This window comes from Aedes aegypti, chromosome 1 (genome assembly GCF_002204515.2).
Source record: "Aedes aegypti strain LVP_AGWG chromosome 1, AaegL5.0 Primary Assembly, whole genome shotgun sequence".
NCBI classification, from domain to species: domain Eukaryota; kingdom Metazoa; phylum Arthropoda; class Insecta; order Diptera; family Culicidae; genus Aedes; species Aedes aegypti.
The window spans coordinates 123,331,554-123,475,732 of record NC_035107.1 but is presented as its reverse complement, the minus strand read 5'-3'; the positions used below and the strand labels follow the sequence as shown (position 1 = coordinate 123,475,732).

Sequence of the window (144,179 nt, the reverse complement as noted above, 5' to 3'; positions counted from 1 at the left end):
AACACACAATTCGACAATAGTTACGACAAACAACGTTCATTTACTGCAGCTTACATTGATATTTATGCTCCATTACTCATAAATAAAATTGTGTGATACGATGATCAATTTCACCCGATTTTACGGTACCTAGGAAATTTCATTTTCTATAAATGAGACCGCGGTCAATCAAATCTCCAGTGATTTGTCCAAGCCTAGACATTTTCATATAATGAGGAGGGTTCATCCCGTGCATAGCATTTCATTTGGTTCAATGAACTCGGGTTAGCCTTTGAACACTCTGGTGACCAAAGTGCATTTTGCCTGCACCCTTAATGTGAATATTTTATTTTCGTTTCAGGGCACAAAATTATCAGAACAGAGACTGATAAGTCATCAACTGTTTGAAAGATTTCCCAGACAACGGTAGCTATTAGAGTACTGAACGGAATTGTTTGAGATTGGTCATCAAAATGGATAATTTGGGAACAACTGTTTCGGCAATTGTAGCTTTAAGCCCTTTGTCGAAGGTGATGGTTGTTCAATGGGTGTTTGAAAATGGGTACAAACGGATGTCCGATGTAATGGGATCATGCACTGTTCGTTGCTGCCTTTGACACGTACGGTGGGTATAATAAATGGAATATTTCCTATGCTTGTTCCCAAATTATGCGTTTTATACTAGTTTTTGAGTTATTCCTTTTGTTTTGTCATCAGTTGCAATAGCTATTTTCCTTTTAGAAAGCTTCTTTTTTGTGTACTGTTGAAGATATAACTAATATTGAGGATAGTGAGTTTCGGTAAATGCGTATCGAAAATATATGGTTCTGTATTAGTTTGGGTTCGGTGCTTTTGTGACTTTTGGATTACTCGAAGACTTTTTCCGAACTTTTGAAATCATTCGGATAGGTGTTTCTATAAATGCAGACCGCAACCTGTAAAATTGTGTTCTTTTCAAAAATGTCTCTGTCTTCATGTAGGAATTTGTTAGTTTGCATAACTATGATTTAGTATTGTAATGTCATTCGGAACTCTATTCTATTACTAGTTCTCACATTTGTAGCTCAATTCGGTATATAGGTGATAGGAATATATTGATGGGAATCTGTCGTTTTTCCAATTTGATACATGAACATGACCTACCAATTTTTCACGAATTTAGCTTGTCCCATTCTGGACACTTACCGGGTGGTACGCTATTATGCAGCAAAATCATAATACATAACATGTAAAATAGAGATGATGAGCGTCGCTGGGATAATTGGTAGAGGTGATCAATACATTTTTAACCTACATATCAACGTTTACATAACCGACATCAGAACCTATCGTGGCGGTAACATTGACTCCGACCACTACCTGGTGATGGTGAAACTGCGCCCAAAACTATCAATCGCATCAACGGTACTGACGCCCGAGGCAGCGTTGCCGGATGAAGGCGAGCTCGATCGGGCCCCTCTTGTGGACTACTGGAGGGCAGTCAAAGCAGCCATTAACGGCGCTACCGAAAGCATTGTCGGATACGTGGAACGGAGTTCATGAAACGATTGGTTCGGAGTGCCAGGAGAAGATTGTAGCGCGGACTGCAATACTGCAGCATGGTACGCGGTAAAACGTGGAACTGATTGAAGCGGAAACAGCAAACCCGATGCAAAGAGATTGAGCTGCTGTACCGTTCTCAAGAACGCATCCCACAAAGGCTTCATACCGCGAGCTGAAATGAGCATCTTGACGGTGATCGAAAAGGTGGAAGCATCACTACGATGAACATCTGAATGGCGCAGAGGACACAGACACAGAAAGTTAGAACAGCAAAGGTGATGGATACGCCAATACAGCGTCCAGTGGAAACCTGTATTGGCCTTGTAGAGCTATGTAAGATAATGGACGAGAACAGCATTCCAGAGAAGTTCTCAAGATTGATTGAAGCAACGATGGAGAGTGTGTAGAACTGCGTGAAGATCTCGAACGAACACTCCAGTTCGTTTGAATCCCGCCGGTGACTACGACAAGGTGATGGACCTTCGTGCCTGCTGTTCAATATTGCGTTTGAAGGTATTATGCGGAGAGCCGGACTTAACAGTCGAGGCACGATTTGCACGAGATCCGGACAATGTGATTGCTTCGCGGACGACATGGATATTATTGGAAGAAAATTTGGAACGGTGGCAGATTTGTTCACCCGCCTGAAACGCGAAGCAACAAGAGTCGGACTGATGGTGAATGCGTCGAAAAAACAGAGTACATGCTGGCAGGCGGAACTGACCGCCTAGGAAGCAGTTGGGTTAATAAAACGAGTCGCGTGAGGTGACAATTGTCGGTGTCGTATAACGAGGTGACAATTCCCGACTCGAGTGAGATGATTCGCCGTGCAAATCAAATGAAGAGTCATTTCACTCGATTCGAGTATTGTCACCTCGCTATACGACACCAACAATTGTCACCTCACGCCACTCGTAGAATAAACCCAAATACTCGACTAGAGTGAAGTGACTCTCCATTTGGTTTACACAGCGGGTCACTTCACTCGTGTCGAGAATTGTCTCCTCGCTATACTACCCATACTCGCATAATAATCCCAGGACATCCCATAGAATATGGGACTGTTATACGAGTATGGACAGTATACGAGACCGACAATTATCACCTCACGCTACTCGCAGAATAAACCCAACCATTTTTACAGGCTGTGGTCCGGCATTCTTGCACAACGTATCCTTCCAGCTTTGGCCACCTTTTGGATACTGAGTTCGCCGTAGAGCTGGGCGAGCTCATGGTTCATCCTTCGCCGCCAAAAACCGTTTTCCTGCACGCCGCCGAAGATCGTCCTAAGCTACCGGTCTAATGAACGTTTTGTACATCGTGTATTTGGTGCAGGGGTTGTTTTTTGCTAGACCGCAGTTTCTTCTGGAGACGACTTCCACAGATGATGCGCCCAGTCTTCAAAATTGCCTTTGCATTTCGTTGCTTTGATGCATAAAACAAGGAGGAAGAGAATGCACGATCCTTATTTTCCAATCCAACAAGGCTATGATTTGCTCCAATCATTTCGGTGAAAATACTGTATCATTTATTTGAATCATTTGTGGCTCCTTCGACTTAGCGCACTAGGCTGCAGGAGGATAACAAACATTGTTGGTAGGCTTAGCAACCAAGAATGTTTTCTTTTCATTGCAAGGTCAAAAAGTGCTTGTCAGTACCTATCCAGTTGATGAATCGGATGAATGTATTTCTTTTGATTCCATAAGACTGGGTGCCAAACCAAAGCAATTGAAATTGTTGACAGTCTGATCTGCAATGGTTTTAAACATATACAGCGGGGATTCGCTGGTTAGAACACGACTGCTTTCCATCAAGCAAATCCGACCCGTTAGTTGGAGCGACTAACAGCTGGTGAAAATGTTCCAGACTAACGCATCTGGACCGCAAATCCTCACGAAATATGTGTGTACATTTGTTCTATAAAGGGATACTTCAATGCGCCGGTTATCAGACGTCAAATCAGTTTGACATCTTTTCTTGGCATTCGAGTGCTTTTAAGTTGGATTTTTTTCCAACCAGCGAACATCCAACCATCGAGTCATTCCATGTAGTAGACCCCCAGCGAGCGAATTCCAACTATAAATTGTCTCTTGCCAATAGGAAATATGTTTCTGAGTTATGTGATAATAAGCTAATACTGCAGTACTAGCAGAATACTGACGACATAAATGACCTCAACTAGCGAAAATATAACTGACCTTTTACATCGAACTTTTTTTTTTCGTAGGAAGAGCTAATCTTTAACGAATGATATTACTCAAATAAATTATAAGTTTATACCCAGTTAGTACATTAGACTACAACACTTTTATTTATTGACTATACTGTATACATTGCCCTTTAGAAATGTTTGAGATAGGTTTCAAGAAGTTCCAATTAAAAGCTCGCTGAAAACCGCATTTTGGAAAGGGGTTGTTTTTATGCTTACCGAGGCTGGCAATCCGAGGTCTGGAGTATGCAGTTTGCGGTGAAATGATTTGAATCAATGATGCATTATTTTTGATCAAGTGAGCACAGGAGCAATTGAAATGAAAAGGCGCGAATCCTACGCGAAGCATTGATATTTTCAAAGCATGCTTTTCAAAATATCTGTGCAGCAATGATGATCTTTGAAGACTGGATGCGCCTTCGTATTTCACGACTAACGTTATTGTCGGCCGTCAGCAAGGATCCGCGGGAGACGAATTCGTCAAGTCCCCGTCTATCGTGACACTTGGGTTTATTCTACGAGTGGCTTGAGGTGACAATTGTTGGTGTCGTATACTGCCGTTATACGCATAATTGTCCCATGTTACTTTTTGTGCATTTTGACTTTTTGTCATCAAACAGTTTATTTTTACGTATACACTCAAAATAATCCAAACGTTATTGTTACGTGAAAACATACGTGATTTTTTTCCATCGCACTTTTCGCGTAGCTCTTACGTGAATCATAGATAGCCCAGAATGAACGCATGAACTTTTGAACTTCGTCCATTCCACCGGCGCTACACGTAAGAGCTACGTGGATTTTCCGGTAGCTTTTACGAAGTGTTTCAATAGGATCTAGATGGTTTTGCATTAAATTTAACTGTAATAAAGACCAATCTTATTTCTAATAGGCTTTGGAAGAAAACTAATTCCCAATTGGAAAATGTAAAAAAACTTAAAAGATTGTGATATTTTTATTGTAAATCTGAGCATTTCCTCAAGGTTGTGAGTTTCTTGTCTGTCTTGTTGTAGCCTTCGCGTGCTATAATTGATAGAGGTTGTAAATCAGATGTAAAATATGAAGTAATGCAGGGATTCTTCGGTATTCAAAGCATATTTACCTTGAAATCAATCTAACACAGGGTTTAAAACAGCAGCAGCTTCTGAAGTTCTTCTTAAATCAAGCGGGCGCCATCTTAGAATTTGAGCTCAGCACCGAATGTACGTACAATATGCAGATGTCAAAACGAACCTAGGCACCTACGTGAATTTCACGTAAGTGCGATAGGTAACCTCAGTAAAAATGACCGAGTCACTATTTGGTAGTTATGAATGGCTTAGTGATCTTTATCTTAGTCAGGTGAAGTGGAGATAAAATGAATTTGGAATGATCTACGTGATTTTTCACGTAGCAATGATGTTTGGATTTTTTTGAGTGTAGTTTTAGAAAACACACACCGAAAATTAACTTTGTTCGGAAACTCAAATAAAAACAAGCCATGTCAATTTGTCCCATTGTTGAATTTCCACGCATAACTGTCCCACTACTGTATTTCTACGCATGACTGTCACACTATACAATTCGCTGCGCTGATCTAGAACAAAATAGTCAGTAGGCAGTTTTAAATTAGCTGGTGTTAGGGAAAATAGTTTTGAACACCTGCTTACGTTGGCTTTACATTCCATGTGGAACACATCCTGTTTTATGTGTTTGTATTATGGGGATGCATTCATCATTCATGCGAGCCTGACGTCAGATTTGATTGAAATTTTCAATATCAAAATTTTATTTCCCATCCGTTTTTCAAGGAATTTCAGTTGAATTTTCAGGGTCGATCACAAAATTCTTCTAGTGTTTGGAACCGCGGTCATCGATTAAAAATTTACCGTAATTTTGGATTTATCACGGGGAGTAGTGAAATAACCCCACTAGAAGAAAATGTAACCACTTTAATTTCGAGTCCATGGCTTGCGACTAAATAACTTCATGATTTAGCAAAACAAGTCTAAATAAAAATAGTTCGACCGTTTTTGGATGACTTGGCCTTATGCTAGGTTGTTCCGAATACCGATTCCCTGGGGGAAATGGCTTCTAAACCGTCAGTTCTGAAACCTAGCTGGCAACATCAAACTACATAAATTCCCAAATCTAGGCTAAAGAAGGGTAATTCAAAGGTTCTTGGATAACTTGATAACATGCCAGGTTGTTTTGGATACCCTGTTCTCCAGAGGAGGTGACCATTATATTGGCGGTTCTGAGACCTATCTTGCGACTTATCAAACTTGATAAAGTCAAGAAGAAGTCAAAAGAAGAATAGTTTAAAAGGTTTTGGACGACCTGGCCACATACTGGGTTATTCCGGATTATTGGTTCTTCGGTGCAAGTGGCAAAAACCACCAACAGGTGGTTCTGAAGCTTAATTTGCGATGTATCGAATATCAAGATTTTGCCAAACCAGTCCAAAGAAATGTCAAATCGTGTGAAGATTTGTGTCGTGAATTTTGAGTTAAATATTTACTCCGCAGAATAACCTTGACTTCGCAGATGAGTTTCTGCCTAGCCTGCAGCTGGAAGAGTCGATATATGAATTTAGAACATCTTATAAACTCTCTAAATAACTCATCCACTCGTTTTTCACTAACTCATAAATTGTCTCATTATCACACATACAGAAAACTTTGCTTTCCATCCTAAACTATAAAATCATATTTCTTCACTTCCCCACACGTGGCTCCGTTTGGCACATGTAACTTGAGCCGTCATTAGGTGCCTTAACATTGTCTTGAGGATATACGGCCTCTACATTCGGTACAACCTATACGTAAGAACGGTCATCTACAGCAGTATGCTTAGCACATCATTGGTCACTGCTATCAGTGGGACTGTTATGCGTAGAAATTCACCAAAAACCCTGCATTTCTAGGCATAACAGTCCCACTTTGAATTTTGTAACTAAATTTACTTTATTTCCATAATACAAACTCTTGACTCTAATGAACACGCTATTCTTTATACTATTGTAAAGATTTTAATTTGATTTACCACGCACCTGATCAATACGAGGCCTAAATGTGTTAAAATCTTTAAACGCGATTTTCTCGATTGCATATTTTGGAACATGGGACAATTATGCGTATAACGGCAGTATAGCGAGGTAACAATACTCAACTCGAGTCAAGAGACTCTCCTTTTGATTTGCACGGCGACTCACCTCACTCGAGTCGAGAATTGTCACCTCGCTATACGACACCGACATGTCGCGACAATTGTCACCTCACGCGACTCGTAGAATTAACCCAATTGTAACCTCGCTATACGAGACTGACAAACTTATGGGTTTATTCTACGACTGGAGTGAGATGAGAATTGTCTATCTCGAATAGCGATGTGACAATTCTCGACTCGAGTGAAGTGACTCTTCATTTGATTTACACGACGAGTCACTTCACTCGAGTCGAGAATTGTCACCTCGTTATACGAGACCGACAATTCTTACCGCAAGCTACTCGTAGAATAAGCCCATTAGTAATTTTCACACCGCTACCTGGTGATGGTGAAACTGCGCTCAAAACTATCATCAAGATTGTACTCGCAGCATCTTCTGGCAGCGTTGCCGGATGATGGCGTGCTCGATGGGGCCCCTCTTGAGGACTGCTGGAGGACAGTCAAAGCAGCCATTAACCTTCGGGCTGTCGCGCTGTTGTACTTTGTACAACAGTTGTGATTTATATGCTATCATTTTGCAACAAAGATATCTATCGACACCAAACCTAAATGTATTCCTCAAGAATCTTCTTAAGGATAATACTCGACAGTTTTTATTTACAGTATGACCCTTTATAATACGGTAAAATCAACAAATGTACATGGAAGTCGCATAATAATGAACGCACTATGTACGGTTCGAGGAAACCACAGTTTATCTTAAAATCCAGATAATATAGAAACTTGGGGTCTTTAGTAAAGTTGTTCTGGAGGTGAAGCGCTATCTGATGGTACTTTATTTCATTCGGAATTTAACCACTAGATGGTTCTAGTGGGCATGGAAGTTTTACTTTTGTTTTGCAGATTTTTCAGGATCCTGACCATTTAGAAGGATGTCGTCTTCGGCAAAGTTGTTTAGTAAGTTAAGGACTATCATTTTTCGAGCTAGTTGATTCAAAATTTTGCCACTAGGCGGCGCTAGTGAGCATGAAACTTTTGTTTGCAGATATCTCAGGAGCCTGACCACTTAGAAAGATGGTGTCTTCGGCAAAGTAGTTTGGTAGCTCAAGGGCTATCATTATTTGAGCCAAGAAATACGATATTTTGCCATCAGGTGGCGCTAGTGAGCATGACATTTTTGTTTTGCGGATAGTGCAGTATCTTGACTTTTTAGACAGGAACCTTTGGCAAAGTTGTTCAGAAGCTCAGGGACTATCACTATTTTAATAAATCTCTAACTTTAAGGATTAAACAAAGAAAGAATTTGAGATACTGAACAACTCTGCCGAAGACACCATCTTTCTAAGTGATCAGGCTCCTGAGATATTTCCGAAACAAATGTTTTATGCTCATTTGCGCCACCTAGTGGCAACATTTTGAATCAACTAGCTCAAACAATGATAGTCCTTGAGTTACCGAACAACTTTGCCGAAGACGCCAGGATCATGAGATCTGGGAAACAAAAGCTTACTGCTCACTAGCGCCGCCTAGTGGCAAAATCCCGAATTTCTGGTCTATAATAATGATAGCCCATAAGCTACTGATCAATTTTGCCGAAGACGTCATCTATCTAAATGGTCAGACTCCTGAGATATTCGCAAAACCAAGGGTGTTGTACAAAGTACAACGCGCGACTACTCGCGTTACAAAAATTCGCGCGACGACCGTGGATTTTAGTGCTGTTAAATATTGAACTTGGAGGTATCATGCGTGGAGCCGGGTTTATCAGTAGAGTCACAATTTTCACAGAATGCAGTCATTTTGTTTGCTCCGCGGACAATGAGGGCTTCGTGGACTGGGAGAGCTCTGCCAAACATCACGAGTAACTATGAGCGTCGCACCCCACGAGTTGAAAGAAGAAAAATTACCAGAGAAAAAATGTATGGACTGCAGTTAGATCCCAGTCAAAACTTTGATACACCTTGAGTTTGTGGATTTTATTCATAAGATGGCTAATTCTTTTGTTCTCTCACTCACCACGATCCTAAGAGTGGATTTACTCAACGCCATGAGTACATGGGTATTTGATTAAGAAAGAGTTCCCAGTCTTCGATATAACTTGAAATATAAAGAATCATGCATTCCATTCCTAGAAACAACGATGAGTTCGCAGTCTATAACTATTTCTGCAAGGTTTCCTATACTCAACCCATACCACAAGCGACGCTCACAAAAATTAAAGAGTAGAACTAAAAGGGAACGAATGTGAAAATAAATAAAAACAAAAACATTTTTTTTTTTATCTGTGATGGTTATAATTATAAAAAATCAATCTAGATTTGAATTTCAACATAGCTTGATTCGTTAGAGAGGAAAGATAACCCAAAATGTGGTTCTCTTCGATTCAGTTTTACGATAACTTTTGAACTGGTACATTCTTAGATCCATACATGTATACTGAAGGTGCTGAAAAATGTCAATGTGTTTGTAAAAAGAATTGTTTGTATAAATCTTGCTTCTGCATTTGCTTTCCTTTGTTTAAGATTGCCTCCTACAAATCAGCTCTCATTATTAGTCATTTAGTTCTCTACCTATCAAAATATAATTATATGAGAATAATAATATTTGTTTAGTTCATTTTCAGCCATATATAATAATAGTTCTTGTTTTCTTCGCATTAAGAGAATAATAAGGAATACGTAAATTGATTCTAACGTTCTTGCCTAGCGTCGACGCCTATATTGATTTGTTTTCTCCGCTCACTCAATTCCTTCCATCTACGGGTTGCTTTCTGTATCGACCACGCTAGGCCAAAAACTAGTAAAAATTGCCAGATGCAATTAAACAAAAACAAATTGGGTTATCCTAGCAGTTAAATTATATCGCAAAAAAATAAATTATAAATACATATCCTCACTTTTGTTTTAATATAATAAAGTTCTCTCGTACCTACTGGGTCTCACTGTTTCTGCGTGTGTAGTCCATTTTTATATTTGTTTGTCTAATTTTTGAAAGTAAAAAATGCAACCTTTACATATGTAAGCGAAATACTATTCGCAGCCTAGTTTTTTAAGCAAATAAATCGAATGTTGCTCTTTCTCTATTGTACACAATAGAATGTTATCTAAGTTTTAAAAAAAAATACTACTAATCAATATAAACGATATATAATCTGATTTCCTTCCAACTCGAGGGGATAAAAGGAAAATTAATCCCTGTGCCAGGCGATGTGCCTCTTGTTTTTACATTCGTTTCCAACCCTTGCTCTGATTAAAGTTGAAAGTGTTTAACAAAATCGAACGTAGAAAAGTATAAAAGATGTGTATATGGTTACACTATAATTAGGTAAAGAAGCTACTAAAACTGATCTTCCCGTTTGTTTTGCTGATGTCACATGTTGCAGAACATGCGCATTTTTTGAACATGTTTAAAGTGAACCTTTCGTCACTATTATCTATTAATTATCCTGTCCTAAATCAGAGTTACTGTTGATTAATGTCGTAAAAAAATATCACTCTTTTCAATTGAATTCACACAAAGTTGTCCATGTTACTTAAAAAAGTACAAAAATGCTCCAACCATGAAGGATGACTTCGACACCTTCGCCGGCCAGAGTAGAACAAAACATAAATACATTTGGGGTAGTAATTGTATGACCTAGATGTACTTTGAACAAGTTGACCTAGTACTTGCCTAGTTACTTGCGGATTGATGATGCGTGGTGCAGTTTTGTTGAATAGAAGTAGTAGCTCATGACCATTAATCAAATGTAACATAACAGCTTTTCACATGTATTTGTAACTATATCGAGGTGCGATTGTGTTCATGCTAGTGTGTGTTCTTGATTGACACAGATTCTCATGTTTGAAATACCTTGAGAAAGCAGTGGCTTACGCTTGAGACGTGACCGGCGTTTGACAGTAGGGACATTCCCGCTGAGTCGCCGCGCAAACATCACACAGCACGTAGTGATTGCACGGCACTAACGTCACGGATCGATTGTTCTCCTCACACTTCATGCATTTGGTTGCCGTTTCCAGATAGAGAACCTTTTCTACCTCTTCGATTTCGGCGCGCAATTTTGCCTACGATAGAGACAGAAATTCGTTAGTCATACGGCTATATCTTTATTAGTCCTACTAGAAACAGTTACCTGTATGTTTTTCAATTTCGGTAAAGGTAGACCCCGAAGATCACTTGCTCGATAATTGGCCGTACTATTACCACTAATGTTCACTTGTTCTAACTTTTCTTTGAGGGCTTTGACGTGTGACAGGGCTTCATCTCGCTGTTGTTCGGCCAACACGGTCTGAAAAAAAAAAAATTCCAATTATTAGAATTTCAATCGTTTATCTGTATCGTAGATACTGAAACAAGATTATAAGCAGAGTACAACAATTGTGTAGACTACGAATTGTAATTATTGAAACAATCAATCACAATTTATGACCCTATCAACCCCATAAGGTCAGACAGAGACGTAAAACGATCACGTTTCGATTGATACCGCGACAATCTAGCGCGACCAGAACAACCAGATTTCGTCAACTATTTTCATGTTCTACCAGAAGCTCAACGGCTTCGTGTCGCGGCCCGAAATTTGCAGGAATAAGGACGACAGCACCTTGACGATCTGATGCGAGGTGATTGAAAGATGTAAGCAACACTACGATAAACACCTGAATGGCGGAGAGAACACAGGCACATAGAGTCAGAATAGCAAAGTTGATGGCTATACGTCAGCACAGCGGATAGTGCAAACCAGAGTCTATGAATGGAGAGTTGCGCAAAGAGAACTGGCAACAAGTTCCATAATAACAAAATATTTAATTATTCTGGCAACTTATTTTACTGTGTGCGCTTTATAGTGACTTCACTCAAATGCACTCTCAGCTCGAATGTTTATTTGCAATGTCGCAAAGGACAACATTTAAATTGATCTCTGGTTTTGTAATTAAAAAGTAATCACAATTAAGTGTTTAGTGGAAAATTGCAACAAACAGCATGTACTCAAAAACTTGAGCTTTTTTTTCGGATCTCACGCGTGGAACAATAGAAAAACCGGGGAATTTATTTTTTCCGTTTGCCGCCCGACTGAGAATTGACCGAAACAGCTGCATATGCAGCGTAAGTCTGGGTTGAAAAACTATTATATAATTTTCAAACTAACTTTTTTTGTGTTTTATCAAATTTCAGTTACATTTGGTGGTAGTTGGTCCCTAGTGATTTATCCAACCTCCGTTCTGGTCACGATCTTCAGATTATCGTGATTCGTCAACATTCGTATTGATAAAGTGGAGGGACATGGTTGAAATGGAGTTTAAAAGAAACGAATGTCAGAACAGGTATCCACCGGCGACGCCAAACGGACCAACGTAATGTGGTGTAATTTGGGATTTGTGGATTGAATACTGATATTTTTTGCCAAGCATCAATATGGGTGACTTTCGAGGATAGCGAAACGTAAGAGGGGTTAGGACAAGGTTGTGGATTTACTGGGTAAATCCATCACATTGGGGTTATGACTCTGTGTCTTGTCAGGAATAGGGTCTGATTGGTATGGTAGTATGCAATAGAGTTCGGAATTGATAGACAGACTTTGAGGAAAGAAGTTTTGAACGTAAGGCAGCAGCACCTTGGATCTTGGAGGGCGCAGGTCTGGAGAGTTGGGCAGCTGTTCATACTAGGTTACATTACGTAGAAAGTGGAATCTGTTTTGCCGTGCACAAATCATGGGAAGTATTTGAAAATGTTTTCTTGTTCAGATTGGGTAACGCAAGAGAGGATTTTTAGCTCTGCGTTATATTAGGAGGATATTGTAGTGCATGGTCTACTGATGACTGTGTATTTTAAGGGTGATCGAATGAAAGCTTTGTTGAATAAAGTTACCGTTGAATTTTTGCAGTTCGTAATTGTTTTGAAATGTTTATCGGACAATAAGAAAATTTTCTAGGGTATTTGTTTGGATGCTAATGCATTATATTGATAAATCTAATTGTTCGTATCACACGCGAAGCATAGCATAACCCAATGTATAATGAAATTAGGTTCGAAGAAAGGATTAATATTTGATCACTTAAACTTTACGCTGCAAGATATTCTTAATCGTTTTTCTTTTCTTCTGATGTACAGGAATAACTGGTATATTTAGCTAAAATAATGAACAATCATACGCATAGAGCCTACGGGTCATGCAGTTAGGATTGAAATTAAAATAATATTGCGCATTTCTTTCACACCACAGGTTTATCGCAGAAGTTTTTACATGTGCGGAGGCGTTGGTAGAGGTGCGCGATTGCGTCGAGTCGGGTCGGTGTTTTCAGCGGACTCATTTTTCGCAAATCGAAGAATGAGTGCTCTGAGGGCATCAACATGATTCGATGAGGTCCCACACTTTTATTTGCGCTTTTGCACTTGTAAATGTCTTACTAAATAGGAATACTTTGTGTTAGGGAAAGTGCAGGAGAATAAAATATAATTCATTAGAATTTTCTGATAGAGGCAGAGTTCACATGTTACTTAGGTATTTAAAAGCAAATGAGAACCACATTAAATAATAGATAAACACTAATGGTCATATTTTTATATTTTCATTTCATCGCGGTCCTCATTGCTCGAGCGGAGACGACAAAACTCGAGGTGGATAGAACCGACGCAACTACGACACGGAAAAGAAACAGATGAGAAACTATCGATACATTTATTCAACTATAAAAACCACGTTTTAACGTAATGACTTTACTTCTTCTCGTTTCAGCAATCCAACAACTAAACCATCTCTACTATCTTTTCATTTCCTCTTCGTTACATTTATAGTCCCTCTGGCACTGAATCGAATGACGCATTCCGCTTTTTATTAGCGATGTCTTTGCTGTACGTTGAGCATGGTGTCGGAGGTGATGTGCTGTGTAGAACATCGGATGTTCTACACGGCACGCTACTTCCGGCATTTTGTTTGGCGTGCGGGATAGGCAGTGCTAGTGATGATATGAAGGCCGCTATTCGGTTTAGTGCCAGAGGGACTATATCTATTTAATGTATCTGAAGCTTGTGGGACCGCTTTAATTCCGGCGCCTGCTTGTGGAAGATCCCGGTGTGCTAAACGGTATAGGACATGTTAACGGGGGAGGCTTGGTAGGTCCTCACCCAGCCCGTGTCTAGATGGGCGGATAATTGTCTGCCAGGGTGTGGATTGAGCAATTACAATTACAATTTATCAAATTTCAGTTACATTTCAGTTTTATATTTCCACTGATGGAGGAAGATTACACTACCGTTACATAACATATGTTATGAGAAAGAGATTAATGCACAAATTAGAAACCCTAAAGAGCTATTTTTTCGTTACATATCGTATTACACCACAACCGTATCATTAAAAACAAATCATCACGATAACAATACTCCTCTCGAACCGAAACGTGTTTGTTTATTTTGCTCGATAGGTAGACGATTTGACAGTTCAATAGGTAGACTTGGTTTCAGTCTTCGCGCAACTCTCCATTCATAGACTCTGGTGCAAACCAACCAGCTTACACTATGGGGAATGTTAAGGCTAAGCAGCCCATCATTCGTTTCAGCAGCCATGTTGACATTGCAGTTCGCAATTTCAAATTAATAAAACTCAGTCTTCATAGTTCATATTTATAAGGAAAAGTAGTATCACTATATGCGCTGGCATGTAAAAAGTATGCTGATACTTTTTCAGGTGCGTCAGTGCAATACCAACGGCTTTTTTTTCAATTCGAAATTGTGACATGATTTAGCAGCAATCATCAACGACGCGAACAAATTTCAATGACGGCCTACTTCGCCTTAAGGATGCCATCTAACAGCTCAATAACAACAAGACCGCCGTCAAGGGACTCATCCACCCCCTGATGAAAGCAATAAGCTAGCCACCTTTTGTTCGGAGCTAGTGCTACACTGAGGAAACTGAAGTTATGTTATTCATAATACCTTTCGTATGAAACAGTATTTTGTTAGCCGAAAAACATTTCATACGACGCGTATAATTTCCATAACTCGCTGTTGAAGGACATACGAATTAGATTCAAGATTCATACGCGGTCCTATAACATTTTATATGATGTGCTTATGAAATCCAAAGCAAGCCTTGTTTGAAAAATATACGTTTTTCTTATGAACCGAGCATCGAAACGGAGCAAAATGGCGTTTGAACAAATGAAGCTCGCAGAGTTTTAAAGTTTTGTGCTTAGAGGTAAATAGTAAGAGAATCATACTCAAATTTATTTATTAATATCGATAAATCTATGTAGAGTGGCGTAAATATGCTGAACTTTGTCTCGTGTGAGGGCAAAGGAATAAAATTACGAAGTTATTTGAGCGTGGCGTCGAAAACGTAAGTTTGTTTATTAGGTTTAATATTATGTTTTACATTATTAATCGATTATCATATTCAGAATCTATCCAACTGATCAATAGTGACCAAGAATCTTCCGTGAGCGGTGCCAAGCTTTTTTCCAGTACTAACAACGGCAATATTCGATTGCATCACAATTTCAACGGGGAGAAAAAAACTATTGATTTGTAATTTACAAACAATAATAAAATGTAAATATTTTTTTTTTATTTTTACACGAGTAGGTATATGTCGGCTTAGTTTAAAAAAAAAAACTGACTAGACATTATGTAACAAAGCTAAGGCAACTACTCCAAGCATTGTTAAGCGTATTTCAATTATTGAAAAATGATTTTCTCATTTTCGTGATTTTCGTGGCTTAGAATCGGAATTTTGACGAAAATATTGTTATGCGACAAACATCTTATGTTGTTCTAGTCACATGTTATAATAAAATAACTATTTCCACGTGCTTTGATAATTTAACCATATGTTTTTGTCATTATTTGAGAGGTATTATAAAATATGGTATGGAAGACCCTAGCTTGGTACTCTGCAGCCTTTTTTTCTGCTCTAGAGAATGAGATCACCTCGGCATCGCCATGGTTGTTATGGAAAAAAAATGTTGGTGGAGAGGGATCAAATGCTATATGATCTAGATTCACCTTGGTAAGTGATGCGATTCATGTACCCTAATTCTAAAGTCATCTATCAGACTTTGAAAAAAATGTGAGTCTGTGGTATAACAACAGTGTCAAACTCATCAAATTGTTTTCCTGATAACAAAAAATATAATAGTAAAATAAGGTTGGTGTAATTGTAATCAGGTTTTGGGAAATGTAAAGGGGCAGGATCCGTCATTGATTTCAGAACTTTCAAAAGCAGTTTTTTCGTTCAAAATTAAGAACATTTACATGAAAATGTGTTCACTGTATTCTATTCTCCAATCGAAACACAGTGAACACATTTTCTTCGACTAATTTTTAGTTTTGAACATAAAAACTGCTTTTGAAGTTTCGATGATGACGATGATTACGATGACGGAGCGTTGATCGTTAACGATCATTGACACACGAGCCATAAATTCATCCCATTTATCCGCCTGCATTCATACAACACGCATGACATTTATCGTTCATGGAAGATAACGAGCCATGAGCGAAAACATTCTCATTCTGATCAAGAAACATAGGCGAATTTTTTTTTTATTTTCTGTGCCATGTTTGCAACCAAAGGGGTGTTCGATTATCCAGTAGATGGGTCTACCCCGTTTGGCATAATGCCGTTTGGCATACAGTCGTTTGGCATAATAGCTTTTTGGCATAATAGCCGTTTGGCATAATTGTGAAAAACATGAAATTTGATCAAATTTCTTCCATTAAGCAAGGGGGTGTTGATAAACTGCTCGTGATCGTACATTCCGTTGTCAGTTATTGATAAGGCATACTTCTCATATTCATTTTTCAAGGAAAAAATTTAATAAAGCTTTTTTTGGAATTGCATCATAAATAACATTGTGTCCGGAATATTATAGCACATTTTTACAAAAATGTGTCCAACGCCTAAGATATGCCATGCTATTTAAAAAAACAAGGAAAATGATACTTTATGACGCATTTTATGATCCCGGATATTACTTTACCTTTGCAGTATCTTGTTTTTCAAATTATGCCAAACGACCATTATGCCAAACAACTGTTATGCCAAACGACTATTATGCCAAACGACTATTATGCCAAACGACTTTATGTCAAACGACTGTATGCCAAATGGCATTATGCCAAACGGGGTAGACCCCCAGTAGATTAGTATCAAGTTGTTCAAGGTTGCATTACCAGAAAATTTTAAAGTTGTTACCAATTTTATACAAAACATAAATTACCCGAATGGCTTGATACTGTTGCAGTCTGTGAAAGTTGCTGCTCTTGAACGCTCTCGCGCCACGTACCAAACGAGAGAGTGATTGTTTACCTTCATAGGGCTCTAGGAATGCAATGTGCCGCGAACTGTTATGGTTTGCGAACTGTTACACTCTCCGAATATGGTTCGATCGGCTTATTTGGATCAAAATCCAAACACTGATTGTAATAGTTGATAATCTATCCTCGATTCAAGCCTACTTAAACATTTTTAGTTTGGTAAAATTAGTAATCATCCTTGTATTTGACATTATTACTTCAACTTCCAACTATCAAAAGTTTTGTTAAGTGAAACATAATTTTCCAAAAAACACTTTAAAAAATACTTGTTCTATCTTCGGCCGAAAATGGAAATGTAGCGAGAAACAGGATGAACATTGATGGTGACGACCAAGCTGTGGACCCACCGACCATAGGAGAGGTATTGAAAAGGCTATCAGCGAGCTGAACTATAAGGCTTATGGAAAGGACGAGATCCCGGTCGAGCTTTTCAAGCAGCTTTACCAGTCAATCTACCGAATACTTCTGAAGCTATGGGAGGACGAAGAAATGCCATCCGACTGGTCAGATGGCCTCATACACCAAATCTATAAGAACGTAACGTTACGTAATAAATGGACGCTGCCAAAGTGCACAGACTGGATTGTGCCAATCACAGAGGAATTACCCTGCTGCATTCGGCGCACAAAATACTGCCGCACTGAGTCGGCAAATAGTAAGCTGATTTTCATGATGGCGACAATGATCTTAGATAAATTCCGGAAGTATAACTTCCAGACTTACCACGTGTTTATTGATTTCAAGGCGGCGTACGATTCATTGAAAAGAAATGAGCTGTGGTAGATAACGTCTAAAAATGATTTGCCGGCGAAACTTTTTGGACTGATACGTGCTACGCAGGATGGTTCGGATTGCAGACGAGGTGTCAATTACGCTATCATCACACGGTCACACATGCTCTTTGACTTTGCGAACGACATCGATCTTATTGGAATCGATCGCAGGTCAGTGGAGGAGACCTGAAGAGGGTGACATAAGCAAATAGGCCTGAACATTAGTTCTAAACGGTAAAAAAGCACGATGCTATCAATAGTTCTGCACTTGGATTTGCACTACTGTTAAATTTTGACAATATCAAGGTAACAGCACTTGAATTCAACGTTGCATGTTTTCATTTGAAACAAAAAAAAAGTTAAAATAAACGTTTTTGCCTGACCAAGATTTGAACCTTCAATCTTCGGAGTGTAAGTCTTGTTCTTACCTCCACACCAACTTGCATCTGTTGAAAGCGGTTGAATTGATCTCAATCATTTTCTACAACGAGCTGTCAATGATTGGTTTCATACAAAAGACATGATGTTCAAAATCAACGACTTTTCACTTCAGAGTCTAGTGCTAGAGACAGTAAAAATAATCCTAAGTTAGAATTCTTCAAATCATGATGATTGGTGTTTTAAAATGAGTCGAGTGATCAATCCATTCAATCGCACGTGCTGATTTTCAACCGTGTACCAGAACGAAGAACATAGTTGCAAGTAGAGGTAAAGGTAGGCTTGTAAAACTGAGGTAGTGTTTGATGGGGATGTTTGAAGTTGTTGAAGAATTTGTTTACCTTGGAACACCTTGGACTTGTGATGGGGCCCAGATAGCCGTAGCGGTAAACGCGCAGCTATTCAGCATGACCAAGCTGAGGGTCGTGGGTTCGAATCCCACCGGTCGAGGATCTTTTCGGGTTGGAAATTTTCTCGACTTCCCAGGGCATAGAGTATCTTCGTACCTGCCACACGATATACACATGCAAAAATGGTCATCGGCATAGTAAGCTCTCAGTGAATAACTGTGGAAGCGCTCATAAGAACACTAAGCTGAGAAGCAGGCTCTGTCCCAGTGGGGACGTAACGCCAGAAAGAAGAAGAAGAAGACTTGTGACAGTGACATCGACGTTTCCCGCGAAGTGAAAAGACATGATGCGGCTTCGAATAGGGCCTATTACAAACTACGCAACTCGCAACTTGCAAACAGAAACAAAATTCGCCCTTTATAAAACATTGATTCTTCCGGTGGCTCTACACGGCGACGAAGCGTGAACGCTAAAAGAGACAAACCGAAAAGCCTTCGGTGTTTTCGAGCGTACAGTGCGGCGGACAATACTCGTTGGGAAACTCGAAAATGGTGTGTGGCGTAGACGCATGCATCACGAGTTGTATCAAGTGCAGGGATAGGAAATGTACTGTAGCAAACATTTACCACCTCGACATTCACATTTTTCTACACGACCATCAAAATCCAAAGCAAACCATGACCGTTCAAACCAAAAAAAAATGTCTCGGCTCTTCAAAACTGTAATCTTCCTATCGTTTTTTTCAAACCCGAATGCGAAATGACTCGACCACATTGGTGACACGAATTTTTCGATTTTCTGGGTTCTGCATTTTTGCTCGATAAAGGCAGCATTAAATTGAACTTGTTTTTATGTATCGCAATGGAATTATGGTGCTCTTGCTATTAGCGCTAATACATTTCAATTAGTTGAAAACACAAGCGAAACATTAGCGATTGAATTATTTAACATTTTTTTCAATCATTCACCTCGAGACGACTGCCCGAAAACGATCATAGTGGGAAGACAAAAACATTCAAGCAGTGTGTGAACAGTCGGCAGCGCAACGCCTGATGGTATTGATGTATTGATGCTGCTTCTGCTTTATGTTTTGGTTGACTGGCAGAATCGATGAACTGTGGTAAATAGTGGTCACAGTTCCCAAGCCTGATCAAGTGTATAAAGATGCGAATATTATAAGGCGTGTAAAATATGGCAGACTTCAGTGGTCTGGACACTTAATGCGAATGTCGGAAGAAAGAATTGCGAAAATAATAGTCAGCAGGGAACCAGGTAGAGGTAGGCGACTTCATGGAAGACCACGAGACTGTACACTGTGGAAGAAGACCTGGCGACCTCAAACGTTTGGGGCAACTAGAGAAATATCGCCCAAGACCGACGAAGATGGATCTCAACAATACGCGTATATACACTAGAGTGATGCAAATTTCGAAATTTTTGCTCCCCTATGCTTAAACGATTTAAATTATGGTAAAAAGCATCCTCCTAAAATTTGAAATGATTTGGAAGAAATTTGTCTGTGCACACGCCATTTGAAGTTTATATGGAGATTACTATGGAAAACGCAAACCTTTTGTGTTTAGCCCTCTATCTCTTCGTCATAATATTTTATGGAAAAGTGAACACACTCTTCTCATGCGAAAAATTGTTATTCATCATCATAAAGAGGGTTTGCATTTTACATGCTTCACCAACTGTTCGGCAGGCAACAGTGGTGCTCCTGGCGGGAAGAATAGATCAAAGTAATCCAGGCTAATATGTTCTACAGCAACAAAGCAGTGTTGCTCTGAAAGGAATTGAATGATCATCTCAGCGTAGTTTAGACTTTGGAATCAAGAATAACAAATTACACTGCGGAACACGTTTTTGTCTCCAGCACCAAAATACCGCTATTCACTTGATTAAGGGTTGCTGAATCCATTGCCGTTTTCAGAAATATCATAGCACGTCTAGTTTTTGAGATATTGATTGTTGAAAATGCAAAAAATGACTATTTCAGCCAACTTGCATGCAAGTTTGCCAGCTTGTAAGGTAATATATTGACTTAATTTGCCACAGAATTCAAACTTTATGTGTATAACAATACTTATCATCAAAGTTTGTATTACATTCGATACGGAAAAGTTATTTTTTGATGGTTTAGAGAATTGTTGTATTTTGCCATATAGAAGAAACGAAGAATTTTGTATGGAGACTGCAAGCATGTTGAAAAAATCGGTTTTATCGAATTTTAATCGCGCAATTTCAATCAAATTATGTCTGAAATGAAAGTTCAAGTTCTATTTTGCATGTTTGGTGGATTAGATTACAAAAAAGTATGATAAATTGTACTATAAATTTCATGTAAACATTGATAAAAACAATGTTTTATACAACATTGGCGACCTGTAGCTGAAAATTGTGACGTGCTGGAACATTTCTGAGAATGGCACCACATTCAGCAACCCCAAATCTACTAGAGACACATAATTTGATCCTTGAGACACGCAAAAATGTCATTTTTGTTACGCTGTGTTATCCTTACGTCCCAACAACAGGGTGGCCACCGAATTTCGATTTTGGAATTCCCGCTTTTTTCCCGGTTTTCCCGGTATGTTTTATTTAATTTTCCCGGTTTTTAATTCATTATTTCCAACGACTTTAATAGACTCTTTCTATATCGTTTCTATGAAAAGTACTGAAATATTTTTTTAAAAACGATTCAAAAAATTTTACTTATTTGATTGTTTATCAATAGTTTCACTATTGGAACAATAAGTTAACTATTAGATTTTTCTAATCTATATAGAATCTTATCCTGAAAACTATGACATGGTATAGTATTCATCTGAATCGATTTGTCTCGTGTTCGTCGAAAATCAATGAAGCCCTGGAGCTATCTATCTTGGGAAAGGGATGGTTAATTGTGCTAATAAAACAGATCCTGCTCTTGACACGACAGGAGTTTAATTTGAATGCTATTTGACCCATATTTACCAACAGCCTTTTAAGCCAAATTTAAAATTTTCAACTTCAAGTTTGAGGATCTTGAGAACCTGACAACCGTTCGCGTTGAATATTTGATGGATTGGTTGCATTCTGGTAATGATAAAACGATCAAAATTTCAGCTCAGAGCTCTGTTCAGAACCAAATAGACTCGTGCTCTTGAAATTTCATGGTTTGGCTTTGGTATATAATCACCTTAAGCGCATCTGAATGCTGAATTTCAGATAACATGGCCGACAAAAGCCCCAGGTGTCTAAGTAAACCATCAAGATGCCAAATAGTTCTTTAACGTAATGTAAATTATTTCAATTCCTAAACCTTTGAATTTTCTTCTCTAAAGCAAATAAGTTCAAGGTATGGATGAAACAAATCCGCACATGTAGAAGCGCTTACATAGGGTTCACTCACAATTTTAATAACACCGAAAATCATCATTTTTGACACCCATCCACCCTCTCGTAATGCTTTTTGTATGGATATTCTACACATTTTATATGCGCTGTAACAGCTTGATCGATATTAAAATCCTAAATGCGCCCATATTCAAAACTTTTGTCGACTAGATAACAAGTGACATATTAAAAACTTTTATAAATAAATGCTTGTTTTCAAGATTAGTTGTGGTATCCAACAATTACAGAAGAGTGCAATAAGTAATTAATCTTTGATTCAAAACGTCAAGTAAAAAAATAGAGAAAAGTTCAAAAAATATTAGCACTGACAGTGCGAGAACAAAAATTCAAAAAAATATTTTGAAACGTTGCTTAGAAAAGAGTGAAGCAATTTTAAGAAATATGATGTAGCATAGTAGAAATTAAATAATTAATGTTTGAAATTATTTCGAAATTGCGGATGCCATGAGAATGTCATTAAACATAACTACTTTCTATAATTTATTTTGGAGGTAATTTTGTAGATTACAGATTGAAGATGTTCGTTCAAAACGATTTTCCCGGTGATCTTCTCAAATTCCCGGTTTTTCCCGTCTTTTTCCCGGTGGATTCAAATTCCCGTCTTTTTCCCGCTTTTCCCGTTTTTCCCGGTTCGGTGGCCACCCTGCAACAAAATGTGGTCTTCGGCAAAGTTGTAGCTGGGAAGATTTTACATGAGAAGAGTGTGTTCGCTTTTTCATATATCATTATGACGAGCAGATAGAGGACTGAACACAAAAGGTTTGGCTTTTCCATAGTAATTTCCATATAAACTTCAAATGGCGTGTGCACAACCAAATCTCTTCCAAATCACTTCATATTTTGGGAGAATGATTTTCATCATAATTGACATCGTTTAAGCATAGGGGAGCAAAAACTTCAAAATTTGCATCAGTCTAATATACACCCATCAATAGCGTGACGCTACACTGTAGCTATCAAGATACAATGTATGTAACTGCTACAGCTACCGTATGTTATTTGAGCTGCTTTCAACAGACATACGAACAGCGTATTAGAAAAGCATTTCAAAAAACCAACTTCAATAAACAAATCGAAATTCTGATTAGGCAGCATCCACAAATTACGTAACGCTCCAGGGGAGGGGGGGAGTAGGCTCAAGCGTTACGGCTCATACAAAAATTTGAAATTTTTTATACAAAAAGCGTTACGGTGGAGGGAGGGGATCAAAAATTTTCAATTTTAGCGTTACGTAATAAATGAATGCTGCCTTTAAGGCAAAAAAAAAAGCTAAAACTTACCTTTCTATTGCTTTCCTCCATCTGGGCTTTCCACGCTTCACAGGCATTAGTTGCCTGCATGACCTGCTCTTCCCAGTTGATCATTTGTGCATTTTTGTTGGCCAGCTCGTCTCGTAATCGTTCCATACCGGACGCCACCAGCGGAGACATTGAATACGGATGGTTAGCATTGGAATTCTTGGCTGCTGCAGCAATGGCAGCGGCCGCCGCTGCCTGTTGCTGATGCTGGACCTGTTGCTGTTGTTGTTGAGCTGCCGCGACGGCAGCCTGTTGCATGTGGTTATCGAACAACAGGTTTGTGTTATTGTTGCTCAGTTCGTTATTAAGCGAATTGAGTTCCGATATTCGGCTGAAAAGGTGGATTTTTTTTGTTTTTAGTTTTATCATGTGTTATGCATCAAGCACATTGATCCCAGAGCCATATCTAGGAAAACAAAAATGTTTGCTGAAAAGTTTCTTCATATTTTTAAAGATTTAGAGTGATGTGATATTTGAATGATCTCTATCTATATTCTGATCCTTAAAGGCTTCTCTAATTCCACATCACTAAAAAAGTCTAAAATATGGAGAAATTTTCCCCATGACACCATACATCTAAAAGTTGCGGTTTAAACGCAACAATGTGTCACGGTTTCGTCGAAAACTTACCTAAGTTCCGGACTAGCTGAAAGACCACCATCGCCACCGGTCAGCACTGGCGAAATTATGTGTGATTGAAAGAAAAGACTATCGGTGTTGCTATGGCCGAAGGATGTAGCTAGTTTCGGCGCCGAGCTGCTGCCAATGTGATGTGTTGCGCTATTTCCGAACATGTTATCGTTCATACCGAAAAGATTAGAATGCGACGAAGGGCTAAAATTGTTTCCCAATGAACTGCCAGGAATGTTGACCGGTGCAGAAGTACCTTGAAGAAGACCTACGCATGGGGAAATAATCTTGTTAATAATCACTCTATTGATTTAATTTCTTAAATTATACTAACCGGATATGGAGTTTCCCATCGGAGAGCCGGGAATGTTGACCGGCGCTGAGCTGCTAGCCAGTAAACCAGATGATGCTATACCAGCTGAAATTGAATTGTCTAGTCCATGAATGGTATCACGTCGCGTCATATCATCTTATGAGGTGGATTTTGGTGTTGGTAATAAGATGTGGCGAACGTGAATTATGGACGTAAACAAAAGGAAATGCACGATGAAATAAAGCACGAAATTTTGGAACCGTTACAGCTAGTAGGAAATGAATTTCTTATATTTGAACAAAAATAACTTAGGTCAATAGAAGTCCTCACAATTGGTGCACTCTATACGACTCAATATAGTAGCATGTCAGGAAAAAAAACTATTTAGAACCAGAGCAACAGGTCTCAAGATGGTTGATTATTCTTAAGCCTTTGGTTATCATGTAAAGGGGTTGTCCAAAATCCATGTGGTCTTTTTTTATAGACGGTACTGGGTCATTAATGCCATTTGGCTAAAATGTTTTTTAATCATGTATGGTATAGTAGGGTGCCGGTGCCATTAGTGGACTACCTAAGCTATAAAAAATCATAACAAAATATTGAAAAGCCTTAACAGAGATCTTTTGGCGTCAACAGAAAGATTTCAAGCTCTACTATATGGGAAAAATATAAAAGTAGCGATAAAACTATTTTTTTAACATAAAATCGCTTGAGTCACTATTGGTACACATGTTCCAGTAGTTGCGCTAGTGCTCCAGTTGTAGACGTTTGGTAATGATACAAGGAATTTTGAACAAAATGGTTAATTTTTACATAGGTTTAACATTTTTCCCTCGGAACAGCAACTAATATCTTTCGAATGAAGCATAAAGATCATCTCTGGAACTTTTCTGCTTCCATCCGTTGATCCACTACTGGAACACGACGGCAGCTACTGGTGCAAGGGAGCAATTTTTTTGCGTAAACTTATTTATTTATATGACTTTTTGATAAAATAAGAAGCTGAAATTTGGCAAATCGACAAAACTAGAGGCGATCTATCCATCAAAAATAGCACATGTCGTTTTTATCGAAAAATGTACGTTTTATTCCATAGTCCAATCTACTGGTACATTACAACCATTGGTACCGGCACCCTACTAAATTCGGTTTTTCATCTACTTATAAAGAATGAGTTCTATAAGAATCTAGATAAGGAATACCCAAGACTAAAGCTGCTCCCGTTGTCGAATAAAGTTCCACCCGACATCCGTAGTCCAAACTATGAAAACAATTTGAAATGGATTCAGATTTATATATACCAGTAGGCGAATTCCGGTGCGTATTTTCTTCGAAGAAAAGAAAATTTTCTTGCTGGTGGATTATGGAAGAAAAATTCTTCTCTTCGAAGAAAATGTGCGCCGGAATTCACCTACAGATTTAGGTACCGTAAAGTGCCTCAATTCAGCGCATCGCCTAATAATTTGGCCCAAAGTTTGTCGAAATTCAAGAAATTTGTGAAATTTTCACTTATGATGGTAATATATCACAATCGCATTTGCAATTATTATAAACAATCACTTACGATGTATTAGAAATATTCCAAAATGCGCAGTATTAGGGTCTTAGGTACGCTGAATTACGGCAGTTTACGTTTTATCATGTTGGGTAAAAATTACGGTAAATGCTGGGTACCATTTGTACCTCGCGTACCTGCAGGAGTAAAATAGACCCCTTTGTGTGGTCCTTAGCCTCTTGCCCAGCAACTCCTAATCCTACCTACTCGTGGTACTGGTCGGGGTACGAGCAACCTTAGGGAAGATCGGGTAATCAATTCCGGTGGGAACTTTGGTCGTATGGTGACAAGGAAGGGGAGATTTGCTTCTGCAAACCTGGAGTGTCTGTACTCCGTGTTAGGAGCGGCTCATAACAGCGTCTGTTCCCCATGTCAGGGGCGACTGATCAATGATATGATATATCAGTGATATATCAGTGATCATCATCCGAGTGCCAGAGAGGGACTCTAATCTAAACTGCGCACTATGGTCCTCCGAACATTTAGGGGGAATTCTGCCCATACTCGCAACAGTCTGAGTGCCGAAACTATGCAGGTACTGTCTATAGCAACCGTGGCAACGAGGTGGTCGACGAGTTCGTCTACCTTGGATCCTTGCTGACGGCTGACAATAACGTTAGCCGTGAAATCCGGAGGCGCATCATCAGTGGAAGTCGGGCCTACTATGGCCTCCAGAAGAAGCTGCGGTCAAAAAAGATTCACGCCCGCACCAAATTTACCATGTACAAAACGCTCATAAGGCCGGTAGTCCTCTACGGGCATGAAACGTCGACGATGCTCGAGGAGGTTCTGCAAGCACTTGGAGTCTTCGAACGTCGGGTGCTTAGGACGATCTTTGGCGGTGTGCAGGAAAACGGTGTGTGGCGGCGAAGAATGAACCACGAGTTCGCCCATCTCTACAGCGAACCCAGTATCCAGCAGGTGGCCAAAGCTGGTAGGCCGGACAGCAACCCTGCAAAGATGGTGTTCGCTTCGGATCCAGTTGGTACAAGAAGGCGTGGAGCGCAACGAGCAAGGTGGGCGGATCAAGTGCGTATCGATTTGGTGAGCGTGGGGCAGAACCGAGGATGGAGAGATGCGGCCACGAACCAAGTATTGTGGTGTGAAATTGTTGATTCAGTGTTATCTGTCAAGATGTTAACTAAATAAATGAAAAATGAAATCTTCCTTGATGATGAGCCAGATGGGCGTCATTCCGGTTATGATTCACACGGCTTTTTTAGATACCGTTCGGTATGCGCTTGCTACTCTAAAGCACACGTGCTTTCCAACCGCTTCAGGTTTCTGTTCGTTCTAAGCGCTTTTGACTAGATTGGTCCATAATTCCTTAGTATGGATAGCGCCACGCTAGCCAGGAGCTTGCGTTTGCTCGAAAGCACCGCTATAGCCGTAGATGCCCTTTTGCTTTCACAGGCATATTTAACGTGGCTAGCGAAGCTAAACTTGTCATCGATCATTATCCCAAGAAGATGCCTAAGGGATCGTTTGGACTCTATGGTGCAATCACCGACCGCGATAAGTGCCCGTTGCTCGGACTTGCGATTATTGACCACCACCACCTCAATCTTGTGACGGGCCAGTCCTAGTTTCATAGACTTCATCCATTCCTCACCTATGGAAATAGAGTGCGCTGCTGTCAACTCTACTTCCTCCATCGATTCACCATAGTCGGGTGATACCATCGGCGAAGCCAACATTCTTAACACCCGTCAGAAGGGGCAGCCTCAGTGCGTCATCGTACATCGCATTCCATAACAGCGGGCGCAGGATTGAACCTTGAGGTACTCCTGTGGTAATTCGAACGCTTTTCTGCCTCTCCTCTGTGTCATACAGTAGAATCCTACCATGAAAATAACTTTCTAGAAGCTTACCATCTGCACCGGTACCTTGAGGCGGTGAACTGCGTGGGCTATTGCTGTCCAGCTTGCGCTGTTGAACGCATTCTTCACATCCAGAGTGACAACCGCGCTGTAACGGATGCCGCTCCTTTTATGCTCTATTGCCACCTCAGCTGTCTGAACGACCGTCTGGATAGCGTCCATAGTAGATTTACCTTTCCTGAATCCAAACTAGTTGTTGGACAGGCCGTACGCACCTTCCGTATTCTAGCCTGTTAAGGATCAACCTCTCCAATAGCTTGCCCGTCTTATCTAGTAGACAGATAGGTCTATACGCCGACGGGTAACCTGGAGGTTTCCCCGCCTTTGGTAGTAGCACTAATTTCTGTCGCTTTCATACATCTGGGAACATTCCTTGATCTATGCAGCGTTGCATCGTGGTTCTGAACATGTCCGGATCCGCATTCACTGCCGCTTTTAAGGCAACATTCGGGGTACCATCGGGTCCTGGTGCCTCGTTTGACGCGAATGATTTCACGACCTCTGCCAGCTCTTCGTTCGTCACCATTGCCACTTCTTCTCCTTCATCTGTCGCATACGGCGCTGGGGGCCATGGGCTTGTGGGATGATGCGGGAAGAGTACATCGATTATCGATCGCAGCAACTCGTTCAACTTTTCTTGGTGCACTATGGCACCTTTGGTCTTAGCCATTACCACTCTGTAGGCGTCACCCCACGGACTCGAGTAGGCACTCTGGCATAGACTATCAAAGCATGCCCGTTTTCGACTCTTGATTTCCTTTTTGAGAGCTAACTTTGCCTCTCTGAATGCTGCACCGCGTTCTTCTTTTTGTGCTTCTGTGCGTGCACGTTGCATTCTTCGTCTAGCCCGAAGGCGTATTGCTCGAAGATTTGCTATTGATTCGCACCACCAGTACACCGGCGGCCTGTTCTCTCTGGGAGGGGCTTTTCTCGGCATGGAAGCATCACACGCTCATGATATCACAGCAACTATCTCTTCACCGTTTAGGTCCATAGTGTACCTATCGCGCCTCAGGGCTTAGGTGAATACTTCGCCGTCGAAGCGCGCTGTTTTCCAACCTCGGACTTGGGTCGACTTACATCGCGCTGGCTTCCGCTCGCCTGGTATTATACTATAACGAATCGATTGATGATCACTATGAGTATAACCTTCATCAACGCGCTAGTTCATGGTACCTACAAGGTTAGGACTACACAACGTCACGTGGATAATCGACTCTGCACCATTTCTGCGGAAGGTACTCACTGTACCTACATTTGCCAGCTCTATATTTAATGCGGTCAGAGATTCCAACAATAATTGGCCTCTTGGATTGGTGCAACGGCTACCCCACTCCACTGCCCATGCATTAAAGTCACCAACGTGCTAAACGGTATAGGACATGTTAACGGGGGAGGCTTGGTAGGTCCTCAGGGTATGGATCGTGCAATTAAAATGACCAAGTTGGGTAATGAGTCGACGAAAAAGCAATTTGGGGTCAGTTTTACTCGATCTGATCTAGTGACCTACCGGAACCGGCGAAAATTCCAAGGCATCATTCATCAAGAAATGCAGAAATGCAGATTCAACTCTTTTGTTTTCTATTGGCTGGACGGATACGGGATAAAATAAATAGGCTTTTCCTACATTTTCAATTATCTGAGTCAGTTTAAGAGAATCAATCGAATGAAGTTAATGACCTTGCCTAAGGACAGGAATACAAACCAATACAAAATGTATTCAAGGGAATCACACAATTGAACATTGTTCATACTCTTTATGTCCATGAAAATGTGTTGATCCTGTATTAAAAAGCTTGCTATAAAAATAAGAGCCTAACAGTTAACCCATCGATTTTTCAAGAACCGTGCCAGAAAAAGAACACAATTTGAAGACTTCTATTTCACCCGTTTTGCTTAAACTTGAGGAATGTAGGGGTAGGCAGTTTCCAATTACCTTTTGAAATAAATTGAAAACAGGACTGAAGTGACTAAGAAAATCAATAAAGGTACTTACACACTCCGCCGTCTAATGAGGATGCTATATTCCTAAGATTGAATGTTAAACACATGCGTTTCCGTTGTTCTTTTTCGAGCGGACTCATCGTGAGATCGTTGTCAATCGCCAGCATCTGCAAGATAGGAAATGATTTGAGAAAATGGTTCCAGCTCCAGATGTTTAGTACATCGACATTTGGCAAGAGATTAAACCAGCGCGGATTCTAACTTTTAATTTAAACTACTAGAGCAGTCTGCAGGTGCTAAACATAACGGTTTGGAAGGAAATCAATGATTTTTTTGACGGCGCTGCTCAGGACATGCATTAAAAAGAGTGACAAATGTACTTTGTTTCATTCTAGGAATTTCGAAAATCTAGTTTCGCTGATTACAAAAATGACTTCTAATTCGAAGATATGCAACAAAGTTGTCCACTAGTTTCAGTTGTTCTCCCACCTGTGCCCGAATCTCCGGTGTAAAGTCCGGAAAGCTGTTCGACAGCAGTGAGCTAGCGGCAGTACTGCCATTGCTGAACAGCGTTGATTGTAAGCTACCGAGACTGTTGTTGGCTTGATTGCTGACGCTACCACCGCCATTGCAATTGGTGGATGTTACGACGCCTAGAAGACTACTATTATTATGCTTTTGTTGTAGCTGTGAACCAGGTGCTTTGTTGTGGGAACTATGATTAGAGCCGATACTGCTGGTGCTTGCCGATTCGCTACTTTCTGCGCTACCATTCTGCAGCAGCTGGAAGAACGATTGAAAATTCTGCGGTTCAAGTTCAAATGGTAGATTCTCCTGCCGTCCTCCGTCTAGATAGCTTAGTACACTCACCGCTAGCTCGTGTTTGTCCTTCTTACTGAGGGAACAACCAAGTCCCCCTCCTCCGCCTCCCCCACCACTATCGGGAGGCAAAACGGAAGATATCATATCGCTAAGGGCAAGTGCTTGGCTATCTAGATCGCGAGACGATATTTCTTCCGTCAGGACATAAGCTGCAAACAGATTAAATAGAATTTCGAATGGTTAAAATGATAAACTACGAACACCTATTCAATAACTTACGTTCAACATGAGCGAAAGCGCAGAACACGGACCGAGGACAATATCCAGCCTGCTGAACATCGTTACACTTGGTCGATTTGTAAATCTCTGGATGAAACTGCTGTTCAGTACGTGTGTGGCAGTACTGACAATTGTCACCGGCTTCACAGTTAGCTGGTTCGCCCCATTCTTCACCATGTTTTACACTAGGACACGGTGTAGATCTGCAAAATAATAGGAAAATGTATTGTGTTTTATTTTCTTACACTCACAGGATGACCACAAAGAATCAATTTTAAAAAAAGAAAGGGACCGCACAGGAACCAGAAATGAGAATTTATTAGTGCATCCTTTTCCTAAAGATGACCCCAAAAATTACACCAAAGATTCCACATTTTTTTTTTTTCAATAGAGTAAGGACAAGATTTTCAAGTGACATTACTAGCTGAATAATAGTTTATCCAGCTAAAATATGCTTAGTGTTTTTTGGGTGTATCACCTAAGAATAGACCCCTGTAATTTTCTATATTCTGCCTTTTGTGTTTTCGATCTTATGTGATTTGGCCCTTTGTGGTAGACCCCTTAGGATGTCCTCAAAATGTGTTGTTCAAGATTTCCTCAAGACTTAACCTAAGAATTTCTCTTCATAAATAATTCTAAATATTCTTCCTAAGGTTCCTTCGGGAATTCCTCCTGATTTGAGAAATTCAGAAGGAACTTCTTGCAGAATTTATCCATTTTTGTGGCCAGGGAATTGTCAAGGATTTTTTTTTTTAAAGTATTACGGTCAGGTCTCCTATTAGAAACATGATTGGGGGGCGTTATAGGAATTCGCGTTATAGGAGACCCAGAGCTTATAAGATGTCGCCATTTTGGGGGTGTTGTTGAATAATATGTCGTATGCCTTAAGAGATAGCATAGTGCTGTCTTCGACGAAGTTTCAGTGCTCAGTACGATCTACCTTCAATAGTTGAGGATCATCCTTTTGGTTAAGAACTTGGCAGCTTTATCCGATTTTGAGATTTTGCCACCAGGCGACGCTGGGTAGCATATAATTTTTGTTTTATGAATAGCATAGTAACATGACCACTTAGAAAAATGAAAGAACAAAAAATTTATGCCGCCGTATGGTGGCAAAATCTCGAAACTTTCGTCTAATAGAATGTTAGCCCTTGGAACTACTGACCAACTCTGCCGCAGATGCCATCTTTCTAAGAGGTCAGGCTACTGAGCTATCTGCAAATCAAAAAATTCTATGTTCACTAGCGCCACCTGGTGGCAAAATCTCTAAACGGTTGGCTCAAATAATGTTAGCCCCTACTGAACAACTTTGCCTATGACGCCATCTTTCAGGCTACTGAACTATTCGCAAAACGAAAATTCCATGCTTACTAGCGTCGCCTGATGTCAAAATCTCGAAACTTTTGGCTCAAATTATGTCAGCCCTTGAGCTACTGAACAACTCTTTCGAAGACACCAACCTTCCAAAACATCAGAATTTAAAGATATCTTATGTTACAAAGTTTGCAAATCAGAAAAGGCGGCCCTACCGGCCAATTTCTCAATTAGAGGATGATCTTCAACTCCTAAAAATAGATCGTACTGAATGCTAAAAATCCGCCGAAGACAGTACTGTGCTATCTTCTACCGCATACGAGATATCAACAACACTCCCAAATTGATGAAATCTCATAAGCCCTGGGTCTCCTATAACGCTCTAGTGTGTCATACTACGTTATGACTAGAGCTAATATTAAGTATTATAGGCTATCTTGATATCATAAACATTACATCTAGTTTTCACTGGAAATAAAATGTGTGATGTTTGATATCAAGATAGCCTATATTACGTAATATCAGCTCTAGTCTGAACGTAGTATCACAGACGAACCAGCTTATCAATTTAAAACATAGTCACGTGAACATTTACGCCCAATGCTAAAAATACTTCATTTGGCCAACCGCGAACTAGGTGGCGGTAGTGAGCCAACGTCAAATTCGAACTAAAGCGATGCGAGCGCCAACTACCAAATATAAGAATTGGGCGCAATTCTGCAGTGCGATGAATATAATTAGAGTGTTACGTCTGTTCTTCTGTGGTAGTATTATAGGAGTACGCGTTATAGGAATGCGTTTGATAGGAGTAAATTAAATGACCCGGATGGCATTTTTAAAATAAACTTAATCTCGGATGAATTGCATACTGAAATCTGTCATGTCCTTTACGTTACCATTATTAAAACAATCACTAATGCGAGACTATTTAAAAAAAACTGTCCGATCGGAAATGAGAGATAAAAAGATATGACAACATCCATTGCTGGCCACGCTTGTTACGAGGAAAGTAAAGCATAATGATGGTATGATGTCAAGGAGATGGATGATGGGGCAGGTTATGGTCTAGGACTGAAGCTGCTGTAGAAACAGATAAACTTCTGCAAGTATCTCCGAAAGAACTCCTGGACACCTGAAAAAAGTCTTGAAGGAGTTTGTAAAAACTATGGACAAGTATTACAAATATATCGAGAAATTTTAGCAAGAACTAGAGGAATAATCCCTAGCTTAAATGCTTGAGAAATTCCTAGAGATTTTTTGGAGGAACGTCACGAGGATGAGGAATCTTTTGCTGAATTTTTTGAGGAATTTTTGGAAGTTTAAAAAAAAATCTTGAAAATAATCGCTAGAGGAATATTTGAAGAAACTGTGAATTAATTCTTAAGAAAACCCATATGAAAATGGCTGGAAGAATAACTGGAAAAACCGGCGTAGGAACACCTGGCGCAATTCTGGAGGTTTCTTACAAGAAATAAGTAAAGATTTTTTTTTAATCTGCAATAAAACTTTGAGAGACTTTTGTAGGATTTTCCGGAAGATCTCCTAGGATTCTCTGTGGAATTACTGAAGCGAATAGTGTAGGAGTGCTCCAGGATTTTTTGGAGCATATTGTGGAAATGTTTGTAAGGTAGAGAAATCTATAGAGGAATTTATGTGGAAATCCATTAAAGTTTGTTAGATAGATGATCTCTGAAGAAATCACTCAAATAATTCTTGGAGGATGCTTTATGGATCAAAAGGTCTGAGTCAACAAACCGAGAGAAAAAAATCTTGGAGCTTTTCTCGAAAAGTCTGAGAAGAAACATCTGTAGGGTCTGTAGGATATTTGTGTAAAAGTCTATGAAGGTTTCTCTGAAGCCTCTGAATATAATAGGTTGGATGTGAAAAAAGATACTTTAGAGACCATTTTGATGAAAAAAAAGGGATTTTAGAGACCTTCCTTTTGTCCATAACGTTACCTGCAAATAGTGGCAATATAACACTGTTTTACTAAAAAAATATATTTTTTGATTTACAAGGTATATAAAGGCATTTTACGATAGCAGAAGAAATTCCCGACTTTTCCTGTTTTGCACTATTTTCCCGAGTTAGTGGCCACCCTACACTTTTCAATCAAGTTATCCTAAGTGACGAACTCGCCAAGGGCGAATAGCCATATAATGATAATAATCAACCTTACCTGTACTTATATTTCCTAGGACTGCGTCTTTTGTCCTTGCTATTGTGGTACTGCGGACAAGCATAACCCTGTCGACAGAGCCTCGGGGGCCTTTTGCACGGCTCTGTCTTATAATTGGCCAAAACATAGTTTGTATCTTGCCACTTTGGATCTTCATTCATCAGATTCCTCTCCTTGTCCAATACGTTGGGTCCGTTCATGGATTCACCGCTAGCTTCGGCTGCTTGCATCGCTTCCAGTTCCTTGATGTCGTAAACTGGCGGCCGCTGGTCGTGGATGCCGTGGGCAAATGCACAGTGGTGTCCATTTTTGACGCAATACCCGCGAGCATCGGTATCGTGAACGCACATGCATGTTTTGTAGTAGCGTAAGTGGTATCGCCGCTCAGTGTCGCCTGCCGTGCGATGCAAAAACGGGCAACTGCAAAACAGAAGAAGAAAAAGGGAGTCAATTAGATGTAAATATACAGTATTGGACAAAACATTTGCAACTTTTTCGATTTTCCATACAAAATGACCAACTTTGATAAACTATATCTCGGTTATTTATGGACCGATTTGAATGAAATTTTCACAGAATATCAGACATAACTTGAATTTTAACATATATTTTTGAGTGATTTTTCCAATCACAAGTTGAAAAGCAGTGACGGTTTGACTAAAGTGAATTTTTTGACGATTTTTTTTATAATTGACATAACTAAACATATTGAAGGAATAGCTTCATGGTATCTTCAGCAAAGTTGTAGATTTTGACGAGATGAAAAAGTTTGCTGAAGACAGTTTTTGTGTAGGGCTATCAGATTTTGAAATAAAAAATAAAAAGTTTCGAATGTTCCGTCAAAAAATACACTTTATTTAAACCGTTATTATTTATAAACTTGTGATTGGAAAAACTTTTCAAAAATATATGTTAAAATTCAAGTTATATCTGATGTTCTGTGAAAGTTTCATTCAAATCGGTCCATAAATAACTGAGATCTAGCTTACCAAAGTGTTTTGTATGGAAAATCGAAAAAGTTGCAAATGTTTTGTCCAATACTGTAGATAGAAATATGTACATGTTACTCGTAAAATCTTTTCAAATCATCTAAATTCAAACACTAAGCCAAGAAATAGCATAAAAAGTATTAAAAACGTCACATATGTACATTTTACACAACCGACTCAGTGTTTGTACAGTAAAATCAATATTAAATGGCAACGGTAAGTAAGTTTACTGATTACACAAATCAAAATCAAATAGAATTTGTTGTTTTTGATCTTACACTATACACTATAAAAGCAAATCCTGAAAATTTATCCTGCTGTTTTAAACACACAAATTAAAATTACGAACAAAACAAATAATTATCATCTTAGCTAGTTTACATAGATTTCATTAACAAATCCAATACCTAACTCATGAATTTCTAAAGAAAGGTAAGTGATTAATCTGATGAATCTCATCAAAAATTGATAGTGACAGTTTAAGTCACAAACTGATGAAGGTTTTGTGAGAAACTAGATGAACAAAAAAATAACATATGTTTTCAGATAAATCTGATACGATTACATGGTTCAGTGTAAGGTAATTTACGGCTTCGGCACTATTCGACTATTATCGGCCAAATTAACAGTATGTTTCTAACACACCAATGAGCCAACATTCAGATGATTCATTGTTCTGTCAGCTTCCCGTTGACGATATTGCCTTCCGAGACTGAACAAACAATTTCGTCAGAGATCCCGAGCAGAAGAAAAGTGCTTTTGAATACCAAACTGAGGTATTTCTAATACTTAGGCGTCGTCCACAGGAGGAGGGTGGAGTAGGCTCAAGTGTTACGGCTCATACAAACAATTGAATTTTTTCATACAAAATGTTTCTACCAATTGGTCGGCGTTAAGTCAGAGGGGACCAAGTACAAAACTTGGGAAAATTGGATTATTCTCTCATTAGATGCGAAATTACCTTACTTCCGTTTCACTTCGATCAGATTTTAAGAATGCTGTAAACTGCGCGAGATATGTAACAAATTTACTTTGGATGATCAATAAAACTCGATAAAAGTGTGCAGTCAGAGTGGACCAAGTGCTTATTACCATATCAGCGAAAATGATCAGCGCGCTGAGGAATGCGAGGAAATTAAAAACATTTCTAGAAATTTGTCAGATTTCTCGACTTCGAATGATTCTTCTACTTATCCAACAAAAGAAATTTATAAATATTATTTAATTCGATGCATTTGATTTTGATTTTTAACCATTTATTATATTTCGATGGGTGGTCAGAAAATGCAACAATTTCTGTGCAGACAGAGTGGACCATGTGTTGAAAAGCAATACACTGATTGATTATTGCATTTTTTGAGTCAATTTCAGAGTTCGATAGAAGTTTATGGTAGTTCTATGGTGTATGTATGGAATGTGCTAGAACCCGCTTATTGGACCAGTATATTTTGGTCAGTACTCAAGATTTTCACTTGGTCCACTCTGACTGAACACATTTTTGAATATTGCTGGCCATCAATACTCTGACCCTGCAAAACCTTAATTTTCAAGCAATCGTAATGCCACTGATTTCAGTATTGACGATATGGATTCTTAAAGAGTTTTCGATACTGGTGTCGAAGGGTCTTGATAATCTGTTTTTCTTAGAGATATGCACCCAGTTTGACCATGCAAGGATTGAATGATTGTTATTTTCCTAGAAATTGTTCAGTCAGAGTGAACCAACTCACTGAACGGTGGTTTTTAATTCAGTCAGAATGGACCAAGTGCACATAGTACATCAGAAAATCGTTCTATCAGAGGTTTGGATTATGATTTTTTATGATTATCGCTTCACATCATATTGTTTGAAAGTAACACAAAGATGTGTGGAAATATTGAACCAAATTTTAAACGAGTTCAAAAATTACAGAGCGTTAGACTTTAAACCCATTTTTCTCAAAATATGAAAAATGTCACTTGGTCCACTCTGACTTAACGCCGACCAATTGTTATATGCTTGTTTTCGGAACATTTGCTGCATATTATAAAAACATATCATTTTGAAAGAAAAGTGTTTCATCTCAAGATCACAAGTTTTAATAAATTTTATGATTTTTGTGATCAATTCACATTAAATGCTATGATTTTACGGATAATGGGGATGGGACATTTCGCATAAGGACCTTTGGCATAATGGGCATGTGGCATAATGAGAATTATATGCCTTCATTAAATTGCTACCTGTTCTTGTATGAAACTGCATTATGCGAAACGTCCATTATGCCATACGTCCGTATGCGAAATGGGTCACCCCCATGGATAGCAACTCCGACATCACTGCGCTCAACGATCGCGATGATTGTGCACACAGGGTAGACGCGTCCCAACGCATCGCACTGTGGAGCTTGTCATTATTTTGGGTGGTCCAAATTAATAAACTCTTGGTATGATTTTATGCTTTGTAGAGATGGTTTATGTAATTTGAGTCAATCGCAAACAAATAACGTATGACGAGTTTTCAGTTTCCATGCTTTGCCCAAGCTTTCTGAGCTGAAAATTACTCCAACAGAAAAAAAAGTTGCTAATTTTAGACTATAAACACATGCATGTGTACGGCGGCGTGGTCGATTTGCAGCATGCGATCATGCGACTTACGCCTTTATTATAGCACACGCTTATTGAAAATGATATCGATGACAGGCTCAAAACATTAGGCGATACTGACATTCTCGAGTACGTTTTAGGCGAAAACTTATAAGATTTTTTGAGTACGAAATAGCAAGGGAAATTGTAGGAGATATGAGTAGTATTCATAGTGATTGTAAACATAGGTTTATGACATGTGAAAAAAATAAGTTTGAGTCATCTCTCCCTAACTCGATATTGAAGGGACCATCGAGTTAGGGAGGTATCGTCACAGGGCTGGTAGCAAGAAGTGGTATATAAAAAGTTATTTTAGTGACCAGATTTGAAAAATAAGTGACTAAAAAGTGACTTTCGATTCTCGAAAAAGTGACTAAAAGTGACTTGAAAATCGAATCGTAATCAGTTTTATTTCAATTCTATTATACTGTTTAACGATCTATATCCAATATGATAGGGAATATTCAATATGATCTACTGCAGGTAATAGGTCTAGTTGAGCACCATGCTTGGAAATTTGAATTGTACTTACAAAATTTTAAGATATTGCCTACGATTTTTTCAAACAGAAAAGTTAACATTTACGTAAATAATCCTTTTTAAGCAGATTTTTTTTATTAAGGTGAAACATCTCGGAATCTAAAGATGGCCGTCACAATGGCCGACTTGTGCTCCTACTCACGTTTTCAAAGGCACTAAACTGGAGAAAAAGTTGGCAAATGTTTTTGATCTTCTTATTTTATCCTTTCTGCTAGTGCACAAAGCCAACATAAAAAGTTCACTGTTGTTGGATGCGTTATTCGCGAGATTTGTGCCTTTGAAGTTGCAGTGCAATCTTAGAAGATGATTCCGAAACAGTACCTTAATATTTGACTGTTATGTCACCAAACTATTTTATTTTGTAAATTTTAATACGAATTTGGAACATTTATAAAATTGAAACTTTTGCCAATTCACATTTTCATCCAAACTCCCAAAAAAATGACATCTTAAAAACCGTCGGAATTGAATTCGTTGTAAACTGGCTAGATCCCAAAACTTTTAGGATTCAGTTTATAAAAATTATAAGCGTATGGATGAAGTTCCGTTAAATGTAATATTCACAGAAGTATACTTTCTATTTAGCTTCATTAGATTCTATTTTAACGATTCTACCTACTAAGATCAATATTTTGTGTTATTAGATCAAGATTACGGAAAATGTAATACTTGGGCATTAATCAATATTTCATTAGCATTAACATAATTAGCATTTCGCACAAATTCGTAGGTGGTACAGTCCTAGACCATTGTATGAGGGTTGCCTCCTTCCCGTCCGTTATTAAAGTCAGAGATTCGGGATTAACCTCTGATTCTTAGACAAAATTGACGCATCCTCCAATAATCGAAAGCTGTCCTGGCCACGTCCTTGCGAAAGCTGGGGAATGGGAAAGGATGATTGATTGAACACCTACTTAAGAAAGATGCAGAGAACTCTACGAGAAAATTTCCAACCCGAAAAGATCCTCGACCGGTGGGATTCGAACCCACGACCCTCAGCGTGGTCTTGCTGAATAGCTGCGCGTTTACCGCTACGGCTATCTGGGCCCCCAAATATGAACTCGAAATTATCAAACGATATTATTACCTAGAATGAAAAGTGACCCACTCTTCCTCATGTTAGCACAGGTGATCCATCCATTTTCGACGAACGCTAGATTGAAATACATTTATGCGCTCATTTGTCTCATCAAACACCGAAATAAGTGACCTAAGGGTCAATCTATTGAAAATCAATCAACTAACTTTTGAAAAACAATAATATAAATCTAATGACTTTGAATAATTATTTGCAACAATTTTTGCTCAAGCACTTTTTTCTAGAAACGCTATTTTGACAATTAAATTTTCGAACAAAAATGTGGGAAGGAATGGGTTAACTCTCCCATAAAAAAACTCGCCGTAAAATCCATTGGTAACCCAGTGTGTAGCTTGTTGTTACCGAGCAAACGAATGGATTTACACGTTATTCGACTATGTCACGTTGAAGAAAAGATCCTTCTCTATCTCCCAGTGGTGATAGTTTTCATCCTGGTCCATTCATTTCAGAAACAAGGAGCTACACACTTGGTTACCAATGGTTTTTAGGGCGAGATCACAACTTATGCGAGAACTTGTGATTTTTGCAACACTGCATATACGGTGCAGAGCTACTTGGGCACTTCAATAATTCACTTTTATCGGCCGAATTGTCTGAAACTTCTAGTTGAAGAAGCACTTAAAAACAATGCATATTGTGGCCAAATATAAGTTTAGTAGCTTCAAAAAACGCCACTGCCGAAGTGGATCAAAAGAGCCAAGAATATGATCCGGCTCCCTAACAATGCTTTCATGAATAATGCCGTCATCGTAACTTGGTCTAGAATTGAACTTGAACTTGAGCGTACACAATTTGATAACGACGGCTTATATTAGTAGTATTTACTCTACACTGATACCTACGCTCAATGAGATAAAGAAAATGCAGGAGAATAAAGTAATGTCAGCACAGTAGCAAAATCATAGATAGATTTTCGTCTATTGGAACAAAAAGAAATATGAAAAAAAAAACATTAAAATTCAAAAAGTATACTACTACAGTTAAACTTCCATGAGTCGATGTTCCATGAGTCGATATCGACTCATGGAACCATACTAGAAACAAAATTTGATGGTTACTATGATGGTCCCTTGAAACAGCATTCCAAAGGATTTCTGTTCCATGACTCGATATTTCCATGAGTTGATGGTCCCTTCAATATCGACTCATGGAGGTTTCACTGTATCACAGACAAACAGACGTAACACTTAGAACAAATCGTAATCAAAATCAAAGTCATGAATGCATGTACGCTCAATGGTAAAATCCGGGTGGGGATTGGCAACCTACACAATATTTGAATTAACCATTAAAAAGAATGGACAATGATGAAAGTGTGACGTCTGTTTGTCTGTGCTACCATAATAGTAGTAGTTTCAGGTATTTTAAGGGTATTGATTTGAAAACCCAGAATAAACTACGTTCAACATTTAGTTTGGAACGGAATTTTCTCATTCACACGTCAGCAATACTGTCGGTAATCACATACCAGCCCCAAAAATATTAAATTTTCTATTCTTATAGGACAATCGGTGATGACAATATAGTCTATCGTGTGAGAGCTGCGAAGCAACCTATATGGATATAGCAATGTTGGTGTGAATTTCTGATTTGGCTCGCCATTTTTAATTATATTTTATGTAAATTGATATCACAAATATTTTCTATAATTCTGTCTTATAAACGCAAAACATTAGGCTAACAAAGCAAACTAACATTCTTATTGTAATTTCCTAATATTTCAAACATGCTTTTCAAATTTAAAATTATGCAATAAGTCTGATCCACACGTAAAATTAATGTGATATATTATTTAACAACCCTATTTGTTAAAACGGCGAAATTCAGCTAGTTTACAGTAGACCTGAAAATAAGTCGCAATTTCGAGCAGAGAAAAGCATAAAGCAACAAGCAGAAAGAAAACACTACAATATTTTTGGAAGCTATCTGCTTTTCTTTGTTTTTGTCGTCTTATTGCGTAGCTGAAAAGCTTTTTTCGTTAGTCAATAAATCCCATAAACAATCTTTTCCACACTCACGCATCTATCCGTACACAAACACAGTGCAGGGCTGTGTCAGTCAGTTGGTCATTGGATTAATATGACCAAGGCTTGAATGCAGCAGTATCCACTACCGCTTCTTGAATTTGGGAATGTTTTCATACGGTATATGATTGTATTAGAACCACTTCATACATTTACGAAAGTGAATGGAACCAAGCTTACGCTCACTCTCACTTTCCATTCTAGAGTTACTTTACATACAAAAAAAAAGGTTTGCTGGTCCGGTACACGCACATCGTCGTGAGGTGGTTATCAGTATCGCGTTCAGGTGGTGTTCGAACACATACGCCCAACGAGGAGCCACACTTGCGCACAGCATCGATAAAATAACATCGTTCGTTCAGACAAAGAATCATAAACAAAAACATAAAACTGTCCCCCTCGTCGGCATGCTTACTTCCGACATCGAGAGAAAAAAATATGTGGGAAAAATCTATGGTCATATCACATTTTGTAAATTTTAATTTTAGAAATGTTATTGGAGCCCAACTTTTGTGACAAGTACTAATTTGATTTGATGGACAATTGAGCAATTTTTTTCAATTAACTTGAAAGGCAAATCAAATACTAAGTATTCTTTAAGAAATAGAACATGTGAATCAATAGTCGAGCAACTAAGGAAAAAAGTCATAATACGCCGATAAAATCATAAACCATGTGATTTGAACATATTGATCGATAAATCTCAACTCCCTTTACCATTCAATAATGTGGAATTTTCCTTCGAAAATCTTGTCATAATAATAGGAATTCTGTTCCTTTGGAGGTAGTATGATTTCTTTAATGGTGAATTCTTATCGGGTCCTTCACTATGGGTACAGATGCACCAGTACAGGTGCAAAGTCCTAAACTATTTATGCCAAATAATTGTTTTCAATTGTTTTACGATCAAGTTTCATAAATTTTAATCGATTAGTTGTATCACCGTACATCATAGTAAAATGTTACATACCTAATCAATAAATCAATGCGAAATATGTTAAAACATACTAGCTCCACTAAGAGAGCGTTTACTCTAAAAAATTGCAGGGTTCGAAATCGAACACTCAAACGTGAAAAATCACGTACCTTAAATTGGGGTGTCAGGACACGTTGGGTTTTAAGGGATTGAACTTCTCTGTCAAGTTTGACAAGCCAATGAAAACGTCGAATGTCGATATATTAGTCATCTGAAATGCTTCACATGTTCGGAGGAAATACGTCGCTATTGTATTGACAGGGCAAAATGATCACTTAATCTAATAAAACTAAAAACTTGTTGATTTGTCATAAGATCGTCATCATTATTATTGTTTTTTTTTTATGTACACACCGGGGGAATGGGAATGCTGTATTTTGTTCAGTTTTGTGCCCTTGAAAACGTGATTAGGGGTACGAGTCGGCCATATTGCCGGCCATCTTTGGATTCCGAGATGTTTCACCTTAAAAATGGGGGTGGCGAATACTGGACCACTTGCACCAGTATTCGCCACGATTTCAATTTTGGTTCCTGAATTCGCCACTTACGTTGATTTCTTATGGAGGGTGGCGAATCATTAACACCATGGCGAAAAATAGGTGCAAAGGAGCATCCATTTTAGGGAAAATGATTTTTTTTTCTATTATTTTCTTAGAAAATTTTGCAGTTTCCAAGAATGTTTCCGGAGCATCTTAAAGCAATTTAGCGAACACTAAACAATTGGCAACCATATATGTCGTAAAACGCTATATAATCCTGGGTGGCGAATAACTGGAACATGGCGAATACCGGTACACCTTCCCTACCAGAAGTAGCTTGAAATTTATGGTCACATTTTTTCATTCCTTACACACCTCATTTTAAGGTAGATAATTTGAAATTCATTTCGACTAAGGTAACGTTCACCAGATCATTAATAACCCTCTAATACCCAACCCTGCCATTGGACGGGGTACCCTTAGGAATTTAATGTATTTTTTCGTAGCTAGAAAATCTAAATGATTTTTTTTTAATCTAAACCTCGGACTATAACACGCATATCTTCAAAGATTTTGTGACATTTGACACATTTTTGCATTTTAGAATTTTTTTTTTGAGATTGTTTTATTATTGCCTACAAATGCTTGAGTCTCATTTTTAGTGTGTAATCTAAAAGTACCTAAATTTTATATTTTTCGTCAGCTTCCCGCTGACGAAATTTTTGATACTGAACAAAAAATTTCACCAGAGATGTCATCATTTCAAAAGAACCAGCCTCAAAATGCGACTGATTTATATATATATATAATATATATATATATATATATAATATATATATATATATATATATATATATATATATATATATATATATATATATATATATATATATATATATATATATATATATATATATATATATATATATATATATATATATATAGATGTACCGAATAGCACTATTCGGCTTTCGGCCGAATACCGAATAGTTGAGAAATTATTATTCGGCCAAACGAATATTCGGCCGAACATTCGGCCGAATAATGACTCAATATTCGGCCGAATAAAACCGCTAATTTCGGTCGAATAATAACTAGTTTTTAAATAGGGATAGATTCCACGGTGAAGAATTGATCGGAATGATCGTTTTAAGCTTTTGAAACCGTGTGAAGAAAAAACAAAAGTCAAAAGCTCTGAGGATTTATATTTCTAAAGTAAGGGATTTGTATCTTTTTGATTGCAGTTTTGATCCATTTAACTTTTTAAGGAACTAGGTTAATACGTCGCTTTATTTCTCATCCGACTTCTGGAAGTGCTTCATATTAATTAGAGCAAATACATCGCATAGGGTCGGTGTTCCCTTAGTAGACAGTCCCCTATATTCGCACTAGTAGCTTTTTACGACCGTTTTTCTATAAATCGTTGTAAAATAAGTACCATTGATTCACAGCTCAATTTTGTTCAAGAAATGATTTTTTGCTTAAAATTCTAGCTCCCTTGCACCTATAGTACACCTACTGTTCCTATAGTAGAGAAACTTTGTTTTTTTTTTTGAATAAACATACGATTTTGATTTTTTTTGTTTTGCCTACGCCGTAAAGCTATTGGAACAGGAATTAGAAATAGTGCTACTATAGTCACATGTGTTCCTATAGGCACAAGCGATAATAAATGCAAAAGTTTGAATTTTCGTTGTTTCCATATTTTTACAAAACCAAGGTGAAAAGCACTTTCAGTTTACGTAAAAATAATGCCACAATACAATCCATGCAAGATGAGTGAAATATTGAATGGCTTGTATATTGAGCAGCATCGCAATGCCGTAGAACGGGAAAATTCTCACATTTTAAAACATTTAGTATCAAACTCCATCCATGGAATCCACCAAAGGGAAAATTTGATGTATTATCACTTGAATAAATCAATCGTTTTTTTTTTTTTAATTTTCTTTCGTATGAAACATAATGTTTTGTTACAATTTATTTTATTTTATTATTATTCGGTCACTATTCGGCCTATTCGGCCGAATAACAGATTTCATTATTCGGCAGACCGAATATTCGGCAAAATCAAAATAATCGAGATATTCGGCCCGAATATTCGGCCGGCCGAATATTCGGTACATCTCTATATATATATATATATATATATATATATATATATATATATATATATATATATATATATATATATATATATATATATATATATATATATATATATATATATATATATATATATATATATATATATATATATATATATATATATATATATATATATATATATTATATATATATATATATATATATATATATATATATATATATATATATAGAGATGTACCGAATATTCGGGCCGAATATCTCGATTATTTTGATTTTGCCGAATATTCGGTCTGCCGAATAATGAAATCTGTGACCGAATAATAATAAAATAAAATAAATTGTAACAAAACATTATGTTTCATACGAAAGAAAATTAAAAAAAAAAAAACGATTGATTTATTCAAGTGATAATACATCAAATTTTCCCTTTGGTGGATTCCATGGATGGAGTTTGATACTAAATGTTTTAAAATGTGAGAATTTTCCCGTTCTACGGCATTGCGATGCTGCTCAATATACAAGCCATTCAATATTTCACTCATCTTGCATGGATTGTATTGTGGCATTATTTTTACGTAAACTGAAAGTGCTTTTCACCTTGGTTTTGTAAAAATATGGAAACAACGAAAATTCAAACTTTTGCATTTATTATCGCTTGTGCCTATAGGAACACATGTGACTATAGTAGCACTATTTCTAATTCCTGTTCCAATAGCTTTACGGCGTAGGCAAAACAAAAAAAATCAAAATCGTATGTTTATTCAAAAAAAAAAACAAAGTTTCTCTACTATAGGAACAGTAGGTGTACTATAGGTGCAAGGGAGCTAGAATTTTAAGCAAAAAATCATTTCTTGAACAAAATTGAGCTGTGAATCAATGGTACTTATTTTACAACGATTTATAGAAAAACGGTCGTAAAAAGCTACTAGTGCGAATATAGGGGACTGTCTACTAAGGGAACACCGACCCTATGCGATGTATTTGCTCTAATTAATATGAAGCACTTCCAGAAGTCGGATGAGAAATAAAGCGACGTATTAACCTAGTTCCTTAAAAAGTTAAATGGATCAAAACTGCAATCAAAAAGATACAAATCCCTTACTTTAGAAATATAAATCCTCAGAGCTTTTGACTTTTGTTTTTTCTTCACACGGTTTCAAAAGCTTAAAACGATCATTCCGATCAATTCTTCACCGTGGAATCTATCCCTATTTAAAAACTAGGTATTATTCGACCGAAATTAGCGGTTTTATTCGGCCGAATATTGAGTCATTATTCGGCCGAATGTTCGGCCGAATATTCGTTTGGCCGAATAATAATTTCTCAACTATTCGGTATTCGGCCGAAAGCCGAATAGTGCTATTCGGTACATCTATATATATATATATATATATATATATCAGTACTATTTTTTCTACTATGGATCCTTTTACGATCCTTGTTTGGATCCGTGCCTTCGATTTTTCGTTAGACCCGTTGGCAAAAGCTAGCGGTGGTACCGTGCACCCCCGCTAATTTGAACGATACCTTATGCAAACCATCGGGGTTCATTTTTAATTTGAACATCTAGTCACCCTAGAATCTTGTTTTTGGTAACCTCTTTCACTGTTTTGTTTTGATTCTGTGTTCCATTCCACAGCGTTCCATTCCACTTTACTCCGTTCCATGAGCTAAATGACGTTTGAACCATTTTTAATCTGAACGAAGTGCAAATTAACGGGGTACAAATTAAACAGTGTTCATATTAAATGTGGTCAAACCAACGGGGGTACCCGGTAATCCTTCTTGGACACCGTCTTGGGAAAAAAACCTCTTAGGAGGTCTCGTCTTCATTCGTTTATTCACTAAACATGGTTGCAACTACAAACAAAAGGAAGGGTGAATCTCTGAATTCACAACTTCCTTCCAAAAAAGTGGGATTTAAAACTGTCACAAAAGGTAGCAAGAATGGAAGAAAGGTCCTTATCGCGAATCCCTCTCGAGATATTCATCAAAGATTTGTCCAGGCGTTTTTTTTTTTTTAATTTTTTTCTTTCAGATACCTATACTGCCGTTCTACGCATATTTGTCCCGCGGCCCATAAGGTTTACATAGAACATGGGACAAGTAGGCGTAGAAGGGCAGTATATCTCCAGTGAAATATCAGGACAAACTTGAATATTTTAAAAAAATAAAAAAAAAACATAAGGGGTTTTCAAAGAATTTTGATAAATGTATGGAAGAACTGCTAGATTTATCATTTTTTAGAAAAAATCTAGAGGAACTTATTGATGAATCACAGGTCGAATTTATTGAGGAACTCTAGGAAAAATTCCTAATAGGTTATCTCGTATAACCCCTTGAATAATTTCTGGTGCAATTTCTGCGAGTAACCATGGATGAAAGGCGTAGGAATTCTAGAAGTGTTTCTTGCATAAAAAAACACTGAACGAATGAAATCTTCAAAAACTCTGGCTTTTCTTGGAAGAATTTCTGTAGGATTCTTTAGAAGATCTCCTGGAGTAACAATTGGACTATTCGATTGAAGGATTAGTAAAAAATGACCATTTTGATTAAAACAGAGACCTTAGAACCCTGTCGTTAAAAATAGAGACATAGTACCAGCCCTGTAGTTATTTTATGTGTGTTGGAAATCCTACACGCAGCGAACTGGACTATCGAATTTCATACATTTTGCCCATTTTGCCTTATGAAAGGTGGAACGATTATTGCAATACGAACGCTTTATGTATCACTCCACATCAAGTCGTCGATAGGCGCGTGGTGTACACTCGGGCCTATCGATCGCAAGGTTCTTGGTTCGATTCCAGGTTGCCGCGAAAACGTTTTTTGTTGTCAAATTCTGGTTCATGAGGCAAATTTATGAATTTCAATCCGATTTCTTGTGGCGAATTTTCATAAGGGGTTCTTATGTATATCGATAGTCCATTTGCATGATTGTACAAACATGGGACTGATATGCGTTTATAAGCAGTGTACGTTTACCGCTACGCCCAACATCTTCATGTAACAGTAAAAAGCCTATTATTGTAGCTTTTAATCAATACTGGGTATATGAAATATTTCGATCGTAATATCGAAGATACGCTAATCTTCAGACAGTGATCAGAAACATAATTTGATTTCTCAATTGATAACTTCTTCGTCATCCATAATTATTTGGTTCACAGTCCCATTGAACAATCACAACAAAACACGAAACAAGTTGCACCACTTTTTCTTCATTGTAACATTGTGCAATCAAAACAAAACATATTGTCCACCGAAAGGTTTGTTTATACACCCACTGTGTTCACGAATACAAGTGAAAGCACTACCGCACACTAATGTATGAAACCGATTATCTCCAGCTTTCGACACACACTTCTTGACCACGAAGCACACACCACCACTACCACTGCACTTTGATATTATGCAAGGGCGATAGAACGAGAGCGCACGCTGTGTAAAAATAAAAATATTTTGATTGCTCCGGCTCGCTCTGGTACACGCAACGCAAACAAAGTAAGCGGTGATGGCATTTTGGGGCTCCGCTTTTCGTGCTTCTGCTCTCCAGGCGGGAGATTTGTATGAAGAAAAATGAATCTTCTTGGTCGTCACTTTCCCATGAATAAACACGATTTGAGATTTATAATTTTTGGGTACTTACTCATCTCCATCCGGGCATATTCCGGTAGTTTCGTCATATTTGGTGCAGTAGTTATCGGCACTGTAGTTAAAGGAACCATCTCGTCTACGCACTGGCCGACGGCGTCTCTGATTCATAAAGTGCCAATTGAAGCACACGAATGGTCGATGCTGATTGCATTTGTGCTGCAGAAACGATGGACACTGTTCCACCCGGAATTCCTTCAGGTATCTGCAACGGAAAGGGCACTTGTTGTACATTACCGAACGCGGCGCACCGTGCGCTATAAGATGAAACACAATTCGATCCCGATATTCGCCACTTACGTGTAATGATTTGGCTTTTCCGTCTGGGTACTCAACAGAGCTGCTTTCGGGTCTGACGACGCCATTTTATGGTTTGTTTATTCCAGCTTCTGGTTCAAAGCCGCGAGGTGACGCTGCGGTACACGATGTTGTGAAAATGACGCAAACGCTACACGCTAACTTGAAAGTACCCATTTAATGGGTTCCAAATACCCATTTTTATGAACAGTACTGAGTTGTCAGAAAAAGAGTATTTTTCAAATGTCATAAAAAGGGTACTTTATCCCCATGATGAAGCTTCTAATCGATTAACAATAATGGGTAAATAATACGCGTGGTATCCTAAAGAGCAGCACCGCCATTTTCCAGTTGCTGTTGCGGCTCTGTTTGTTTTTAGTGAAATGAAAACCTTTTTTGATGCGGGAATTTTGCACTTGGAGTGCATTCAAAGCTCATTTTTCAAAATATCTATTAAGGTAAGTACTTTCTGACGCAGTTTTGGTTTGGATTTTTCACTAATTTCAACATGTTTATTCAACAGAATTTGGATACAGATGTGGCGGATGTGGCACAATAATTTCCAGAGATGCTTTTCAATATGCTGGGATGGAGTACCGAGAGAGATTATCCGGAAAGTGTTCCGTATGAAGAGGCATCAGTGGTCCAGTGGTTATTTTAGATAACCTGTTCGAGGTCTACGATCGGCATTTTATAATTGAAAAAATATATGATTGTGACGATAATGTGCGAACATAAATTTGTTTTATTTTCTTGTTAATGTAATATTTTTTTCAAAGTTTCGAGGTTGGTAAACCGAATCCAGAGCGATACCGACACAAAAATGAGGTTATTTTACCCATTATTCCAGAACCAATCAAGAGTTAAAAATACCCATCTTTTGAAGTTCATGTCTAATACTCTTTAATGAGTAAGTCGCCCGTACTCATTTAATGAGTTAAGCCACTTTAGTCGAAAATGGGTACAAAAGTACCCATTAATGGGTACTTCCGAGTAAGCGTGTAGAAGATTTCCACTCCAACTCCGGGTCGGTTTTACTCACACGCTTACTCGGAAGTACCCATTAATGGGTACTTTTGTACCCATTTTCGACTAAAGTGGCTTAACTCATTAAATGAGTACGGGCGACTTACTCATTAAAGAGTATTAGACATGAACTTCAAAAGATGGGTATTTTTAACTCTTGATTGGTTCTGGAATAATGGGTAAAATAACCTCATTTTTGTGTCGGTATCGCTCTGGATTCGGTTTACCAACCTCGAAACTTTGAAAAAAATATTACATTAACAAGAAAATAAAACAAATTTATGTTCGCACATTATCGTCACAATCATATATTTTTTCAATTATAAAATGCCGATCGTAGACCTCGAACAGGTTATCTAAAATAACCACTGGACCACTGATGCCTCTTCATACGGAACACTTTCCGGATAATCTCTCTCGGTACTCCATCCCAGCATATTGAAAAGCATCTCTGGAAATTATTGTGCCACATCCGCCACATCTGTATCCAAATTCTGTTGAATAAACATGTTGAAATTAGTGAAAAATCCAAACCAAAACTGCGTCAGAAAGTACTTACCTTAATAGATATTTTGAAAAATGAGCTTTGAATGCACTCCAAGTGCAAAATTCCCGCATCAAAAAAGGTTTTCATTTCACTAAAAACAAACAGAGCCGCAACAGCAACTGGAAAATGGCGGTGCTGCTCTTTAGGATACCACGCGTATTATTTACCCATTATTGTTAATCGATTAGAAGCTTCATCATGGGGATAAAGTACCCTTTTTATGACATTTGAAAAATACTCTTTTTCTGACAACTCAGTACTGTTCATAAAAATGGGTATTTGGAACCCATTAAATGGGTACTTTCAAGTTAGCGTGCAGAAATCAAAAAATCTACACGGAAACTAAAACAAAAACTAGCCAAAATAGGGTCCTAAAGCCCTGTCCCAATTTTAGTGCCAAACGCTTAAGTTTAGGCCACAAACACATGTTTACTCAATTTTTTAATGTTTTCTGTGTGTTTAAATCCACAAAACATTTTTTATATATTTTATTAGATTTTGTCACACCCCTTGGCTTAAACTCAAATTTTGGGTGTATTTTGTTTTCCGTGTCCCTTCCGAAATGTCATATAGGAACAACCCCAGTGAAAAAACTATAACTCCTGTGGTGTTTTTGTCGACTAAGCGAACGTCAAACATGATCAAAAGTGTCAAGGTTCATTTATAGACCCAATTTTTAAATTAAAGTTTAAATATGATATAGCCGTTATTTGAGCGGGAAAACTTGCTAAAGTAGTTACAGTAAGGGGCCGTCCATAAATGACGTTGCATTTTTTCACTGATTTTTTACACCCCCCTCCCCCCTCGTAGCATTTCGTCACAAATGCTGATACCCCCCCCTTGGAAAATACGTAGCATTTCAAGCAACCCCTCCCCCTGCTTAACTTCATTATCGTTCCCCATACTGAAATAATCTTACACAAACTATAACGAAACAAATAAATACTAAAAATAATCTTTCTTCAAATTACCGAGTTATTAAGAAAATTGAATGATAGAACAATTTCGATAACAATCGAATCTGTCGTCCAGGCTTTTCCATCAAGTTTTATTCAGGCTATTCCATCAAGAGTATTGATATATCAAAACAAATCGATGAGTTGATTGGGTGGAGATCTTCTGCAACATTGAGAGCATAATTCACGGAATGAATATCTTGTTTTAATATAATATTTGCCAAAACGAACATATTTTTAAAGAAATATGCTCTAACAGAAAATATGAATAAAACAAACAATGTCTTCCAAGTTGTTAAAGCCTTGATTTTTGATTAATTTATCTATCTTTAATCTTTATTCATAAATAAATTTATTATTACATGAATGTAATGTTCACAAAATTATTTAAAGCATAAAAAAATCTGTTTGATTGCACTACAGAAAATATATTTTTTTTTTTTCCAATCTTGTCATATGAATGTTTTGAAGCTGAATCATCACTTCAGAACCCAACTTTATAAGTCAAACAATGAAAAAAGAAGTTTGATAAAAAAATAATTGTATGTCATTTTTTCAGCGCCTCTTATTTTACCGACGTGATTCAAAATGCTACGTCCACTAGCTAGGACCCCTCCCTCCCCCTCGTCACACATCGTCACAAATTCGTGAAGCCCCCCTCCCCCCTAAAAAGCTACGTCATTTATGGACGACCCCTAACATGCTCTTTCGTGTTATTAAATAAAAACAAGATTTCATTCAACATTTTAGGACCCTATTATCTGTTAACTCTACCATAACATAGTCAACAATAAAATATATTATGTTTATTTAACCAGAGTTGTAGTATTTATGACTAGAAACATTTTAGATTTGACAAGTTTGGCATTGTACTTTTCACCACACTGTGTTGTACGGTGGGTGTCACGGATTGAAATACAATGCTTTGTAGTCGCGGCTACTATGGACATAGTCACATTTACTACACGACTCAGTGATTTTTACCAGATTATAGTAAACTTAACAGATTTTTGTAGTCGGTTGAAAATCGTTGGTGCAGTTCTTAATTCTACCATGGATTCGGTAGATTATACAACAAAATTTGTTTGCGTGCACCATCTGCAGCGCTCGCATCGTTTTTGTTCGCGTTTGACGTTTACACACTACCGCCATCTGTTGGCCGATCGGCCAAACACACTGATTTTTGCATTGGGCGTACATGTTCTCTCGACTATGATTTTGATCGCGATTTGTTCTAAGTGTTACGTCTGTTTGTCTGTGCTATAGTATAGACATTTTCACGTGATGTTTACAGATCATTTGTTTTCGAGGTTTTATTTATATGGAGACATGGGCAGATAATCGCGATAATTAAATTTATCTTGAGACAGACAATATCCCTACCTGAAAATGTTAAAGACCATACAAAAGTTTAGGAATATCCATGCACTATGCGTAATAAGAGGGTTGGTGGGTGGTAGTTATGGCAATTACCTTTTTGGCGTTATGACATTTGTGAATAAACCCATCTTCTAACTATTATGTCTGTTTGTCTATGCTACCGCCATCTGCTGGCCTTTGGCCTTTCAGGGCCGGATTTACAAATGTGGGGGCCCCGGGGCCATAACTTTGTGGGGGCCTTTTCCCCAGTAAACTTTTTTGGAATAGACTACGGGATAATTTCATTAAGAAATTTTATTTCTTAATGCTATGCAAGGCTCTAACTACCAAACGTCAGTTTTAAACTACCTTAAAAGCCTCATAAATGTACCACAAAATAATTTCAGGTATGGGTTACCGTCTACTGAGATTAGAATTCTAGGATTGTAGATTATAGGTTATCTTTCGTAGCCGTAGCCGTGCGGTTAGCGGCGTCAGTTGTTTAGGCGTATTGTGCTACGGAGTGTGGGTTCGATTCCCGCCCCAGCCGAAGAAAACTTTTCGTCAAACGAAAAATTCTTCACTGGTCCACTGGTCGTTCCGTGTGTCCGTTGTCTAATGTTAGTTATGTTCAGTCTGTGCAGCCTATGGCTGAAGACGGTGTAAATTGTCTTTTCTTTTTTTTTCTGTAGTATTCGTTCGATTATGGAAATACGTTCATGGGTAAAGTCTATGTAAAGGTTATTTTTTTTTTCGATAATTTTCACTACAGTGATACCTCCATGAGTCGATGTTCCATGACTCGATATCGACTCATGGAACCATAGTAGAAACAAAATTTCATGGTTACTATGATGGTCCCTTGAAACAGCTTTCCAAAGGATTGCAATTCCATGACTCGATGGTCCCTTCAATATCGACTCATGGAGGTTTCACTGTAATTTATAAATGTATGAAAATTGACTGATTCTCATCGAGGGGATGACATTGAATCAAAGAAATTGGATTGGGTTGTATTAGGAACGAAGCAGACAAATTTTCCAATAGCAATGATTATTATAAAATTTTAAAATAGTGTTCATTCTACTAAAAGTTCAATATTCTATGACACCCTAAATTAAAAAAAAATATCTAAGATTTTCTAAATGATATATCTTTAATTTACTACTTGTCTCAGAAATATACTTTTTTACTGGAAGCTTTCGACCTCTACAAAGAGTGTTCCAATGACATTCTACATCAATATTTCAAATTTGAGCCCCACTCACGAATCATTCAAAAGAGTCAATGAAAAAAAATGAGTGAACGAATCTCGATTCTTTTCAAACGAGTCATGATTCACTAGCACTTATGGAAGGTCAGCTCAAAAATACCATGGAAAGTTTTTATTTTAATTACACTTAACATAGTCGAGTACACCAGACATGTGTAAGTAATTGAAGTATTTAGTTATATGAAATGTGTTCCCATTTGAAAATTGTCATATTCTAGGTTCAAGAACCGGAATGCATGATTTTTTTTTTTCAATGAACCGATCAAAAAATTCGATTTACTTTTGTGAGTGACTCACCTACGATTCGCTCCCAAATTTTGACCATTTTATCCATCTCTATTTCAAATATTTGCTTAGATATCTAAAATTATGTTACCCCATTATCAACCCTTTGACCATCCATCGTCACGAACATACTTTTGTAGATTTGCTATGTCTTATACATTCAACTTTTTTAGCCTTTTCATCATCGGTAACATTGATTCCATTTTTTGTCTGCTGTTCTTTCTATTTGTTTGAATTAAAAAATACGAATGGTTTGTTTATGACCGCTTAAGCGATATTCAAATAAATTAAATAACTTGTGTCCTAAAGTATTCAATCCTCTTAAGCATACTTAAGTAAATCTTCGTTACACTTCGAAAAGTTATTGAAGTGTTCTGTACACAATTCAAGTATGGTATAGAGATTCACTAAATATGCTTAATTTTTTTTCGATTTCAAACAAAAAGTTGGCACTCTAATTATATGACTCACATTGTTTTTGAGTCTTTCTAAATCCTAAATAATCTTGTAAAGGCAGCTCAAGCTCATCCATGAACATTTAAGTATTTAGCTTTAGTATTTTGATTTGAAACTAATCCACCTAGTAACTTCTTTCAAATCGTTCGATGTTGTTCAAAAAAGTTTCATCATTCATTTCATCGGCTTCTAATTATGGTTTGTGGGGGCCCCTATAATGTGGGGGCCCGGGGGCCATGGCCCCCTTGGACCCCCCGTAAATGCGGCCCTGGGCCTTATCATCATCTGGTGAGCGCGTTGCATGAAATACTGTTTCATGCAATAATACTTGCAGATGGCGGTAGTGTGAAACGTCAAATGCAAAGAGAAACGATGCGCGCGCCATCGGTTGTGAGGTTTGTAACATAGCGAAATGCAAATGATCGATATATGATTGGTCGATGGAAAAATTCGTCAGTGTTACGTCTAGTTGTCTGTGATGATAGCGTAAACCGCGTAAACTGAGTGATGTAATTTAAAGATTTTTTGTAAGTGTTACGTCTGTTTGTGCTTTTATTCCGCGCATTTTGAAAATTTCTAAGAAATAAAAAATAATTAGATAAGCTTAAGCACAATTTTGATAAATTATACGGTGGTACACAGACAAACAGATATAACAGTTAGAACAATTATCAATATAAAACATAGTAACGTGAACGTTAACACACAATGCTAAAAATAAGTCCAATTCATTATTTTACTGTGCATTGCGCGATTATTTATCGCGACGGAGATCTTGAAAACTTCTTAAAATGCGTGTAGATCGCCGCAGGTACTTCAAACTTTTTGGTGTCTTCTGCGCGATTATTCTTGATTGTCCAAGGCATGATCGCGCAGAAGACACCAAAACGATTTGCGGCGATCTACAAGCGTTTTTTAAGATAGTCGGCGCGATTCTCGCGCCGAAAAATTATTGATCGTGCCACGCATAGTATTTTATTTTACAAAGTGACGCGTAACGCTTTATATGCTTTATACCCTTCTCGCACCAAACCGAATAGCGCCTTCCGCTTTTTACTAGTGCTGCATTCCTTTTACGTTAAACATACATAATGTCGGAAGTAGTGCGCTGTATAGATCATCAGATGATCTATACAGCGCACTACTTCTGACATTATGTTTAACGTAAAGGGAGGCAGCGCTAGTAAAAAAAGCGGAAGGCGCTATTCGGTTTAGTGCTGGAAGGGGTATATATTCAAATATTGAAAATTGATGAGATTTCAGCAAATTTAAAACAATTTATTCTACAATGTTAAAAGTTTTAAGAGTTTTGAAGACTTCATCACTTATCCCTAACGGTCCAGGTTAAGTAGAACTTGAAGTCGGTCTCAAAGCTCAAAACAAAAAAACTTAACAAATCAGGGTCATTTTTGTAATGCAAATCAGAAACTTACAAATAGGTAACATTAAGGGGGCAGGATCCGTCATTGATTTCGGAATTTTCAAAAGCATTTTTTTCGTTCAAAATCAACAGAATATACGTGAAAAAATGTTCACTGTAGTCTATTCGCTAACCGAAACGCAGTGAAAACATTTTCATCGAATATTTTATAGTTTTGAACAGAAAAACTGCTATTGAAGTTTCGATGATTACGATGACGGAGCGTTGAACGTTAAACGTCTAGACTCTTTAGGTATGCAACTCCTTGTATACTAGCGTGGAACACAATTGTATGAAAAGTGTAAATTCTCGATTCAGTTAATCTTTGGATGCCATTTCGATCCCATACAAACTGTACAAAATTGTTAGCTCAATCGGGGAAGTTACAATTTAGAACCAGGCGTTCAAAGCTTATATTGAATTTAGCACCATAGGGAAATCTCAATTTTTCATTGAAGAAACGCCAGAGATCACCGATTGTGTTGAAGAGCTAGTCCGCTAAGACCACGCAGATCCTAGCGAGGCTAGCCCGTCCACATCCGATTGCAAATCATAAAGAAATACAATACAGTGCCCTTCAACTGGGCAGCTAACTGACTGATACCTCAATCAGCAGCTGCATCTCTCTTTATTCAAACCAGGTATACATTTACAATTCAATATCCTACACAAATATCATACCTTTTCTCAACGAACTTCCACACTTTTACCTACGACGACGCATGCTTCTCAACCGACGATTCTTCTACCTGAGGTGCGACACTACCTCTATTCCAACAGATTGTTCCCAAATAAAAATTAAGTGTAGGCCTAGATAGGTAGGTTCACAAAGAAGAACGATGCCGGGGACTGCAAAACAATCATATTCTCGTGAAAAAAGTTATTGAGTCTTGACTATTTGCAAATTTTCTTCAATTTTGTTATTCATTTGTTTATTAATATTTGTAGCCATCAAGGAGGATTTGTTATAAAATACGCAAGAACCCCTACTTTAATTGGATTGTGATATACAAAATCAGAACCAGTTTTATGAGATTATTTGTTTATTGAAGAAATTTCCTTCAGAGTATAAAGCAGTTTGGAAGTAGTAAGCTCACCTATTTTTAAACAAATAAGTATTCTAAGTTTCAACAAAATTAATGAACATTAGTAGTTGAAATCATATTATCAAAGAAAAATATACAATATGAAAAATTTGAGTTCAAACTGATTTGATTAACTTTTCACGCTTCTCACTGATTGTACTATTTGCGAGACTGCAAAGTCCTCCGGTAGCTGGCACAGGTATCGTTAAAACGGCGCGTACCTCTGGGTTTCCTGTGTGCTGCGATTTTTCCAAATTTTCCAGATACGTTAGGCATTCGCGGAAGCCGTACAGAAATTCGTCAGCATTCTCTGCGTTAAACACCATGGGAGGCTTTAGCTTGATCACGTTGTCGTTGGGCCCGTCACTGCTGACGAGAATTTTGTGCGTATTCTTCATCCTATCCACAACTGCCTTGGCCATCTTGGTGGCAGGAGTTCTTTCCTTGCGATTGGTGACCAATTCGATACCGACAAACAAACCCGTTCCACGAACATCGCCAACAACGTCGTATTCATAACGGAGAGATCGGCACTGGTCCAAGAGGTACTTTCCCACGATGAAGGCGTTATCTTGTAGATTTTCTTCATCGATAACGCTCATCACGGCGTTGGCAATGGCACAGGAAACCGGATTTCCACCATACTATAGGAGTGAAGTAAAACGTTTTAGTACGAGAGACTATATTTTGATGAAAGCTTGCCCATACTCGCATAACAGTCCCATTTGTACAGGAAATCCCATAGAACATGAGACTGTTATACGAGTATGGGCAGTATAGGTAGACTACCCAGGTAACCATAAGCAGTATATCGGGCCAAATCCCTTGTAGACGGCTTCTATAGTGCTACTCAACGACTTATTGGGATCATATCAGCTATAAATCAACGATTTGGCCCAACATAAATTGGGTACCCAGGTAATTAATCAGCTGTATATTGAGCCAAACTGTTGATTTATAACTGATAGCCAATTAGTTGCTAAATAGCACTATACTGCCATTCTACGCATATCTGTCCCGTGGTCCATTAGGTTAGAACAAGGGACAAGTAGGCTTAGAAGGTCAGTATATAAGTCGTGTACAAGGCATTTAGTTACCGTTACCTAAAACTTACCGTATTGAAATAGCACACTCCCGTGGAAGCGAAGCTTTCTGCAATTTCTGGTGTTGTGACGACAGCACCGACCGGGTGTCCATTGCCCATCGGTTTGGCAACGGTTACAATGTCAGGAATGACATCGTGCGGCTCAAACGCCCAATAGTGAGTTCCGATACGGCCGAAGCCGACTTGCACCTCATCAGCGATAGTTACGCCACCCGCGTCACGTATTATTCTGAAAAGAGCGTTTAAGTTTTAAATAGGAGTTATTTAGGATACGGATACCTAATATGTTAGTACTAACTCAAATCTAAATCTAAAGATTGCGACGTAATGACTTAAAATGGTACATATTGTACAACATTATTATACAATGGGGGACTGAAAGCCGTACATGCTCAAAATCCGTCCTCTTCATACAAATTAGTAGGCGTTTCATATAAAGAGGACGGATTTAGATTCATTTTTCAAATGTACGGATTTCGATCCCACACGGTATAGTATAAAGAATTAATTGGGAATTTCAATTAATTAAAAACCTTCATGATTCACTTTAACATTGAGGGTTTTCTGGATCGAATTATCTGAAAAAAGCTCTTCAATGTGATGCATATGGTGGCCAAATATGAGTCGAATAGGTTTTGAAATCATGTCGAAGTGAATCAAAAGTTTTACGCCTAGGGTAGATGTACCAATAGTGGAGGTACTTAGCACGATTGCACCTTCATTTAACCGCATTAATTCAAGAATTGCAATTAATGTACAGTTTAATGTTGTAACGGGAAGTAACGACCTTGACTTAATGAGAAAAATTATTTCATCGCAGTAACCCACGGCATGTCAGTGAAAAATAATGCCTCCACTATTGGTACACTGTTCCTTTAGTTGCGGTATATTTTTAATTTGTGTTCCTATAGTTGCGGTATCCGTTGTTTTCTTATGGGATCCTCCACTATAGGAACACTTTACCGCAACTATTGGTACAAGTAAGAAAAGTTTCAGCAATTTAGTGATATTTCAAACAGTTTTAAGTCAATTTGAACGCTCTTTTCAGCTATTCCGTGTTTCAACAAGCAAATACGAAGTATCGGTTCTGCGGATAATGTAATAAAATCAGTGAAAGTGGCACTACCGCAACTATAGGAACACCCACAACTAATGGATCACTTACCCTACTTGCCCCATGTTCTACGCAAATCTTATGAAACCCAATATGGATATACGGCTGTATAGACGCCGCTCAACATACCTACAGTCAACCCTCCATGAGTCGATATTGAAGGGACCATCGACTCATGGAAATATCGAGTCATGGAACAGCAATGCTATGGAAAGCTGTTTGAGGGGACCATCATGATCATAGTAACCATGAAATTTGATTTTTAATACGGTTCCATGAGTCGATATCGAGTAATGGAACATCGACTCATGGAGGTTTAACTGTAAAATAATGCCATCTTCAGCACAGTTACAAATCGTTTCAAAATTTATAAAACTCGACATTCGATTTTTAACGTTGCCGTAGGTAGATGCATTGAGGACGGTCGTAGTCATACAGTAACGCTATTAACTCTTTAACGCTCACGATGGCTTCTCGACAAATCCACAGATACTGGGTTGTTTAAGGATATCTAATTGTTTAAGTTTTTAAATATTGAACCAGAAACAATTTTTCCATATTTTTTAGTATGAGACACGGAAACTGTTGCGTTAGAAATTAATAAATATAAAAAACTTATTAATCACCCCTCGGAAAACTATTCTAGGGGAGTGAGCTATTTTTATTAATGAGTCCTGACCTAGTTTATCTCGGGAACAACACCTTTTCTGATTTTTTCATAGGAATTTCACTAAGAAGATTATAAGGAGTTTTATTCGCGTTAAGTTCATCATGTGTTTTACCTTATAAACCAGGACAACACTTTCTAAATTTCTTGATAAATACCCGAATCATGTATGGAATAATTATAACAGTAATTTCTGAAGAAATCTTTCGAGTAGATATAGATGAAATTGGAAGAGTTATTGAATTGGTAAAGGAAAGATAGAATTCCTAATGGATGAATTATGAAAAACTTGAATAAAAAAATCTAAAGCAATTCCTAAAATAATAAAATAATCGCAAGTGTTAAGCGAAGTATGCACTTCAACAGAAAAGTAATCGCCTATCTCGATGCATGGGAAATTTCTTACAAGAAATGCTCAAGAAAAGCATTTTTCTTTGATCGCAGTACGCAGTTGAAAAGAAATGTCAATTCAAATGGAGCTCACTGTAGGAAATTTCTTGACCATTTCTTGGGCAGAAATTTTTACTTTTCTTGAGCAAAACAGCATACTTAGCTTTAGCAGAAACAAAATCCTCAAAATTTTTGGATGGGTCTCAGCTCTGATAGAATTTTGAAAGCATACTTGGACGGATTGCTTGAGGAAAGAAGGTTTCCGGAAGAATTCCCTGATGAAGTTACTTGATAAATATCGGAAGAAATTCTTAGAGTGAAACAACTAGAAGTTAGATTACATATTGTAGCAGAACATCAATGGCATAAGTCTTGCGATAAAATCATCGAAAAACACTTTTTTTTAATAAATGAAAAACCGAATTTAGTACTGTACCATTTAATTCCACTACAGTTTGTATCCTTTGGCAGATACGCGTATTTCGATCCCAACTGTAAGGCCAGCTTCACCCAACTCGACAAAAATCAGTCTGTTGAAGTTGAGGTCGAAATACACGTATCTGTCAAAGGACACAAACTCTAGTGCACTAGAATGGAATTGAATGGTACAGTACTACATTCGGTTTTTTTATTTATTTATAGGTATTGCACAAAACAGCTCAATGATTTATTATTATTTTTTTTAGCTGAGCATAAAAAAATTCCTGTACAATTCTGTGTAAGAATCCACGATGATTTATACAAATAATTTGAAATTGATTAGAGTGCGTTGAAACCATTTCTGGAGAATTTTTGTTTTTCCTTTGTTGAGTAATAAGGAAACCTAGGTATACAGATTCATATAAAAAAAATACTTAGTGAGATTGGTGTAAGAAAGCCTTAAAAAACTGGAAAATTTCTTAGGAATCCCAGAGGCAATTCATGAGAAAAAAAAAACTTCGTAGAGAATCAGGAGGATTTCTTTAAAAAAGTCGTGAAATAGTTTGTTGGTATATTATTAAAGAATTGGTATACATTTAAATTCGGATAAAAGATCTTGGTAAATGGATTCACCGAAAACCCAATAGCTGATATCTCGGTAATTATTAGTAAAACTTTTACCGAGATCTCAATAAACGTTTACCAAATCTCGGTAAAAAAAAATGCCGAATGCAGGGTTGCCGAAATTTCGGTAAAATAAGAACCGAGATTCAGTACTGAAAAACACCGAAATCTCAGTTGTTGGGTTCTTGGCGATTCGTTTTGGAGCAACTTCAGAAGGATTTCCTCAAACTTCACGAATCTTTAAAATTCCTGGTGAAATCCTGGTAGAATTCTTGGAAGATTGTTGATGACACATAGACAATTCTCCATATTGAGAATCATGACTACTGCCAAAACAACAAAATGATAAATCCGCGGACATCACAAAAAAATCAGGAAATGGATATTTGCAGATGTCCTTGGAGGCAGCCCGTCATGGAAGAATCCCAGAAGAATTATCATGAGCAATATCTAGTAAAATTTCTTCAGGAATTACTAAGGATATGTTAAAAAATCCTTGTGGTTTAAAATTCACCAAGAATTAGTAGATGTTTTTTGAGAACTATACTTGAGAAATTTCTGTAAAAAAATCAGAAAAACTCTTGAAGAAATCCATAAATAAATCTCTAGATGTCTACTTTGAAACAATCAGGAATAACTGTAGAGGAATCATTGAGGACACTTTAGAGAAACTTATCCTGAATAAAAGTTCTAGAGGAAATCCTTATTTAAATTTATAACAGGAAATTGTGTAAAGTATGTTTAAAGCATTTATTCCCTCCCCTTGGTTATGCAACCTTGCCGCGATGGGAGGGCATAATCTATTAGCCCATATGATGGAAACCAAAGGCGTAACCTGTAGTGGTGGTATCACATTTTGGCCTTTTTTTTGCTTAAAGCCGCGTCATAATTCATATGGCATAGACACAATGATATTTCGGATGTGATCCAACGGACATTCTGCGTCATTGATAGAATTGATGCTCATTTCAAATAATTAATCTATTCGAAGTGGTCATTAATACTATCGGTGTCGATCAGTTTGCCTTTTGCTAACCAGAATGATCCGTAGCCACTCTTACTATTAGCTAGCTAGACACATCGTTATCATATTCGACGTTGGGAATATTACTCTGAGGAAAATTACTAGTAGATTCACTGAGTAGAAATAAGTGGCGACAATCTTATTTTAACCCTCTAATACCCTACCCCGCCTTTAGACGGGGTACACTTTAGAATTTTGTGTATTTTTTCGTAGCTTGGAAATCAAAATAATTTTATTTTTGGCTCAAACCTTGACTCATAACACGCATATTAGAAACGTTTTTCATGACTTTTGAAACTTTTTTGTATTTTTGAAAATTGTTTGAAAAAATGTATTCTTATATAAACTACAAATGCCTGGGGTTTATTTAACGTGTAATATAAAAAAAATCGTACCTTTTATATTTTTCTACTATCAACCTATAATAGAAGAAGAACTTGGTGGTATTAAAATAATTTCAAACCTGTATTACAGTTAATTACACGGAAAATAAAAATATGTCCAGAAAAATATTAAAAATTTATTATTTTTAAAAGTATTGTAAAAACATTAATTTTTATTACTGCCAAAAATCAGTAACTAGAAGAGGCTTCAAGAAAAAATGAAAAAAGATAGGGATGTTCAAAAATAAAAATTATAAAAATCAAAAACCAAATTTCATAGATTTGCGAATAAAAATAAATCATTGCCCAAAACGTGTTTAGTACGATTTTAGACAACTAAAAATGATATTTAGGTCGAAAATAAAAATTTGGGTATTAGGTATTTGGTTTTTACATTGCCATAATAAGAAATACCTCTTTTGTAACAACGGTATAAATAATCTAATTCCAGCTTCATTTTCGCAAAATTTACAAGTAGAAAGTAGGCGTTGTGAAGCATTGCATTTGCCACCGAAAAGTGAATCTTGTAGGAGACTGTAATAGAAGCCTAAGGTAACTTTACTCTTAGATATTCTCTATAAAAATGACTATGGAAAGTAAGACGCTGAGATCGATCATTAAGAGGGTTCACTTGCTAGGTTCGAGAAATTTGTTGAACAGACAAGGAAAGTAACTTTTTTCGTTAAGGATATATGAACGTAATGATCAATAAATACTTTTAACAATTAAAAATGAAATTAACTAGAACTACTACTAAACAGCCTAATTTTGTTAAGACTTCATGACAATTGACATTTAAGCCTCTAATCTTACGTAAAAGACAGGAGTAATCAGAATAGCACTTACATGACAAATTATTCAAAACCATTTTAACTAGACAGTATTAGAAATGACACTACTACACTACTATTTCAAACAAATTCTGATGGAGCTGCTGATTTTCACAATGCTTCCTTTTCTCAGAAGCAAGGGAATATGGGTATGGGTCACAATACTAATAAAAAAATGGGACCCTAACGAAAGGCGGAAACACGAAAGGCGGTATCACAAAAGGCGGAAACTCAAAAGGCAGACTAACTTAGACTTAGACTAACAAAAGGCGGAAAATAACATAAGGCATAATCTAAAAAGGCGGAATCGTTCAAGAACGTTTTTAACCCGTATAGGCCTGAGTTAAAGCAAAAATTCTAAAACCCTCACCGCTTTGCGAATTATCAATGGATTCAAATGATTTTTTGTCAGTATACTAGCACACATATCTAGTTGCTAGAAGTGGACAGAGGAACGCGGAAATATTCCTATGGTCGGAGTTATTCCGGTGGATTACTGGGTCTGGTCGGGTGAGAAGGGTACTGTGCGTTTGTGCCCCTGGAGGCAAATTTCAAGACACAGATAATTTCCGGAATCGGTTAAAATGTGGCCACTACATGACGGAATTTTAAAAAAATTACATCAGTGTAAACTTTTTGAGAAACGATTGAATTAGATAACTATGAGTTTTGCATTTGAATAATCCTACAAATGACCATTTTCGGGTCCAGGGACGCCTCAAACTCACGATATAGTGGTTAATTGGTATCTGAACATCTGTGCCAATATTATGGGATTGCATTTGAGTGCACAATTATGTTTGATTTCTAGTTTTCGAGTATTAAAACGGTTTTGTATCCAGGAAATCTATACACGGTTCTTCCGGGCATTACGTCCAAATGGTCACATCCAGTGCTTTTTAAACGGTGAAAAACTCTTAATTCATAATGTTGAATATCAGATCTTATTGATTTATGCAAATTAAAATGATTGTCATTGCAAATAAATAAAGGTAACTTGGCATATCCCAAAAAATATCCCTTTTTACCCGACTTGACCCAGTGACCCACCAGAATAACTCCGGCCACAGGAATATTTCCGAGTTCCTCTGGCCACTTTTAGAAACTAGATAAGTGGGCCAGTGAACTGACAAAAAACCATTTGAATCCGTTAAGAATTCTCTGAGCGGTGAGGGTTTCAGTATTTTTGCTTTCACTCAGGCCTTACGGGTTAAAATGCTTACTTAAGCTTCCAAACGATAATTAGACTGAGCTGTTTAGGTTCCTATTCATATCGACGTTTTAAAAATCTCTAAGCGGATTTAGAATTACATTTGAAAAACGGTGTTTTTTGATTTTTCAATTTATATGTAGGTATTAGCCACTATAACCAAGAAATATCTTCCAACACCAGGTTGATGTTAGGTGAAATATCCGTCGCCTGTTTCTATTTCTTTTATTTACTGTCGACTGTTTCAGCCTGCTGACACAGTCTGCTTCTCAGCTTGAGTTAAATAAGCACATCCACCGTTATTACCTGAGAGCTTTCTTTGTCAAAGTTGTCATTTTCGCATTCTTATATCGTGTAATTCTACGTCACAAGCCCGAAAGAAATTTGCTCGAAAATAATATTAGCCCGAATGATGGACATAGTCTATTCTTTGGAAAGAAATATCTAATACATTATCAGTGATTTTTCCTTCTTTTAATCATCGGCTATTCTTTCTGAACTTACCACCTGAATGTGTTTGGCGCCACGAGCAACTAAAGAGCCAGTTGAAATTGATTCTTCTTTGAAACATATACCGTTTTTCACCTAATATTGCTGCTAGTGGTATTCAAGCTGCTCATATTCGCGTTAAGGTGAAGATGGATCGAAGCCAAACCTCGAATTTTCAGGAGCACAAATCTGAAAAACCAAACATCCGTTTTAGCTGAAAACTTAATCGATTAGTCACTAGCTGGTGGTGACCAATCGATTAAGATTTCAGCTCAAACGGGTATTCGGTTCTCCAGATTTGTGCTCTTGAAAATTTGAGGCTTGGCTTCGATTCATCTTCACCTTAATGTTATGGCACAGAAAACAGATGAAACTTTGTCTCGTAAATGTTCGCATTGGCTCATGGAAACATCGAGTCATGGAACAGAAATGCTTTGGAGAGCTGCACAGAGTACAAAACTATTAAGTCATACTCTTTACTCTACTTTACTTGTGAAACTCAAATTTGATTTGTGAACATGTGACATCATTCCTATCGTAGCATTGCCATCCGGACAACTAGATCATTCTATTTTACAAATTTGTTCGAGGTGGATAGGAATGACCTAGGTGTAACAGTTATGGTGGTTATAGTGGTTTCCTATTTGGCCATATGATAAATTTCGAAATCATTCACAATTGGGATCTTTTTGAATGGTTAAACGTGACGGCATATTTAATACCTCACAACTGAGACACAAAAAATAATTCAAAATATGAAAACAATTCAATTAACACGTATAGCGAAATAGGGAACCATTATGTCCATCACTGGCACACCTACCATATATCACCATTTTAATATTGTACACCGTAAAATACTGTTTGAGGGGACCATCATATTAACCATGAAATTTAGGTTTAGTATGATATCATGAGTCGTTATAGAGTCATGGAACATCGACTCATGGAGGTTTCACTGTAAAAGCAAAGCACAGAATCACATAAGGGGTCATGCACAAATTACGTCACGCTCCGAGGGGGGAGGGGGTCAAGCCAAGCGTGACAAGCCTTACAAAAAATTCGGAGAACTCATACAAAAAATGTGACAAAGGGGGGGGAGGGGGTCAAAAAAGTTTAAATTTAGCGAGACATAGGGGTCTATTTTGTAATTCGAGCGAATTCACGTGACTCGTCAATAGTCATTGTCGATCAAAGTAAGCATGCATATTTCAGATGTCACCCGTCGACTCCCATGGACCGATGCAGGAGTTCACTATTTGACTTTTTAGCAGTGCCATGTTATTTACGTGACCATGGCAACAAGTGTCAAACGTCAAATAGTGAACTCGTGCATCGGTCCATAGTAATCCAGTCACATAGAGTGACAACTGTCGATAATCTCGAGTGACAGAGCCAAGTCGAGCGAAATTTGTGGTCGACAGTGACTCTAGTCGAGTCGTTTTTGATCGACTCGACTTATAAAATAGGGCCCATAATTTGTGTATCATCCCTAAGGCTAATTTAAATTAAGCGGACTTTTTGAACCAGCAGAACAAACGGCCGGCCGTTTGCTCTGCTGGTTCAAAAAGTCCGCCTAATTTAAATTAGCCTTATGTGATTCCGCCTTTCGTGTTTCTGCCTTTCGTGATTCCGCCTTTTGTGTGTAGTCGCCTTTTGTTAGGTCTACCTTATGAAATTCCGCCTTATGTGTTTCCGCCTTTCGTGTTTCTGCCTAACGTAGGACACCCGCTGATTTTCACAATGCTTCCTTTTATCAGAAGCAAGGGAATATGGGTATTTTTCAAAAACTATCACGTCACAATACCAATAAAAAAAAAGTGTCCATGTGGGCACCATAGCCTAGTCCGTCTGAGTATTGGTCCTGGTAGAGGGGAAACTTGGCAAAAGCCAGACCGAGGGTTCAGCCTTGACAAGTTAAGCTGTCAGGCAGCTCCAACTGAACACCATACAAAAAAAAAAGTGTGGGATTAGAGTCAGCAAACATGAAGCAATCCCAACAATAATCCATTGAATTATCACCACCACTCATGGAAGAGCAGTCCATTGAAATCTCGTGAATGAGTTCCTGGATGAATCAGACAAGGAATGTTTAAAAAAATTGTAAATTGAAAGATTAACTTAGGGAATGAGCTGATATTTCTCCATGCTACATAAATTTCAGAATCTATTAATTTTCATTGTTTTAAAATCGTGAGATAATTCACTAGGAAAAAATAAAAGCATGACATTATAAAATATATTTTAAAATAAAATATAAATACTTACTTGTACACTTTCTTGAAGTAGTCCTTCGGTGGAATGATTTGTCCGCCACAGCTCTGCAAACTCTCGGCGATGAAGGCCGCGATTCCAGTCTGGCTACTCTCAACGAGCCGGGCAACCTCATCGACGTACAACTGACCCATGTCGGTACCCTCGGGATAGTCGCAATCGCGATGCTTTCCCCGATAGACATCCGGACAAGGTGCCTTGAGGAAAACGGAAGCGTTTCATAGTTTTCATAGGGGGCATGTGCCATTGTTGTTAGATTGGCGCAAATTTAAGTTTGTGTTATAGGGCCACCAATTTACTCATATGCGATAGTGATTCGATGATTCTAGGATGAGAATAGAAGCGATTGCTGCTGGCACAGCCGCAGATACTTACTACGTGTACGAAATCTGGTTTGGGGTCGCCGCCGGGCTGATTGAATTTATACGGGGAAATTTCCATCACCGCAGACACATGTCCGTGATAAGCACTGTTGAGAATAGATAGAAATCACATAGTTATATGATCATCGGTTTTTTTTTAGCAGAGCGACACCACGTGAAATCACGTGTGAATCACGCGGAACTACATCGCCGTTTTACGCATAATAGTCTCATATCATAAGAACATCTTTTCAATATAATTTCGGAATCAATTTAACCAAAGGAACTGTATTCAAACGTTTCAACATAAAGTTATCAGACACACAAGCACAAGACATACTTACTGGTCCAAGGTGATAACCTCGTGGCGCTTGGTGTGCTGTCGCGCCAATCGCAGTGCCAGATCGTTGGCCTCGGAGCCCGAGTTGACAAAGTAGCATACCGACAGATTTCCTGGCATTTTATCGGTCAACGTTTGCGCGCACTTAACCAGCTCATCGTGCAGGAAACGATTGTTGGTAGACAGAGTAGCAATCTGGCGGGAACCTGCTTCTACCACTTTCGGATGACAGTGGCCAACTGTGGAGAACAATAAAAGTATAATGCAAGTTGTTAGGACGATTTATTCTATTAACAATTGTAAATAATTTGGTCTTAATATATTATTTAATATGAAACGATTATCCCAAATAAAAGAACAGTTTAACCCCTTTATTCGAATTACGTTAACCTTTTTTGTTTTTCAATATTGTGTACTATTTTTTTAAAACTTCTGAAAAAAAAACTCTTTTTTTAAATTTGCATTGATTTTGATTGAACTAGATGACGTTCCGACGATATTCCGGAATTCCTTCCTTCTCATTTTCAATCATTCCACATGACGTCAAAAGAGGTGATCGGAAAGTGTTCAACGTTCGCTGTACTACGAAAACTAGAAAATGGTGAGTGGTGAAGACGCATGAATTACAACTTATAGTGTATAAAGAAGCGAATATTAGCGTAAACAATACGGAAGTATTCAGTGGGCTGGTCACTAAGTGCGAATGTCGGAAGAAAAAATGCAAAAACAGTATTCGGTATGAAACCAGTTAGAGCTGGACAACTTTGTGGAAATCCAAAAATTAATTGAGATGACGATGCATCGAATCCAAACCTCAAATTTTCAAGAGCACAAATCTGGAGAACCATAAAGCGGTTTGAGCTTGAAAGGCTGTTTTGTTCTCAAGATTTGTGCTCTTGAAAATTTGAGGTTTAGCTTCGATGCATCTTCACCTTAAGAGACATGAAAAGAGAGCGATCACTGCAGTTACGTCTTTATGATATTAAAAGTAACTGTTCAAATGGATAAAGTAGTGTATAATAACACGGGAAATGTAATATCAGCATTTTCCAGTTCCATAATTTATGCGAATATTTTGCGCAGCGCCCTCAATTGGCAGATCTAATCAGGGTCTATCTAGCAGTTGAAAAAAGTACAAAACCCTAAAGTTTCTCCTCCTTTGGAGCACGTGCTAAGCCATTGGACTGAATCTTAAAATAAACACCATCAAACTGATACGCGGGGATGGATGACGCTAGGAATCTTGTTTACGAAAACAACTCAGCCGACTGGACACTATACTTGCCGCCATATCACGTCCCCATCACGCGGACGCAATACGCGAGCCTTTTTCACTATCTCACATGTCGGGCGAGTCGAAACGTGCTGCCATGCGAACTAAAGCTCTAACAGATTGAATCGATGTAGTCATCGATGAGCATAGCGAGAGATTTCTAGGGCAAGGATTATCAACAATATTGTTGGGTGATGATCAGTTATAATTCAAAGTATGAATTTCTGAATTCAAGGAAGCTTTTTCAAATAGTTATAATTCAGTTATAATTCAAAGTATGAATTTCTGAATTCAAGGAAGCTTTTTCAAATGTGTGGTTCTACATTTTCTATTTAGGAAGACCAATTAACCATTTAATCTTAAGCTTAAGCTGAAGGTTGGTTCGAATCACACCGGTCAAGAATCTTTTCGTAAAAGGAAATTTTCTCGACTTCAAAGGACATTGACATTGAGGACATCATGCAAAATAGGTCAATCGGCAAAGAAAGCTCTCAGTTAATAACTGTGGAAGTGCCCTTAAGAACACTAAGCTGATAAGCAGGCTTTGTCCCAGTTGGGACGTAACACCAGGAGAACCAAGGAGAAGAAAAAAAAAGGTTCTACATTTTAAATTTGTAGAAAAGATTGTTAACGCGATTAGCACAAGATGGTCACACCTACAGTTACGTCCTTGATCACCACCGCAGAAAAGATACGCATCGTCGCAATGAACAGTGCAGCTCGTTTGATTTACACACATTTTGATATATCACTCTAATTTAATTAACTTAGAGAAAATTTCCGCAATTTCCACCTATAGATGCCCACGTACTAGTGGTGTGGTTTCCCCGGTTTTCCAATAAGCCGTGCGCTTGTTGCATGACCGACTCTTCGAGGGTTAAAGATAACATTTTTTGGACATAATTTCGTTGAGGTGAAATCTACTAACTCAAAATTGACTTCATCGTTAACTGACACGCGCATCATGATAAACAGCTCGCTTGTCATACACAGCGCGAGTGTACTGTTGCCTTCGATAGTGGAATTCTGTCCTATTATTACATTTCCCCGAAGTTCATTACACATAACATAACCGAGTGTACAATTACCTTGAGTGACATTGTCTTATTAGGATTTGGGGTAATGAGGTAGAATACACTAACCATACGACTACGAAGCTTACAAATTTTGACGGCCAGCAAGCGATAATGCAACGTGCGCAAATCAGCTAAATGAAACGCATTGAACATTGAATATTCGTTGGCCGATAACCATGAGGTCATGTGCGTCATTTGACGGGGTAAAATCATCCACTTAAGAAATTTAATTCATGTATCAAAATCAAGTATTAATAAATCCTTTTTCGATGCAGCACGTCGTTTTTAAATCCTCTGGTATGACCAAAACTTATCATTTGAAAAAGTGCTTAAAAATTGTTTAAGATAATTTTTAGCGACGGGGTAAAACCGACCATCTAAGGGGTAAAAGCAACCATCACGATTTTCGTACACAATTTTGCGAAAGAATACATCAATTCACTGTGATTCTAAGAAGTATGATGTTTCATGAAGTCATGCTGAAGGTGTCTGGGTTCGATTCCCGGTCGGTCCAGGATCTTTTCGTAATGGAAATTTCCTTGACTTCCCTGGGTATAGAATATCATAGTACCTACCACTCGATATACGAATGCGAAAATGGCAACTTTGGCAAAGAAAGCTCTGAGTTAATAACTGTTAAAACTTCCAAAAGAACACTAAGCTGAGAAGCAGACTCTTTCCCAGTGAGGAAGTGATGCCAAGAAGAAGAAGATGTTCATGAATTCTACATGGTTTAAGCTGGATGCTGAATTATTGTTTTTGATTGATTAAGAATCAAGTGCTCGGGTTTGGCTTGCATTTTTAACAACATTGATTTCACTTTACTTGAATAACGATGTACGACGTAGTTACAACTTTTAAAATGGTTCAGACATTTATTTGATATAAATTAGGGGTGGCGGTTTTACCCCATAAACAGTGGTCGGTTTCACCCCGCTTACGCAATTTTTACAATGAGAGCCTTACTTCAAGATGAAATACCTAAAATTCATATCTCATTTTACTGAATCATATTTCATATTTCTGTTTATGCATGGACGGGTAATTCGTTATGCTTTCACAAATAATTTCCTTACAGAACCCTTAACCCTCTCTTTCCCATGGTAGCACAGGTGATCCACCGATTTTCAACGAACACTAGCTAAACCGAATTGGTACGAGTAGCTTAATAATGATTGGAATAAATTTATACGCTCATTTGTCTCATCAAACATCAAAATAAGTGACCTAAGGGTCAAACTATTGAAAAACAATCAACTCACTATTGTAAACAATCAAATTTTTTAATTGTGATTTTGAATAATATAGCTTATTTGGAACAACTTTTGTTCAAGCACTTTTTTTAGAAACGCCATTTTGATAGTTAAATTGGCGAACAAAGCTGTGGGAAAGAAAGGGTTAAGTGAGCATCTGTTAAATTTAAATCAAATTCAATATCGATGTCATTTCAAATTGAAGCATCATAAGCCGAAAAGCTTAACTATACGATTTTTCATACCCACTTGCCCCGCGGTACCTTATCCTGAACTCTCAGCCTAAAACTTTGTGATAGATTTGAGAGGATTCAGCCATTAATTTGTGTAGAAACGATGAAGAATCTCGAATCTACCTAATTCCGTCTGTATTTTTATTGTTTATCTTATAGATCGTATGAATAAACTGTACATAAGTTTTTCTTTATTGAGATATATTTGTCAGATAACATTTTTTAGCGTTTATTCAAGTTGATATGATAAAACTGAGCAATTGGGTCCTAAAATGTTTAATGAATTCTCGTTTTTATTCAAAAATACGAAAGAGCATGTTCTTGCAACTACTTTAGCAAGTTTTCCCGCTCAAATAACGGGTATATCATTTTTTAACTTCAATTTTAAAAATGGTTCCAACCTTGACACTTGTGATCTTGTTTGACATTCACTTTTTCGACAAAAATGCCACAGGGCATATAGTTTTAACACTGGGGTTGTTCCTATCTGACATTTCGGAAGGGACACGGAAAACAAAACATACCCAAAATTCGAGTTTAAACCAAGGGGTGTGACAAAATCTCAAAAATCATAAAAAAAATGTTTTTTGTACTTAAACCAATGAAAATCATTTAAAAATTGAGTAAACATGTGTTTCTGCCCTAAACTTAAGCGTTTGGTATTAAAATTGAGACAGGGCTTTAGGACCCTATTGAACAAAGATGTGCTCGGCTACTGAACAACCTCAAATAAAATTTCAAAAAATTTCAGGCATAAACGACAATTGGCTTGTTTAGGGGTATCCAGTTTCTTACATACCGTAATCCGGGGTAACATTGATCACTGTTTTGGATATTTCTCAAGTATTTCATTTGAAAATGCAAATGTAGCATGTTTTATATTTTTAAAACAAGTACTGCCACTAATAGCTCGTGACTTTATACTGTATTTAGTTTTTTGAAAGATTTAACCATGTTTAACAAAAAGTTTTAACCGATTTTTTTATTTAACTGATATGGGGTAACATTGATCACCTATGTAAACAATGTTCAGTAATATTGAAAAGGTCGTTACTTACTTAAATCATTTTCAAATTTTAGCGTTACGTAATAAATGGATGCTGCCTTATGAAAATTCTGACAACGGATTAGATTTTAGCGATGCCATTTATAGTGAGAACCGCATTTTCATTGCTCATATCGTTTGAAATAATTGTTTCTAAAAGTTGACAAATTTACGCATGAATTTTCACAAAAATCTTAATTTTTAATAGCTTATACAGTCATCTCTCCCTTACTCGATATTGAAGGGACCATCGAGTTAGGGAGGTATCGAGTTACAGAACACAAATCCAGTGCAACTGCGATCCAAGGGACCATCGAGTTAGCCATGAAAACCAACTTTTACTATGGTTCTCTAACTCGATATCGAGATACGGAATATCGAGTAAGGGAGAGTTAACTGTATATAAGAGAAAAAGAAGCCCCATTCATGCTTTGGAAATGTTCGATCATAAAATGATGGTACGAACTTTTTACGAGATGAATCATTCCGATCAGTATCAGTAGGAATTTTGATGTGTTCCAGTAACCACTCATGCAAAAAATTAAAGAATGTTTTCAAACATTCTCGATTTTAGCATACAGCTTTCCTTATAGTTGTTGTAGATAAGGTTTGACCATAAAAATATCGTGATAAATAACAAAATTCAAAGTAATGTATTTTTAAAATGTTCGTCAAGAAATTTGTTTAACGTGAGCGGAAATAGGAACACCTAGATGCAGAAACAAATGTAATTATATATGAAAGTTTTTCAAATTCATTTTATTTTGCCGCTAAGCAACTATACTTGGAGCTACATTGTGCCATAAAAGTAGTTTTGATCTACTCAATAGTTGGTTTATAATAAACATTTGAACAGGTAACTTCCCTCAAGGTGAAGATTAGTTGAAGCCAAACTTCAAATTTTCAAGAGCACAAATCTGGAGAATCGTAAACCCGTTTAAGCTGAAAACCTAATCGATTGATCACCACCAGCTAGTGATCATTCGATTAAGTTTTCAGTTTGAACGGATGTTTGATTCTTCAGATTTGTGCTCTTGAAAATTTGAGGTTTGGCTTCGATTCATCTTCACCTTAACTGAGCGGAATCTGGTGCACTGATGGTATTCTGTTTATAGAGATTTTATAGCAATTTGTAAAATTGAGAGTCCCTTCTCTACCAAAGTTTTCTTTTCTAAAGTTTTTGATATTTTTTTTATGTTTTTATTTCAGCTCATGATGCTGTTTTCCTGAAATCCTTACGTGATTCCTCTTGCTTAGGCAACATTCGGGGTCCCCTACAAGAGATTTGACCTGGGTCCTCCAAAGTTCAAATCCGACACTTGCTGTCTGTATGATCGATAACCTTAATTTTGGCAATCTAATGGTAGTATACTCAGACCTAAAGATTTGCCTCATAACAACCCAGAGACATCATCGCGCAGATAACCCGAAGTAGGTATCGCAATAATTCTTTATTATCAGCTACTCCCAACGATGAGCACGCTGCTTGTAGCATAGAAGCCACAGCACCCAGGGAGACGCGCTCTAATGACCGAAACAAAATATAAACAGATTGACGACTGCAAATAGCTAGCGCAAACAAGAATTTCGCACACACCACCAGTTTATATTTGGTTCACGATAGGCCACTGATCTTGATGGACGTAATCCGTGTCGCGGGTAAAGGACTTGACAACAACAGAACAATGCGCGCTGTAATTTATTGACCGCGCGCGCGAATGCATATTGATATTATCCCAACGCCGATAAGCTAGGTCAAGTAAGATAGGACAGCTAGGCCAGGCTCTCAAGATAAACGTGTAGGCACTCCGATGCGGAAAACAACGAAAGGGCACTTGGTTCATCACAGAAGGTCGGTGGCATCTGATCAGCGTGGAATATGTTCCATGAGTATAATCAGACTCAATATACTTTACTGCATATTGGTATAGCTGTTCTGTTAGTATAGTGTATATCAGAAAATCTCCGACCCGTCAAGGCCAATAAATTACCATATCTTGGCGAGAGCGCTAAACCAAATTACACCATAACAAGCCGTAATTTTTCGCAATATAGGTACGCTACCCAGTGGGCGAGGCCTGTTGGATAAGTTGTTCTGAAATAAAATGCTACAACAAATGGGTGTAAGTTGATCTAGTTTCTGCAAAACCGGCATCAACTCGAGCAATCAGTTACGAATGTCACAATTAGGGCAAGGCTCGTTTGGAACTACTCGGAACAGGTTCAACACTTCATGAATTTGTACCACGTGTTAGCCAAGGCCATCAGCGGCGTGGCGTATTGGCAGCTGTTCAACCTACAGACTGTGGCAATAAATACGGTGAAATGCTTGTTGTTCTGTGAAATTTATATAAATACTGCTTCAAACAATAATTAGTTTACAATAATCAATCGTCAGAATAATAATTTTTGTCTTTTTCATAGCATACAGTGATTGGGCGTATGGGGACCACGGCCACGGGACCCCTGGCTGACGTGACAGAGTTTTGATTATTATGTTAGAATATTTCAACGATCGTCTCCAGCACACATTTTTATAAAGAAACGCGTCATAATCAATTTCTCGGAGAACCCTCGGAGTTTAACCAAAAATCAGGATTTCGTTAGATCTTACCAGAAATCATTTGATGATTTCGTCCAAAATGCACAACGGATGTTGCAAGGAATCTGCCAATACATATTATAAATTTTATCAGAATTCTGCCAGGGATCATGGCAGCCGACCTACTGGTAATCTCAAAATAAATTCATTCAGGAAGGATAGACGATGGATTCGTCAATCTATCGTTAGGTGCATTATATATTCACATATTCACCTAAATGTTGTTCTTGAGATATTACCGAGTTTCTCAGCGTCCTCAGCGATTTGAATTCATCCAGGCTTCATGCTTATTTCCTGGGAAAACGGTGTATAACACAGCGTAACAAAAATGACATTTTTGCGTGTCTCAAGGATCAAAATATGTGTTTCTAGTAGATTTAAGGTTGCTGAATCTGATGCCTTTCACAGAAATGTTCCAGCACGTCACAATTTTTGCTACAGGTCGTTAAAGTTGTATAAAACACTGGTTTCATCGATGTTCACATGAAATTTAAACAATGATTTACACTGAGAGGCAAAATAAAGTGCCCACTAGGCCGTCCCTTATTTTTCGAAAATGCGAAATGTTATAAGTTCGTCATTGTAAAGTGCTCGTTTTGGTAAGAAAAAAATCAGGTAAAAATTTGAAGTCCGTACGTGGACGCTAAGTGGTCCCCCAACGGCCCAGAAGGTATTAAGCGTAGATGACCCCGTGCGCCAAATCGAGCTCGCTGCTCTAGCGTACGCAACATGAGTACAAAAAACCACTAGTAACAAATTGATAATCAGCATAGAATTTTAAGTAAAATGACATTTTCTACTGTAGATATCTTCATAACACTACACGCTGACATAACATTCAGAACTAAAAAGGGATCGTTCAAATATTACGTAACGCAACAGGGGGAGGGAGTCCATACAAAAATTTAAATTTTTCGTACGAAAGCTGTTGCTTAGGGAGGGAGGGGGTCTAAAATTGGCAAATTTTGCGTTACGTAATATTTGAATCATCCAAAAGAAAACAAACTTCTATGCTGATTATCAACGCGCGCAGAACAATTTGTTACTGGTTGCTTTTCGTACTCATGCTACGTGCACTAGAGCAGCGAGCTCGATTTTGCGCACGGGGTTATCTACGCCTAATACCTTCAGGGCCGTTGGGGGACCACTTAGCGTCCACGTACGGACTTCAAATTTTTACCTGATTTTTTTCTTACCAAAATGAGCACTTTACGATGACGAACTTATAACATTTCACATTTTCGAAAAATAAGGGATGGCCTAGTGCCCACCTTACCAGTTTTCAAATTTCTGTCGTTGATTTGGTTCAAATTAAAGTTAACATATTTAAATCTTTTTTGATATTTTATTTTTGATATTCTTTTAAAGTTGCACTTATGAAATTTTGATAAAAAAAAAGAATTTTACTCAAAGAAAAAGAAAATCAATTTGTATTGAAAAAAAAAATAGTGACAAAATAAAGTGCCCACTTCCTTCTTGGCCCCAGAAAAGATAATTTAAGAAAAATAAAGAGCAATTTAATAGTTAATGTGTCCTTCTTTGGCCTTCAGGACTTGCTGGAGGCGCTTCGGCATGTTTTTCACCAGGTTTTGTAGGTGTTGTGGTTCTAGTTCTTCCCAGGCGCGCTCCAAGGCTTCAAAATAATTATTTTTGTTGGTAACACCAGTTTTGTCAACCCTGGCATCGAGAATCGCCCACAAATTCTCGATGGGGTTGAGGTCTGGGCTTTGTGGAGGCCATTCCAGCGGTTTAATCCGACAAGATCGGAAGAAAGACTTGGTCTTCTTGGCAGTATGCTTCGGGTCGTTGTTCTAGAGAAATATTAATTTCTCTTCAAGGCCCGTCTGGATCAGCGAAAGCTCCAGATTTTCCCGCAAGATGTTTATGTAGGAATCTGCCGTCATTATTCCGTCGATTTTCACGAGGCTTCCTACTCCACTCCACGAAAAACACCCCCAGACCGGTGCTTCTACCTTAGGCCCAGGGAAACTGAAATTTGGTTTTCCCGGGGTACCCATAATGCTTATTCTGCAAGTCGGGTGAAGTAAGACGACTCGAATGAGATGACAAGGGTCGATCTGCTCCAATTTGTTAAACATTAAACGTATCATGTCACTCGAGGTGACATACCCGACGCGCAGATTCCACCAAAACATTTCAAGATTTATTAGGGAAATTCTCCAAGAATTCGCCTAAGAATTCCACGAGTCCAGGAATTACAACAGGAGAGATTATTTGAAGTGGTTTTAGTTATCAAACAAAGACTTTTTCAATTATATCCTTGAAAATTACATCAATTTTGTGTATACGATAACGTAAGTAATTGCTCAAGTTTTCGTTTATTTTCATAGCTTCCCCATTTATACTTCCTAAAATCCCTCCATAGATCCTTTTCCTGTTTTTTTTTTCAAATGAAAACTGTGGTTCTTCAAAAACAAAAAAAAACATTCAAAGATATCTCTTAGAAATTCTCTCATAAGTTTTTTTTTAGGAATTACTAACGAAATTCCACTTGTTTTAATTCTGGATTTTTTCAGAGTTATCTGAGAAATCTCACTAGGAATCAAAAAAGAAACTAATCCAAGGGCGTGGGGATTTTTTCCGAATTTCACAAAGAATCCAACACATATCATAGATCCGACAGAGGGGATTCCTGAAAATATTTCTTCACGGGTTCCATAAAAAGCTACCTCCTGGGGAAATTTTCGAGGAGATTATCTTGGATTAAGCTTTAGTGATCGGAGAAAATATCTAGATCAGTGAAATATATGCTGGTGTTAACTCTGAAGGGATTCAAGAAGGAAACCGCAATATGAACTCCTAAAAGAATTTCCAAGACAATGAAATTTGATAGATATTCTTGAATTTTTATATATATTCTTGAAAAAAAAAACCTAAGGAGATTCCTGAAAATGTGCTTTTAGTATCCCTGATTCATGAAAGGGTTATTAGTGGAATTCGTACACGTTTTGTTTTTTGCAAAATCCTTGGGATTTGCTGTTTTGAGTTGCGTAATAACAAAACAATGTTTTAAAAATTGTAAAATAATGGTGAATGCGATATAATTTCTGATACACTTAAGTGGTCTTATAATAAATTTCAAATAATGTTGTTCGTAACTCGTTGCAGAACTTGATTTTTACAGCACTCGTCATAATTATCCTACTCGGCAAGCCTCGTGGGATAAATTTACGACTTGTGCTTTAAAAATCATCATTCTGCAACTTGTTCCGTACACTACAATTTTAACTTAAAACTCTATGAAAATGTGGCTTGGCTTTTGCCTATGAATGAAAATTGAAAGCAATCACATGTTTTTTTTTTCGATATAAATTTGATTGTAGAAGTCCATTGAACATTTCTTGTACCGTAATCCGGGGTATCATTGATCAGCGGGGTAACATTGATCGGAATGACTCACCTCATCAAAAGTTCGTATTATCATTTATTGATGAAACATTTTCAAATCATGAATGGTGCTTCTCTTTCTTATATTCATAAGCTAAATAAAATAATATTTTTGTGAAAATTGCGTTTACCTTATGCGTGAATTTGTCAACTTTTCGAAATAATGATTTTAATTGTTAAGGATGACACTACCGAAGATTCATGTCTCACATAAGTTCTGTAAACTATATAAGCAAGCAAAATGTGGTTCTTACTAAAAATGACATCGCCGAAAACGATTCCGTTGTCAAAACTCTTATAAGTATGCTCAATTAGGCAACATTACTGAATTACTGTTAGGAATGTAAAATTCCCTTAGGAAATTGCCTACCTTTAGGCGTATTTCGTGGTTCGAGGTGTTTTTAATATTAAAATAACTCAAAAAGTAAATGACTTGTAAGCGTTTGGTCTTCATATTCGGCTTCAGGGACCATGAATTAAGTAAGTAACGACATTTTCATTATTACCGAACGTTGTTTATATAGGTGATCAATGTTACCCCATATCAACTAAAGCAAAAAATCGCCTAAAACATTTTTTTAACATGCTTAAATTTTTCAATAAACAAAATACAGTATATAGTCTCGAGCTATGGGTGGCAGTACTTGTTTTAAAAATATAAAACCTACAACATTTGCATTTTCAAACGAAATATTGAAGAAACATTCAGTAAAATGATCAATGTTACCCCGGATTACGGTACTTAAAAAAAAAATACTAAAAATCCTATTTTTTTTCAACTGTTTGCTTGTAAATTAAAATTCAAAACGATGGCATATGCTTTTTTCGACATTAATTTGCTGCTAGAGATTATTGAGTGTACAGATGTTAATACACATCGTAAGTTTGATCAAATTGGTTGAAAGTTGTACCAGCTGTTTCTGTTAGAGTGCGGATCAAAATCTCTTATCCTGATTCTGAGTATTTTTTGGAATAAAAGAAGAAAAATAAAATACACTAAGTATGGGTAACCAAAATCACAAATAAGCGTACGGCGTAGATTGCGCTTCATGTATATTTTTTTTCAATACACCTTGTATTACATGTACTGTACCTGTACAGACTATAGACTGTACAGATGTACCAACCAGCTGATGAGAAATCGAAATCCCTATACTCGACTCTCTTTTGCCCGCATGGCGAGGGTTCATTCTCTGTTTGTTTACCTTGATTTGTTTGAGCGAACCCTTGTCCTTTGAAGCCAGCTGCATTCTGTAGGTCTTTTCATTTTCGTACAGCTGACATAGGATGGATTAAGTTTTGCAAACACAAAACAAGGAAGTGTCTATATTGACTCACCATGTGCGACGTTATTGATGCAGTCGAGATAGCGTGACCCTTCTTCGTCATACATATACTGGCCCTGGCCACGAACTATTTTCAACGGATCGGTTTTGTAGAACAATTGGCAAGATTTGCTGTAATAGAATAAAGAGAGCCAAAATAATGCAACAGCCTAAGTTGATCTAAGGTGAAACACTGACTTCAATCTCTGTCACATTTAGCTGGTCTTATTTAAAAATTTTACCAATTTTCAATAACTACTTTCACCAGTAATCACTAGACATAATTATTCAAATTTCAAAATGTAAGCATGCATAAATATGGTAATTTTGACTGAACAACGAAAATTTACGTAACTATTAGAGAGAGGAGGCACAAACTAGTCATAATATGTAACAGCTCTTATTTGTTAAAAACTTACCCAATATGTTTGTTTCGCAGCCGGATGGTATCGGCTTTGGGCATGTGTTCTTTGCAATCCACCACGTTTTGCATTTTGCTCACTTTTTTTTGTCCAGACACACAATCAAATACTTTTTTCGAATATTTATTTTTATATCAATTTTTTCTCAACCGTGCGACTTTCTTAAGTGCGCACGTGCTTCCTTGGTATAAATTTTGTAAAATTAGAACACAACGATACTTTTCTATACCCAAAACACGACCTAAAATCCACTATACTCCGGTGGTGGTACTGGGTGATTGCTAGCAAAGGATGTGAATCCTGCCAAAATTGCTACTGCTTGTCGGAAGAACCGAGATTGATGTTAGTCATCAAGATGATAACGTCAAACTGAGGAAAATGTTGGAGGCCCGCCAGTATTTGTATTCTGCTCTCTCGCTGTCTAGCGCTCCCAGAGAGCAATCTGGGCACCCTCAGCTGTATGTCTGTGAAAATGTGCTTATGGAGTTAAGCAGGTTTCAACTAGACTCTAGACGCGGGTAAATTATCACGGGCTGAGATTAAGAGGAAGAAAGTGGACTCGCGCTGGTCACAAAGAGCAATTTTGTGCGTGAATTCTTATCTAGTGGCACAGAAATTGAACGTTGTAAGATACTGTATATAAATATTGCAAGGCAATTTCGTTATCATATTCCACGAAAAACAAAAAAAGCGTGTGCCATAAAAGAATCATTACTTTTGGGTTCTCTCTAGGCGCTTGTACAGCCAATGATGATTTAAAACTTTTTGGAATTCCTTCTAGCTGGTATTTTAATGTTGGAAGTATCAGTGATCTGACACAAATATATAAATTGTCAGGTTTGCTTGTGAAGACTTGGACTATGATGTAAATTTAAACGCCAATGTCCATTAACCCCTCTACCGGCAGCTTCATTTTTTACCGCAATTTTCAAATTTAAATCGTTATAACTTTTTTGTTTTTCAATATTTTTGCACCATTTTTTCACAAGTTCTCAAAAAACTCTTCTAGTTTCGAAATCCGTGTCGATATTAATTATTGGTCATCTGGTTTTAAAGATATTCCGATGTTCCTTGGGGGACCGACTTTTTCCATACAAAATGTCTCTGGCGGCCATTTTGTTTTTGATCAATTTATCAAAAAAATAAAATGTGGGCTCTATAATGCCAGGTAATAGGGAGCTTCACTGAAAAAATCATACAAATCGGTTCAGTATTCTTGGAGATATCTGAAAATTACGATATGATGTTTTTTGAAGTTTTTAAGATTTTTATTTGGCCAGCGTGGTTCCAGAAACCTAAATGGCCATTACTTAAAGACGGCTGCACCAAATTGCTTCATATTTTCACAACATACTCTCATTAATGTATTGTTCCGAAGAGTGAATATCCGAATAAGATTAAAATTCTGTAGCCTGAGAAATTAACGGGGGTTTCTAGTTACGGGTCGGTCCCCCAAGGAATTTTGGAATATCTTCAGAACCAGATGACCAATGATCAATATCGACACAGATCCTTAAACTAGAAGAGTTTTTTGAGAGCTTGTGAAAAAATGATGCAAAAATATTGAAAAACAAAAAAGTTATAACGATTTGAATTTGAATTTTGGAGTAAAAAATGAAGCTGCCGGTAGAGGGGTTAATGAATACAACGATAGAAGAAAATTTATAGATTTTACAAACGACACACGTTTTATTTCAGGATGAAGATTAGTTACATAATAATAGGATCGATTTACGTTCCATTTTTTAGCTGGGTAGCCTTTTAACAACTACTTTCATAATTTAGGAATACTTGGGACTTATATTCCATTTGGTAGGTATATTATAACATTATCAAAAATGTAAAATGATGCATAGATGACCGTACAATTCACAGTTGCTATATCCGTGATTGACCGGAACAATCGAAGTTGCACAGAGATTTAATTAATGGGGCTTGGGATTAGATTGGTTCAACGATGAGTTCGAAGAGGTTATGGATGAGAAGAATGCATCGCGGTCTGCAATACTGCAGCACAGTATGCTGCAAAACGATACATACTGAAGGGGAAACAGCAAACTCAATTATTATGTTGGAAGACCACCGACTTTCAGAGGTGGTATGCCTGTCCTGAAGAAACGCTAAAATTCCACCGGAAGCTGAACGCGTCCCGGTAGGGCATGCAGGGCTGAGGATGGGAGCATTTTGACAGATGAACAACCTTGCTCGTGTGCTCGTTTTGCTAAGAAAAAAATCAGGTAAAAATTTGAAGTCCGTATGCGGACGCTAAGGGCCGTTGGGAGACTACTTAGCGTATATGTTCGGACTTCAAATTTTTACCTGTTATTTTTTTTTCTTACCAAAACCGAGCACTTTACAATGAAGAACTTATTACATTTCACATTTTGCCATCGTGTCCTTCCAGCTTTTTGAATACACCCGATTCTATTTTTGCACGGGGGATGCGTACCGTGCAAAAAAGTTTTCAGTTCAAAATTTCAAAAACAAAAACACCGTAATTTGTGGACGGCGCGTTTTGTACATGATACATTTGGGGTGAGTGTGAATCTTTTTGACCGAAGCTTCTTTTGAACTCCATAGTAGGCCTGGCTTCCACTGATGATGTGCCTCCGTATTTCACGGCTAAGGGGTCATCCAAAAATGACGTCCATTATTTGGGGGAGGGGGGGGGGGTTCTATGAAAGTGTGACAGTGCGTGTATTAGGTATTGGAAAAAGCGTGACACAGGGAGGAGGGGTCGTCTGGAAATCCCGAAAAATGATGGACGTCATATTTGAATCGTCCCTAAGTTATTATCAGCCGTTAGCAAATCCACCTCGAACGTATCCCCGTCTATCGTAACACTGCTACCTAGGCGAGCCCTGTTGCGCTCGTCTCAACCTACTAGTATATACACACATTCACCACCAGTCTAACCTTAGAAGCCTCGCGTTTCGGGCAAGTGTACAGGTCTGCCACCTTTTCAAATGTGCATATAATCCGCGAAGCAAACAAATAGACTGGATCTCGTGAAAATTGTACCCCGGCTGTTAAGTCCGGCTCTCCGCATAACACCTTCTAGCGCGATATTGAAAAACTATCCCAAAAGTCCATCACATTGTCGTAGTCCCCGGCGGGATTCAAACGCACCGGTATGTTCGCCTGAAACCTTCACACAATGCTGCAGATTTTCCATTGTTGCTCTTATCAGTCTCGTGAGCTTCCCGGGAAAGCTGTTCATGAATTTCCATAGCTCTATGCGACATTTTTGGAGGATTTGCCATACAGTAAAGATTTGGTCCGTTGTCGATCGGCCGTCAACGAAGCCATTTGATTTACACGGCGAGTCACTTCACTCGAGCCGAGAATTGTCACCTCGCTATACGACACCGACAATTGTCATCTCACGCCACTCGTAGAATAAACCTAAAGTTCTCACGAACTCGTTTACTACGACTGAATATAATCTAGGATAAAACCATTTAGAATGATAGGGGCAATGGGGGCAATATGAGTCACTCCGGTTTTAACCTCATAAACAGTGTTTTAATGTCTAGTGTCATTATGATTTGCTAAAGGATGCTTCAAATAGCCACCACAATAAAAACCGTAAGAATATTCGTTTAAACACTCAAGATATTTACAACAATGTACAAATATGGTCTTTCCCGAGCAACACACATGTTATAATTGTGTATTATTAACTAATATATGACTAATTTTGGTCATATATCAGTTGAAAATACACAATTATAACATGTGTGTTGCTGGGGTTGTCATGAAACACTTATAATTTTGACAGTATCCAATTAAGCCTATAAAAGATAATTATATTTATCGTTCTGGTAAATTTTACCAATCCATTGAAACATCTGATCATACTGAACAATTCGTGTACGAAATTAGATTTGAGCTTGAGCTTGAGCTTGATTGGCCGCCCGTGGATGCACTCCAGTATCGCCAGATCAGCTGCACTTACACAAGGAGCCAACCGAATGACTGCTTGGGACTAACAGGCATCCTCAGTGTATAAGTACTGGTGATCTTCTATTTTTAGGCAACAATGGCACCTGCCACGTCAGAATGCTGACCAATGTGGGGAAGGGGGAGGAATTGATGATGCATTGAACTGGCTCCCACGTAGACCGTATATTCCACTGCATCCACGCCAGTTCATGCGGGAGTGTATGGATTGGGGGAAAGGCATGGGCAGAGAGGTTTGCTTTTGTGGTTAGCAGACTGCCTATGTATCAGGCGTAAGAAAGGCGTGCGCGTGGAAGTAAGAAGCGTTAGGGAAACGGTTTCTTGTCCGTCTCTGGTTCTAGCGTTTGCTATGAACGAATAGTATGAGTGTGATATATTTAGAATGGAAGATAGAAGCAAGTGAGAGATATACAACTACAAAGTACGAGGAAAGGAAGCGGTAGCCATCAGACCACCAACCCCGTCACGTGTACGAAATTAGATTTGTTCGTAAACAAAATTATTGAAAAAAAACAATATATTATTTACAATGGAGACGAACCAGCCTCCAGCTGAAAGTCTCGATGATAAAGATAATAATAATAATATTATTGACAAGGTGAAGAAGCGGGGCAGAATGAGCCACCTATATTTAAGCAAAACAAACGATGTTTTGAACATAAAAATGCGTTGCCTAAGCATACCAGATTAATTTATTACTGCATAGTCATCTTCATGCACCATTACAAGTGGAACACTTTGCTAGAAAATACGTTGAACCAAGTATCGCAATTTAGTACTAGAATAACATGGTCTGTTTACTATGTGTTATGTATCTATCAAAAATCAAAGCCGCTAAATCAATAATTACAAGCATAGCTAATAAAATTTTCTTTGCAATACACCCGATTCTGTTTTTACACGGATTTTTTTATACGGCCGTGCATTTTTTTTTTCGCCAAAACCTTATTTTTGCTTGAAACGTCGTGTTACTTTTTTTGCACGGTTTTTGAAATTTTGAACTGAAAACTTCCCCCGTGCATCCCCGTGTAAAAACAGAATCGGTTGTATTGCACTTTTCACCACTAACTCTTCTCTATACTGTTTTAAATGAAAATCATTCGATTGAATGAGGTGGCTCATATTGCCCCATATGGTTGGTGACCACGTAGAAAAACATGGTTTTCCAAAACGTTCCTAAAATAATTTTCAAGTTGATGAAACATTAATTGTCGACGTAACAGGGAAGATAACATTTTATAGTACAAGTCACTTGCATTTAAACCATATTTTTTGCTGTTTTTCTATACATACTATGACGTTTTCCTTAGGTGACACATATTGCCCCGATCGCCCCTCATCGCTTGAAATTTCTCACAATCTAACTTGTCGCCCTTCTTGTAGTTGGGGAATATTACCCACTCCTCCGGTAGCTGTTCTGTTTCTCAGATACTATCCTTACCAGCAGCTTTGTTGTTCTTGAGCTGGTGAATTGCATCCTTAACCTAGTCCTTAACCTCCCTCAAAGTGGTTTACATTGTCCGCAGTACTGACGAAGGCATTCCCTTCGTTGTCTCGACCTTCAATGCCTGTGCTCTCGCGCCATTCCGGTGTTCGTCGAAATGCTGCTTCTACCTTTTACCTCATGTTAGTCTGTCAAGATGCTCCTATCCTTATCTCTGCACATCTCGGCTAGCAACACGAAGCCATTTCGATTGTAATCTAAAGTTACTTATTTCCTTATTTGGCTTTACATCAATTATCTTGATAAAGCCTCGCCAACAATATTTCGCCAATGCACTCGGTTCATGGCCGCTTCTCTCCATCCTCGACTGTGACCCACGCTCTCCAGGTCCTGGTGCACCTGATCAATCCACCTAGCTCGTTGCGCTCCACGCCTTCTTGTTCCGACCGGATTCGTAGCGAACACCATTTTTACAGGGTTGTTGTCCGGCATTCTTGCAACATGCCCTGCCCAGCGTATCCTTCCAGCTTTAGCTACCTTCACGATACTGGGTTCGCCGTAGAGTCGAGCGAGCTCGTGGTTCATCCTTCGCCGCCACACGCCGTTCTCCTGCACGCCGCCGAAGATCGTCCTTAGCACTCGGCGTTCGAGAACCCCAAGAGCTTGCAAGTCCTCCTCGAGCATAGTCCACGCCTTATGCCCATAGAGTACTACCGGTCTTATGAGCGTTTTGTACATCGTGCATTTGGTGCGGGGGTGAATCTTTCTTGACCGCAGTTTCTTCTGGAGCCCATAGTAGGCACGACTTCCGCTGATGCTGCGCCTTCGTATTTCCCGACTAACATTGTTGTCAGCCGTCAACAAGGATCCGAGGTAGACGAACTCGTCCACCACCTCGAAGGTATCCTCGTCTATCGTAACACTGCTTCCTAGGCGGGCCCTGTCGCGCTCAGTTCCGCCAACCAGCATGTACTTTGTTTTCGACGCATTCACCATTAGCCCGACTCTTGTTGCTTCGCGTTTCAGGCGGGTGAACAAATCTGCCACCGTTTCAAATTTTCTCCCAATAATATCCATGTCGTCCGCGAAGCAAACAAATTGTCCGGATCTCATGAAAATCGTGCCTCGACTGTTAAGTCCGGCTCTCCGCATGACACCTTCAAGCGCAATATTGAACAACAGGCACGAAAGTCCGTCGCCCTATCGTAGTCCCCGCCGAGACTCGAACGAACTGGAGTGTTCGCCTGAGATCTTCACGCAGTTTTGCACACCGTCCATCGTTGCTCTGATCAATATTGTGAGCTTCCCGGGAAAGCTGTTCTCGTCCATGATTTTCCATAGCTCTACGCGGTCGATACTATCGTATGCCGCCTTGAAATCGATGAACAAATGGTGCGTAGGGACCTAGAACTCACGGCATTTCTGAAGGATTTGCCGCACGGAAAAGAGCTGGTCCGTTGTCGAGCGGCCGTCGATGAAACCTGCTTGATAACTTCCCACAAACTCGTTTGCTATAGGTGATAGACGACGGAAGAGAATCTGGGATAGCACTTTGTAGGCGGCGTTTAGGATGGTGATTGCACGATAATTTTCACACTCCAGTTTGTCGCCCTTTTTGTAGATAGAGCATATAACGCCTTGCTTCCACTTCTCCGGTAGCTGTTCCGTTTCCCAGATTCTGACTATCAGCCGATGCAGACAAGCGGCCAACCTGTCCGGGCCCATCTTGATGTGTTCGGCTCCGATACCATCCTTGCCAGCGGCCTTGTTGTTCTTGAGCTGTTGAATGGCATCCTTAACTTCCCCCATCGTGGGAGATGGTTGGTTTCAGCTGTCCGCTGTGCTGACGTAGCCATCGCCTTCGCTGTCCTGACCTTCTGTGCCTGTGTTCTCTGCGCCATTCAGGTGTTCATCGTAGTGCTGCTTCCACCTATCGATCACCTCGCGTCCGTCCGTCAAGATGCTCCCATCCTTATCCCGGCACATCTCAGCTCGCGGCACGAAGTTTTTGCGGGATGTGTTGAGCTTCTTATAGAACTTCCGCGTTTCTTGAGAACGGTACAGCAACTCCATCTCTTGGCATTCCACCTCTTCCAGGCGGCGATTTTTGTCCCGAAATAGGCGGGTTTGCTGTTTCCGCTTCAGTCTGTATCGTTCCACGTTTTGCCGCGTACCATGCTGCAGCATTGCAGCCCGCGCTGCATTCTTCTCCTCTAAAACCTCCTGGCACTCCTCGTCGAACCAATCGTTTCTTGAGCTCCGTTCAACATATCCGACAATGCTTTCGGCAGCGTCGTTAAGGTGACACAGTTTGGAATCAACTCTTAAGATTGCACTGAAACTTCAAAGGCACAAATCTCGCGAAGAAAACATCCAACAACAGTGAACTTTTTATTTTGGCTTTGTGCACTAGCAGAAAGCTTAAAATAAGCAGATCAGGAACGTTTGCCAACTATTTCTCCAGTTTTGTGCCTTTAAAATCGTGAGTAGGGGGAGAAGTCGGCTATTGTGCCGGCCATCTTTGGATTCCGAGATGTTTCACCTTAATGGCTGCTTTGACTGTCCTTCAGCAGTCCTCAAGAGGGGCCCTAACGAGCTCGCCCTCATCCGGCAACGCTGCCTCAAGATGCTGCGCGTACGCATTGGCGACATCCGGTTGTTTCAGCCGCTCGAGAATCTAAAGTTATTTTTATTTATTTGTGTGTGCAACTTTTGTTCAAATTTGTCATGTCTTTCTAGAAATTACTTAATATGCTAACGTTAGTGACAATCATTTAGAAAAATAATAATATATCCATATAATTTCCATACATCTATATAATGTATAAATAATGAATAATAAAATCCATATAATTTCCAAATACACATTATTAGGCAACAAACGGAATAAGAGTAGTAGTAGTAGAGTAATTTCAGCAGAAAACAATTCAGGAATTTGGGCAAAGTTTCATTCATTCTCGGATTCTATTAGAAATTATTTTAAAAATATTAGTTCAGGAATAGAATAGAATGAGTACTTTTTTATAAGGATACATCCAGAAATAACCCCAGAGTTGAGTTCAAAGGCAATTCTCAGTCCAGGAGGAAACTGCTGCAAGGTTCTCTGAAGAAATTAAAAAAAAAAAATACTAAATTACTTGAAATACTGGGGAAATCCCAAATGAAATCCTTAGTAGATGATCATAAGCATTGATGACCGTACAATTCGTAGTTGCTATTACGTGATTGACCAAAATATCGAACTTGCACAAGGAACCAAAAGATGTAGCTTGGGAGTAGCAACTTCCCATCTTCAATGTACTCAACTTTCGTACGACAACATATTAAACCGTGGCATCTAAGAAGCATTTTTCGAACTACCATAATGAAATTATTGTTAAACTCATTTTTTTTTTTTTTTGTCGGTAGCGATAGGGGTAGTACTGGCACTCTTAATCTGCCCTAAGCTCCTTCCCAGCATTTGCTTTTATAAGCCTCTATTGCGTTCATCACACAGACGTTCCTAAGCAATGTTGCTCAAATGGTCACTGTGTACGCTAGCAGCAATCAGCCCTTGCCGTAGTTTTGCAGTCTACTAGTTCAGACTACTATCAAACTATGATAAGGCCTGAAATGCTACTAGAGTGGTTAAAGTGAAGAACGAAATAGTTTTATTAAAAGGTCCTCATTCCCTATTTCATTTCATCACTCACTATCGTCACTTTTATTTTCGACACTATCACGTATATTACCGATTATCACTCATCAACTTTCGTAATACACTTCAGATATACTTTCTATTAAGGTACCGTGGGGCAAGTGGGTAATGGAATTCGCATAGTTGAGATTCTTCAAATTCTAGAGACTTTAAATTGAAACAAATGAGGTCGTGTATATTTTTTAGCTTGACTCACACCAAATATAAGCAGCATGCTGAAATTGATTTTTATGAAAAATTGAAGAAAAAAATACAGAAAAAGTTTTTGAAAAATGTCTCCTTACTTTTCACTTACCCCAAAAGTGGGGCAAGTGAAAAGTTTACCGTTTTGAACAATAAATTCAAAAACAAACAGTTATACTCACGATTTCTATTAACTTTAACATTTGTTAAGGCTTCCTAATGAACAATAACATGAATAACATGTAAACAAAGAAAATGTTATTCTTTTCATTTGAATTTTCTTCTGTTTAGTTATGTTAGTTGAAATGATTCGACAACATTATAACTGCAACATTTCCAATGTTAGTTCTTACATTATAGGACAGCAATTGCACTTCTGCTCTGTAGAATTTCCACCGCTCGTTATTTGTTTTTGAGATAGTCGGACATGACGTCGGATAACTCTTCGGGAGAAATCAAACGGAATCTTTCAATTACGTATTTAGAATCTTTTTTATGTGGATAGACCTATACCCCATTTTTATGTTTTGAACTAGACATTCCACGAGATTTCCGTGTATTCTCTAATATTGCAACCTTTCTGTCAACGTCTTCCTTCTAATTGGCTGCCCGAAGTAGACATAGTAATATTGTAATGTTTGGCAACATCTTTTAGAGAAGTTCCATGATTTCTAATAGCTTTCAACGCTTGAGTATAGTGTTTCTTGAATTATCAGCACGTTATGTTTTTCTATGATAATTGCGAACTATGTTTACTTATGGCTACTTGAAGAGAAAACATAAATTCAATTTCTAATGATAAACTTTTCACTTGCCCCACCTGATAAGAAAATTGACGGTGTTTAAATTTAGTTATTTTTAGGTCTACGTCGAATTAATTCTAAAACTTTTTTTATTGCAGTTTCAAACTGTCACAGATGACAACCAAGAAGTGGTGCAGGAAATTATTTTCCGCAACTTTTTTCCACTGAAAATATTAAAATAAGATTGTACGCCGCCAACTTTTTACGGAGTAACAGTTGACAGGTTAACAATTTTTCGCTCTATTATGCAATAATGGCTGAAAAATCTCAGAAATCTCTTACCTATCGTAATGTTCTCAATGGCCTCAAAGGTTTACGCATGAGTTCAAAACGTTAATTCACATATTCAGTAAAATATATCAATTGTTTTCACTTACCCCATTTACCCACTTGCCCCGCGGTACCTTATATCACTTTTCACATCACACCATTTTCATATAAATCTGTTAGCATTACCATCTGGTAGCATTACTAAGTAATTTAAAGATATTCAATTTAAATGTATCATTATTTTTGTTGCTGTAGAGTCATTACTATTCAAACTACGATTTAGCACTATGATCAAGAAAGTTACATTAAAAAAAAAATCACTTCGATCCATTCTTCTGCACTCGCTGTCATTACATTAACACTTTTATCATGCACGTTTGAAGAACTAGGCAATAATGTTTATATTCAGAAAAATGATTGCACAATGTATTATGGCCATTATTAAATTAGTAGAGTTCACATCATTATTATTATATTTTTAACAAAACTATCAGAATCACTTCCACTTTAATTTTTAAATTTTCACACTATAGATTTAATTATAAAATCACTATTAGCACCTTCACAATCACTAAATTTAATAACGACGAGTGTAACGCACAGTTCCACCAAACACCCATTCTTATGTTGCATTATAAAACGATTGATCACACGTTGGCTTCGAAACTTAACCACCATTGCTGATTAGTACAAAGGATGCTACAGCTCGTGTAAACGAATTGAAACATCAAACAACCAGCACTGGTTTATAAGTAACTAATGAGCCCTGGCGGTCCCTCCGTTCGAAGAGGACCTGATAATATACCGAAACATATTAACAGATCCTCCGCCTGAATGCAGCAGTTTCATGATAAATCATGAACCGTTGGAGGTGTGCCAAAGTATTGGGAAGGTGATATGTTTCACAGACGGGTATTATTATGGTGCACCTTCTACTTTGGCACCGTCAAACCCTGTGATCGTGGCCAGGGTAAATTATTGTTCAACTCATATTTACCGCCTTAAACAGCCTAAAAGTATTTTTTTAAATAATATATAAAATGAAATCAGATGAATTTCATTCTAATACAATCCATTTAGGTATACTAATACATGCTGACAACTTTTATTGTGAAAAATTGTTCAGATTTTTTAAAATAATTCAATGAGCGGTGAATGGCGTCCTTACGGTACTAAAAACATGATGGGCAAATTCAAGGATTTCTGAAGGATTTCCTAAAATTCTTTAAATTTCTCAAAGAATTTCCAAAAAAAGTTCCTGGGAGAATCCTTTTGGGGAATTTTCATTCACAATTCCTTTTGGGGAATTTTTAAGGGATGCCTGTTGAAATGGCTGAAGGATTGACTGGAGAATCCATCTTAGAAACCACGTCGGGGATTTTTTTTGGAAACAAAATCCTAAACGAATTTCTTTAAACATTTTGGAACAACTGGAGAAATCAATTGACAAAATATCGAAAGAATCTTTGGATGAAATCCCTGAAGGGATTTCTGCTGGAACCCCTGGTATAAGTTTCGGAGCGAATCCTGGAAGTATCATTATTGGACTACTGAATAATTTTCTGGAGGAAAGCCTGGGAGAATTTCTGAGACATCCCTGAAGGATTCCTACGTCGAATTTATTCAGATGTGGTTTCCAAAACAACTCGTATATACTATTACATCAGCAGGGATTACTTCATAAATATTTTCATTAATTCTTCATATGACATTTGTTCAGCAGTTAAACATGCCTTCGGGCAATTTTCAATAACATATGAAACAATGGATCGGAAGCATTCCAGTATGAAATCAAACGAATTAACTTTACCCCTCAATCTTCAGACATCTCTGTGAATCGTGATCCAATGGCTTTTCTTTACGTTCTATCAAGAAGATACCCACTATTCCTATTTGTTGAAATTTATTTATTTTTCAGATTTTTTTTCGGTCAACCGTCTCAAGTTATCTGGTGCCAAGCCGTAATGTAACACACACAGAGACCCCGAGGTACCCTAGGCGAAGATTGGTTTATGTTGTCGGTATATCACTACATGTAACTGTTATTTTTAATCTTATTTCTTCTGTTTTATCTAGCATGGATCGAAAGCTTCAAATGAACACAATGAGATATCATCGCGCAAGGAGATCCAAGTTAGTGCGAATGACGATACTCCACTTTACGCATACAGACGACTTGAGGACAGGACAGTTTTCTAACCGTTTTCATGTTTGAGTTTGCAATGTTTGCGGTTTACTTTTGTTCAATAATTTCTTACTGTTAAGGTTAAGTTCATGTTTCTTTCAATATTTTTTTTCATACAGTTATGTTAAAAACTTGCAGACTTACATCTTCAAATATATATTGTAATATTTTTTGTTGTTGTTTTTCTTTCAATATATAGATGTACGTGTATGTGTAATGTGTGTATATATAATTTATTCTTATCTGTGTATATATGTATATAGAACTTTTAAATATGTATTTCCTTATGGTTCAATTAATCTACTTATGTTCTGAATTTATCTTTTAAAAAAGTGTAAATTTTATATGTGTCTGTGTAAATTGTTTGCGTTTTCGAATGCATGTTCAAAATCAAAATCAAAGTGTCCGATAAGCTGTCCTTGTGGTTGTGCGTGCGGCTTGCTTGTGTCTATGCGTGGAATAGAGAAAAAATGGCGTACGCATGGCAACGCACATCACTTTGACGGTGTGAATCATTTCCAACTAATTCTAGACCAAGTTTGAAAGTATGTAGTTTCAATGGAGAAATATAATGTTGTTTATGTGTAAATGTACGATGTTTCAGTGTATTTTGCACATGCCAAAAATATGAACAAATCCCAAGTAAAGTGGTGTTCACAATTATAAGAGTCTCGTCTTTTGAACAGTGATTTTTGCAAAGGGTTCTTGAGATGTAATTTATGTATTATCTATTTATCCAATCAAATTGAATTGAGACTTCTGTTCACTGCTTTGTTGATGTGTTATTAGTCATTAAGGTTAAGCTATACTATGTAATAAAGTTCGGCTTATTGTTGGAAAGACCAGAACTAGAGTAGGTAGTGTTTGCGTTATTCCATTGCTTGGTTAGAGAGGTGTTGCTAATGAACAAAGATTTTTCGTAATACAATAATATTTGTTTCTTTATGAAAGCTTCATCTAACAGAGGTATATTTAAGTTCTCCTTTGAAACAAATATGTCAAACCAATGAAATGAATTGAAAAGCATGGGAATAATTTGAATACATATCAGATTGAATTACTTTTCGCTGAATTCCGTTTCCCAGAATGCAACTGGGTTAAAATGTTGGTTGAAAGATGATAAAAACAGTATTTATGCAAAGGGTAGTAAGCTAGAAAGAAAGGGAATCTATCGAAAGAAGGAGATGTTTGGTCGTTATCGACTAAACAGTCGATGCCAAAGAGTATATCACGAAATAACCGTCAATCAAGTGCATATCAAATGACAGGATTTTTCAGCACCTTGAAATATTAAAATGGTGGTTTAGCGGGTTATTCAGGGAAATGAGGTATACGAGGAACTGACTTTCGGGGAAAATAAAAAAAAATCGAAAATATAACAGCGGACAAAAATGGATAAATTTAAACGCAAAAGTTCACAATGAACGATCATACATATTTATTATGTGGAGACAAAGTTTCGAGAAAGAAATTTTAGCGCATTTTACAGTGGAGGCCACTTGCAATTCAAATATAAATGAAAACAAATTAGATGTACAAAGGGCATTTCCGTATACGTTATGCTAAAAATATACGATACAACGATACGAGAAAAATAAATAATGCTAACAATAGCGTTTGCTAGTTCATTAAAATGTTCGAAACTGAATATCTCTGAAGAAAAGTAAGAATCGTGTATAAAATTTTCGGTGATGGGAACTGAGAGCTGTTTACATACATCGATCATTTCGCTACTAATATTTTTTACTTTATTTTGAGACGCTGCTGCTAAATTTTAAGACACGTGATCATGTTTTAGTTTCGTAACTTTATGTACAGTGTTATAATATCCCTTTTTCAACCCAACGATTTTTTAATCCAGACCATCTAATATTTTAGTTCCTTTTCAATGTGATCAGCTCACTTGGTTGTGGATTTTTTTTATGCACGTGGATTCGATTGAATGTCGTTGAAGCTAATTCTAGTATAATATTTTAAGATCCTTTATGTTCCTATGAAGAATGTACCCTTTGCATGATAGATTTTTTTACACGAAAAACAATTCAAAATTTCATATTACAAATAACGATTTCTGTGCGTCTAACAAAAAAAAAAAATAAGAACAGTCAAAGTATTGTAACCCTCCATAGGTTGTTAATACATCATGCTTCTGGTAATTCTGTAAAAACACAGTCAAATTTCAATCAGTTTTGAATACAATCTAGGTATTTTCCAAATATTTCAACTGAATTGCGACAAATTGTATATAAATCCAAACTACAAAACTTGTGTTCTAATAAACATTTTTTTCCCTGGATAATCCTCTTCATTTGCTTTTGATTTGCTATTCATCCACAACAGCATCATACACTATCAAAACATCTACATTCAGAATTACGGAAAGATACACATCTACGAAGAATTAAAATGTGTGCTTATTTTGCTCGTATTTAGTTTTTTTTCTATATGCTTCTGTATTATGTATGTTACTATTCATGATACTTTTAACGAACATTACTCGTAATTCGAATGTAACATAGCTAGACATATTTTCGCCAACTCATTAGTTTTTTTTTATTTAAATTTTTTCCTCAAGCCCAACTACGTTCTTTCTTCAGTATCGGATACTTTGCCTGTTCTATCTATTTAAAGAGAATTAGTCATTTTTCTTGTTTATCTACGTACATTCCTAGTTTAAAGTGTAGAAGTCGACTTAAAATTATCATTTCACTTAAGACATTAAGCGAAAACTATAATCACAGATCAAACGAAAAATAATTCACACGCGGTTTCATCCGCTTTCCGCTGGAAAGCGATTCTAATAAACCGTCCACTTATCGAAAACTTCAACTCTGATTTATTAGTGGTGTAGAAATTTTTGCTTCTATCAGTTCACAAGCGTGTGGACGTACATCCTTAAAACTTACTAATTTTACTACTGCGTAACAAGATAAACGAAAGGGATGAGACAGAAAAAAAATATCTCAAACAGTTGAACACAATCGTTTGTGATTATTGAATAAAATGTTGAGTTTGTCAACGTTTTAAATATTAGAGATGTCAAAATATATGTAAAGAAAAAATCGAAAAATCGCAATAAAACTAAATCGAAGTTAAACTGCCTTTATTCGCATAACCGTCCAATGTTGTATGAATTGTTCATATGCATCGATCAGTTTTGCGAATAACGGCAGTGAAGACGTTCTAAATTTATTTAAAATATGAATAATTAAAATACATTCATCTATTTGAAGCGTGTTATCAGGAAGTGGGTAAGGATTGGAAGAAAAAAGCATAAAAAAATAAACTGCGTTATAAAAGCCAAAACCCATAGAGCAGAGATTTCAAAAAGTTGAATAATTTAGAATTCCGAGGGAAACTGAAAGTTCCACGACTAAGGATCGAAGCATGGAGATATTTGTTTGGAACGCGAACGCTAAAACTGTAGTGGGAATGAAAATAATCGACATATAAAACTGTTTTCCACACACCTTTACATGTCTAAAACCTTAAATTTCATATATTTAAATAAGTTCATATTATTTTAGTGAACTAATCGCGCATGATAAACAACTACCATAATTTATTCGGGAACATATTTTGACATTTTTAAAGGTCAGTGGGCGTGTTATACGATGAATTATAAGACAATTATGTAAGTAAAGCAAAAAAGCGTTGCCGTTAAAAAGTGGCAAACTCGCCAAGGGCGATAAATCACTCAAAAAAGATAAATAATGATAATAAAGCAAAGAAATCCCGGAAAAACCGTGATATTTGCTCGGTTCTGGGCAGGGCACAAAAAAACAATCCCATGGGCATTACTGTTATTTTTTAATAAACCGGCCAACTGTCATAAATATAAGTGTACCTATTATGATTACAAATCCTCAATGTTTTTATTAGGTTTTAAAATATTGAACTTGTTTTGCAAAATCATAAGGGCCACATATCCCCATTGTCTTCCAATCAACTTGTTTTACAAAAGCATGGTGTTTGGTGTATAGCAAGAAGGATTACAAAACCATTCTAAAAGTGGCCACTTCCCTAAGGGCACCAGATTCTCAGGATATCCTAGGACTTGGCCAATGCACTTTTTTTTTAAAGATACCGACACGTTAATGCTTCCAGTGGATGATTGTCCTTTGAAGAATGCACTACACTAGACAACGGACTAGCATGCAATAACAAGTGGCAAAGTCGGAAAACATTTCTGACGAAAAAATTTCCAGCTTGAAGCAGGAATCGAACCCACACTCCACGGATCGATGCGGCTAAATGTATGGTAACACTAACCGCACGGTCACGAAGCCTTTTATCTCAATGCTCATTAATGAAATTGTTTTGAAAAATCATTAAATCTGGTTGGTAGCAAGAAAGGTATCAGAATCATTTCAAGTGACCACTTACATGAGGATAGCAAATTCCCGGAAAGTTTCAGTAGGTGGGCAATATCACCAAACAACATTGAAATTCGTAATGTAACTATTGCCCGGGAGATGTTGCTCTTTTGTGCCATAAATTTCAGGGTATCATAGATATCAGTGACATCAGAGTAATTTGTACCCTTCAAATAGTTAGAACCAAACTCAAATAATATTTTGGCTTCGCTAAAATGTTCTTTCCTTCTAAGCCTATTTGTCCCATGTTATATGTAAACCTTATGGGCCGTAGGACAGATATGCGTAAAACGGCAGTTCGCTTTCGTAAACTGCCTTAGAGAGATAGGATCCATCTATTCATGCCAACCTTCAAATGGACAAATATAAAAGAAGCTCAATGAGTAAAAATATAAAATGCTCATAGAACAAAGACCCGAGTAGACAGGATTAGGCTAATTGGGACGTACCGCCAGAGATAAGAAACAGAAGAAGAGTCAGAGAGTAGTCCCAAATTTCAGGCGGGAAAGAGGCAACTTTCATATTATGGTCTAGAACCGCATCTTTCTTGGATTCGTCTTTCCGTTCTTACCCAAAAAGTTCTAGAAGGTTTTGTAGCACTTACCAGGATATCATTAGGTACTCCCAATGACAAATTACCCCGTAAACCTCGCAAAAATAGATTAAAAACATCCACGGACTCAGGTAGGACTCTACCAACTAATATGCTGCATAACATCCCCATAGTATATGGGATTTCCTATACAAATGGGACTGTTATGCGAGTATGGGAAGTATAGTCGTATAATGCATGTCAGCTTTATATACACAAATAATGCCAAAAAATGCGAAATAAGGTGCTATTATTGTGCAGAAGAAATGCAATCGTGCTCATCTGCATTGCTAATGCTAATAGCTTGTTGTGGAAAGAGAAGACCAATCTAAGCCATACTTTTAATGCATTATAAAGTATGCGATTGTAATAAGAATGGCATAGATATTGTGCCCTGTATGCGCATTAAGAGGCAATATAGTGTTGATTTAAGGTCAGTATGCATCAGAAGCATGATGCAATGATGAAGTTCCTTTGTGGTAGAAATGCTGTTATTAGGCTTATCCGCATTCGTAAAAATACATTTCTGATGCTGATTTAGGGCTAATTATTTGTGAATAATGATTACTTGGGATAATTTAGCTTACAACGGTTCGATAATTTTGAAGCAGTTGCACTTAGCACACTTGCAGTTAGAAACTGTTTGCAGGATAACGGATTATTCAGGTGTAACGATATCCTGGGTAAGATTCGGAACATCTCTCTCAAATATCAAACGAGAGCACATAAATAATAAAAACCTCGGGACTAAGACACCGCCATCAATTTAAAAAGGAAATTAACAAGACGGAATCAAATTAGTCCAAAATACATGTTAAAATCCACTTCTACCTTACTTACCATTCTCAAATATGCCCGAACTTGTCTTTTATTCTCACCGTGAGCTAGTTCCCTATCCCTCTTACTTCAATCTTCCACCGGTGCTGCCGGGCACAATGCTCCCACCATTGTTGCCCATGGGACCGACATTGTGACCCGTACCTACGAGCGACGGCGGCTGTTGCTGGAGATGTTGCTGATTTTCCTGTCCCAGTTGAACACAGTTCACGGTCATATTGGAGAAGTCGACCACGATAGGCGCCGAGATCAGATGATGATTCACGTTTAGGTTTATGTTCTGCTGATGATGTTGGAGGGGCATTGGCGCTGGTGGATTGCTAACGGCCAGGGTCAACATGGCCGCTGCCTGATGGTGATGGTGATGATGGTGGTGGTGATAATTCGGTGCACCGGCGGAAGGCGGAATTGACGCTGGTGGAATAGCAGCAGGCTGCATATGATGGAAAGAAGGTGATGGACCCACCGAAGAAGGATGCGGATGTTGAGTTGATGGCCCTGTAGGGCCTTGATGGGGGACCATTGATCCTGATGAAGACTGCGAAGCGGCATGAACTACAGATTGCGATAGGACATTAGACTGATGAAGCCTTTGGCTCTGTTGATGTTGTGGTTGAATTAGGCTGTTGTTGCTTCTGTGATTGATAGATGAGCTTTGCCCAAGATGCTTCATGGTAGCCAGCGTTCCTGTGGTGGCAGCAGCTACTGCAGCAGCTGATATAGCTGCTGAAGCGGTAGGCGGTAAAGTAGCAGCTGGCGCCGTATTTGGTGCCACATTTACTGTAGGTGGTTTCAATAAACCTTCTTCGTCTAGAATTGATCGGCTGGAATTACCGGAACCTAGTGTCTGTTGCTGAATTTGTGGTGCAGACGAGGAACCAGTCGCTGCTGACAAAGCGAGCGGTGGTGTTGATGTCGAGTTTACCGAGCCTGCGAGAGCCGCAGATGCGGTTGAGGAATTTGGAGCATTACCGGTAGCCGAAGAAAGGCTATTCAATTCGGAACCGATCGATTCTAGTCGTTGTCATTTAGAATTGAGCGCGGCGTTGATCTGTGTCCAAAGCTCTTTCTTGCAGGATTTAGAACTGTAAAAGGAAATTTATTGTAATACTTCGCTATTATGAATATGAAACAATCTTTATTCTAGTTTTGGATTGACAGGATGATATCTACCGTCATTGGGATGATAATATGTCTCAACAAATATAGAGGATACTTATATTGAACCTTGATTAAAGATTGCATTTTGTCGTATGGACGTGACGGGATTGAAATGTAGAAGCATCACTACGATGAACAACTAAGGGCAAAAACACGGAGGCTGGTAACGGAGCGGAACTCATTCATATGAGCCAGGAGAAGTTGGCCACTTGTCTGAACTATCGGAGGAGTGGCAGTGAAGGTTTCTATACATACCAAAAAATTATCTACTATACTCAATGTCAAATATCAAGATTCTTTGCATTATCTGTTCATTGATTTTAAAGGTAGAAAAGCATTCCCATGAAGCTCAAAAGACTGATTAGAGCGACGATAAACGATGTGTAGAATGCTGCGAGAATATCTCGGGCTAACGCATCAGTTTGTTCAAGTCCCGCCGGGACTATGCTATGGACTCTTATACCTGTTATGATTATGGACCCTTATACCTGTAGTTCAACACTATGTACTTTGTTCGGAAGGTTCAGACAATTAGTCTACATTTATGGTGTTGAGTACCACCAGATAATTGAAAATATGAGCGAGCGGATAAAGGGAACCATTGTTGTCGATAACCTCAACGGTGAGCATAGCAATGATAAAGATGGTTAAACTGCGTCCAAAACTATCCCTTATTTACAATGTGCGGTACCATCGGTGAGGCCGAAGCAACCGCCGGATGTCGCCACTGCATACACGCAGAAACTCGAGGCTGCATTACCTTTAGAGAACTAGCTTGATGAAGAGGCACTTGAAGATTGCTGGAGTACAGTGAAAACCAGCATCAGCGATGCCATTGAGATCATTGTCAGGTACATGGGACAGTGTGTACGAAACGTTTGGTTCGACGAGGAGTGTATGCAGATTCTGCAGGAAAAAATACAGCGCATGCTGCAGTACGGGACTAGGTAGAACGAAAACGGCAACAGCAGCAACGCTTATTCTGAGAAGATGTTCGCCTGGAAGAAGCGAAGGGCAGCTGTGTCGGTCTGAAGGAACGCAGAAATTCTACAAGAAGCTCAACGCACCTCGGGGTGCCTGGGAATATGGGATGTGAGCATCTTGACGGACGAGCGTGAGGTGATCGAAAGATGGAAGCAGCACTTCGATAAACATCTGAATGGTGTGGAAAGCGCAGGCAATGAGGGTCAAGAGTGACAACAGAAGAAATGTCTAAGTCAGTACTGCGGACGATAGAAACCTCAGATCCCACTTTGAGAGAGATTAAGGATGTCACTCAACAGGTCAAGAACAATACAGTAGTTGGTAAAGATGGTATTGGAGCTAACTCTTCGAGATATGCCTTTCCTGGCGAAGTTGGCCTTTTAACTGAACCGGCTGACACAATCTGGAAACAGAACGGCTGACGAAGAAGTGAAAGGAAGGAAAAAAATGTCCCGTCTACATGAAAGGCGACAAGTTGGATTGTGAGAACTTCGAGCAATTACCATTCTAAATGCGGCCTATAAAGTGTTATTCCAAGTCATCTTTCGTAGTCTATCACCTGTAGTAAATGGACATTTTAGTTTGTTTGAATCCCAACGTCGACTACGATAAGATGATGGATTTGGCTGTTGTTCAATGTTGTGTTAGAATTTTCAATAAATCCAGTCAGTTAGTTTGCTTCGCGGTTGATATGGACGTTGTCGGCCGAACATTTGAAAACTAGACAGACCTGCACACACACACTTGAAATGTATGCCAAACAAAGTTATGCCATTTATAGTTCAATAAAATACAGAAAAAGTTTAGATGCTTCATCAACATTTGCAAATTATACTACCTAAGGAAGGATTCTATGTTATTAGAGGATTTGCAAATACACATTGTTGGCTCGTTCTCATCCCAACGACGGTATTTCACCATTTGTATACCTAGGAAAGAATATTTCTAATTGTAAGGAAAACCTACCGTTTTATCGATTGTAACCAGTCTTTGAACTGCGCGCTACCTTCCGGTGTAATCTGGAATGCATTCCGTGCCGACAGGATAGTGCTGGTAAATTCTTCGTAATCCGCCACAGTTAGGTGGTACAACTTTTGATGAATACATTGAATGTACCTAAAACGAAACGACACTTAGAATTCTGTACCGGAAACTGATTTCACGTTTAGCCAAACTTACATTTGCTGACATTTTTGCATGAGCGGTGCTAGCGCCGAACGGAGATGTTGCATCACCAGGGCCGGATTGTTACGCGCGAGATAGTGAGCCGATTCGATGGCCACTTCATGTAGCACAAAAGGCGAAACGATCGAGTTTACGGCACAGACGCAAAATTGATGCAGATACTGGGTGCCCAGCCGTTTCGAGATGCGGAGTAGCCATTTAACATCTTCTCCGTAGGGTGGATTACGGGCGTACTTGGCTTGTGGCCTATCGTCATGAACCCTCCGAGCGAGGGTTTCCAGAGCAAGCATACCGGCATTGTAAGCCGCCAACAAGTATCGCAGCTGCGTTGGAGTGAATTGATGGGGATGACGTTGCCGAACGGGAGGCGTAGTTGGAGGGACCGCGTACGGTGGATAACCGTGTCCGGGTTGCGGACGAGGTGGTGGTGGTTGTTGTGGTTGAGGAGGCTGTTGCATAGAGACGGCCTGTGGTCCATAGTATTGCAGATTCTGCTGCATTTGTTGCTGGTTTGGTGGTGGAGGCGGTACCTGAACTTGAACAGGAACTTGAGGATACTGCTGCGGGTTGTATCCTTGTGGGGGCACCGGCGGATGAGGCTGAATAGGTTGATAGCTTGTATTAAGTGGCTGCTGATATCCTCCTGGTTGTTGCTGCGGAGGATTACTATGCGCTGGCGGTGGAGGATATTGGAATTGAGGTGGAGTTGATATATACATCTGCATTTGATTGGCGTGGTAGGGAATGTTCTGATGATATATTCCTTGACATGGGAAACTGTAAGGCCCGTATGGTGCCAAACCAATAGGAGCCAATGTGGTGACCGTCTGTTGATACGGTTGGGGTGGAGTAGCACTAACTACTACGGGCTGATTAGCCGGAGGAGGAGGTTGAGCCTGCTGTTGAATATCTCCGGAATCCATCAAGGACATGATATTCACATTGAAATAATCATGCTGTTCATTCGGCTCCATCTCTCCTCCAGGGGTGTTCCTCAAATACAGTTCATACCAATAACGAGCGACTTGAAACAGAACTTCCGGATATACACCACCTCCTTTTGCTGCATTTTCTACAGTGAGACAAGCGCGTTCAAGCATTCTATCGCTTTGCTCTTTACATTGCAGAATCGCACGTTGGATTTCATTGGGATTCAAAGCCGCTGCGTGAGGCAATACAGAAAGCGCTAGCTCAGCAGCCGGGTTCACCATGTTGCTATCCCAGCCTCTAGAGGAAGCTCTATCCGCCATGCCGGCTGCTTCCGGTGGAGTCAGATGACCCTCCCATGTGTCGATCAAAAACGATATGGCTGGAGCACCTATGTCCATAGCTTGTCCGATAATCCACGAAACATGGGACGAATAGGTTCTAGAGAGCCAGTTAGGACTGACACAGTTGTGTAGACCAAGTGCATACAACCCAAGTTGGAAAGCACACATGTGCAACCCCCGATGGGGACCTTGATGATTTTGATTCGTTGAAGCTTGTGTGAACAACGAAGTGGACGAAGTACCACCAGCTTTAGTGAGAACGTTTTTGGCCAACTCGAACATGAAGTGTGCGCTTGCCTCAGACGGTTGGTTAGGAATAGATGGATAGGCCCGTTTCCCTTTGTAGCGTGAATCTTTAGAGCGAGTAGTTGTAGTCGAAACTGACCCAGCAACGCTTCCAGGAGGTCCCGATATTATGGGTTGCGTATTCGATGGTCCAGGTGCAGGACCTGCCGGCATTTGTTGCGGCTGTCCTAGATTAAGACCTCCCATGCCGATTTCAACTTCAGCACTAGTACTGCTTTGAGGACGGCTATTAACCATGAATTCATTTTGCGGCAATCCAGCATGGTGTGGTTGTTGAAGATCGTTTCCTGCGTACATTTGTTGATTGTTGGATTCGTACTCCTCCATTCGCATCTGTGATGTCTGACTACGTGTTGGTGGATTATTTGAGTAATACGACGGTAGAAGAGGAGTTTTGATGAGAGAATGTATTTCACGATCCAACAATTTCTCCATGACGCGACCAATTTTTCGCGGTTCATCCTTATAATATGACAGGAGGGTTAGGGCAAGATCGCCTCTTTGACGACGAGTTCCTTCACAAAGTAACGGATGTTCCGCTTCTGAAACATTAGCTTTTAGACCTAGCGCAGCAACCGCTGCTTCGAATCCTAGATTTTCATCCGTAGGCAATCTGAAAGATTGACTCATAACTTTCATTCGATTTTCTCTTCCGATGATACTCGGCATTACGAGTGCATCAAAAATGAAACTTGCCAACATTATAGGCAACAATGCTTCGCCACGTGATTTGAGCGTACCATCGCGTAAAGCTTCGGCTCTTTCCCGGATGATCTTGAGTTCAGGATGCCCCAAAGGAATACGCTTCAACAGTGCGAGCAGATCTGATTCCTGATTTGCTAGCTTAACCTCCAGTGGTTTGGTGCTCGCTGGGGGACGTGACATTTCCAATCCGAACAAGCATACGCGAAATGCTAGATGATAGTGTTCGGAATTTTCCGCTAGGACTGTACACAAGAAAGCGCATTTCGCCAAGGTAGCCGAAGCGAGCACACTAAGTTGATGCGAAATGGGATTAATGTTGTGTTTTTTGCCTTTCTTTTTCGGTGGAGGAGGGAGCTCTATCATCAGATTGGGAGGATTGGCTAGCATTTCTTCTGCTAACCGAACACCCAAGATACATGCTTCCCGTCCATGCCCATGCGCATGAAGTCCTTCCGCACGAGCAAACAATATATCCCAAGCATCTTCTGTGGGCTTCAGATTGGAGAATACTTGTTGGGGTTGTTGTTTCGCTTCTTGTGGTTGCCGTTGCTTTTGCTGTTGTTCCTGCTGGTGCTGTGCTTGAGCTTGTTTCGAATCGTAGTAGTACATGTTGTACTCGTCGATGTTTGGTTGGCTATCGGAACTCGATAGACTTTCGTCCTTGGATGGACGACGTTCATTTGTATCCGATTCTGGATCCAGGACGTCCTTGAGTACGGTAGAAGTTGATGCTTTATCGATATTCTGCTTTTCTACATCACTTTGGGATTTGTTGGCACTAGTTCGATTAAGTTCGGTTGGAACAATCTTTGTAGCCGTGGTGGCCGTCGAGGGTGACGAAGAACATGTTGAACTCGACGTTCCGGGCTGGGGTTCTTGATTATACACCTCGTACAGTTTGATGTTACCAGAGATGTCATAGTTATTCATATCGTTTAAAATACTATTGGCATCGCTACTATCCGATGGCATGTTTGAACTTTTGCCAGCACTATCTTCCGCACTCGATGATGAGCTGTTAGACGAATCGATTATATTTTCAATCTTCTTACTAGGACCAGGAGCAGTCAAATCGTCCAGGCCATTGACATCGTCGTCATTTTCGCAAAATCCTTCGCTGCTGACGCTTGACCGATTGCCTCCACCGTTATTTGTTGTCGCGGTTGTAGACAGATGCTGATCTATCTTTGAACTACTTGCCGCTTCATTCAAGCGATCCGGAACACTGTCACTACTGCTGTTGCTTGATCCATAACATCGTTCCCGATGACGATATTCCCTCCGGTGATGAGATTTACCAGCGTTCCCACTTGAACCGGCTGCTGTATTACAGGTGCTACTTCCTACCATAATTCCACCACTTGTGGAAGTTCCAGCGCCAGAACTGGAGGAAGCTGATGCAAGCACCGCACTACTATGGTGAGTCGTGTGACCGTGATGATGATGGTGATGATGACTAAAGTGATGATGGTGATGTGGCATTTGTTGGAATTGTTTAACATTATTCTGCAATACCGCTTGACTCGAGTTAACCTGCCCTAAACTAGATTCAGCCTTTGATTCACTATTTTGCTTAAAACACGTAAACGGACAATGATACATAGGATTCGTGTCCTGCGTGTGTGTTATGCCATCGATGGGATAATCTTCCCAATCCAGATAGCATGCTTCTATTGCCGGTTTGAATCCCGCAAACAATTCGGCATCGTTCCTTAAATTTTGCTGCTGTTTACTGCTATGTGATGAAGAAGCTACCATGTTCTTCGCAACCCTGTCTAGTATTTTCAAGTGCCATGTAGTGAATTGTGCATGTAGCATGTCTCGTTCATCTGGGGCCAGACCAGGGTTCAACGAAGCCAACCTCCACAAAACCACAATTTCATCGCACAATGAAGCACACGCATGTTGTGTTGCATTTGAATTGGAATGCGTATTACTGTGCTTTCCCCCTCCATGACCATTTGAACCCACCAACAATGCTAGTTTGATATTGAACCACCAAACCAAAATTTGATCGCATGCCATAACTTCCTCCGTAATAACTTCCAATAACCGGACCGCATTACGATCACATCGTCTGTACATCTCCCTCACGATAGAAAGTAAATTCCACATGCCTTCCGGTTCCCTCCCTCGCAATGGACGCAGTAGAGAACTCCATTCAGCGGCAGCCGGAGGCGCCGAATTAGTTAAATAATTTACATCGCTGAATACCATGGGCGTTGGTAAGCAGAACTTAATGAGTATCTTTTTTATGTTGTCGTGTAACGTTTTGTCGTCCAAATACCAATTTGTCTGATCATTAACCGATGCTCCAGCGGTCGGATCGGGAGCGCCACAAACGGTATTGATAGTTGTCGGTTGAGAGCTGAGCAGTTCATCGAGTAGACGTTGTGCAATAGGAAGAATTTGCTGCGACAGTTCGCTGATCAAATATTGAGCAAACTTCTGCAATTGATCTCGTTGCAGTCTAGATAGTGATTCCGAAACGGGTGCGCGAAGACTTACTTTTGTAGGCTACAATCATATAGAATACACGACCGTTGATTTTTATTTGGAATATTATAAATATTAAGCTATAGATACTTACACAATGAATTCTATGCAAACAAACGGCGACCACGTGTGAACACCAATATGCTGCCGGTAAGCAAGTGCAACTACAGGATGATATCCTCCGCCGATCGAATGTCACGGCCACATTGTATTGATTCCTAGGCTGCGTCACTACTACGGTGGCCGATAAGTGAAACCCAATCTGTAAAGGATCCTTAACGGCCCTATTTTTGAACAGCTGCTCTCCCCGATGGAATTCATCGGCAGAGCTGTTGGCCAAACACGAGTATAACCGAATGTCTTCCTCATTGTCGGGAAAGCTCCAGTATGCTATCCGCAGCTGCAGTTGCTCTGGTACTGGAGGGTAGACGTGTTCCACTAGTTCGAAGGGTATGTACGAAGCCACACAACGTGCCGCAAGCTCGGTTAATGTAGTTACATCTGAAATTAAGGAAACATGTTTGGATTGTTTAAGTATAAATAATCTACAATGAGGCATCCAATAGGTGCACCAGTATCCGCTCTTGCCCCTATTCCCTACAAATGCAATTAAAAAAAAAATTATGGAAGTTTTTCAAATTCTTTTTATTTTACCGCTGAAAACTTATACTTGGAGCTACATTGTGACATAAAAATAGTATTGTCGATGTCAACAGTTATTTTATAATAAACATTTGAACACATAACTTTCCTTAAATGAGCGAAATCTGTTGCACTGATAATACATTCAAATTCTAAACTCTGATCGAGTAATATCTCGAATTAGGTTGGGCGTAAATATTTCATGGATGGCATCACCAGCCAAAGTAGGTCCAAGGTCCTTACCTTATCCCACTAACATAATTATCCTTTCATTGATAAATGTGAAGATACGGAGATATGTACAGTTGTAATTAAAATATTAGTAGTGATCGATCAATCAATCGTCACGATCAACTGATGGAACATACTAATCGTAGTTGCTACTCCGTGATCAATCAGGATAGTGGTATTGCACAGAGAACCACTCAGATGAAGCTTGGGCTTTAGCTTTTTACCATCTTCAATGTACAATCACACTACCCTTGATATTTATAGATTGATAACGGTGCCGGCCACGTCCTTATGCCCATCGGGGAGAGGAAGGAACGTTAGTTAGATAGCCGTTGTTACTAGAAAACTGGAGAATCTCCTGCATTTCCCACAGCTACCTTGGAAGAAGGAGTGGTTTGTTAGTGATGGATGAGGTATTCGACCGTATGGATACCACTGTGGTAAGCGGATAAGTCGATTTATTTAATTCTAGCGATATATATAGAGCTGATGATGTTTGCGTCATAATGACGCAGAGAGATAGAGAAAGATAGCTATTAGGAAGAATGTCACAAATATGAGAAAGGGACGGGCCTGAGATTGAACCCACGACCTCCTGCTTGGGAAGCAGAAGCGATAGCCATTAGTAGATCATCAGCCCCGTCATGTTCAAAATAATAGTATTATTTTGAGCGATTTCACCTGGTGCTTAACTTTTTAGCCGGTGGTGTGAAAATTTTCAAAGCTTGTGCTAATAAAATTGAGTATATTTGTAGCTCACTGCCGAAATTTCATGCCGATTGCTCATATGGAAACAAAGTTACAGCATGCCAAAGTTGAGCATTTGGTATGAAAATCGGCTTTCACTACTATTATTCTGAACACAACTGTATATTCGGTCTTAACTATTAAAATTGGAGCTCACGATTGGTGCACATTGAGAATGGTTAGCTAATTCTATGCCACAATCACGGTCGTAACCTACGAATTGGTCAACTATTAGGGCAGTTCAAAATTTCGCTTAAGCTCCACACCGCTTATCTGATTCTAATTCGGATTCTGAGTGTCCTCCCAATCCATTTGGATACAAACTGAGACTGCACAAGCCTTTCACAATTTGTATGATTCAGGATTTCTATTCCCGGTCGGTTCAGGATTTTTTCATAAATAGGAGCTATTTATCTAAGTACCATTGATACACAGCTTAATTTTGTTAAAAAAATGATTGAAATAATTAGTTTTGCTTAGATTTTGAGTTCCCTTGAGCCTATAGTAAACCTATTGTTCCTATAGTAGCACTACTGAGAGAAACTATATTTTATTATACGAAGTAATAGATGAATTAAGAACTTTGTTTACATCAAACAAAAGCTTTCGATCCACACTTTGTAGGAAAAATATAAAAGTTTTGTAAAGATACGGTTTTGATTAGTATTTCGCCAACGCCGTGATGCTAGTTCTACTATAGGAACAGAAATGAGAAATAGTGCTACTATAAGCACATGTATTCCTATAGTGGCACAAGCGATAACAAATACAAACATATGAGTTTTCGTAGTTGTCATATTTTTCCTACAAAACCAAGATAAAAAGCTTTCAGATGATGTAAAAATAATGACGCTAGCTTTAATTTTCGATTTTATACGAATATTTGTTCTTAACTATGCGGCTATTGGTACATCGACCCTATTTTTTTTAAATTAAAAACATGATGTTCATTCTTCAAACAACGTCAGTGAATCAGCCGTATGGCGCAACATAGTCGCGATGCTCTCACGAGAGCGCTAGACGGAACTTACGTCCATCTTCCGGATACTTGCGGTCAACTGCTTCGCACGCTCAAATATCATCCAAAATAACCTAATTTTCAACACTATGGGGCAAGTATGCCACCCATATGGGCCAAGACGGCCACCGAATCATGTAATTCTACTTCTATTGAAATTTTCTTTATTTCCTGTTAATATTGCTATCAAAGGAAAACCTAATTGATAATTTTAAAAATTTGTTTAATACATACACATGCGGAACTCTATACTAGTCAATTCAAATAACTAAAATCGTTATTTTTGTATGCATTCAATACGATATATGAATGACCCTTTCATTACGGGGGATCTGTATAATATTACACTAGATCAGCACTAAATATCGGTAAAATATTGATGAACATAAGTAAAACAGTTCTTAAAACGCCTAAAACAATGTTATTGTCGAATATTTGGAGAAAAATCACTTTGGGAGCAAAAATGATCGCTATTCCTCTTCTACACTTCAGAAACCACTACTGTTCACTATTATGATTTTGTTGATGATGTTTACATTTTTATGAATATCACTCCAACCATTTTTGTTTACCGAATAGGTGACATACTTGCCCCAAAACGTATAGATTTCAACCAAAATGGATTTCGTATGTAAAACTAAATACCGTAAAGTGCCCTAATTCAGCGCATTGCCTAATTCCGCGCATTTCATACAAAATTATTTACATATGGAAATACACATCAATACTGCAGCAACTTTTAACGCCATTTGATGCTACTTTGATTTAGAATTAGTTTGAATCACAAATAAAAGCAAATAGAGCAATTTTTCGCGGCGTAAAAAAATAATCAGTGGAGGCCCGTCTGAGTAGACGCCATTTTTTCAATTTCCTTAGCGTCCGTGCTAAGACTGTAGGACACAAACAAACGTGATTTCTATATTGAAAATGTTTTGTTATTTATGCAATATTCTATGAAACTACTTGCTACAGATGTGTTTCATGATGCTTCTATGAAATCTTATCAAATATTAGCATAATTATTGAGATTTATCCCAAAAAGTATTGCGCGGCATTAGGGCACGTCATTTTTCATAAGTCCCTAATTCCGCGCACTGCTATTTACAGAACAACAAACAAGTAAAACATGCTATATTGGTCTTCACAGCTGAATATTTATCTGAGGAAGTATTTTCATGCATAAATACGTTTCGCAAACAACCGGAATATCGGGAAAGCCCACTTACAGGGAAAGTAGCGGCCGTTCAGAAACCACGTGGTCATTCATGGTGGGAGGAAAAGTTTGTCCAAAACCAAGGTCCATAAACATTTGTTATTGTATGAACAGTGCACAATACGAATATACAGACTTAAATTATTTTACAGGAATCCGTGAAATTCAACGTAATCCCAACAGCTGAAAATTTCGGTGAAATAAATTAACGGAGTACGGTAAATTTTTACAGTTTTCGGTAAAATTTCACCGCAATCCGTTGAATTTCGACGGAATTATGGTGTTTTATTTTACCGAACTGATCAGCTGTTGAGATTACGGTGAAATTCACGGATTACGGTAAAATAATTTAAGTGTGTAGAGGTAGTCGGGGCAATTTCGCCAAACTGTATATTTTTTTGAAATTTCTTCTGAAATAACATTCAACCCTAAAGCTGACAAGGAAAAGGAAAAAATATCAACGTCTCCGCAGTCGCGAAACGTCCAAATGCAGAAAAATTGAAAAGTATTGTATTCAAAATAAACTGTTATAAAAACCTCAGTGTTCAGAGCAGTTTTTCCAAAGTTGCTGATAATTCTAAACACAAGACTATAGTTATTTCAAATGTCTGCAACTTTTTCTGGCATAAAATTTCACTTCAAAGGCTTTTTATGTTTCGGTGTGATGCAATCGCAATTGCATATTTGCTGGGATGTTCATGTGAGGGTTTGCGCATGATTGATACAAACACAGAGGAATAAGTACAAAACTCAGCAATGACAGAATAAGAAGACCGTCTTCTCGAGTCTCGTCTCCGGAAAAGACTATAACAAATGTTTATCCTTATTTCATGTGATAGTCAAAAAATTATAAAAAAGTCTACGTTACGGCTCATACAAAACTTTACTTTTTTTTCATACAAAAAGTGTTGTGGAGGGGGGTAGTTGAAAATGTTCAATTTCAGCGTTACGTAATGAATGAATACTGCCTTATACAAAATTAATGTTAATTTGATTGTTTTGCAAGTGCGCGGAATTAGGCATTCTTCTGCGCGGAATATGGAAAAGCGTTAAAAAAATGCGCGGAATTAAGCAATTTCAACGAGTGAACTACTTCAAAAAAATCACAATTGTAACGTGTGAATACAGTCTAGTTTATATTTTTGCCATAATCTAAAACAGATTTGCTAGCGATCCACCCATAAAGCTTTTTTGTTGATGCAATACTAATTTTTAATTAAGCATTTGAAATGTTTTATTCGTTAACTGCGCTGAATTACGGCACTTTACGGTATTTCTTTCGTTCAAATGCCACAATTATTTACACATTTATATACTGCCCCTCTTTGCACAAAAGTCCCATGTTGGAAAACGACAAACTGAGAAAAAGACGATTGAAATGTGGAAACAATTTCGCTCCATTTTGAGTCTTTATTTAGCCTAAAATGTGTTAAATTGCTACATATCACTGTTCGTTGAGTACACGAACAAACCTAAAAAATTTCTTTTGTATTCAAGTTGAAAATTTGCCTTAAAATGCACAAAAATCGTAGCGAGACTGTTATGCGATTATATACAATATAATATACCAATGTAATTGCATACCAGTCCCATCATGTTCATCGGCTCGTTCGACAGCTACTAAAACACTCATTGTTATTAATGCACTGGTTGTTTCATTTGCTATTTGTTCTTTGGTCGTAAAAATTTAGTTAGTATAGTACAGTCAACTCTCCGTAACTCGATATTAAGGCGACTATCGAGTTAGGGAAATATCGTGTTAAAGAACACAAATCAGGGTAACTTTGGTTAAAGGGACCATCGAGGTATCCATGAAAACCCACATTTACTACACATTCTATAACTCGATATCGAGATACGGAATAGCGAGTTACGGATAGTATGCTGTATGTCCATGGATGAATCACCAGATGAAAAAAAAACATCGTATTGAATGATTTCTCAAAACACACGTTATGATGTGGAATGCGCTTACAGTCATGAGTCCCAGTCATGAGAGACTCAGATGATCATGCGGAAATGGAATCCGATGGAAATGATTCGAGATGTTCCAGAACAACCTAGCTAATCTGTTATATGGGAGATTCAGAATGACGAAACAAATTTTTCAGGCAACTTCTTAAGCCTTGACCGCAGATCTAAAATACAGTGGCTCGTGGGATGTGCCGAGCCAAAGTCTTTCTGTATTTTCCCAATAAGCAGATGAAGAAGACGATGTGGTTGCTGATTGTTTTTATATGGACATCTTGCTTTCGCATTGAAAAGTTTTTATTTTGCACACTTACAAGCAGTACTCCAATTTTACCAGTTATCGAAAAACGCAAAAATAAGTTTTAGTTCGATATTCCTGAGCAAAGAATCATTACAAAATTTAAATAAAAAATGTAGAATTAACTTTATTTTATTTTATTTTTTGTTGCTCATTTGTTTTTATTCCCCCCTTACCACCCAAATGGTTACCTACGGACATAAAAGAAGATTAATATTTGTATAAGCGAAAATTTGTAATGCATCGTAATTGAAAATACATAATTATGTGTAATATCCACTAATTTAAAAATATTTTCGAAACAACGTGAATACATGACTTTTCTAATGTCGTAAACAAGTGTGTATTAAATACAGTCAAACCTCCATGAGGCGATATCTAAAGGAATCATAGACTCATTGAAACATCGAGTCATGGAACAGAAATGCTTTCGAAAGCTGTTTGAGCGAATCATCATAGTTACCATGACATTTTGTTTAAGTATGGTTCCATGAGTCGATATTAAGACATAGAACATCGACTCATGGAGCTTTCACTGTATAACTGATTTTCCTTTACTTTACATACAAAGGTATCGACCGTGATGATTATATTTTGAATTTGTTTATCGGCATATCGGTCTATTTTGCTCGAAGTAAGAGGGAGCATGGAGAAGAAAGCAATGAATACTAGATGGATAGGTACCGTAAGGGAACGGCGAGAGAAATTGGATTAGATGTTGAAGAGGGCATACCATATGAAACAGTATTACTAGGCCGATATGCCGATAAACAAATTCAAAAGATTTTCCTTTACTTCGCTACAATCAGTGAATAACTAGTAGTATCGAGAGTCCGAATGTAGTACTAGAAGTGGTACTCATTCTGAGCCCGATCACTATACGGACTTTGATGTGACTGTTATGCGAATATTTTCAATATGGGACAACACAAATGGGGTTTGTTTTTGTACAACTTAGGAACAAAGGCTACTTTTTTAGCAGTTTTTATCGATCTTCTGACGATGTTGAGTTGATTTATGCAAAAAACGCAAATCGGTCAAAAGTCGACATGGGACTGTTATACGATTATGGGCAGTATAGCTTGACGAAATTCGGGTGAAATTGATCAGTTGGGTGAAATTAATTACCGTGTCACACGATTTATTTCTGACTCATAGAGCACCAATATTAATGTAACCTGTGGTTAATGAACGTTGTTTATCTCAACTATTGTCGAATTGTATGTTGTTAAGTTTTTTGTGTTATTAAATGATAATTTCTATGAAAATAATATAGAATTCCAGAACTATGCTCGGTGTGGTATTGGCTGACATCCATAAACGTTTTGTTCTAAACAAAAATTTGAACATGGTGTCAGCCTGAAAGTTTGCGAGGATACTTAAAAAATATCCCAATACAGATTGCATCATCAAATTCGTTCCAATTTGCTCATTTTGTTGAAATAATTGAATATTTGTTATATACAGTCGACTCTCTACTACTCGATATTATATAACTCGATATACTCCATAACTCGATGGATTTTTCGGCCCCTTCAAACTTCCATACATCGTGCTCTCCATAAGTCGATATTTCTATAACTCGATATCTCCACTAGTCGATGTCACGTGAGAGGTAATTTTCTCTCCATAACTCGATATCTATTTTAAAAACCTTCTTATTTGAGAAACCTTGGTGTAATTCTTGTTTGGAGGTGAATAAATACTTGCAAGTTGTAATAAAAGTAGAAAACCCTGAAAACAAAAACATATATTGTAAGTAAAAATTACATGATTTCTGGAGCTTTTCTAAAAAAGTTTTCAAATGAGGCTTTGCCGCGAACGGTCGTGTTTTATTTTGCTCCGCGTGTTATTTTTTTTGTATTTCCGTTTTTTGTGATTCCGCCGATATTGGCTGGTGCTACGCCATCCGGATGTTAGTATGAAAGTGAATCACCGAATGCCCCCGGAGTTAAAAGTTGAAATTAGTGTTTTTGTGTAATGTTTTACGGCCATTTACAACGGGCTAGTGAGTTTATTCCTGAAAATAAAATGATTTGGGTTCTAACGTCAGTAATTTGTTTTCTAAACAGAACAGATTGTCGTTCTTTGGTCGCTTCGTGAGTTCAAAAGTAACTTCGGCTGCATTTTTTTTTGTCGCGAGTGTTTTATTTTGTTCTTAAGTGATTGTATGTGTTAAATCGCGGAGTGCAATTCAGAAGCCCAAGCATGCGGTTTTGTTTTGAGTGTTCGGTTTTCGCGTTTTACTGGGCAGTGTAATTCGGAAGCCCAAGCATGCGGTTTTGTTATTTTTCCGCATTCAAGTTTTCCATTCACGCGTACAGTGTTTTGCTACGGTGACCAAAGCCATCAGGAACGTTTACACCACCCTGAGTGTAGAAATTTTATTCGGACGGTCGATTGAACGTCGAATCGCAGAGAGATTTCAAATGCAGAATCCGGTGAGTTTGTTCCAATATGAACCAATGCCAAAATATTATTCATAGGTGCCAGAACGTCTGCCAAACGTATCCTATGGCCTTCCCCATCCCATTAACATTCCACAGCATCCCGTAACACCTATGAGAGGTCGTAGAGTTCTCTGCATCTTTCTTAAGTAGGTGTTCAATTAATCATTCCTCCCCATTCCTCAGCATTCGCAAGGACGTGGCCAGGACAGCTCTATTCAGCATGACCGCGCAGCTATTCAGTATGACCATACTGAGGGTCGTGGGTTCGAATCCCGCTGGTCGAGGATCTTTTTGTAAAGGAAATTTTCTCGATTCCCAGGGCATAGAGTATCTTCGTACCTGCCGCACGATATACACATGCAAAAATGATCAATTGACAAAGGAAGCTCTCACTTAATAACTGTGGAAGTGCTCATAAGAACACTAAGCTGAGAAGCAGGCTTTGTCCCAGTTGGGGCGTAATGCCAGGAAGAAGAAGAAGAAGAAGTAGGATTCAGGGACACTAAATTAGTTATGTACAGTTGTTTTCAAAACAAACATTAGTGGCATTGACAAGTGATCAATTTCACCCCGAACTATGATTACTTGATTTTTTTATTTCAAACATTATTTTTAGCACCAAAATCACATTGGTTAGAAAACTTTGGTACATAAGCCAACGAAGTTCACCGTCCTGCTTGTTTTCATGCATACAGTTGTGTGAAATTGGCAAGATTATATAATCCACACCTGAAAAACCGTGAAAAATGATCAATTTCACCCGAAATTACGGTACGTTTGAAAAATCTGTTATTAATTTACCTCTCACCATGCTATTTAGAAACAACGAAATCTTATAAAAATTCACTGAAATTTTATGGTTTTTACAAAAGTCTATGTAAATACGTTAGAAATAGAGCAATATTCGTCATATTTTGATCATTGTATTATGAACTATAAATTGAGCTTGAGCTTGAGCTTGATTGGCCGCCCGTGGATGCACTCCAGTATCACCAGATCAGCTGCACTTACACAAGGAACCAACCGAATGACTGCTTAGGACTAACAGGCATCCTCAGTGTATAAGTGCTGGTGATCTTCTATTTTTAGGCAACAATGGCACCTGCCACGTCAGAATGCAGACCAATGGGGGGAAGGGGGAGGAATTGATGATGCATTGAACTGACTCCCACGTAGACCGTATATTCCACTGCATCCATGTCAGTTCATGCGGGAGTGTATGGATTGGGGGAAAGGCATGGCAGAGAGGTTTGCTTTTGTGGTTAGCAGACTGCCTATGTATCAGGCGTAAGAAAGGCGTGCGCCTGGAAGTAGGAAGCGTTAGGGAAACGGTTTCTTGTCCGTCTCTGGTTCTAGCGTTTGCTATGAACGAATAGTTTGAGTGTGATATATTTAGAATGGAAGATAGAAGCAAGTGGGAGATATACAACTACAAAGTACGAGGAAAGGGACGGGCCTGGGATTGAACCCATGACCTTCTGCATATGAAGCAGAAGCGGTAGCCATCAGACCACCAACCCCGTCTATTGTATTATGAACTATAAATTGTATTATAAACTATATTGTTTGTAGTTTTTATAAAAATCAGGGGTGGCACACTTGCCCCAAATTCCGCTACATTCGATCTTTATAATTTGCTGGTTTAGACATAGCGTGTTTCGTACGTGCTTGGCCCGCCAACTATTTTTGTACAATAGGGCCCCGAGGGAGCCGAAAAATACCTCAATAGTTCATTTTACGATACATTTTTGAACAGCTGATCGCTTATTTTATGAATAAATTTTTGACAGAAGGTGGTGTCGTAACGTGTGAATGTAATAGCAATATCATCAGTGCTGTCGTTTCGTAAAATGGACTATGGAACGGCACTGGGGCAAGCTGGTCGGGTTTCTTTTAGGTCAATGACCATGCATTTAGTTCAATCGTACAACACGCTCACGACGCCATCTTCGATTTAACTGAAAAAAAAACTCGAGCGAAAAAGGAACTAGGGGCAAGACACTTTTGATAATATCATCAGCGGGATTAGATAAGATTAGGTTATACAAATCCTTGTATTTCCCTAGATTCTATCAAAATCAAGAGTCGAAAACGGGCATGCTTTGATAGTCTTTGCCAGAGTGCCAATTCGAGTCCGTGGGGTGACGCCTACAGAGATAATGGCTAAGACCAAAGGTGCCATAGCGCTCTAAGAGTTGCTGCGATCGATAATCGATGTACTCCTCCCGCATCATCCCACAAGCGCATGGTCCCCGGCGCCGTATGCGGCAGATGAAGTGCAAAAGTAGCGAGGGTGACGAACGAAGAGCTGGCAGAAGTCGTGAGACCATTCGCGTCAAACAAGGCACCGGGTATTTGGTATCCCAAATGTTGCCTTAAAAGCGGAAGTGAATGCGGATCGGGACATGTTCAGAACCACGATGCAACGCTGCATAGATCGAGGAATCTTCCCGGATGTATGGAAGCGACAGAAATTGGTGCTACTACAAATGGTGGGGAAATCACCAGGTATCCCGTCGGCATATAGACCTATCTATCCACTAGATACGACGGGCAATTTGTTGCAGAAGCTGGGAAGCGATAACCCACGCACTTCATCACCTCAAGGTACCGGTTGTGTATGTTACGAAGCTTCTAGAAAACTGTTTTTATGATAGGATTCAACTGTATGACACAGAGGAGGGACAGAAAAGCATTCGAATTAACGCGGGAGTACCTCAAGGTTCAATCCTGGGCTCGCTGTTATGGAATGCGATGTAGGATGACGTACTGAGGCTGCCCCTTCCGACGGGAGTTAAGATTCTGGCTTCGCCGACGACATCACTCTAGTAGTCTATAGCGAATCGGAGGAGGAAGTAGAATTGACAGCAGCGCACTCTATCTCCATAGTTGAGGAATGGATGAAGTCTAGGAAACTAGGACTGGCCCGTCACAAAACTGATCAACAACTGCAAGTCCGAGCAAGGGGCGCTTAACTCGGTAGGTGGTTGCAAGAGTTCAAGCGATCCCTTAGGCATCTTGAGCCGCATTGAATATGTCTGTGAAAGAGCATCTAAGGCTATATCGGCGCTTTCGAGGACGATGTCTGTCTCTGCTGTAATTGCCAGCAAACGCAAGCTCCTGGCAGGCGTGGCGCTATTAATACTGAGGTATGGTGTACCAATCTGATCAAAAGCGCTTAGAACGAGCAGAAACCTTAAGCGGTTGGAAAGCACGTTTAGAATCATGTGCTTAAGTGCATAGCAAATGATTTCTAAAGAGGCCGTGTGCATCATAGTTGGGATGACGCACATCGGGCTCATCATCAAGGAAGATGTTCAATGCTTCCGTGATTGACCGAGGTCAGTGAAGATGCACACATAATTAACTAGGAGTTCGGCTGGGATTGGCCATAAACTTCTTCGATGTGCATAATTCAGTGTCTCTATTTATACAGGGTCAATAACGGCGCCGGCCACGTCCTTGCAGTCAGGTGGGATTAGGGGAAGGAATGTTAGTGCGTAACCTTTGCTATTTGGAGACCGTGTTTGCCTCTGAATCTCCACAAACGTTACTGGGAGAGATGTTTGTTAATTGAGAAGATCGTTGGGTCACAGGATTCACTAATAAGCGATTAGACCATGATAAACAATTATTTGAGAGATATAAACATAGTAATATATTTACAATAGATATAAACAATTTCCAAGTAGAAGAAAATAATGTCGACATTTAAACAGACGAACCATTCAAAGTGAAAGGAAAGGGATTTTTTGGAAAAAAAATGTAAAACATTAATAGTTTGTAAATAAGAGTTTATGCCGACACGCATAGTGACGAACCATTCATATTTTGTTGAAAAATCATATTGCCTTTTCAACGCTGAACGATTAAATGTGGTCATACAAATTTTACAGATTTGAAATAAAACCATGAAACGAGCTCACCAATTGATACTTCATCTTTGACTGAGCAGCCACTATCCACTTTCAGCTTCACGTAACGTAACAATCCGACGACACAACGAAAAAAAACTCATGCTTGCTCGGGCTCTTCAATTTGCACTGTCCGGCAAACGTGAAAACCGAAAAAAAAGAACCAAAATCGGCGACGCTAAGAAAAATGTCAATCGGAATATCAGAATCAAAATCTTTCATTGTTTCGAATAATGATGCTATCCGGACAATTGATTGAAAAATTGTGACAATGGGGCTCTGCACAAAAATCCGTCCCTCTTTTTCACTCTACTATGGAATTAGTAAACAACAAGGCCAATAAACGTCAAAATTCCATACGAAAGCAAAACAGTGCAGAGCCCTATTGCTCAGTACAACCTACTATGATCACAATTTTTTCAAACATGGCTAGACGACCATGTGTGGATTGATGAAAAATGGTTTAAAAATTATTCCTCAAGTAACCTTCCGTCAAATTGCAAAAAACGTTGTACGCAGCTCGGTGCAGAACTCGATTTTCATAGCACTCGTCGTAATTATCGAACTAGGCAAGTCTCGTCAGATAAACGTACGACTCATGATGCAAAAATTTTCATTCTGCACCTTGTTGCGTAATCTACTATTTCCACACTTATTTCAATTACTTGTGAAAAACTGTTTTGGATGAAACAGCTGAGGGATTCCACGGAGGCATGCAAGTCGATTCTGATCGACCATTTCAAAAATATCTGAAAGTTTGCACAGTTTTTCAGTTCCATCTAAATCGTCATTTTCCGATATCAAATCTTCAAGTTGAGTCACGACTAACTTTTCAAAAGGGTGTATGTGAAAATGGTTCAAAAATATTCAAAAAGCTGCACAGCAAAAACGGTTCGTTCGATTGTTAGACAACTAAAGAAACAAAGTTAGATAACTAAATAAAGATTCCTAAAAAATACACACAGTAAAAAAAATTATTTTTTTTTTTTTGCTTTAAAAAACATCATTTTTGTCACAAAAACTCAAATATCTCAAAACCCTATCGGAATACCAACGTAATTTTTTGAGGGAAAACGGTCCATTATATTAGCTATCTACCATAAAAATTTGGTGATGGTAAGCCAATAAACAAAAAAGTTATGACATTTCAAATATTTCACAAATTTGACACTTAGTGAAAAAAAATTTTTTTTTTCATTGTTAATTTTTTTTAGGACCGCAGTTTGTTGCTGAATTTTTTGTTAACAAGTTGTTTTCATGATATTTTATTTAATTATTCATAACTATTATAGCATCTATTAGAAAGTTAGACGCGATCCAGTGTTGTGATCTAAAGTCTTGATAGTGTCATATTTTTTATTGTACGTAACTGAAGAAAAATTCTCTCAATAGTGTTGGAACCTTTTGATAAAAGAAACCTATAAGAAATCTAATATTGAAGACAAAAGCTACAAAAAAAGTTTTCTACACAGGTATACGACTAGTTTACCTGCAAAAAGTTTACCTCGTAGAGAACAAGGCGGGTCTATACCCAGGTGATCTAGTATACGTAAAGCAGGTCGGTTTTCTCGGCGCTGGTTTTCTCCACAAAGTTAAAATCTGATTACACCTGGGTATAGACCCGCCTTGGTAGAGAATAGACTTTGTTAATCATATTTGGGAGAAAGCGAGTAACTTCAACAACATCAAAAACATGATAGGTACATACCATGAACATACTCACGAAAAAGCTAAAAATATGCTACCACTATGGTTATAAAAGATTTAATTGTAAAATTTTTCTTCAGTCAAGCAAACGACACCAAACTAGTCAGTAAAAACTTAAAAGTGATTTTGTTTATTAAAATCTAACGAGCAACATGAGTAGTCGCTTTCTCAACTGTTGCAGGCCGTTTGCAGAAAAAAAAGTGTTCGAAAGAGCTACGAAATCTCACCGAAAGCACCATAGATAAACTAAAAGCGGCTGGTTATGCTCCAATGTCTACATTGAATACAAATTTACGCATTGGTACGTCCTGCCGTTTAAACGTTGACAAACGGGCAATCTGTACATCATCGGTGGATCAGGTTGCAGGAAGTTCGAAAACAACAACAACTGAGGAATTACTAGATGCACCGACAACAACTGAGGAGTTACCAGAAGTACCAAGTGCAGATAGTCTTGCCACGGTACCATCAGCGACATCTGTTTCAACAAATCAATCAGAAGATGAGTGCATCCAGAAGGTCAACATCGAACGCTTCAACGAAGGGATAGCTGGAATAAAAGTGACTCCGATTAAATGGACGAAGATGGGTTACGTCAATTATCCCGAGAAAAAATACCGTGAAATCAACGAAGCTGTACGAAGAAACCTCTTCAAATTAGGACCTGAGGATGTGGAAAATACAGACTACGATGAGGTAATTATGAATATGAAGGAAAGGTTCTCGAATCTAGCCACGACAAGGAAAGAAAAATTACTGATTTTGTCGATGCTGCCAAGCTCGTGGTCTATTCAAGACGCCATTGATGAGTTCAAAACCAATAGAAATACAGCAAAAGAGGCAAAACAATTCAAAAATAACTGTCTTGCAACCAAAAATGCTAGGTCGAGTACTTCATTAACAGATGAGACAAAAGAAAAAATAATTCAATATTTTGAAGACGATGAAGTAAGTAGAGCTATGCCTGGCCAAAAAGATTATGTATCTGTAAAAAAAGATGGAAAGCGTCAAGCAATCCAAAAACGATTAATGATGACTACTTTGAAAGAAGCGTATACACGCTTCAAGGAAATTAACGAAAATATTAAGGTAGGTTTTTCCTCATTTGCAAGCCTTCGTCCAAGGCAATGCAAGCTTCTATCCAATTCAGGAACACATAATGTTTGTGTGTGCACAACACACGAAAATATTAACCTAATCTTACATAGTTTGAAAAGAATCAATTTATCAAAGGATATTAAAATGTTAACTGGTAGTCTTTTGTGTGAAAATACAACATCAAATTGCTATCTACGATCTTGTTCGGATTGTCCAGATTCTTCATCATTGGAAAATACTTTATTCGCAGAGTTTGAAGAAAATTATATTGATCAGTTATCATTTGAGCAATGGGTGACCACGGATAGGTGTGACCTAGAAACTATTGTAAAACCTGTAGATGAGTTTGTGTCATTTTTTTGCTTGAAATTAGAAAGTTTAATTCCTCACGACTTTATTAAAACAGAGCAATCCCGCTTTTTAAAAAATACGAAAAATACATTACAAGATGGTGAATTTTTAGTCATTTGTGATTTTTCTGAAAACTATAGCTTTGTATTGCAAGATGAAGTGCAGTCCCATCACTGGAACGTACAACAAGCTACAATTCATCCATTCGTTATTTATTTCAATGGAAGTACGCAAATTGAACATTTTAGTTTTATTGTAATTTCCGAAGATTTAAGACACGACTCAGTATCTGTAAATTTGTTCATTGCCAAAATGATTAACTTTTTACGCGTTGATAAGGATAAAGAAATCAGAAAGATATATTTCATGTCTGATGGAGCAGCATCGCAGTACAAAAACCGTAAGAATTTTTCGAGCCTATGTCAATTTAAATCAAAGTACGGAATTGATGCAGAATGGCATTTCTTTGCTACGTCACATGGCAAAGGTCCTTGTGATGCTATTGGAGGAACCATAAAGCGCATGGCCACAAGAGCAAGTTTAGCCAAAGAACGTGAGCATCCAATTAAAACTGCAAAAGAACTGTTTGATTGGGCGAATCGCAGAAAAGAAGAAGATTTAACAAAATTATCATTTTGTTTTACTACTACTGAAGAGTACGAATTAACGGCATCAGAGCTCAGCGAGCAATATAATAACGCGAAAACGATCCAAGGAACCCAAAAATTTCACTGTTTCATTCCATTGTCAGAAAATAAAATTAAAGCAAAACTATACTCGAACTGTACTGATAATGATGCAAAAGTGTTCGATATTGTAAAAAAATTGAATAACAATAAATAAATAAATAAGTATTAATAACATGTTTTCATGATCTCATAACGCATACCCAAATCCAAAACTTTTAAAGTTTATATATAACATTTAGAAACTCATCGATCATACTCTAAAAAAAATATCCTGGTAAAAAAAAAAATTATTTTCGTGTAATCTGTTAATTCATTTTAATTTATACATATATACATATACATATAATATTTATACATATACATAATATTTATACATATAATATACATAATACTAATGAATACATGAAAACAACTTGTTTAATTCACGCAAGGCCCTTAACAATAAAATCAGCAACAAACTGCGGTTCCCGTAATAATTTACACCGAAAAAAAATTTTTTTTTTCTACTAAATGTGAAAATTGTGACATGTTTGAAATGTCATAACTTTTTTGTTTATTGGTTTACCATCACCAAATTTTTATGGTAGATAGCTAATATAATGGACCGTTTTCCCTCAAAAAAATTACGTTGGTATTCCGATAGGGTTTTGAGATATTTGAGTTTTTGTGTCAAAAATTATGTTTTTTAATGCAAAAAAAATTTTTTTTACTGTGTGTATTTTTTCTTTGAATCTTTATTTAGTTGTCTAACTTTGTTTCTTTAGTTGTCTAACAATCGAACGAACCGTTTTTGCTGTGCAGCTTTTTGAATATTTTTGAACCATTTTCACATACACCCTTTTGAAAAGTTAGTCGTGACTCAACTTGAAGATTTGATATCGGAAAATGACGATTTAGATGGAACTGGAAAACTGTGCAAAGTTTCAGCTCAATAGAAAAAAATGAATTAAAAAATTTACCAAATTTTGGTGCTGTTGCTTGGAATCACTCAGCTATTCAATCAGAAGTCAGAGTTGGACAGAAATGATAATTTACATTGTTGTATGACACCTACAAGCGAGGGCAGCGACTCACCGATGCCCTCATAGATGTCAAGGATTTGAACGATAGGGAAGGGAATGGTCTAGGATTCACTATACGCGAATGATACGACCGAATTTAAATTGTTGAGAGTAACGTGGCTAAGAAATTGAATGTCACTCCATGCGTGTGTCTTCTAGGGATGGGGCACAGGACCCACCTTGTGTCCTAGCTAAAGAGCTTTGTTTTAAGCGCATTGCTCGCTCTCTGAAACAAGAAAACAAATTGACCATACCCTCTGAAATAGCCCTTGTTTCATTTTTAATGCTTTAATTGGAACAAACTCACCAAATCCAATTGAAGCAAATGATTCAAAATTAATTATTAACTATATTACATAAAGGATGGTTTTGATTGTTCATAGACAAACGTCAAGACAAGACATCCTGAAGATCTGAAAAAAGAACTACGTGTGTCTAGGATGATTTTTAGGAGATGATCATTTCTAAGGTAGTTTAATGATTTGTGATATGGTTGAAAAAAAAACGCAGTGGTCTAGGATGATTATAAAGAAATGACCATTTTACGGATGTTCTGGATCTTCCAGAGGCCATTATAGTGAAAACAGACATATTTCCATTTCAGCGGGGAGGCTAGTACAACTATTTCCTTCCACTAAAAGCCACACATTTCGAAAATCGGTTGGAGCATTGCTGAGAACGATAATTTTGAAATGTGTAGATTCGTCCTAGGGGGCCCAGATAGCCGCAGCTATTCAGCAAGACCAAGCTGAGGGTCGCGGGTTCGAATCCCACCGGTCGAGGATCTTCTCGGGTTGGATATTTTCTCGACTTCCCAGGGCATAGAGTATCTTCGTACCTGCCACACGATATAAGCATGCAAAAATGGTCATTGGCAAAGTAAGCTCTCAGTTAATAACTGTGGAAGTGCTCATAAGAACACTAAGCTGAGAAGCAGGCTCTGTCCCAGTGGGGACGTAACGCCAGAAAGAAGAAGAAGAAGATTCGTCCTAGAATTTACGGTTTAAATTAAGGTAACGCGATACCATAATTCTGCACCTAGTGCAACTTTTCGAAAAATGGTCCGATTTTAGATCTTTTTTTTATGGGAACACGTATCTTGACGAGTAGGAAGAGAAACCAAAATATAAGAGTTCTATAAGAAGTGTTTATTCAACAATGTCAAAAATTAGGCAATTTTTGTAACGCGACACCACAATAATTCGACTATTTAAAAAAATACGTTTTCAAAGAACCAATAATTCGTTTGACACAATTAAAGCCGCACATAACAATCAAATACCATTCTAGTTAACGTATAAGACAGTCATTTGACACTTGATAAACTATGATACAGGACTACAAATTGAGCTTTAAAACTTCACTTTTTGCAGTCGAGTGCTCGACACTGAAGAAGTCTGTAAGTCGCAGACAGATAGGCCTCTGTCAAGATAAGCAACACATATTAGAGTTTAAAGGTATTTGCTCGCCTTACTATTGATTTTAGTATTTTATTTATTTTTTTTTTTTTGCAAAAAGTGAAGTTTGTAGTGTTAAACATATTCTAATAATCCCTCCCCTAAATTTAATATAAAAAGTGTAGTTATGATACAGGACTTTGTTTTTTCATATAACATGGACAAATTTGGAGCACTTGGAATTTTTATGAATTATGTTTAATTAACTTTATAAAATACTGTGAGCTCTAAAGGTTTGAATATCGAAAGCGTTTTGGACAACAAGATTTAAAATATTTGTTGCAATATCTCAAAGACAGTGAATCAATTGTCACCCAACACGCAGCAACAAAGACATTGTCACCTCCTATTCTTGTTGCAACAATTTTATTCCGCAACATGAGTTTGTCATCACTTGAACAGAATATGACAAAGATCGATCACCACGTGCGCAGCGATTTTCTGGGCTTCGCATTGCAATTTTCGAGAACTTTCTCCGTGTTGGTAAACCTTGACACATTATCAAACAGCATCCATTAAACAAGTTTGGTTTTGAGTTTAAAATAACTGATTAATCGCTAGTTGAAAAAGTTGCAACAATGTTGTACTCTGTGATTGTCATGACAATTTTGCTTTCAATTGTGTCTTTATCCGCAACAGTTGCGACAAACGGTTGTGAGCGTGCTTGCTTTGTTGTTTGTTTTTCGTCCATCTTGATGACAATTTGATTCACTGCTCAAAGACCATCCACCTCCTAGAATTTGAAGTGTAGAAAGATTTTGGAATTACATAAACAAATTTCAGCTTCATTTATCTAAACTTAGACTACATTCAACCTGGGAGGAAGAAACCGATACAAAATTTATGTACGTCATAGTGAGCCGAGATTCTGCTGTCACGAACTGTCACTGTGAGCCCAGATCTTTAAGAATGGACAAACATGAAAAAACGCGTAATTGATCAAAACATATTTTTGCATTTCAACAAAGTTGGCAAAAATCGGTTGAAAATCAATTCCTGCACACCCAAAAGCAATGCCACGATAGCACCTTATAATTTCTCGCGTAACAATTCAAAAGGGCCAATCATCAGATCGTTGACTCTGAGAAAATTCGATTTGAATATTACTCACCACATTTTCAATTCCTATTTCTCAGAATTCAAATCAATCAATGTGATTTCTTGCTAGTTGAGTGACGATTTACTATTACTACACGTTAATAATCGAATTGTTTCTGAAAACTGACAAAAATGTGGAAAAAATGATGAGTTTAAATGCTTGGCCCATTTTCGACTTTCAACAAGGCATGGGCCTTTTTTATTGGCCAAAATAAAATTTTATTAGCGTGCTTGGCCCAAGGCTAGGCCTTTTCGGTTTTCAATGAATGAGCAAGAGAGAATCATTGGCCTCTCACCATGCTACAGCCAATGACAGTTTGCGAAATTTTCCGATTGAAGGCCCTCTTGATAGAGCGAGAACCGATCATTGGCCGTTTCAAGCAGTGGGCCAATGAATGATTTGGAAAAAAGCGGTTATTGGCCGTTTTGAAAATCGAGTTTATAATGGTAAGTTTTATGATTATGTTGACAATGTTTGCATAGTTTGTGGGTGTTGGGAGATGCTATCGAATGGTATCAAAACCCGATTTGTTTACAATTTGATGATTGGCCCTTTAGAATTGTTACGCGAGATTTGATCGAATATTAAGTACTGAAACACGCATTTTTTTACTCTTTTCCAATCAAAATTAAAATTAAATGCACATAAAACTATGGCCCTTTTTCCAAGTTTGTCCAGAAAGATCGCAGGTACACATCAAAAGAAAACAAGCGATTTTTCCCAAGCCTGTCTTGATTGTCGTTGGTGAGCGGAAGTTATCTTGCAATTTGGAAAAGTGTTGATCAATATTTCGTGTGTAGTATCTGTGCCTCCTTTACCCATAACGCGGGTAGATCACCTTTTCGTGGTGCGTTATGGGGTAAAGGTCTACCAGTGAACCCTAGTCCTGACTGCTTCAAACGAAGAGAACGGGATATTATAGTAATCAAAGGAATATTTTTAGTCCTTGTTACATATTTAAACCTTGTTGAAAGTGACAAGTCTCGGTTTTCCCAGTTGCCGAGAATAATCTTAAGACAAGGAAAAAAATGAGTCGATTACAATTTTGTTTTCTAATCTTTTATTCATTTAGTTCTCTAGTTTTCTGATGCATGGACAATATCGGTGTAATTTCTTGACTTTATCAAGGGATCCGATTTTGAGTGATAAAGGGGCGCGCCTGTAGAGAGTGTTCCCACCGCATTCTTCAAAGGGTATAAATAGCGGAACCTTTCAATTAGAATCCTTTCCTGCGATCAAGTTAGGAATTACAACTGTAAGAAAACCAAATACTTTATCACTTATCAATAGTGATAAGGTAACACGACATGCACTAAACAAAGGACACGTGATATACTACAAAAGATCAAATATTGGTTGCAGTGGTTTATGTTCCGAACAGAAAAAAAAATCTGTGCCTCCTTCCCAGCATTCAACAAAATCTGTAAATCTAAACTTAGGCTACATATTTCCATTGAACGACAAAGTTCAATATCCAACCATTTAATGTCTTCGGAATTATGCGTCAGATATTGCCCATGACTGGTTTCTGGAGAAATTCTTGATCTGGTGAAACCAGAGTTGCTCGCTGTCACTATCAACGCTTAAAATTTGCTGATTTGTACAGGCCGACTGCGATACAATTCGGATCAATCTACATCATATCAACATCACGCTGTCTACTCCATCACAAGTGCATTGATGGCGATAGGCTATGAATATCACTGATGGGTTAAGTTTAGCCTTAAACTAAGGATTCAAAATGGCCATTTACCAGTACGAGATTTTTTACAGTGTTGCAGATAGGTTGAAACTATTTGTTGGTCACTGAAAAACAGTAAGAGCATGGATAATTACCACGTGATCACTCATTCCGCAGTGATTATGATCTAGAGTGCGTTGTCGCATCACTGCTGTTGGTTGTCAAATCAAAGTGATATTGATAGCTCGCAAGTGATAGTGATAGTTTCAGACCATCAGCCATCAGCTGATATGATTGATAATAGGCAACTCTGGGTGAAACACATGTTGGATCTTAACTGAAACTTTAGCTATAAATCCAATATTGCCTCTTCCAAGCAATCTATCAGAGATATAATCAAAAACATAACGAAAACCTGGCCAAGAGAACTTTGCTATTTATGTATACATTTATGTTTATTACTTTTCATCTTTATTTGAGTGGGTTTCCGCCATTGTCGAGTTCGTCACTTTCATTGCGTCCCCTTAATGCTACAACTATAGATAAATCCAAATTTCGTTTTTAAGAGTTCAAGTTGTCAAAACATAAATAATTATAACATATTCATATATAACTTCAAGGTAAACAAGTCAAAACTAACTTTTCAGTCATATTCTCTATGATTAACTATCACTTTGTCAAACGGTCAAATTTTCAATTTTCAATGTTAGATAGCTCAAAATTTTGATTTTCGAGCTATCTAACTGTCGCATCAAGGAGACGATTTAAACGTTAAATATATTGCCAGGAATTTATATGGATGAACTTACAAGAAATTTGGATGATTGGAAGATTTCGGTGAAAATTGCAGATATCGATACAAAATCTCGCCATGTGCATCAATGCTCTTTACTTAGAACAGAGTTTCTCAACCGGAGGTCCGCGGACCCCCAGAGGGTCGTAAAGATTCATCAGGAGGTCCGCGAAGCCATTGTAAATAGATGTCGAGTTTTTAGTTTTTATGAATAAATTTGAGGAATTTCTAAAGTCGCTTGTTTTGCAAGAGATTATTATTACCGAGTTGCAGTTTGTATGTTTAAATGGTTGTTTAACTATTGGAATGCTGATTCTTTCAATGACATTCTGTCTATAAGAGTTTGCAAAAAAGTAAAGCTTATCTCATCGATGTTGCTTAAGTATTTTTTCAGATTGAATTTTTAAATTTAATTGATAAAGCTCCTATAATAAAACTCCTACCATATTTCCGATTTAAAACTTATTGAATTTCATCAGGGATCTATGTTGCTCAATTCCAAATTTTTAATGTTTCAACTCAAATCATTGGCAGAATGCTCTCGAATCTATCAACAAGATTTTGAAGAGATCTTCTATTGATTGTATGTAGAAATGACCTTTGATAGATTTCGGCGATGATTTTGGATGGATACTTGACAATGCATTCTAAGTGTTTCTAGCGTTGTTTTAATTGCTATATGTTCCCCGCAGAATTTGTTTTTTTTTAACAAAAAATATCTTTCAGGAATCGATAATATTAGGAGATTCAGAGATTTGTATTTGAACTCCTTATGATGCCAAAATAAAAAAAATGGCATGAAATGAGAAAGAAAACTAAAATTCACATTTTTCCTCAGCAGATAAAACGATTACCTTTATGTATACGTAACAATTATTTCATAAATTATATGTCATAGGTATACAATACTTAGCATCTTAAGGTGCAACTCACGAGCAGAACATTATTCTTAACTAAATAGAACTCACCTCCATCGTTAGCTCGACGGTTCCCATTGAACCCGAATATGATTGACGTCCCGGTAGGTTTTTTCCACCCGCGCCAATTATTACACACACTTTCCGGTTCCGAGCTCCAGCTGCACAAGGAATCTTCCTCGAACCGGTCCGAATCTTCGAAACTGAACCGATCACACTCTTCATTGTTCGCGTTTGCATTCACATTCTGTTGGTTGTTCTGGTTCTGATTCTGGTGGCCGTTGTTGTTATTGCCACCGTTGTTACCTGCGTTGTTAGCATTCCACTCTTGTGGGCCACCCCCGGCCCCACCACCAGCCGCTGCCCCTGCTGCTTCCGGTGGGGCATTTTGATTGTTGCTGGGCCCACCACCAGCAGCTGATGCTTCTCGGTTATTGTTTTGCTGTTCCTGATGTTGTTGCGCTTGCTCCCGCTGTGGTGGCCTCTCAGGGCCACCCCCAGCAGCGTTCGAAGCGTTTGCCAGCTTCGTCTACGCTGATCGATAACCTTCTTGCACAATCCCCGAATAGAACAGATACAACACTGATGTCGAGAAGCGAGAGGGGGGCAGATTCAAACACACTCACACACAAATCGATTTCACCTTTCCGAATATTTAGGAAATCTTGGGGATCTTCACTGAGGCTCAGACGAAAAAGTTTTTCCGCTTTCTTCCATAAAGCAAAATTGTCTTCTAGGAGGAGTAGGTGTAGGTAATTAAAACACTGACTGGCACTATTTTCTTCTTCACTTCTGGGACTACGCACTTTAGCACTTCTTCATGAGCCCGACTTCGGAGATTCCTTGTTACGATTGATATTGGCAGACACCAACGTTAGACACAAAACTATTGCTAAAGCCATAGCCTCGAGATGTCTCAGATCTTTACATGAAAAAAAAAAAAATAACCACCAGATTTTTTTTTGTCTCGCACGTATTATAGAGGACAATACACACAGTTCGATGCTGCTGATGGTGGCCTCTCCGTGTCTCTGTGGGAAGCCAGCCATCATATGAAGACCAGTGCTGCCGATCGAGTTTGTTTCAGATTTATCAATGTGTATCTTTAAAATACATCACAGCAAAATATGTACTCTTAGTTCAATTTGTAATGTTAATCTTTAATTATACAAAAACCATAATTAGAATTAATAACTTGAAAGGTCATTGAAATATACAACCCACTGCACTGACGTATTAAAAAAGTGAATAAATAACCAAGCAAATGACCCAACAGCAATTTATATAAAAAGGAAATACTAAGTAGTATGTACACGGGAAACATTTCTGTGGTAAAAATTCCTATTTTGGCTGACTACGCCCATTTTTGAAACTATCATGAAATTTCAGACCAATTTATTATGCTTACGGTACATCCCACCACCTTACTGGTACATTTGACAGAAATAATTTGCAACAAACTGATTTCGACTACGGACATGGTAAAAGGGGCCCAGATAGTCGTAGTGGTAAACGCGCAGCTATTCAGCAAGACCAAGCTGAGGGTCGTGGGTTCGAATCCCACCGGTCGAGGATCTTTTCGGGTTGGAAATTTTCTCGTCTTCCCTGGGCATAGAGTATCTTCGTACCTGCCACACGATATACGCATGCAAAAAATGGTCATTGGCACAGTAAGCTTTCAGTTAATAACTGTGGAAGTGCTCATAAGAACACTAAGCTGAGAAGCAGGCTCTGTCCCAGTAGGGGACGTAATGCCAGAAAGAAGAAGAAGACATGGTAAAATCAAGCGCATTTCTGGTCTGCTGAAAATTGCCGGTGCGAGCGTTTAAGTTAACCCCCTGAAATGATAGTTTTTACCGCACAATTTTTTTGTGTGTAGGTATAAGATTGCTACAGATGTTTGCAAAGTATACCGACTGAAAATGTAGGGGAATGTGGGGCAAGATGAGCACCCGGGCAAGATGAGCACCCCTAGTTTGTGTCGTTCCTACCGAATTTTTTCAATAAATTATTTGGGGTTCTGATGAATATCATCAAATTGATATGACAGCCACAAATTTCAACTAAAAAATCAACAGCACAACGTAAATATTGTCAAAAATACATAGTAGTCCTTCTAAGTATAATCTTCTGTAGATAATCAGGAGCAAAATTTTTATCAAATTTTAAAAATATTTCAATTATTTTGATTATAACAATAAGTTTTCACCCTTGGGGCAAGATGAGCACCATGTTCAAAATTAAGTAAAACTGTGAAATTATAGAACCACATTTAACTGTGGGCTTGACTTACGGTATCCCCTTTGCACAAAAACTATTTTTTCTAAAAAATATATAAACAAACAACAAATTTAATCATTTTTTAAGTAAAATCTTAGTAATTTATGGAAAGTTATTTATTTTTTGATTAAAATTTTAAAAACTAAGCTAGTTGAACATAAATACCATCCGAAATTAAAGATAAAATCTTCGGATATTAAAAGCATTGCAAAATAATAGTTTTCTTTAGTAAATTGCATCTTTTTATGGGGGTGCCCATCTTGCTCCGCAGTATTTTTGATCGATGATAAAAAAGCTATTTTTTAACGTGATATTTGGAAAACTATTTATCACTTTTTAAAACTTTTAATGGTTGGAGGTCAAAGTAATAATGTAAAAGATAAGGATGGTTACCAATTTTACCAAAATAAGAACGTTTAAATAGGCAAATCACGCTAATCCTTAGGGTGCTCATCTTGCCCCGCCTGACCCTACCATGCATTACTATCTTCAGGAATAGAGGGTGATTTACTAAGGAAAACTAATTGATGAAAAAAAACATAATAACTTCATATATAAATGTGATTTTCTAAGGAAAAACTTATTTATAAGAAAAACAATCATAAAAACTTTATATATAATAGCATAGAAGCACCGATTTTGACCACAGCACCAGTTGTTGCCATAATGGAATACACACTATTTCAAGAAGCAAACTAACATGAATCATTTTGTATTTCTGATGAACCACATTGCAGCTAAGCAGCAGAATAAAGGCTCAAATGCAATGATAGCGGAACGGCAACGGAAAGCGGAACCGGTTCACCAGCATGCTTGTCGACTCAGACTTGGTTCACTTTCGTTCGTTGACAGCTCAGTCAGGATGGTGTGATTCATATTGGCGAACCGGTTCCGCTATCATTGCGTTTGGGCCTTATTAGTGACTTCAGTTACTATCAAAATATATTGATCAACTGCTAACTAAAAAGTGACTTCAAAACTACAAGGTTATCTACTCGTTTGCAGAAATAAAGTCCAAAATAAATCCAGAATAAAAAACAGAAATAAAAAAATCCAACATTTTAAAATTTTACAGAAAAACTCTAGGTTCACGAAATACTTTCAAATATTTGAATCACTTAATATTTCCACATTAAAATAATGTATTTTTTGAAGGCTGGCAAAATCGGGACAAAAGGGTGCTAAAATCGAGGGTAGACAAAATCGGGTTTGAAAAGGTGCTAAAATCGGGGGTAGACTAAATCGAGGGCTGACAAAATCGGATCATTACTGTATATATATACCCCAGGAACCGGCCAGAATGGTTCCAAATGAGGTGAACGAGTCGGAATATATTTATGATTTATGATCCAGTTGAAAACACTAGTTTTGTTTGATCCGTGTTAAATAATTATGTAAAAGTCTCAAATGACCTAAGGACAAAGAAAAATAAGTCAGGGACGCAATGGTTAATTGGAAACGCCAAAAGGCAGAATGTTTTGATCAGAAAAATGGTTTATTCAGTGATTCTACTAAATTTTCGAATGATATATATTGGTTTTAGAACTCGTCCTTTAAATATGCAAATGATTTTTCTGGATTTTGCACTATTGAAAGAAGCATTACAGATACATACTTAAATTTCGATTCCCAGATTCACAGGTAATCTAAAATCATGGTATGCCTTACTCAGTTAAGGATAAATTCATCATCGGTTGAATATACTGATGTGAAGACATCTTGTCAATTGTATACGAAATTTTTAACGCATTTATTTGATTCCTAAAATTTATGTACTTCAACGTACATCCACTAGTCACTAAACAATAATAAATTAATGAATTGAACAGCTCAAGTAGCATTTTGATAGCAACACAGCCGAACATTTTTTTACTGAAAAGATTTTGCCAAACAGTGACACATTACTATGTATTGCTGTTTGCATTTGAGCTGCAAATCTTAACTAAGCGTCCTCCAAATGCGGTAACACAAAACAATCAAAGGATACCTAGCAACGATTATATAAATCATCGCCGCCCTAGCAAGAAAAATCTATTTTTGACATCGCATTTCTTGTGAAAAATCTTACCGCGTTTGGTGTTCCCGCATTTGATATTTGCATTTCAAACGCACACAGCAATATTACCTTGAATTGAATTGAATTACTTTTTTATTGAAGGGATTTTCTGCCGTAGGCAGGTTCATCCCCAAAGACTATGTATTACTGATTCAAAATAATTTTCCTGATTGTGACCAAAATTCCAGTTTTTTTTTCAGCTTGAATCAAATTCCTTGATAATTCCAGGGACATCCTGCTGCAAAGATTTCCTAACCCTCACAATTTCGGGGTAATTTTTGATTGCTTCAAATGGTATGTTTCAAAAACAAGATGTTAAAAATTTAAAATTGCTTTGAATTAGAAAGTTTTGAACAAAAATTGTTAAAAATTCAGACGAGACTCCAGCCGGATAAGTACTAATCATCAATGATGATTCAACGTTACTATTATTTTTATTCACTTTCGGTTTTGACTTGTTCGTCTCCAAGTTAGGTATTAATCATTAAGAAACAAATTAACGTGTCATTGATGTCCTAGGGTAACGATTCTATATTACAGATGTTAATTTTTTGAAACTGAAAGTGTCCCATTCATTTAATCGTACAAATGGCTCGTGAAGTTCTGACTCGACTTAGCCAGCTGCCATTACAATCGTGAGAAGTTGGCTAAGAAATAAGAATTGTAGGCCTATAACTTCCACTAGGAATTTTCAATCAGCAGCTGCGAATCAGGACATTTACTTTTCTTTCTTAGAACCATCATTCTATTGACTTTAGTAAATTGGAGTTTACAAATATTTTCTAAGGTGTTTTGATTGGTAGGTAAGATTCATATTTTTGCATTTTTTTAAATCGATACAAATTAACTCCTGTTAGAGTGCAAATACCACAAACTTAAAAATCGGAAAACTTTTGATGAAATCTCGCGTAACAATACTAAAGGACCTATCTAACATTGAGAGGCTCTCTTTGTTTACTTTCTCTTTCATTAATAACTGTGTCACATTAATCTCTTCTGTTGCTTTTTTTGTATGAAACGCTAGTCAAGGAAATTGACTTTCGATCTATAGTGAAAAACTTCCCAAAATCTTTAGTATTCCACTGTTATGATCAAAAGAGAACGAGAGAGGAGAGAATCTCTCATTTGTACATAGGTCCTTTAGTAATGTTCCGCGAGAAATCTTTAAACATTTTTTGGCGGAATAACTGGAGGAATTTTTGCCTTTTTTGTTAGTTGTTTTGCAAATCATAGAAGTATGGAATTACTAAATGCATGTATGGGTGAATTTCTGAAGAAATTCGTGGGATGATTTCTTACCGTATTTGATATTTCTTACAATATTCGATGGAATTTTTTAAAGCGCTTTCTAATAGATTGTTTATTTGAATGACTACGAAATTACCTATTTTTATGAATATACATGATGTTTTATTAGATTACATGAAAAAGTGCTTCGCGAAGCAAACCTTTGGAAACTCCTGTTCTAGATGCTGGAATTCTGTATTGAGTTTGAGGAACCAATGCAGAAAATCTTTCTTTTTTTTTGCTATCAGGTTGCGAAATTAGAACCGGTGCTATTAAAATCCATTATGATTCCCAACAATTTTATACTGAATAAAAACAAAAACTAGGAGAAACAATAAATGACTTATAATACTAGTTGATAGCGCAGCAATTCTATAAATATTGTATAACACCTTTAGAAATGAACTAATAGGTCATATGAATAAAACCGAGTACTTGCTCATGCTCAACCCGATTTAAGCAAAGTAAAGCCTCTGAGCATTTACTCAAAACCGTATGAATAAAACGATACTTTGCTCAGAGTAAGTTCGAATTTCGAACTTAGCTTTTACTCTGTCAAAAATGTTGTTTTTGTTTTGGCCAACTTAGTTTTGCGAGGAAGAAGATCTCCAGCGGTGCAAATATTAGTTTTTTTGCGGATCTTTACCTTTTGCTGCCCGGGGAAACTCCACCGGGAAGAAACTGAGACCACCCTGTGACACCCACAAGGACTACTAACGGGACCTGTGAAGATAGCCCAAGTAAGATGATGCTGCGGAGAACACGCATGACGGCCCGGTCCGTAACGGTAAGTGTACTGCACTTATGTTAGTTATTCTGCAATTTACTTATTTGTGCCCCAACCAACAGGTGACTATGCTGTCCTTCGGAACTAGTGCCCAGGAAGAAACATAGGCGCACCAAACGACAGCGTAGATCGGAGTCCTTGCGGGACAATTACCAGTATTGAAAAACACCATCGTCATGTTCATCAGCAGCAGCCAAGAAAATTAAATCTTATTTCGAAAAAATTCTCAACGGGAAAGCTGCCATTCACACACTGGACAGATCAAACTGGCGAAAATTCTCGCGGTCAATTTGGCTACCATGAATAGGTTCAACATGCCACATGCGACCGGATTGACACGCGGTGAAAATGGCCCGAGTATCAGCGGCACCGTATTTAAACTCTCCAGTGCGATGAGCAAAAATATTGCAAAACAGTGGCACAAACGGCCGCTGCTGAAACAAGTAAATAAATTTCAGTACAAAACTCAATCAGATGTTCATTTTTGTAAATTGTAAGTTACCCGAAAATGGCGTCTGCAAAAGATTTCACCAGACGGCATACATTTATTTCAACAAGAATCCACCACAAGTTTTGCAAAAATCCATCGAAGAAATCCTCAGGAGTTTAAATTAATAAATCGGATCCTATTCTTGGCGTTTTTGGTTAATTTCGGAAGGAATGTTTTAAAAAGCTACTGCGCTCATATTTGGCCACAATATGCTACATGACGCAGTTTCAAGTGCTTTTTATTTCAAACTTTCAGATAATTTAGCTGAGAAAAAATATCAAATTTAAAAATTGGAAGTTCCCTAGTTTCAAAACCCTAGTAATCTCAAAATAAATTTATTTAGGAAATATCTTAAGGATCCGACAGGAACCTTTAAGGGATTTGTTTAAAGATTCTTTTCATTTTTTTTTTCAAATATTTTCTCAGTAGGTAATATCATAGACTTAAAAAAAATGATCCAGAAATTCATTCATAAATACTTCCAAGAATTAAAAAAAAAGAAAATACATGTAAATAAATTACGATAAATTTCTCAAGAAGTACATCCAGTAACACTCAAAAGAATTCTTGAAAAATGCTCTAACATATACTCTAAGTATTCATTTAAAAATTTCTCTTATCACACTTTAAGGATTTGTTGGAGTTTAATTCAGAATTCATGCAGCTATTTTGATGTTATAATTACAATTTTCGAAGAAAACACCCTTGATAACATTAAATAAACCTCAAGTATTTCTTTCAATCTGAATCTGAACTTACTTAAAATATTAGTTCAAGAAAGGCTTTAGGTTGTTTCTAAATAATTACTCAAAAATGATTATGAAATCTAGGAAATTAATGGAATGCAAAAAATCGACTCGAAGGAAGCTTCTTAAAATATTAGTTCAAGAAAGGCTTTAGGTTGTTTCTAAATAATTACTCAAAAATGATTATGAAACCTAGGAAATTAATGGAATGCAAAAAATCGACTCGAAGGAAGCTTTTCAAGACTCCATTTAAATCCCTGAGGAACACTGGAAAAAATCTTAGAGGATCTCCAAAAAAAATTCCTGGATTATTTTTTGGGAAAATTTTGAAACAATTCCTGGAGTAAGCCCGAAGAAATTCTTGGTGGAGTTCCGAAGAAATTCTTGCAGTAACAACGATAGAATTCTCTGAGGAACTCTGAAGGAATTCCCGGCAAAAAATCTGAGAAAAAAACATGAATGAACTCCGGAGGAATTTCTAGAAGAATTTCGAAGAAATTCCTGGATAAATTCCGAAGCTAATCCTGGTGGAACTCTGTAGAAATGCATTTAGGAATACCCGGATTAATGGATTTAAAAAAAATCCACAGAAGATTGTATGTTGAAATCCCTTGAGAATATTCTAGGAGAAGTTTCTGGAGGAAATCCCCGGAAAAATTACTATTCGAAATTGCCTGGGAATTCCTTGAGACAGTCCCCGGAAGAGCACTTGGAGAATGTTCCCGGAGAAATAATTAAAATTTCCGTAAGAATTCCTGGTGGAAATCCTCGCAAGAAATCCCTGGTGCAAACTTCAGGAGGAATTGGAACTGCTATTGGAATTTTCTTGAGGAATTCTTGGAGAAGATCCCAGGAGAAGTTCTTGGGGAAATTCCCGGAGGAATTTCTGGAGGAAATCTGGAGGTTTGGACCACCGGTAGTTGCCTAAGGTGCAGTCCGCACACCACGTGGTCACGTAAATAAAGACTAGTCAAAGACCAGATTCCATACAAGATTTAAAATGTGTGTTTGACAAAAAAAAAAAAACACGAAAAAATTGACTATGTGGTTTATGGACAAAACCCTTAAGGACATCCACTCACCCCATTAGCGTTATGAAATTTGAGAATGGGCTTTAAGTACGCCACGCACAAATGTCTATGCTAGACTCTTCCTCATCTCCATAACACTTCGCAAAAATGACTGTTTTCGAGAATCCCCCACCGCTTCCGCCCTGCAATTAGTGAAAATACTTTTAAGGTTCACTATCCGAATATATCCTTCATTTTTACCATTTTAAACATAAATCTCGCGCTTTTTTTCAACTGAGCATGGTCAGTAGGTGACTCAGAGTTTTCTGAGCATTTACTCAGATTTTACCGCTTTATTCATACGAATCCCAATGTTCGAAAAGTAAATGCTCAAGTTTTCAGTTTTATCATACCAACTTGAGTAAATGCTCAGTTAAATGATCTGACAGGTTGATTCGAGTAAAGTAAAAGCTTTTGCTCAGTTTATTCATACGACCTAATGCTCTAATGTTTACCGTGTTCCATGAATACAATGAAATAAAAAGGCACGATTTATCAGTAGAGCAAATGTGCTGAGAAAATCATATGGTCATCATATTGGTCATTTTGTATGGAAAATCGAAAAAGTTGCAAATGTTTTGTCCAATTCTGTATATAAACCTTCCATCATTCAAGTGCATGAAAATCACGATTCATTTGAAATGTTCCTGCAAAAATCCTTATGCACTAATATACCTGATTCGCTGCTGACGAGTAATTTCTCGGCCTATCTTGATGCATGGGAAATTCCTGCAAGGATTCGATCAAGAAAGCGCTTTTTTCTGATCGCAGTACGCAATTGAGAAGAAATGTCAAATCAAACATTCCATTTCTTTTCAGCAGCAAATCAAACTATAATAGGAACACTATTCCTTTATTTAAGGGGGCAGGATCCGTAATTGATTTCGTAATTTTCAAAAGCAGTTTTTTCGTTCAAAATCAAGAAAATTTACAGGAAAATGTGTTCACTGTTTTCTGTTCTCCAACCGAAACACAGTGAACATATTTTCATCGAATAATTTTCAGTTTTGAAAAAAAAAAACTGCTTTTGAAGTTTCGATGATGACGATGATTGCGATGACGGAGCGTTGATCGTTAAGATATTTTCTTAGCATGGCATAATATAGTGATCTCATAAAGGATTACTAGCATAACCAATTGATTTCTTATGGGTACTGAATCAGTACTACTGTTGCACTATATTCGCATAATGTATTAAACTTCATAGATATTATAGATGCAGAAATAGTTGGGTGTATCATATAGTGAGTTATTAGTTCGAAATAATGTCAAAACATACCACCTACACTAATGGAGCGTTTACCCTAACTGTTTACATTTTAGTCGAAAACTCAAGAAAACGAAAGTGGATAATCAATGACCATCTTTGTTTATGAACGAAAAGATCCCATATCACAAAATCGGCAACACTGGTGCAATTTTTCCCATCATTATCCGCAGTGCTCAATTGAAGGCGAAAAAATAGTACCCTCAACTTTCCGCGGCCAAACGGCGCCGAAAGTGGCCAGAACGATGTTCAACCGACGTAATCCCGGTTCGCGCACTCTTCCCGGACACTTTGGCAGCAAATTTCACTGATAAAAACACCAAATTTCCACTCGATTTTCGGACTGCAATTGGATCCGATACGCAAGAGGACGACGATACGCGACAACAATAATGGCCGAGCTAGCGAACAAGTTACGAAAACGAACGAAGCAGGCCAGGCAGGCAGTCGTCGACCAGCCAGCCAACCAGAAAGCATCAATCTCCTTTGTCAATGAAATTACACCCCGTCGCAGACCAAATCCACGGGCTTCCTCCGCCGTCGCGTCCACAGAAACAGACGACGAGGGAATGAACGGTAGCAAAGTTTTTCGTGAGCTAAACATTAGCACTGTTCAATGGCGCAATTTTCTATTCGTTTGAAATTCAACTTGACGTTAAATGCACGTTTCCCAAACTAGGGGCCACGGACCTTCGTCCGCGTGAATTATGTCGCTGGAAGCCTTATAAATACTCGTTATTTTGTAGTTTATAGATATATAGAATCATAGCGGTAAAAATTAAGGCTAAGTATGCTGTTTCGCTCAAGAAAAGTTAAGAAATTCCCTGACTTCTTCTTCTTGGCATTAACGTCCCCACTGGGACATAGCCGGCGACTCAGCGTAGTGTTCTTATGAGCACTTCCACAGTTATTAACTGAGAGCTTTCTTTGCCTTAAGTTGCCATTTTCGCATTCGTATATCGTGTGGCAGGTACGATGATACACGGGAAAAAATTCGGTGGTAAAAACAACTATTTTAGCTGACAACGCCCATTCTTAAAACTACCATGGAAAATCAGACTAATTTACTATGTTTACGGTACACCCCACCGCATTACTGGTATATTTGACAGAAATAATTTACAACAATCTGATTCCAACTACAGACATGGTAAAATCAAGCGCATTTGTGGTCTGCTGAAAATTGCCGGTGCGAGCGCTTAAGCTAACCCCCTAAAATGGTAGTTTTTACCGCACAATTTTTTTGCGTGTACTCTATGCCCAGGGAAGTCAAGGAAATTTCCATTACGAAAAGATCCTGGACCGATCGGGATTCGAACCCAGACACCTTCAGCATGGCTTTGCTTTGTAGCCGCGGACTCTAACCACTCGGCTAAGGAAGGCCCCTGATCAACTTGATCAAGAAATTTCCTACAGAGAGCGCCATTTCAAATGACTTTTCTTATCAACAGCGTAGGGTAACCACCCCATTAAACATTTGTCAGTTCAACAGCCGACTAAATTGGTTGAAAAATCGGTCGATTGTTGCACCGACGCTTATGGAAGTTTAACACAGCGATCAACTGACTAATCGCTAGATTAAATCAGGTGACCGAGGAAATCTGATGTTTAGTAGGTCAACTTGCTTGGATTTCACTTAAAATACCGATTTATCCACCTATTTAGTAGGATTGCGTCGGCCCACCCAATTAAATCGGGTGATATTCGGTTGATCCCTGTGTTAATCTTCCATAAGCGTCGGTGCAACAATCAACCGATTTTTCAACCAATTTAGTCGGCTGTTGAACTGTCAAATGTTTAATGGGGCAATAGGCCTTTTTATGTAACAGATCTGTCTATGCATTTGTTTATATCGGTAGAGGACCGGTGCTAACACGGGCCTGTCATTTTCATAGAAGAAATGTCAAAGTGCTTCCCGATCAGCTGATTTGAGACATCCGTGCCTATTCTGCGCGGCGTGTGAGGTGACACGAGTCGAATGAGGTGACAATTGTCGACTCGCTCCCATTTGATTAACATTAGTCGTCTCATGTCACTCGCGGTGAGAGCGAATCGTCTTGACTCACACGCCGCGCAGAATAAGCACGGTCATTTGAATAGCCCTATATGTTTTGGACCCCCTCGGCCATTTTCCTGCAAATATCCCAGTTTAAATCGAAAGACCAACTCAATTCGCATGTCATTTGGAAAGATAGGACTATTCCGCACTTGCATCAACCCTTTGTACATAGAAAATCTATTGATTTTTTTCTGAAATTTGTTTAATTTAATCGGTTCATCCATGCAACCGTTACAACACGTTACAAACAGAATTTAAAGCCGTCAGAAAATTTTCAAATGTAAAAAAAAACTTTTTTTAAATTTCTGAACTAAAAGCGAGGAATTTCTTCGGTTTTCCATTGGCAATGGATAGATTAGACTATGTGCAAGCATATTATACAACCAGTGTTGTGGACTTTGTCACCAAACGATAAAAAATGCCGGGTATCCAAAATATATACTTTGAAGATCCAAAATGTATGGATCATTAAAATAACCAAAACGGCCGCTATGGAAAGCATAGATAGCGCCACCGTAGCCTTGTGTGTTTGACAGAACAGCGATGCTGTCACAATGTTTAAGCCCATATACAGTGGCGCCTTTGTTTTGATGCAGTGAGCACTTGCAAAAACTACCTTCAATGATCCATTGGTGTGTCCAAAATAATGAAAAACAGTGCTTCACAGTTCAATTATTGTTTGCAGTTTTTTTGGATCCTACATGATTGTATTGGCATTTTTATCTCATAGAGGAAGTTTCTCTCTACATGTTGGCATGTTCTTTGACTTGGTTACGCTGTGCAATTGATTAATTAGGACAAAAAACTAAAATCACTTCCTTAGGGGGTCCAAAATACGACCGTTACCCTACTGCGATCAGAGAAATGCGATATATTTGACCTGGGATATTTGACCATTTCTTG

General features: G+C 38.0%; 3 protein-coding genes and 1 long non-coding RNA gene across 11 annotated transcripts; 1 reads left to right on the top strand and 3 right to left on the bottom strand.

Annotated features, from left to right (window-relative positions):
• Positions 1-9,356: 9,356 nt before the first annotated feature.
• On the bottom strand, positions 9,357-49,282 carry LOC5576307 (RING finger protein unkempt). 6 transcript variants are annotated; one of them, XM_021847005.1, is made up of 12 exons: positions 49,167-49,282; positions 48,862-49,071; positions 34,372-34,791; positions 30,879-31,081; positions 30,648-30,808; positions 30,267-30,581; positions 29,830-29,944; positions 24,420-24,554; positions 24,086-24,353; positions 23,438-23,786; positions 11,010-11,165; positions 9,357-10,941 (listed from the first exon to the last, which is right to left on the bottom strand). In XM_021847005.1, exons 1-12 carry the CDS (start codon positions 49,229-49,231, stop codon positions 10,747-10,749), a joined length of 2,592 nt encoding a protein of 863 aa, XP_021702697.1. In that variant the 5' UTR covers positions 49,232-49,282; the 3' UTR covers positions 9,357-10,746. The 6 variants fall into 6 exon arrangements, with proteins under 6 accessions (XP_021702697.1, XP_021702704.1, XP_021702688.1 ...); XM_021847012.1 differs by having other exon boundaries at positions 30,267-30,560; XM_021846996.1 differs by having other exon boundaries at positions 30,267-30,808.
• An 8,233-nt stretch (positions 49,283-57,515) lies between these two features.
• LOC5576312 (alanine--glyoxylate aminotransferase 2-like) lies at positions 57,516-81,825 on the bottom strand. Its single transcript, XM_001655996.2, has 7 exons — positions 81,437-81,825; positions 81,031-81,149; positions 68,807-69,041; positions 68,476-68,569; positions 68,095-68,297; positions 58,685-58,904; positions 57,516-58,214 (listed from the first exon to the last, which is right to left on the bottom strand). The coding sequence occupies exons 1-7, from the start codon at positions 81,508-81,510 to the stop codon at positions 57,687-57,689; spliced, it is 1,473 nt and encodes a 490-aa protein (XP_001656046.1). The 5' UTR covers positions 81,511-81,825; the 3' UTR covers positions 57,516-57,686.
• LOC110676954 lies at positions 74,749-94,374 on the top strand. Its single transcript, XR_002500848.1, has 2 exons — positions 74,749-75,113; positions 93,718-94,374. It is a non-coding gene; the product is annotated as an uncharacterized LOC110676954 (long non-coding RNA).
• Positions 93,692-141,740, bottom strand: LOC5576304 (zinc finger SWIM domain-containing protein 8). 3 transcript variants are annotated; one of them, XM_021846968.1, is made up of 6 exons: positions 141,419-141,740; positions 131,286-132,265; positions 107,992-108,398; positions 103,114-107,918; positions 102,901-103,050; positions 93,692-100,874 (listed from the first exon to the last, which is right to left on the bottom strand). In XM_021846968.1, the coding sequence occupies exons 4-6, from the start codon at positions 107,616-107,618 to the stop codon at positions 100,814-100,816; spliced, it is 4,716 nt and encodes a 1,571-aa protein (XP_021702660.1). In that variant the 5' UTR covers positions 107,619-107,918; positions 107,992-108,398; positions 131,286-132,265; positions 141,419-141,740; the 3' UTR covers positions 93,692-100,813. The 3 variants fall into 3 exon arrangements, with proteins under 3 accessions (XP_021702660.1, XP_021702667.1, XP_021702673.1); XM_021846975.1 differs by having other exon boundaries at positions 131,286-132,156; XM_021846981.1 differs by having other exon boundaries at positions 131,286-131,967.
• Positions 141,741-144,179: the final 2,439 nt, after the last annotated feature.

Excerpts from the sequence above, each read along its gene's own strand:
- LOC5576304 (XM_021846968.1), bottom strand. The coding sequence starts at position 107,618 with ATGGTATTCAGCGATGTAAATTATTTAACTAATTCGGCGCCTCCGGCT. Across the intron at positions 103,051-103,113 it reads ATGCAAAAATGTCAGCAAAT|GTACATTCAATGTATTCATC; the intron begins GTAAGTTTGGCT and ends GTTTCGTTTTAG. Across the intron at positions 100,875-102,900 it reads TGGTTACAATCGATAAAACG|TTCTAAATCCTGCAAGAAAG; the intron begins GTAGGTTTTCCT and ends TTCCTTTTACAG.
- LOC5576307 (XM_021846996.1), bottom strand. The coding sequence starts at position 49,231 with ATGGCGTCGTCAGACCCGAAAGCAGCTCTGTTGAGTACCCAGACGGAA. Across the intron at positions 11,166-23,437 it reads TGGAGGAAAGCAATAGAAAG|ACCGTGTTGGCCGAACAACA; the intron begins GTAAGTTTTAGC and ends TTTTTTTTTCAG. Across the intron at positions 10,942-11,009 it reads CGAAATTGAAAAACATACAG|GCAAAATTGCGCGCCGAAAT; the intron begins GTAACTGTTTCT and ends TCTCTATCGTAG.
- LOC5576312 (XM_001655996.2), bottom strand. The coding sequence starts at position 81,510 with ATGCAAAACGTGGTGGATTGCAAAGAACACATGCCCAAAGCCGATACC. Across the intron at positions 81,150-81,436 it reads CTGCGAAACAAACATATTGG|CAAATCTTGCCAATTGTTCT; the intron begins GTAAGTTTTTAA and ends ATTCTATTACAG. Across the intron at positions 69,042-81,030 it reads CATCAATAACGTCGCACATG|TTGGCCACTGTCATCCGAAA; the intron begins GTGAGTCAATAT and ends TGTTCTCCACAG.